Source organism: Rhinoderma darwinii, unplaced genomic scaffold (genome assembly GCF_050947455.1).
Source record: "Rhinoderma darwinii isolate aRhiDar2 unplaced genomic scaffold, aRhiDar2.hap1 Scaffold_51, whole genome shotgun sequence".
Lineage (NCBI taxonomy): Eukaryota > Metazoa > Chordata > Amphibia > Anura > Rhinodermatidae > Rhinoderma > Rhinoderma darwinii.
Genome location: NW_027464057.1, coordinates 281,711 through 401,031, shown reverse-complemented (window position 1 = coordinate 401,031; position 119,321 = coordinate 281,711). Strand labels below are relative to the sequence as shown.

At 43.2% G+C, this 119,321-nt stretch overlaps 2 protein-coding genes across 5 annotated transcripts in view; one reads left to right on the top strand and one right to left on the bottom strand.

The window, feature by feature from the left end:
- The first annotated feature begins 16,017 nt into the window (after positions 1-16,017).
- LOC142720885 (epidermal growth factor receptor kinase substrate 8-like) lies at positions 16,018-79,424 on the top strand. 4 transcript variants are annotated; one of them, XM_075848820.1, is made up of 8 exons: positions 16,022-17,965; positions 41,563-41,706; positions 47,733-47,756; positions 72,646-72,856; positions 75,709-75,889; positions 76,561-76,690; positions 78,875-78,928; positions 79,007-79,424. In XM_075848820.1, exons 1-8 carry the CDS (start codon positions 17,831-17,833, stop codon positions 79,028-79,030), a joined length of 903 nt encoding a protein of 300 aa, XP_075704935.1. In that variant the 5' UTR covers positions 16,022-17,830; the 3' UTR covers positions 79,031-79,424. The 4 variants fall into 4 exon arrangements, with proteins under 4 accessions (XP_075704936.1, XP_075704935.1, XP_075704937.1 ...); XM_075848821.1 differs by lacking the exon at positions 79,007-79,424 and having other exon boundaries at positions 16,018-17,965; positions 76,561-76,697; positions 78,875-78,956; XM_075848822.1 differs by having other exon boundaries at positions 16,025-17,965; positions 78,875-79,424.
- A 24,657-nt stretch (positions 79,425-104,081) lies between these two features.
- The window catches only part of PTPRO (protein tyrosine phosphatase receptor type O), a 194,515-nt gene continuing 179,275 nt past the window's right edge, over positions 104,082-119,321 (bottom strand). The window contains exons 18-24 of the mRNA XM_075848823.1: positions 118,669-118,745; positions 113,564-113,698; positions 113,241-113,363; positions 109,350-109,504; positions 108,412-108,547; positions 107,452-107,569; positions 104,082-104,671 (exon numbers count right to left, since the gene is read on the bottom strand). Coding sequence (XP_075704938.1) covers positions 107,465-107,569; positions 108,412-108,547; positions 109,350-109,504; positions 113,241-113,363; positions 113,564-113,698; positions 118,669-118,745 — 731 coding nt within the window. The 3' untranslated portion in view covers positions 104,082-104,671; positions 107,452-107,464. The remainder of the gene's footprint in view (positions 104,672-107,451; positions 107,570-108,411; positions 108,548-109,349; positions 109,505-113,240; positions 113,364-113,563; positions 113,699-118,668; positions 118,746-119,321) is intronic.

The following is a 119,321-nucleotide window of genomic DNA, read 5'->3' as shown; positions in this document are numbered from 1 at the left end:
GGCACAGCAGTGACGTCTACCCTGTATATAGTGTGTGGTGATCTGTATATAGGGGTCCTCAGTGATATCCGGGTATGAGGGGTGTCTGGGCACAGCAGTGACGTCTACCCTGTATATAGTATGTGGTGATCTGTATATAGGGGTCCTCAGTGATATCCGGGTATGAGAGGTGTCTGGGCACAGCAGTGACGTCTACCCTGTATATAGTGTGTGGTGATCTGTATATAGGGGTCCTCAGTGATATCCGGGTATGAGAGGTGTCTGGGCACAGCAGTGACGTCTACCCTGTATATAGTGTGTGGTGATCTGTATATAGGGGTCCTCAGTGATATCCGGGTATGAGAGGTGTCTGGGCACAGCAGTGACGTCTACCCTGTATATAGTGTGTGGTGATCTGTATATAGAGGTCCTCAGTGATATCCGGGTATGAGGGGTGTCTGGGCACAGCAGTGACGTCTACCCTGTATATAGTGTGTGGTGATCTGTATATAGGGGTCCTCAGTGATATCCGGGTATGAGAGGTGTCTGGGCACAGCAGTGATGTCTACCCTGTATATAGTGTGTGGTGATCGGTATATAGGGGTCCTCAGTGATATCCGGGTATGAGAGGTGTCTGGGCTCAGCAGTGACGTCTACCTTGTATATAGTGTGTGGTGATCTGTATATAGGGGTCCTCAGTGATATCCGGGTATGAGAGGTGTCTGGGCTCAGCAGTGACGTCTACCTTGTATATAGTGTGTGGTGATCTGTATATAGGGGTCCTCAGTGATATCCGGGTATGAGGGGTGTCTGGGCTCAGCAGTGACGTCTACCCTGTATATAGTGTGTGGTGATCTGTATATAGGGGTCCTCAGTGATATCCGGGTATGAGGGGTGTCTGGGCTCAGCAGTGACGTCTACCCTGTATATAGTATGTGGTGATCTGTATATAGGGGTCCTCAGTGATATCCGGGTATGAGGGGTGTCTGGGCTCAGCAGTGACGTCTACCCTGTATATAGTGTGTGGTGATCGGTATATAGGGGTCCTCAGTGATATCCGGGTATGAGGGGTGTCTGGGCACAGCAGTGATGTCTACCCTGTATATAGTATGTGGTGATCTGTATATAGGGGTCCTCAGTGATATCCGGGTATGAGGGGTGTCTGGGCTCAGCAGTGACGTCTACCCTGTATATAGTGTGTGGTGATCGGTATATAGGGGTCCTCAGTGATATCCGGGTATGAGGGGTGTCTGGGCTCAGCAGTGACGTCTACCCTGTATATAGTGTGTGGTGATCTGTATATAGGGGTCCTCAGTGATATCCGGGTATGAAGGGTGTCTGGGCACAGCAGTGACGTCTACCCTGTATATAGTGTGTGGTGATCTGTATATAGAGGTCCTCAGTGATATCCGGGTATGAGTGGTGTCTGGGCTCAGCAGTGACGTCTACCCTGTATATAGTATGTGGTGATCTGTATATAGGGGTCCTCGGTGATATCCGGGTATGAGGGGTGTCTGGGCACAGCAGTGACGTCTACCCTGTATATAGTGTGTGGTGATCTGTATATAGGGGTCCTCAGTGATATCCGGGTATATGAGGTGTCTGGGCTCAGCAGTGACGTCTACCCTGTATATAGTGTGTGGTGATCTGTATATAGGGGTCCTCAGTGATATCCGGGTATGAGGGTCGTCTGGGCACAGCAGTGACGTCTACCCTGTATATAGTGTGTGGTGATCGGTATATAGGGGTCCTCAGTGATATCCGGGTATGAGAGGTGTCTGGGCACAGCAGTGACGTCTACCCTGTATATAGTATGTGGTGATCTGTATATAGGGGTCCTCAGTGATATCCGGGTATGAGGGGTGTCTGGGCTCAGCAGTGACGTCTACCCTGTATATAGTGTGTGGTGATCGGTATATAGGGGTCCTCAGTGATATCCGGGTATGAGGGGTGTCTGGGCACAGCAGTGACGTCTACCCTGTATATAGTGTGTGGTGATCTGTATATAGAGGTCCTCAGTGATATCCGGGTATGAGGGGTGTCTGGGCACAGCAGTGACGTCTACCCTGTATATAGTGTGTGGTGATCTGTATATAGGGGTCCTCAGTGATATCCGGGTATGAGGGGTGTCTGGGCACAGCAGTGACGTCTACCCTGTATATAGTGTGTGGTGATATGTATATAGGGGTCCTCAGTGATATCCGGGTATGAGAGGTGTCTGGGCTCAGCAGTGACGTCTACCCTGTATATAGTGTGTGGTGATCGGTATATAGGGGTCCTCAGTGATATCCGGGTATGAGAGGTGTCTGGGCACAGCAGTGACGTCTACCCTGTATATAGTATGTGGTGATCTGTATATAGGGGTCCTCAGTGATATCCGGGTATGAGGGGTGTCTGGGCACAGCAGTGACGTCTACCCTGTATATAGTGTGTGGTGATCTGTATATAGGGGTCCTCAGTGATATCCGGGTATGGGGGTTATCTGGGCACAGCAGTGACGTCTACCCTGTATATAGTGTGTGGTGATCTGTATATAGGGGTCCTCAGTGATATCCGGGTATGAGGGGTGTCTGGGCTCAGCAGTGACGTCTACCCTGTATATAGTATGTGGTGATCTGTATATAGGGGTCCTCAGTGATATCCGGGTATGAGGGGTGTCTGGGCTCAGCAGTGACGTCTACCCTGTATATAGTATGTGGTGATCTGTATATAGGGGTCCTCAGTGATATCCGGGTATGAGGGGTGTCTGGGCTCAGCAGTGACGTCTACCCTGTATATAGTGTGTGGTGATCTGTATATAGGGGTCCTCAGTGATATCCGGGTATGAGGGGTGTCTGGGCACAGCAGTGATGTCTACCCTGTATATAGTGTGTGGTGATCTGTATATAGGGGTCCTCGGTGATATCCGGGTATGGGGGTTGTCTGGGCTCAGCAGTGACGTCTACCCTGTATATAGTGTGTGGTGATCGGTATATAGGGGTCCTCAGTGATATCCGGGTATGAGGGGTGTCTGGGCACAGCAGTGACGTCTACCCTGTATATAGTGTGTGGTGATCGGTATATAGGGGTCCTCAGTGATATCCGGGTATGAGGGGTGTCTGGGCTCAGCAGTGACGTCTACTCTGTATATAGTGTGTGGTGATCTGTATATAGGGGTCCTCAGTGATATCCGGGTATGAGGGGTATCTGGGCACAGCAGTGACGTCTACCCTGTATATAGTGTGTGGTGATCTGTATATAGGGGTCCTCAGTGATATCCGGGTATGAGAGGTGTCTGGGCACAGCAGTGACGTCTACCCTGTATATAGTGTGTGGTGATCTGTATATAGGGGTCCTCGGTGATATCCGGGTATGAGGGGTGTCTGGGCACAGCAGTGACGTCTACCCTGTATATAGTGTGTGGTGATCTGTATATAGGGGTCCTCAGTGATATCCGGGTATGAGGGGTGTCTGGGCACAGCAGTGACGTCTACCCTGTATATAGTGTGTGGTGATCTGTATATAGGGGTCCTCAGTGATATCCGGGTATGAGGGGTGTCTGGGCACAGCAGTGACGTCTACCCTGTATATAGTGTGTGGTGATCTGTATATAGGGGTCCTCAATGATATCCGGGTATGAGAGGTGTCTGGGCACAGCAGTGACGTCTACCCTGTATATAGTGTGTGGTGATCTGTATATAGGGGTCCTCAGTGATATCCGGGTATGAGAGGTGTCTGGGCTCAGCAGTGACGTCTACCCTGTATATAGTATGTGGTGATCGGTATATAGGGGTCCTCAGTGATATCCGGGTATGGGGGTTATCTGGGCACAGCAGTGACGTCTACCCTGTATATAGTGTGTGGTGATCTGTATATAGGGGTCCTCAGTGATATCCGGGTATGAGGGGTGTCTGGGCAGAGCAGTGACGTCTACCCTGTATATAGTGTGTGGTGATCGGTATATAGGGGTCCTCAGTGATATCCGGGTATGAGGGGTGTCTGGGCACAGCAGTGACGTCTACCCTGTATATAGTGTGTGGTGATCTGTATATAGGGGTCCTCAGTGATATCCGGGTATGAGAGGTGTCTGGGCACAGCAGTGACGTCTACCCTGTATATAGTGTGTAGTGATCGGTATATAGGGGTCCTCAGTGATATCTGGGCACGGTGGAGGTGTTTACCCTGTATATGGTGTGAGTAGATTAGTGTTTTTGTGTGTTCTTCACCGTGAGTGACTTTCTTACACTGGCGGTCGTGATGCGTCGCACGGTGCAGGTGGTGGTCTGTAGATGCACTGTTGTAGTTGCGCTGTTGCAGATGGGCGCTGTTGCAGATGGGCGCTGTTGCAGATGGGCGCTGTTGCAGATGGGCGCTGTTGCAGATGGGCGCTGTTGCAGATGGGCGCTGTTGGAGATGGGCGCTGTTGGAGATGGGCGCTGTTGGAGATGGGCGCTGTTGGAGATGGGCGCTGTTGGATATGGGCGCTGTTGGAGATGGGCGCTGTTGGAGATGGCCGCTGTTGGAGATGGCCGCTGTTGGAGATGGCCGCTGTTGGAGATGGCCGCTGTTGGAGATGGCCGCTGTTGGAGATGGCCGCTGTTGGAGATGGCCGCTGTTGGAGATGGCCGCTGTTGGAGATGGCAGCTGTTGGAGATGGGCGCTGTTGGAGATGGGCCGCTGTTGGAGATGGGCCGCTGTTGGAGATGGCCGCTGTTGGAGATGGCCGCTGTTGGAGATGGCCGCTGTTGGAGATGGCCGCTGTTGGAGATGGCCGCTGTTGGAGATGGCCGCTGTTGGAGATGGCCGCTGTTGGAGATGGCCGCTGTTGCAGATGGTCGCTGTTGGAGATGGGCGCTGTTGGAGGTGGGCGCTGTTGGAGATGGGCGCTGTTGGAGATGGGCGCTGTTGGAGATGGGCGCTGTTGGAGATGGGCGGTCAGGTTGCGTCATTATTGTGGACCTCTTTCCTCTACATGTGATGAGATGCTGTTTGTGTGGTCTGTATGTGCAGCACTGACTCCTTTAATTCTGTTCTTGTCGCAGGAGTCTTTATTTTTTTAGTTCCTAACGTGATGTCCCCAACCTCCCGGACTGTGTGCAATAGTCGCCAGTTCTCCTCCTCTGAAGAACATAAGATATGGCCGCCCCGAGTCCCGGCCTTCCCTGTATCCAGCCTTCCCTGTATCCAGCCTTCCCTGTATCCAGCCTTCCCTGTATCCAGCCTTCCCTGTATCCAGCCTTCCCTGTATCCAGCCTTCCCTATATACTGCCATCTCCTCCTAATCTTGCCACATGTTGTACATAATAATTAGCTGTTAATTTCAGAAAAACTCTTCCACCAATCACATGAATCTGAAAATAAACCAAAATCCTAAATGTAAGCAGCTGTGATCAGGACCTGCAGCAATCAGACGATCCTGTGATTTGCCGCTTCCGCTCATACATCACATGACCTGTGGCGTCTTCTGAATAATTAGACCCACGTCCCAGGCGGGTGATTAATGTGCTGGATGAGGCTCCAATCACAGCCTTGATTTCCTCCAGATTATAGATCTACATATACAGCTCTCCCAATAACAAAATCAATCAAAATGATGTGTCCTGTATATATTCTATATCATTACACCACACCAGGCGAGATTTACAATAAACAAGCTTTGTCACTTTGCTTTTTATTGGTTATTTGTGACACTTTCACCACAGATGACATTAAATAAAGTGAGCAAAGGCATTTATGTTCATACAGGCATAAAATATGACAATGTATGTGTGTAATTATATACAAAAAACATATATACATATAGACTGCACAATCATACACACATATAAACCTATACATATAGACTGCACAATCACACACACATATAAACCTATACATATAGACTGTACAATCATACACACATATAAACCTATACTTATAGACTGCACAATCATACACACATATAAACCTATGCATATAGACTGCACAATAATACACACATATAAACCTATACATATAGACTGCACAATCATACACACATATAAACCTATACATATAGACTGCACAATCATACACACATATAAACCTATACATATAGACTGTACAATCCTACACACATATAAACCTATACATATAGACTGTACAGTCATACACACATATAAAGCTATACATATAGACTGCACAATCATACACACCTATAAACCTATACATCTAGACTGTACAATCTTACACACATATAAACCTATACATATAGACTGTACAATCATACACACATATAAACATACGTATAGACTGCACAATTCTACACACATATAAACCTATACATATAGACTGTACAATCATACACACATATAAACCTATACATATAGACTGTACAATCATACACACATATAAACCTATACATATAGACTGTACAATCCTACACACATATAAACCTATACATATAGACTGTACAATCATACACACATATAAACCTATACATATAGACTGTACAATCCTACACACATATAAACCTATACATATAGACTGTACAATCATACACACATATAAACCTATACATATAGACTGTACAATCATACACACATATAAACCTATACATATAGACTGTACAATCCTACACACATGTAAACCTATACATATAAACTACAATCCTACACACATATAAACCTATACATATAAACTACAATCATACACACATATAAACCTATACATATAGACTGTACAATCATACACACATATAAACTTTTACATATATTCTGTACAATCCTACACACATATAAACCTATACATATAGACTGTACAATCATACACACATATAAACCTATACATATAGACTGTACAGTCATACACACATATAAACCTATACATATAGACTGTACAATCTTACACACATATAAACCTATACATATGGACTGCACAATCATACACACATATAAACCTATACATATAGACTGTACAATCATACACACATATAAACCTATACATATAGACTGTACAATCCTACACACATATAAACCTATACATATAGACTGTACAATCCTACACACATATAAACCTATACATATAGACTGTACAATCCTACGCACACACACATAAACCTATACATATAGACTGTACAATCCTACACACATATAAACCTATACATATAGACTGTACAATCATACACACATATAAACCTATACATATAGACTGTACAATCATACACACATATAAACCTATACATATAGACTGCACAATCATACACACATATAAACCTATACATATAGACTGCACAATCCTACACACATATAAACCTATACATATATTCTGTACAATCCTACACACATATAAACCTATACATATAGACTGTACAATCATACACACATAAAAACCTATACGTATAGACTGTACAATCCTACACACATATAAACCTATACGTATAGACTGCACAATCCTACACACATATAAACCTATACATATAGACTGTACAATCCTACACACATATAAACCTATACATATGGACTGTACAGTCATACACACATATAAACCTATACATATAGACTGTACAATCATACACACATATAAACCTATACATATAGACTGTACAATCATACACACATATAAACCTATACATATAGACTGTACAATCCTACACACATATAAACCTATACATATAGACTGTACAATCCTACACACATATAAACCTATACATATAGACTACTGGGCTCAGCAGTGACGTCTACCCTGTATATAGTGTGTGGTGATCGGTATATAGGGGTCCTCAGTGATATCCGGGTATGAGAGGTGTCTGGGCTCAGCAGTGATGTCTACCCTGTATATAGTGTGTGGTGATCTGTATATAGAGGTCCTCAGTGATATCCGGGTATGAGAGGTGTCTGGGCACAGCAGTGACGTCTACCCTGTATATAGTGTGTGGTGATCTGTATATAGGGGTCCTCAGTGATATCCGGGTATGAGGGGTGTCTGGGCACAGCAGTGACGTCTACCCTGTATATAGTGTGTGGTGATCTGTATATAGGGGTCCTCAGTGATATCCGGGTATGAGGGGTGTCTGGGCACAGCAGTGACGTCTACCCTGTATATAGTGTGTGATGATCTGTATATAGGGGTCCTCGGTGATATCCGGGTATGAGGGGTGTCTGGGCACAGCAGTGACGTCTACCCTGTATATAGTGTGTGGTGATCTGTATATAGGGGTCCTCGGTGATATCCGGGTATGAGGGGTGTCTGGGCACAGCAGTGACGTCTACCCTGTATATAGTGTGTGGTGATCTGTATATAGGGGTCCTCAGTGATATCCGGGTATGAGAGGTGTCTGGGCTCAGCAGTGACGTCTACCCTGTATATAGTGTGTGGTGATCTGTATATAGGGGTCCTCGGTGATATCCGGGTATGAGGGGTGTCTGGGCACAGCAGTGACGTCTACCCTGTATATAGTGTGTGGTGATCGGTATATAGGGGTCCTCAGTGATATCCGGGTATGAGAGGTGTCTGGGCACAGCAGTGACGTCTACCCTGTATATAGTGTGTGGTGATCTGTATATAGGGGTCCTCAGTGATATCCGGGTATGAGGGGTGTCTGGGCACAGCAGTGACGTCTACCCTGTATATAGTGTGTGGTGATCTGTATATAGGGGTCCTCAGTGATATCCGGGTATGAGGGGTGTCTGGGCACAGCAGTGACGTCTACCCTGTATATAGTATGTGGTGATCTGTATATAGGGGTCCTCAGTGATATCCGGGTATGAGAGGTGTCTGGGCACAGCAGTGACGTCTACCCTGTATATAGTGTGTGGTGATCTGTATATAGGGGTCCTCAGTGATATCCGGGTATGAGAGGTGTCTGGGCACAGCAGTGACGTCTACCCTGTATATAGTGTGTGGTGATCTGTATATAGGGGTCCTCAGTGATATCCGGGTATGAGAGGTGTCTGGGCACAGCAGTGACGTCTACCCTGTATATAGTGTGTGGTGATCTGTATATAGAGGTCCTCAGTGATATCCGGGTATGAGGGGTGTCTGGGCACAGCAGTGACGTCTACCCTGTATATAGTGTGTGGTGATCTGTATATAGGGGTCCTCAGTGATATCCGGGTATGAGAGGTGTCTGGGCACAGCAGTGATGTCTACCCTGTATATAGTGTGTGGTGATCGGTATATAGGGGTCCTCAGTGATATCCGGGTATGAGAGGTGTCTGGGCTCAGCAGTGACGTCTACCTTGTATATAGTGTGTGGTGATCTGTATATAGGGGTCCTCAGTGATATCCGGGTATGAGAGGTGTCTGGGCTCAGCAGTGACGTCTACCTTGTATATAGTGTGTGGTGATCTGTATATAGGGGTCCTCAGTGATATCCGGGTATGAGGGGTGTCTGGGCTCAGCAGTGACGTCTACCCTGTATATAGTGTGTGGTGATCTGTATATAGGGGTCCTCAGTGATATCCGGGTATGAGGGGTGTCTGGGCTCAGCAGTGACGTCTACCCTGTATATAGTGTGTGGTGATCTGTATATAGGGGTCCTCAGTGATATCCGGGTATGAAGGGTGTCTGGGCACAGCAGTGACGTCTACCCTGTATATAGTGTGTGGTGATCTGTATATAGAGGTCCTCAGTGATATCCGGGTATGAGTGGTGTCTGGGCTCAGCAGTGACGTCTACCCTGTATATAGTATGTGGTGATCTGTATATAGGGGTCCTCGGTGATATCCGGGTATGAGGGGTGTCTGGGCACAGCAGTGACGTCTACCCTGTATATAGTGTGTGGTGATCTGTATATAGGGGTCCTCAGTGATATCCGGGTATATGAGGTGTCTGGGCTCAGCAGTGACGTCTACCCTGTATATAGTGTGTGGTGATCTGTATATAGGGGTCCTCAGTGATATCCGGGTATGAGGGTCGTCTGGGCACAGCAGTGACGTCTACCCTGTATATAGTGTGTGGTGATCGGTATATAGGGGTCCTCAGTGATATCCGGGTATGAGAGGTGTCTGGGCACAGCAGTGACGTCTACCCTGTATATAGTATGTGGTGATCTGTATATAGGGGTCCTCAGTGATATCCGGGTATGAGGGGTGTCTGGGCTCAGCAGTGACGTCTACCCTGTATATAGTGTGTGGTGATCGGTATATAGGGGTCCTCAGTGATATCCGGGTATGAGGGGTGTCTGGGCACAGCAGTGACGTCTACCCTGTATATAGTGTGTGGTGATCTGTATATAGAGGTCCTCAGTGATATCCGGGTATGAGGGGTGTCTGGGCACAGCAGTGACGTCTACCCTGTATATAGTGTGTGGTGATCTGTATATAGGGGTCCTCAGTGATATCCGGGTATGAGGGGTGTCTGGGCACAGCAGTGACGTCTACCCTGTATATAGTGTGTGGTGATATGTATATAGGGGTCCTCAGTGATATCCGGGTATGAGAGGTGTCTGGGCTCAGCAGTGACGTCTACCCTGTATATAGTGTGTGGTGATCGGTATATAGGGGTCCTCAGTGATATCCGGGTATGAGAGGTGTCTGGGCACAGCAGTGACGTCTACCCTGTATATAGTATGTGGTGATCTGTATATAGGGGTCCTCAGTGATATCCGGGTATGAGGGGTGTCTGGGCACAGCAGTGACGTCTACCCTGTATATAGTGTGTGGTGATCTGTATATAGGGGTCCTCAGTGATATCCGGGTATGGGGGTTATCTGGGCACAGCAGTGACGTCTACCCTGTATATAGTGTGTGGTGATCTGTATATAGGGGTCCTCAGTGATATCCGGGTATGAGGGGTGTCTGGGCTCAGCAGTGACGTCTACCCTGTATATAGTATGTGGTGATCTGTATATAGGGGTCCTCAGTGATATCCGGGTATGAGGGGTGTCTGGGCTCAGCAGTGACGTCTACCCTGTATATAGTATGTGGTGATCTGTATATAGGGGTCCTCAGTGATATCCGGGTATGAGGGGTGTCTGGGCTCAGCAGTGACGTCTACCCTGTATATAGTGTGTGGTGATCTGTATATAGGGGTCCTCAGTGATATCCGGGTATGAGGGGTGTCTGGGCACAGCAGTGATGTCTACCCTGTATATAGTGTGTGGTGATCTGTATATAGGGGTCCTCGGTGATATCCGGGTATGGGGGTTGTCTGGGCTCAGCAGTGACGTCTACCCTGTATATAGTGTGTGGTGATCGGTATATAGGGGTCCTCAGTGATATCCGGGTATGAGGGGTGTCTGGGCACAGCAGTGACGTCTACCCTGTATATAGTGTGTGGTGATCGGTATATAGGGGTCCTCAGTGATATCCGGGTATGAGGGGTGTCTGGGCTCAGCAGTGACGTCTACTCTGTATATAGTGTGTGGTGATCTGTATATAGGGGTCCTCAGTGATATCCGGGTATGAGGGGTATCTGGGCACAGCAGTGACGTCTACCCTGTATATAGTGTGTGGTGATCTGTATATAGGGGTCCTCAGTGATATCCGGGTATGAGGGGTGTCTGGGCACAGCAGTGACGTCTACCCTGTATATAGTGTGTGGTGATCTGTATATAGGGGTCCTCGGTGATATCCGGGTATGAGGGGTGTCTGGGCACAGCAGTGACGTCTACCCTGTATATAGTGTGTGGTGATCTGTATATAGGGGTCCTCAGTGATATCCGGGTATGAGTGGTGTCTGGGCACAGCAGTGACGTCTACCCTGTATATAGTGTGTGGTGATCTGTATATAGAGGTCCTCAGTGATATCCGGGTATGAGGGGTGTCTGGGCACAGCAGTGACGTCTACCCTGTATATAGTGTGTGGTGATCGGTATATAGGGGTCCTCAGTGATATCCGGGTATGAGAGGTGTCTGGGCACAGCAGTGACGTCTACCCTGTATATAGTATGTGGTGATCTGTATATAGGGGTCCTCAGTGATATCCGGGTATGAGAGGTGTCTGGGCACAGCAGTGACGTCTACCCTGTATATAGTGTGTGGTGATCTGTATATAGGGGTCCTCGGTGATATCCGGGTATGAGGGGTGTCTGGGCACAGCAGTGACGTCTACCCTGTATATAGTGTGTGGTGATCGGTATATAGGGGTCCTCAGTGATATCCGGGTATGAGGGGTGTCTGGGCACAGCAGTGACGTCTACCCTGTATATAGTGTGTGGTGATCGGTATATAGGGGTCCTCAGTGATATCCGGGTATGAGGGGTGTCTGGGCACAGCAGTGACGTCTACCCTGTATATAGTGTGTGGTGATCTGTATATAGGGGTCCTCAGTGATATCCGGGTATGAGGGGTGTCTGGGCACAGCAGTGACGTCTACCCTGTATATAGTGTGTGGTGATCTGTATATAGGGGTCCTCAGTGATATCCGGGTATGAGGGGTGTCTGGGCACAGCAGTGACGTCTACCCTGTATATAGTGTGTGGTGATCTGTATATAGGGGTCCTCAATGATATCCGGGTATGAGAGGTGTCTGGGCACAGCAGTGACGTCTACCCTGTATATAGTGTGTGGTGATCTGTATATAGGGGTCCTCAGTGATATCCGGGTATGAGAGGTGTCTGGGCTCAGCAGTGACGTCTACCCTGTATATAGTATGTGGTGATCGGTATATAGGGGTCCTCAGTGATATCCGGGTATGGGGGTTATCTGGGCACAGCAGTGACGTCTACCCTGTATATAGTGTGTGGTGATCTGTATATAGGGGTCCTCAGTGATATCCGGGTATGAGGGGTGTCTGGGCACAGCAGTGACGTCTACCCTGTATATAGTATGTGGTGATCTGTATATAGGGGTCCTCAGTGATATCCGGGTATGAGAGGTGTCTGGGCACAGCAGTGACGTCTACCCTGTATATAGTGTGTGGTGATCTGTATATAGGGGTCCTCAGTGATATCCGGGTATGAGAGGTGTCTGGGCTCAGCAGTGACGTCTACCCTGTATATAGTATGTGGTGATCGGTATATAGGGGTCCTCAGTGATATCCGGGTATGAGGGGTGTCTGGGCAGAGCAGTGACGTCTACCCTGTATATAGTGTGTGGTGATCGGTATATAGGGGTCCTCAGTGATATGGCCGCTGTTGGAGATGGCCGCTGTTGGAGATGGCCGCTGTTGGAGATGGCCGCTGTTGGAGATGGCCGCTGTTGGAGATGGCCGCTGTTGGAGATGGCCGCTGTTGCAGATGGTCGCTGTTGGAGATGGGCGCTGTTGGAGGTGGGCGCTGTTGGAGATGGGCGCTGTTGGAGATGGGCGCTGTTGGAGATGGGCGCTGTTGGAGATGGGCGGTCAGGTTGCGTCATTATTGTGGACCTCTTTCCTCTACATGTGATGAGATGCTGTTTGTGTGGTCTGTATGTGCAGCACTGACTCCTTTAATTCTGTTCTTGTCGCAGGAGTCTTTATTTTTTTAGTTCCTAACGTGATGTCCCCAACCTCCCGGACTGTGTGCAATAGTCGCCAGTTCTCCTCCTCTGAAGAACATAAGATATGGCCGCCCCGAGTCCCGGCCTTCCCTGTATCCAGCCTTCCCTGTATCCAGCCTTCCCTGTATCCAGCCTTCCCTGTATCCAGCCTTCCCTATATACTGCCATCTCCTCCTAATCTTGCCACATGTTGTACATAATAATTAGCTGTTAATTTCAGAAAAACTCTTCCACCAATCACATGAATCTGAAAATAAACCAAAATCCTAAATGTAAGCAGCTGTGATCAGGACCTGCAGCAATCAGACGATCCTGTGATTTGCCGCTTCCGCTCATACATCACATGACCTGTGGCGTCTTCTGAATAATTAGACCCACGTCCCAGGCGGGTGATTAATGTGCTGGATGAGGCTCCAATCACAGCCTTGATTTCCTCCAGATTATAGATCTACATATACAGCTCTCCCAATAACAAAATCAATCAAAATGATGTGTCCTGTATATATTCTATATCATTACACCACACCAGGCGAGATTTACAATAAACAAGCTTTGTCACTTTGCTTTTTATTGGTTATTTGTGACACTTTCACCACAGATGACATTAAATAAAGTGAGCAAAGGCATTTATGTTCATACAGGCATAAAATATGACAATGTATGTGTGTAATTATATACAAAAAACATATATACATATAGACTGCACAATCATACACACATATAAACCTATACATATAGACTGTACAATCACACACACATATAAACCTATACATATAGACTGTACAATCACACACACATATAAACCTATACATATAGACTGCACAATCATACACACATATAAACCTATGCATATAGACTGCACAATAATACACACATATAAACCTATACATATAGACTGCACAATCATACACACATATAAACCTATACATATAGACTGCACAATCATACACACATATAAACCTATACATATAGACTGTACAATCCTACACACATATAAACCTATACATATAGACTGTACAGTCATACACACATATAAAGCTATACATATAGACTGCACAATCATACACACCTATAAACCTATACATCTAGACTGTACAATCTTACACACATATAAACCTATACATATAGACTGTACAATCATACACACATATAAACATACGTATAGACTGCACAATTCTACACACATATAAACCTATACATATAGACTGTACAATCATACACACATATAAACCTATACATATAGACTGTACAATCCTACACACATATAAACCTATACATATAGACTGTACAATCATACACACATATAAACCTATACATATAGACTGTACAATCCTACACACATATAAACCTATACATATAGACTGTACAATCATACACACATATAAACCTATACATATAGACTGTACAATCATACACACATATAAACCTATACATATAGACTGTACAATCCTACACACATGTAAACCTATACATATAAACTACAATCCTACACACATATAAACCTATACATATAAACTACAATCATACACACATATAAACCTATACATATAGACTGTACAATCATACACACATATAAACTTTTACATATATTCTGTACAATCCTACACACATATAAACCTATACATATAGACTGTACAATCATACACACATATAAACCTATACATATAGACTGTACAGTCATACACACATATAAACCTATACATATAGACTGTACAATCTTACACACATATAAACCTATACATATGGACTGCACAATCATACACACATATAAACCTATACATATAGACTGTACAATCATACACACATATAAACCTATACATATAGACTGTACAATCCTACACACATATAAACCTATACATATAGACTGTACAATCCTACACACATATAAACCTATACATATAGACTGTACAATCCTACGCACACACACATAAACCTATACATATAGACTGTACAATCCTACACACATATAAACCTATACATATAGACTGTACAATCATACACACATATAAACCTATACATATAGACTGTACAATCATACACACATATAAACCTATACATATAGACTGCACAATCATACACACATATAAACCTATACATATAGACTGCACAATCCTACACACATATAAACCTATACATATATTCTGTACAATCCTACACACATATAAACCTATACATATAGACTGTACAATCATACACACATAAAAACCTATACGTATAGACTGTACAATCCTACACACATATAAACCTATACGTATAGACTGCACAATCCTACACACATATAAACCTATACATATAGACTGTACAATCCTACACACATATAAACCTATACATATGGACTGTACAGTCATACACACATATAAACCTATACATATAGACTGTACAATCATACACACATATAAACCTATACATATAGACTGTACAATCATACACACATATAAACCTATACATATAGACTGTACAATCCTACACACATATAAACCTATACATATAGACTGTACAATCCTACACACATATAAACCTATACATATAGACTGTACAGTCATACACACATATAAACCTATACGTATAGACTGCACAATCCTACACACATATAAACCTATACATATAGACTGTACAATCCTACACCCAGACATATACATATTGAAATATATATGTCTGGGTGTATGATTGTGCAATTATTGAATGCACAATCCTACAGTACACACACAAATATACAATACAATATGTGTTTGTATGTGTCTTGTATACTGTGTGATTATTTACATGTGGTGTGTGTGTATACTGTGTGTGATGTGGTATGTGTACTTGTATGTATACTGTGTCTGTGATGTATATGTGGTGTGCGTATGCGTAATTATGTATGTGTGATTATGTATATTTGGTGTGTGTGTATATACTATGTATATGTGGTGTGTTTGTGTGTGTGTGTGTGTATATATATAATATACTGTGTGTGTGTAATTACATATGTGGTGTGTAAACCATGTGTGATCAGGTATATGTGGTGTGTGTGTATGTGTGGTTATGTATATGTGGTGTGTTTGTGTGTGTATATGTGGTGTGTGTGTGTGTGTGTGTATGTGTGATTATGTATATGTGGTGTGTGTATACTGTGTGTGTGTATACTGTGTGGTTATGTGTGTGTGTGTGTGTGTGTGTGTGTGTGTGTGTGTATACTGTTTGTATACCGTGTGATTATGTGGTGTGTGTGTGTACTATGTGTATATAGTGTGTGTGTGATTTATATATTTTTATAGTTCCGCTTGTTATAGGAATTACCCTATGGGATCGCCCTCTCTTGGGTAAGATTGTTGGCACATAAGACACGTACAGAACACGGGTTGTGGTAGATTTGTCCTCCGTTTTATCTCCTTCTGCAGAAACCTCATCAATAGTGCAGCAAAACCCATCACGGGCGTCTGAGCAGTCAACCGACAGCGTCCCGCACTATGGGGCTCGAAGCCCAGCACCTCCACACACATGGAACCCCTGGTCTCCCTCAGACTCTCAATGTGAACCCAGTCTAAAAGAGTGCAGACGTGTGCAGCACCTGATAGTAAAGGACCAGCCTTGTTATGGGGGAGTGGGTGTCCACCCTAATCTGCTCACTCCATCGGCCAGACCCTGATCCAGGTCTTCTAGAAGACCACCACTGGGCCGTACCCTGGTCAAACAGACCCTCTGCCTGCTGGAAAAAGAAAAACATGCCATTTTGCCCCTCACCCAGCAGTGACTATATATATATATATATATGCTGTGTGTGTGTGTATGTGTGTGTGTGTGTGTGTGTGTGTGTGTGTGTGTGTGTGTAGCTCTGTGTATTTGTGTGCGTGTTGATGTATATATGTATCTGATGGACTATAGAGGAGCACAACGATTGTGGCTTCTTATATTTTTGCGGTTGATAAGTCTCCCCTCAGATGATTTATTCATAAGTGTGTGACAGTCTGGAGTCTTGTCTGGCCGGAGTCTGTACCGGGAGGAGATGGAGAAGACGACCCGGTCCCTTCAGGCTTCGCGCTTTCCCTAAATAACACACAAGCTGCGACCTGAAATGTAAGGAGATCCTCACACCTGGAGCCGAGATCCTAGAACCTCCCACATCCGAGGCGGCTGCTCCAGATGTCTGCATGATGGGAGTTATCCTTCACCACAGACCATTGAATGCCGCTGCTGGGACCAGTACGGAGAGTGACCCTGGCATCGGGGGTTGTCTTAGAAGAAGAACCCGGCTTTCTAGAGACCATGATGGAAATACCAGGATATGATCCAGATCTGATTCCCTGTGTCCAGAAAAACAGTCTAAATGTAATCTGTGAGATAATCGCAAATAATCGGCCAAAGGACCGGCTATGGCCGACACGTTAAGAAAAAAAATCTGAGGGATTCCGGGAAGGAGAGGGGAGGGGGTGGGGCAGGACTTTCCATTGTAGAAAAATCTTAATTCAGGATCCTTCAGCGGGAAGTCACGAGCTGCTCACCTACGACTCCTCATGATCATCTTTAATTTTGTCCTTTATCACAGGGACCAGGAGGCAGCGCTCCCCAAGAAGTCCGCCATCTGCAAGTATGACTTTGTGGCCCGTAACCTGACTGAGCTCACTATGCTAAAAGACGACATTGTGGAGGTACTATGATTATCCAGACGAGATTCTAGGCGCTCTACATAACTCCTACAAATATTGCGGTTTAAACTTAATGGGGGTTCTGTTACTTAGTCTGATTCACTTATAAAATAGGGAAAAAGAAAATCTTTATAAAGTGATGCCAGCAGTGTCCATAGTGACACTGTGTATAGTAACGCTGACTTCCTGCTATCACTAGTGTGTATAGTAACGCTCACTTCCTGCTATCACTAGTGTGTATAGTAACGATCACTACCTGCTATTACTAGTGTGTATAGTAACGCTCACTTCCTGCTATCACTAGTGTGTATTGTAACGCTCACTTCCTGCTATCACTAGTGTGTATAGTAACGCTCACTTCCTGCTATCACTAGTGTGTATAGTAACGATCACTACCTGCTATTACTAGTGTGTATAGTAACGCTCACTTCCTGCTATCACTAGTGTGTATAGTAACGCTCACTTCCTGCTATCACTAGTGTGTATAGTAACGGTCACTTCCTGCTATCACTAGTGTGTATAGTAACGCTCACTTCCTGCTATCACTAGTGTGTATAGTAACGCTAACTTCCTGCTATCACTAGTGTGTATTGTAACGCTCACTTCCTGCTATCACTAGTGTGTATAGTAACGGTCACTTCCTGCTATCACTAGTGTGTATAGTAACGCTCACTTCCTGCTATCACTAGTGTGTGTATAGTAACGATCACTTCCTTCCATCACTAGTGTGTATAGTAACGATCACTTCCTGCTATTACTAGTGTGTATAGTAACACTCACTTCCTGCTATCACTAGTGTGTATAGTAACGATCACTTCCTGCTATCACTAGTGTGTATAGTAACGCTCACTTCCTGCTATCACTAGTGTGTATAGTAACGATCACTTCCTGCTATCACTAGTGTGTATAGAAACGCTCACTTCCTGCTATTACTAGTGTGTATAGTAACGCTCACTTCCTGCTATCACTAGTGTGTATAGTAACGCTCACTTCCTGCTATTACTAGTGTGTATAGTAACGCTCACTTCCTGCTATCACTAGTGTGTATAGTAACGATCACTTCCTGCTATCACTAGTGTGTATAGTAACGCTCACTTCCTGCTATCACTAGTGTGTATAGTAACGCTCACTTCCTGCTATCACTAGTGTGTATAGTAACGATCACTTCCTGCTATCACTAGTGTGTATAGAAACGCTCACTTCCTGCTATTACTAGTGTGTATAGTAACGCTCACTTCCTGCTATCACTAGTGTGTATAGTAACGGTCACTTCCTGCTATCACTAGTGTGTATAGTAACGCTCACTTCCTGCTATCACTAGTGTGTATAGTAACGCTAACTTCCTGCTATCACTAGTGTGTATTGTAACGCTCACTTCCTGCTATCACTAGTGTGTATAGTAACGGTCACTTCCTGCTATCACTAGTGTGTATAGTAACGCTCACTTCCTGCTATCACTAGTGTGTATAGTAACGGTCACTTCCTGCTATCACTAGTGTGTATAGTAACGATCACTTCCTTCCATCACTAGTGTGTATAGTAACGATCACTTCCTGCTATTACTAGTGTGTATAGTAACGCTCACTTCCTGCTATCACTAGTGTGTATAGTAACGATCACTTCCTGCTATCACTAGTGTGTATAGAAACGCTCACTTCCTGCTATTACTAGTGTGTATAGTAACGCTCACTTCCTGCTATCACTAGTATGTATAGTAACGCTCACTTCCTGCTATCACTAGTGTGTATAGTAACGGTCACTTCCTGCTATCACTAGTGTGTATAGTAACGGTCACTTCCTGCTATCACTAGTGTGTATAGTAACGCTAACTTCCTGCTATCACTAGTGTGTATTGTAACGCTCACTTCCTGCTATCACTAGTGTGTATAGTAATGGTCACTTCCTGCTATCACTAGTGTGTATAGTAACGCTCACTTCCTGCTATCACTAGTGTGTATAGTAACGCTCACTTCCTGCTATCACTAGTGTGTATAGTAACGCTCACTTCCTGCTATCACTAGTGTGTATAGTAACGATCACTTCCTGCTATCACTAGTGTGTATAGTAACGCTCACTTCCTGCTATCACTAGTGTGTATAGTAACGGTCACTTCCTGCTATCACTAGTGTGTATAGTAACGATCACTTCCTTCCATCACTAGTGTGTATAGTAACGATCACTTCCTGCTATTACTAGTGTGTATAGTAACGCTCACTTCCTGCTATCACTAGTGTGTATAGTAACGATCACTTCCTGCTATCACTAGTGTGTATAGTAACGATCACTTCCTGCTATCACTAGTGTGTATAGTAACGATCACTTCCTGCTATCACTAGTGTGTATAGAAACGCTCACTTCCTGCTATTACTAGTGTGTATAGTAACGCTCACTTCCTGCTATCACTAGTGTGTATAGTAACGCTCACTTCCTGCTATCACTAGTGTGTATAGTAACGCTAACTTCCTGCTATCACTAGTGTGTATAGTAACGCTCACTTCCTGCTATCACTAGTGTGTATAGTAACGCTCACTTCCTGCTATCACTAGTGTGTATAGTAACGCTCACTTCCTGCTATCACTAGTGTGTATAGTAACGATCACTTCCTGCTATCACTAGTGTGTATAGAAAAGCTCACTTCCTGCTATTACTAGTGTGTATAGTAACGCTCACTTCCTGCTATCACTAGTGTGTATTGTAACGCTCACTTCCTGCTATCACTAGTGTGTATAGTAACGGTCACTTCCTGCTATCACTAGTGTGTATAGTAACGCTCACTTCCTGCTATCACTAGTGTGTATAGTAACGGTCACTTCCTGCTATCACTAGTGTGTATAGTAACGATCACTTCCTTCCATCACTAGTGTGTATAGTAACGATCACTTCCTGCTATTACTAGTGTGTATAGTAACGCTCACTTCCTGCTATCACTAGTGTGTATAGTAACGATCACTTCCTGCTATCACTAGTGTGTATAGTAACGCTCACTTCCTGCTATCACTAGTGTGTATAGTAACGATCACTTCCTGCTATCACTAGTGTGTATAGAAACGCTCACTTCCTGCTATTACTAGTGTGTATAGTAACGCTCACTTCCTGCTATCACTAGTGTGTATAGTAACGCTCACTTCCTGCTATCACTAGTGTGTATAGTAACGCTAACTTCCTGCTATCACTAGTGTGTATAGTAACGGTCACTTCCTGCTATCACTAGTGTGTATAGTAACGCTAACTTCCTGCTATCACTAGTGTGTATTGTAACGCTCACTTCCTGCTATCACTAGTGTGTATAGTAAAGGTCACTTCCTGCTATCACTAGTGTGTATAGTAACGGTCACTTCCTGCTATCACTAGTGTGTATAGTAACGGTCACTTCCTGCTATCACTAGTGTGTATAGTAACGCTCACTTCCTGCTATCACTAGTGTGTATAGTAACGCTCACTTCCTGCTATCACTAGTGTGTATAGTAACGATCACTTCCTGCTATCACTAGTGTGTATAGTAACGCTCACTTCCTGCTATCACTAGTGTGTATAGTAACGATCACTTCCTGCTATCACTAGTGTGTATAGAAACGCTCACTTCCTGCTATCACTAGTGTGTATAGTAACGCTCACTTCCTGCTATCACTAGTGTGTATAGTAACGATCACTTCCTGCTATCACTAGTGTGTATAGAAACGATCACTTCCTGCTATCACTAGTGTGTATAGTAACGCTCACTTCCTGCTATCACTAGTGTGTATAGTAACGATCACTTCCTGCTATCACTAGTGTGTATAGTAACGCTCACTTCCTGCTATCACTAGTGTGTATAGTAACGATCACTTCCTGCTATCACTAGTGTGTATAGAAACGCTCACTTCCTGCTATTACTAGTGTGTATAGTAACGCTCACTTCCTGCTATCACTAGTGTGTATAGTAACGCTCACTTCCTGCTATCACTAGTGTGTATAGTAACGCTCACTTCCTGCTATCACTAGTGTGTATAGTAACGCTAACTTCCTGCTATCACTAGTGTGTATTGTAACGCTCACTTCCTGCTATCACTAGTGTGTATAGTAACGGTCACTTCCTGCTATTACTAGTGTGTATAGTAACCCTCACTTCCTGCTATCACTAGTGTGTATAGTAACGCTAACTTCCTGCTATCACTAGTGTGTATTGTAACGCTCACTTCCTGCTATCACTAGTGTGTATAGTAACGGTCACTTCCTGCTATCACTAGTGTGTATAGTAACGGTCACTTCCTGCTATTACTAGTGTGTATAGTAACGCTCACTTCCTGCTATCACTAGTGTGTATAGTAACCCTCACTTCCTGCTATCACTAGTGTGTATAGTAACGCTCACTTCTTGCTATCACTAGTGTGTATAGTAACGCTCACTTCCTGCTATCACTAGTGTGTATAGTAACGATCACTTCCTGCTATCACTAGTGTGTATAGAAACGCTCACTTCCTGCTATCACTAGTGTGTATAGTAACGCTCACTTCCTGCTATCACTAGTGTGTATAGTAACGCTCACTTCCTGCTATCACTAGTGTGTATAGTAACGCTCACTTCCTGCTATCACTAGTGTGTATAGTAACGGTCACTTCCTGCTATCACTAGTGTGTATAGTAACGCTAACTTCCTGCTATCACTAGTGTGTATTGTAACGCTCACTTCCTGCTATCACTAGTGTGTATAGTAACGGTCACTTCCTGCTATCACTAGTGTGTATAGTAACGGTCACTTCCTGCTATTACTAGTGTGTATAGTAACGCTCACTTCCTGCTATTACTAGTGTGTATAGTAACGCTCACTTCCTGCTATCACTAGTGTGTATAGTAACGATCACTTCCTGCTATTACTAGTGTGTATAGTAACGGTCACTTCCTGCTATTACTAGTGTGTATAGTAACGCTCACTTCCTGCTATCACTAGTGTGTATAGTAACGCTCACTTCCTGCTATTACTAGTGTGTATAGTAACGCTCACTTCCTGCTATCACTAGTGTGTATAGTAACGCTCACTTCCTGCTATCACTAGTGTGTATAGTAACGATCACTTCCTGCTATCACTAGTGTGTATAGTAACGCTCACTTCCTGCTATTACTAGTGTGTATAGTAACGCTCACTTCCTGCTATCACTAGTGTGTATAGTAACGCTCACTTCCTGCTATCACTAGTGTGTATAGTAACGCTCACTTCCTGCTATTACTAGTGTGTATAGTAACGCTCACATCCTGCTATTACTAGTGTGTATAGTAACGCTCACTTCCTTCTATTACTAGTGTGTATAGTAACGATCACTTCCTTCCATCACTAGTGTGTATAGTAACGATCACTTCCTGCTATCACTAGTGTGTATAGTAACGATCACTTCCTGCTATCACTAGTGTGTATAGTAACGCTGACTTCCTGCTATTACTACTGTGTATAGTAACGCTCACTTCCTGCTTTCACTAGTGTGTATTGTAACGCTGACTTCCTGCTATCACTAGTGTGTATAGTAACGATCACTTCCTGCTATCACTAGTGTGTATAGTAACGGTCACTTCCTGCTATCACTAGTGTGTATAGTAGCGGTCACTTCCTGCTATCACTAGTGTGTATAGTAACGCTCACTTCCTGCTATCACTAGTGTGTATAGTAACGCTCACTTCCTGCTATCACTAGTGTGCATAGTAACGCTCACTTCCTGCTATCACTAGTGTGCATAGTAACGCTCACTTCCTGCTATCACTAGTGTGTATAGTAACGCTCAATTCCTGCTATTACTAGTGTGTATAGTAACGCTCATTTCCTGCTATCACTAGTGTGTATAGTAACGCTGACTTCCTGCTATCACTAGTGTGTATAGTAATGCTCACTTCCTGCTATTGCTAGTGTGTATAGTAACGCTCACTTCCTGCTATCGCTAGTGTGTATAGTAACGACCACTTCCTGCCATCACTAGTGTGTATAGTAACGACCACTTCCTGCTATCACTAGTGTGTATAGTAACGCTCACTTCCTGCTATCACTAGTGTGTATAGTAACGATCACTTCCTGCTATCACTAGTGTGTGTATAGTAACGCTCACTTCCTGCTATTACTAGTGTGTATAGTAACGCTAACTTCCTGCTATCACTAGTGTGTATTGTAACGCTGACTTCCTGCTATAACTAGTGTGTATAGTAACGGTCACTTCCTGCTATCACTAGTGTGTATAGTAACGGTCACTTCCTGCTGTCACTAGTGTGTATAGTAACGCTCACCTCCTGCTGTCACTAGTGTGTATAGTAACGCTCACTTCCTGCTATCACTAGTGTGTATAGTAACGCTCACTTCCTGCTATCACTAGTGTGTATAGTAACGCTCACTTCCTGCTATCACTAGTGTGTATAGTAATTCTCACTTCCTGCTATCACTAGTGTGTATAGTAATGCTCACTTCCTGCTATCACTAGTGTGTATAGTAACGCTCACTTCCTGCTATCACTAGTGTGAATAGTAACGCTAAGTTCCTGCTATCACTAGTGTGTATAGTAACGCTCACTTCCTGCTATCACTAGTGTGTATAGTAACGCTGACTTCCTGCTATCACTAGTGTGTATAGTAACGCTCTCTTCCTGCTATCACTAGTGTGTATAGTAACGCTCACTTCCTGCTATCACTAGTGTGTATAGTAACGCTCACTTCCTGCTATCACTAGTGTGTATAGTAACGCTCACTTCCTGCTATCACTAGTGTGTATAGTAACGCTCACTTCCTGCTATCACTAGTGTGTATAGTAACGCTCACTTCCTGCTATCACTAGTGTGTATAGTAACGCTGACTTCCTGCTATCACTAGTGTGTATAGTAACGATCACTTCCTGCTATCACTAGTGTGTATAGTAACGCTCACTTCCTGCTATTACTAGTGTGTATAGTAACGCTCACCTCCTGCTATCACTAGTGTGTATAGTAACGCTGACTTCCTGCTATTACTAGTGTGTGTAGTAACGGTCACTTCCTGCTATCACTAGTGTGTATAGTAACGGTCACTTCCTGCTGTCACTAGTGTGTATAGTAACGCTCACCTCCTGCTGTCACTAGTGTGTATAGTAACGCTGACTTCCTGCTATCACTAGTGTGTATAGGAACGCTAAGTTCCTGCTATCACTAGTGTGTATAGTAACGCTCACTTCCTGCTATCACTAGTGTGTATAGTAACGCTCCCTTCCTGCTATCACTAGTGTGTATAGTAACGCTCACTTCCTGCTATCACTAGTGTGTATAGTAGCGGTCACTTCCTGCTATCACTAGTGTGTATAGTAACGCTCACTTCCTGCTATCACTAGTGTGTATAGTAACGCTCACTTCCTGCTATCACTAGTTTGTATAGTATCGGTCACTTCCTGCTATCACTAGTGTGTATAGTAACGCTCACTTCCTGCTATCACTAGTGTGTGTATAGTAACGGTCACTTCCTGCTATTACTAGTGTGTATAGTAACGGTCACGTCCTGCTATCACTAGTGTGTATAGTAACGGTCACTTCCTGCTATCACTAGTGTGTATAGTAACCCTCACTTCCTGCTATCACTAGTGTGTATAGTAACGCTCTCTTCCTGCTATCACTAGTGTGTATAGTAACGCTGACTTCCTGCTATCACTAGTGTGTATAGTAACGCTCTCTTCCTGCTATCACTAGTGTGTATAGTAACGCTCACTTCCTGCTATCACTAGTGTGTATAGTAACGCTCACTTCCTGCTATCACTAGTGTGTATAGTAACGCTCACTTCCTGCTATCACTAGTGTGTATAGTAACGCTCACTTCCTGCTATCACTAGTGTGTATAGTAACGCTCACTTCCTGCTATCACTAGTGTGTATAGTAACGGTCACTTCCTGCTATCACTAGTGTGTATAGTAACGGTCACTTCCTGCTATCACTAGTGTGTATAGTAACGGTCACTTCCTGCTATCACTAGTGTGTATAGTAACGCTGACTTCCTGCTATTACTAGTGTGTATAGTAACGGTCACTTCCTGCTATCACTAGTGTGTATAGTAACGGTCACTTCCTGCTGTCACTAGTGTGTATAGTAACGCTCACCTCCTGCTCTCACTAGTGTGTATAGTAACGCTGACTTCCTGCTATCACTAGTGTGTATAGTAACGCTCACTTCCTGCTATCACTAGTGTGTATAGTAACGCTCACTTCCTGCTGTCACTAGTGTGTATAGTAACGCTCACTTCCTGCTATCACTAGTGTGTGTATAGTAACGGTCACTTCCTGCTATCACTAGTGTGTATAGTAACGGTCACTTCCTGCTATCACTAGTGTGTATAGTAACGGTCACTTCCTGCTATCACTAGTGTGTATAGTAACGGTCACTTCCTGCTATCACTAGTGTGTATAGTAACCCTCACTTCCTGCTATCACTAGTGTGTATAGTAACGCTCTCTTCCTGCTATCACTAGTGTGTATAGTAACGCTCACTTCCTGCTATCACTAGTGTGTATAGTAACGCTCACTTCCTGCTATCACTAGTGTGTATAGTAACGCTCTCTTCCTGCTATCACTAGTGTGTATAGTAACGCTCACTTCCTGCTATCACTAGTGTGTATAGTAACGCTGACTTCCTGCTATCACTAGTGTGTATAGTAACGATCACTTCCTGCTATCACTAGTGTGTATAGTAACGCTCACTTCCTGCTATTACTAGTGTGTATAGTAACGCTCACCTCCTGCTATCACTAGTGTGTATAGTAACGCTGACTTCCTGCTATTACTAGTGTGTGTAGTAACGGTCACTTCCTGCTATCACTAGTGTGTATAGTAACGGTCACTTCCTGCTGTCACTAGTGTGTGTAGTAACGCTCACCTCCTGCTGTCACTAGTGTGTATAGTAACGCTGACTTCCTGCTATCACTAGTGTGTATAGGAACGCTAAGTTCCTGCTATCACTAGTGTGTATAGTAACGCTCACTTCCTGCTATCACTAGTGTGTATAGTAACGCTCCCTTCCTGCTATCACTAGTGTGTATAGTAACGCTCACTTCCTGCTATCACTAGTGTGTATAGTAGCGGTAACTTCCTGCTATCACTAGTGTGTATAGTAACGCTCACTTCCTGCTATCACTAGTGTGTATAGTAACGCTGACTTCCTGCTATCACTAGTTTGTATAGTATCGGTCACTTCCTGCTATCACTAGTGTGTATAGTAACGCTCACTTCCTGCTATCACTAGTGTGTGTATAGTAACGGTCACTTCCTGCTATTACTAGTGTGTATAGTAACGGTCACTTCCTGCTATCACTAGTGTGTATAGTAACGGTCACTTCCTGCTATCACTAGTGTGTATAGTAACCCTCACTTCCTGCTATCACTAGTGTGTATAGTAACGCTCTCTTCCTGCTATCACTAGTGTGTATAGTAACGCTGACTTCCTGCTATCACTAGTGTGTATAGTAACGCTCTCTTCCTGCTATCACTAGTGTGTATAGTAACGCTCACTTCCTGCTATCACTAGTGTGTATAGTAACGCTCACTTCCTGCTATCACTAGTGTGTATAGTAACGCTCACTTCCTGCTATCACTAGTGTGTATAGTAACGCTCACTTCCTGCTATCACTAGTGTGTGTAGTAACGGTCACTTCCTGCTATCACTAGTGTGTATAGTAACGGTCACTTCCTGCTATCACTAGTGTGTATAGTAACGGTCACTTCCTGCTATCACTAGTGTGTATAGTAACGGTCACTTCCTGCTATCACTAGTGTGTATAGTAACCCTCACTTCCTGCTATCTATCACTAGTGTGTATAGTAACACTCTCTTCCTGCTATCACTAGTGCGTATAGTAACGCTGACTTCCTGCTATCACTAGTGTGTATAGTAACGCTGACTTCCTGCTATCACTAGTGTGTATAGTAATGCTCACTTCCTGCTATTACTAGTGTGTATATAGTAATGCTCACTTCCTGCTATTACTAGTGTGTATAATAACGCTGACTTCCTGCTATCACTAGTGTATATAAAGTATCTCTTATTTCTCGCTATTAGTAGTGTATATATAATATCTCTTATTTCTTACTATTAGTAGTGTGTATATATAGTATCTCTTATTTCTTACTATTAGTAGTGTATATATAGTATCTCTTATTTCTTACTATTAGTAGTGTATATATAGTGTCTCTTATTTCTTACTATTAGTAGTGTATATATAGTGTCTCTTATTTCTTACTATTAGTAGTGTATATATAGTGTCTCTTATTTCTTACTATTAGTAGTGTATATATAGTGTCTCTTATTTCTTACTATTAGTAGTGTGTATATATAGTGTCTCTTATTTCTTACTATTAGTAGTGTATATATAGTGTCTCTTATTTCTTACGATTAGTAGTGTGTATATATAATATCTCTTATTTCTTACTATTAGTAGTGTATATATAGTGTCTCTTATTTCTTACTATTAGTAGTGTATATATAGTGTCTCTTATTTCTTACTATTAGTAGTGTATATATAATATCTCTTATTTCTTACTATTAGTAGTGTATATATAGTGTCTCTTATTTCTTACTATTAGTAGTGTATATATAGTGTCTCTTATTTCTTACTATTAGTAGTGTATATATAATATCTCTTATTTCTTACTATTAGTAGTGTATATATAATCTCTTATTTCTTACTATTAGTAGTGTATATATAATCTCTTATTTCTTACTATTAGTAGTGTATATATAGTGTCTCTTATTTCTTGCTATTAGTAGTGTATATATAGTATCTCTTATTTCTTGCTATTAGTAGTGTATATATAGTGTCTCTTATTTCTTACTATTAGTAGTGTATATATAGTATCTCTTATTTCTTACTATTAGTAGTGTATATATAGTATCTCTTATTTCTTACTATTAGTAGTGTATATATAGTGTCTCTTATTTCTTACTATTAGTAGTGTATATATAGTGTCTCTTATTTCTTACTATTAGTAGTGTATATATAGTGTCTCTTATTTCTTACTATTAGTAGTGTATATATAGTGTCTCTTATTTCTTACTATTAGTAGTGTATATATAGTGTCTCTTATTTCTTACGATTAGTAGTGTGTATATATAATATCTCTTATTTCTTACTATTAGTAGTGTATATATAGTGTCTCTTATTTCTTACTATTAGTAGTGTATATATAATATCTCTTATTTCTTACTATTAGTAGTGTATATATAGTGTCTCTTATTTCTTACTATTAGTAGTGTATATATAGTGTCTCTTATTTCTTACTATTAGTAGTGTATATATAATATCTCTTATTTCTTACTATTAGTAGTGTATATATAATCTCTTATTTCTTACTATTAGTAGTGTATATATAATCTCTTATTTCTTACTATTAGTAGTGTATATATAGTGTCTCTTATTTCTTGCTATTAGTAGTGTATATATAGTATCTCTTATTTCTTGCTATTAGTAGTGTATATATAGTGTCTCTTATTTCTTACTATTAGTAGTGTATATATAGTATCTCTTATTTCTTACTATTAGTAGTGTATATATAGTATCTCTTATTTCTTACTATTAGTAGTGTATATATAGTGTCTCTTATTTCTTACTATTAGTAGTGTATATATAGTGTCTCTTATTTCTTACTATTAGTAGTGTATATATAGTCTCTTATTTCTTACTATTAGTAGTGTGTATATATAGTGTCTCTTATTTCTTACTATTAGTAGTGTATATATAGTGTCTCTTATTTCTTACTATTAGTAGTGTATATATAGTGTCTCTTATTTCTTACTATTAGTAGTGTATATATAGTGTCTTATTTCTTACTATTAGTAGTGTATATATAGTGTCTCTTATTTCTTACTATTAGTAGTGTATATATAGTGTTTCTTATTTCTTACTATTAGTAGTGTATATATAGTGTCTCTTATTTCTTACTATTAGTAGTGTATATATAGTATCTCTTATTTCTTACTATTAGTAGTGTATATATATAGTGTCTCTTATTTCTTACTATTAGTAGTGTATATATAGTGTCTCTTATTTCTTACTATTAGTAGTGTGTATATATAGTGTCTCTTATTTCTTACTATTAGTAGTGTATATATAGAGTCTCTTATTTCTTACTATTAGTAGTGTATATATAGTGTCTCTTATTTCTTACTATTAGTAGTGTATATATAGTGTCTCTTATTTCTTACTATTAGTAGTGTATATATAGTGTCTCTTATTTCTTACTATTAGTAGTGTATATATAGTGTCTCTTATTTCTTACTATTAGTAGTGTATATATAGTGTCTCTTATTTCTTACTATTAGTAGTGTATATATAGTGTCTCTTATTTCTTACTATTAGTAGTGTGTATATATAGTGTCTCTTATTTCTTACTATTAGTAGTGTATATATAGTGTCTCTTATTTCTTACTATTAGTAGTGTATATATAGTGTCTCTTATTTCTTACTATTAGTAGTGTATATATAGTGTCTCTTATTTCTTACTATTAGTAGTGTGTATATATAGTGTCTCTTATTTCTTACTATTAGTAGTGTATATATAGTGTCTCTTATTTCTTACTATTAGTAGTGTATATATAGTGTCTCTTATTTCTTACTATTAGTAGTGTATATATAGTATTTCTTACTATTAGTAGTGTGTATATATAGTGTCTCTTATTTCTTACTATTAGTAGTGTATATATAGTGTCTCTTATTTCTTACTATTAGTAGTGTATATATAGTGTCTCTTATTTCTTACTATTAGTAGTGTATATATAGTATCTCTTATTTCTTACTATTAGTAGTGTATATATAGTGTCTCTTATTTCTTACTATTAGTAGTGTATATATAATATCTCTTATTTCTTACTATTAGTAGTGTATATATAGTATCTCTTATTTCTTACTATTAGTAGTGTATATATAGTGTCTCTTATTTCTTACTATTAGTAGTGTATATATAGTGTCTTATTTCTTACTATTAGTAGTGTATATATAGTATTTCTTACTATTAGTAGTGTGTATATATAGTGTCTCTTATTTCTTACTATTAGTAGTGTATATATAGTGTCTCTTATTTCTTACTATTAGTAGTGTATATATAGTGTCTCTTATTTCTTACTATTAGTAGTGTATATATAGTGTCTCTTATTTCTTACTATTAGTAGTGTATATATAATATCTCTTATTTCTTACTATTAGTAGTGTATATATAATGTCTCTTATTTCTTACTATTAGTAGTGTATATATAGTGTCTCTTATTTCTTACTATTAGTAGTGTATATCTAGTATCTCTTATTTCTTACTATTAGTAGTGTATATATAGTGTCTCTTATTTCTTACTATTAGTAGTGTATATATAGTATCTCTTATTTCTTACTATTAGTAGTGTATATATAGTGTCTCTTATTTCTTACTATTAGTAGTGTATATATAGTGTCTCTTATTTCTTACTATTAGTAGTGTATATATAATGTCTCTTATTTCTTACTATTAGTAGTGTATATATATAGTGTCTCTTATTTCTTACTATTAGTAGTGTATATATAGTATCTCTTATTTCTTACTATTAGTAGTGTATATATAGTGTCTCTTATTTCTTACTATTAGTAGTGTATATATAGTATCTCTTATTTCTTACTATTAGTAGTGTATATATAGTGTCTCTTATTTCTTACTATTAGTAGTGTATATATAATATCTCTTATTTCTTACTATTAGTAGTGTATATATAGTGTCTCTTATTTCTTACTATTAGTAGTGTATATATAGTGTCTCTTATTTCTTACTATTAGTAGTGTATATATAATATCTCTTATTTCTTACTATTAGTAGTGTATATATAGTGTCTCTTATTTCTTACTATTAGTAGTGTATATATAGTATCTCTTATTTCTTACTATTAGTAGTGTATATATAGTGTCTCTTATTTCTTACTATTAGTAGTGTATATATAGTGTCTCTTATTTCTTACTATTAGTAGTGTATATATAGTATCTCTTATTTCTTACTATTAGTAGTGTATATATAGTGTCTCTTATTTCTTACTATTAGTAGTGTATATATAATATCTCTTATTTCTTACTATTAGTAGTGTATATATAGTATCTCTTATTTCTTACTATTAGTAGTGTATATATAGTCTCTTATTTCTTACTATTAGTAGTGTATATATAATATCTCTTATTTCTTACTATTAGTAGTGTGTATATATAGTGTCTCTTATTTCTTACTATTAGTAGTGTGTATATATAGTATCTCTTATTTCTTGCTATTAGTAGTGTATATATAGTGTCTCTTATTTCTTACTATTAGTAGTGTATATATAGTATCTCTTATTTCTCGCTATTAGTAGTGTATATATAATATCTCTTATTTCTTACTATTAGTAGTGTATATATAGTGTCTCTTATTTCTTACTATTAGTAGTGTATATATAGTATCTCTTATTTCTTACTATTAGTAGTGTATATATAGTGTCTCTTATTTCTTACTATTAGTAGTGTATATATAGTGTCTCTTATTTCTTACTATTAGTAGTGTATATATAATGTCTCTTATTTCTTACTATTAGTAGTGTATATATAGTATCTCTTATTTCTTACTATTAGTAGTGTATATATAGTGTCTCTTTCTTACTATTAGTAGTGTATATATATAGTATCTCTTATTTCTTACTATTAGTAGTGTATATATAGTGTCTCTTATTTCTTACTATTAGTAGTGTATATATAGTGTCTCTTATTTCTTACTATTAGTAGTGTATATATAGTGTCTCTTTCTTACTATTAGTAGTGTATATATATATAGTATCTCTTATTTCTTACTATTAGTAGTGTATATATAATGTCTCTTATTTCTTACTATTAGTAGTGTGTATATATAGTATCTCTTATTTCTTACTATTAGTAGTGTATATATAGTGTCTCTTATTTCTTACTATTAGTAGTGTATATATAGTGTCTCTTATTTCTTACTATTAGTAGTGTGTATATATAGTGTCTCTTTCTTACTATTAGTAGTGTATATATAGTGTCTCTTATTTCTTACTATTAGTAGTGTGTATATATAGTGTCTCTTATTTCTTACTATTAGTAGTGTGTATATATAGTATCTCTTATTTCTTACTATTAGTAGTGTATATATAATATCTCTTATTTCTTACTATTAGTAGTGTATATATAGTGTCTCTTATTTCTTACTATTAGTAGTGTATATATATATATAGTATCTCTTATTTCTTACTATTAGTAGTGTGTATATAATATCTCTTATTTCTTACTATTAGTAGTGTATATATAGTATCTCTTATTTCTTAATATTAGTAGTGTATATATAGTGTCTCTTTCTTACTATTAGTAGTGTATATATAGTGTCTCTTATTTCTTACTATTAGTAGTGTATATATAGTATCTCTTATTTCTTACTATTAGTAGTGTATATATAATCTCTTATTTCTTACTATTAGTAGTGTATATATAGTGTCTCTTATTTCTTACTATTAGTAGTGTATATATAGTGTCTCTTATTTCTTACTATTAGTAGTGTGTATATAGTGTCTCTTATTTCTTACTATTAGTAGTGTATATATAGTGTCTCTTTCTTACTATTAGTAGTGTATATATAGTATCTCTTATTTCTTACTATTAGTAGTGTATATATAATATCTCTTATTTCTTACTATTAGTAGTGTATATATAGTGTCTCTTTCTTACTATTAGTAGTGTATATATATAGTATCTCTTATTTCTTACTATTAGTAGTGTATATATAGTGTCTCTTATTTCTTACTATTAGTAGTGTATATATAGTGTCTCTTATTTCTTACTATTAGTAGTGTGTATATAGTGTCTCTTATTTCTTACTATTAGTAGTGTATATATAATATCTCTTATTTCTTACTATTAGTAGTGTATATATAGTGTCTCTTATTTCTTACTATTAGTAGTGTATATATAGTCTCTTATTTCTTACTATTAGTAGTGTATATATAGTCTCTCTTATTTCTCGCTATTAGTAGTGTATATATAGTATCTCTTATTTCTTACTATTAGTAGTGTGTATATAGTGTCTCTTATTTCTTACTATTAGTAGTGTGTATATATAGTGTCTCTTATTTCTTACTATTAGTAGTGTATATATAGTATCTCTTATTTCTTACTATTAGTAGTGTATATATAATATCTTTTATTTCTTACTATTAGTAGTGTATATATAGTATCTCTTATTTCTTACTATTAGTAGTGTGTATATAGTGTCTCTTATTTCTTACTATTAGTAGTGTGTATATATAGTGTCTCTTATTTCTTACTATTAGTAGTGTATATATAATATCTTTTATTTCTTACTATTAGTAGTGTATATATAATATCTTTTATTTCTTACTATTAGTAGTGTATATATAGTGTCTCTTATTTCTTACTATTAGTAGTGTATATATAATATCTCTTATTTCTTACTATTAGTAGTGTATATATAGTATCTCTTATTTCTTACTATTAGTAGTGTATATATAGTATCTCTTATTTCTTACTATTAGTAGTGTATATATAGTGTCTCTTATTTCTTACTATTAGTAGTGTATATATAATCTCTTATTTCTTACTATTAGTAGTGTATATATAGTGTCTCTTATTTCTTACTATTAGTAGTGTATATATAATATCTCTTATTTCTTACTATTAGTAGTGTGTATATATAGTGTCTCTTATTTCTTACTATTAGTAGTGTATATATAGTGTCTCTTATTTCTTACTATTAGTAGTGTATATATAGTGTCTCTTATTTCTTACTATTAGTAGTGTATATATAGTGTCTCTTATTTCTTACTATTAGTAGTGTATATATAGTATCTCTTATTTCTTACTATTAGTAGTGTGTATATATATATAGTGTCTCTTATTTCTTACTATTAGTAGTGTATATAGTGTCTCTTATTTCTTACTATTAGTAGTGTATATAATATCTCTTATTTCTTACTATTAGTAGTGTATATATAGTCTCTTATTTCTTACTATTAGTAGTGTATATATAGTGTCTCTTATTTCTTACTATTAGTAGTGTATATATAGTATCTCTTATTTCTTACTATTAGTAGTGTATATATAGTGTCTCTTATTTCTTACTATTAGTAGTGTATATATAGTGTCTCTTATTTCTTACTATTAGTAGTGTATATATAGTGTCTCTTATCTCTTACTATTAGTAGTGTATATATAGTGTCTCTTATTTCTTACTATTAGTAGTGTATATATAGTGTCTCTTATTTCTTACTATTAGTAGTGTGTATATAGTATCTCTTATTTCTTACTATTAGTAGTGTATATATATAGTGTCTCTTATTTCTTACTATTAGTAGTGTATATATAGTGTCTCTTATTTCTTACTATTAGTAGTGTATATATAATATCTCTTATTTCTTACTATTAGTAGTGTATATATAGTCTCTTATTTCTTACTATTAGTAGTGTATATATAGTGTCTCTTATTTCTTACTATTAGTAGTGTATATATAGTGTCTCTTATTTCTTACTATTAGTAGTGTGTATATAGTATCTCTTATTTCTTACTATTAGTAGTGTATATATATAGTGTCTCTTATTTCTTACTATTAGTAGTGTATATATAGTGTCTCTTATTTCTTACTATTAGTAGTGTATATATAATATCTCTTATTTCTTACTATTAGTAGTGTATATATAGTCTCTTATTTCTTACTATTAGTAGTGTATATATAGTGTCTCTTATTTCTTACTATTAGTAGTGTATATATATAGTGTCTCTTATTTCTTACTATTAGTAGTGTATATATAATATCTCTTATTTCTTACTATTAGTAGTGTATATATAGTCTCTTATTTCTTACTATTAGTAGTGTATATATAGTGTCTCTTATTTCTTACTATTAGTAGTGTATATATAGTGTCTCTTATTTCTTACTATTAGTAGTGTATATATAGTGTCTCTTATTTCTTACTATTAGTAGTGTATATATAGTGTCTCTTATTTCTTACTATTAGTAGTGTATATATAGTATCTCTTATTTCTTACTATTAGTAGTGTATATATAATATCTCTTATTTCTTACTATTAGTAGTGTATATATAGTGTCTCTTATTTCTTACTATTAGTAGTGTATATATAGTATCTCTTATTTCTTACTATTAGTAGTGTATATATAGTATCTCTTATTTCTTACTATTAGTAGTGTATATATAATATCTCTTATTTCTTACTATTAGTAGTGTATATATAATATCTCTTATTTCTTACTATTAGTAGTGTATATATAGTCTCTTATTTCTTACTATTAGTAGTGTATATATAGTATCTCTTATTTCTTAATATTAGTAGTGTATATATAGTGTCTCTTTCTTACTATTAGTAGTGTATATATAGTGTCTCTTATTTCTTACTATTAGTAGTGTATATATAATATCTCTTATTTCTTACTATTAGTAGTGTATATATAGTATCTCTTATTTCTTACTATTAGTAGTGTATATATAGTGTCTCTTATTTCTTACTATTAGTAGTGTATATATAGTGTCTCTTATTTCTTAATATTAGTAGTGTATATATAGTGTCTCTTTCTTACTATTAGTAGTGTGTATATATATAGTATCTCTTATTTCTTACTATTAGTAGTGTATATATAGTGTCTCTTATTTCTTACTATTAGTAGTGTATATATAGTGTCTCTTATTTCTTACTATTAGTAGTGTGTATATAGTGTCTCTTATTTCTTACTATTAGTAGTGTATATATAGTGTCTCTTTCTTACTATTAGTAGTGTATATATAATATCTCTTATTTCTTACTATTAGTAGTGTATATATAGTGTCTCTTTCTTACTATTAGTAGTGTATATATATAGTATCTCTTATTTCTTACTATTAGTAGTGTATATATAGTGTCTCTTATTTCTTACTATTAGTAGTGTATATATAGTGTCTCTTATTTCTTACTATTAGTAGTGTGTATATAGTGTCTCTTATTTCTTACTATTTGTAGTGTATATATAATATCTCTTATTTCTTACTATTAGTAGTGTATATATAGTGTCTCTTATTTCTTACTATTAGTAGTGTATATATAGTATCTCTTATTTCTTACTATTAGTAGTGTATATATAATCTCTTATTTCTTACTATTAGTAGTGTATATATATATAGTGTCTCTTATTTCTTACTATTAGTAGTGTATATATAGTGTCTCTTATTTCTTACTATTAGTAGTGTATATATAGTGTCTCTTATTTCTTACTATTAGTAGTGTATATATAGTCTCTTATTTCTTACTATTAGTAGTGTATATATAGTCTCTCTTATTTCTCGCTATTAGTAGTGTATATATAGTATCTCTTATTTCTTACTATTAGTAGTGTGTATATAGTGTCTCTTATTTCTTACTATTAGTAGTGTGTATATATAGTGTCTCTTATTTCTTACTATTAGTAGTGTATATATAGTATCTCTTATTTCTTACTATTAGTAGTGTATATATAATATCTTTTATTTCTTACTATTAGTAGTGTATATATAATATCTTTTATTTCTTACTATTAGTAGTGTATATATAGTGTCTCTTATTTCTTACTATTAGTAGTGTATATATAGTGTCTCTTATTACTTACTATTAGTAGTGTATATATAGTGTCTCTTATTTCTTACTATTAGTAGTGTATATATAATAGCTCTTATTTCTTACTATTAGTAGTGTATATATAGTGTCTCTTACTTCTTACTATTAGTAGTGTATATATAATATCTCTTATTTCTTGCTATTAGTAGTGTATATATAGTATCTCTTATTTCTTGCTATTAGTAGTGTATATATAGTGTCTCTTATTTCTTACTATTAGTAGTGTATATATAGTGTCTCTTACTTCTTACTATTAGTAGTGTATATATAATAGCTCTTATTTCTTACTATTAGTAGTGTATATATAGTATCTCTTATTTCTTACTATTAGTAGTGTATATATAGTATCTCTTATTTCTTACTATTAGTAGTGTATATATAGTGTCTCTTATTTCTTACTATTAGTAGTGTATATATAATGTCTCTTATTTCTTACTATTAGTAGTGTATATATAATATCTCTTATTTCTTACTATTAGTAGTGTATATATAGTGTCTCTTATTTCTTACTATTAGTAGTGTATATATAGTATCTCTTATTTCTTACTATTAGTAGTGTATATAATATCTCTTATTTCTTACTATTAGTAGTGTATATATAGTGTCTCTTATTACTTACTATTAGTAGTGTATATATAGTGTCTCTTATTTCTTACTATTAGTAGTGTATATATAGTATCTCTTATTTCTTACTATTAGTAGTGTGTATATATAATATCTCTTATTTCTTACTATTAGTAGTGTATATATAGTGTCTCTTATTTCTTACTATTAGTAGTGTATATATAGTATCTCTTATTTCTTACTATTAGTAGTGTATATAATATCTCTTATTTCTTACTATTAGTAGTGTATATATAGTGTCTCTTATTTCTTACTATTAGTAGTGTATATATAGTATCTCTTATTTCTTACTATTAGTAGTGTATATAATATCTCTTATTTCTTACTATTAGTAGTGTATATATAGTGTCTCTTATTTCTTACTATTAGTAGTGTATATATAGTATCTCTTATTTCTTACTATTAGTAGTGTATATATAATATCTCTTATTTCTTACTATTAGTAGTGTATATATAGTGTCTCTTATTACTTACTATTAGTAGTGTATATATAGTATCTCTTATTTCTTACTATTAGTAGTGTGTATATATAGTGTCTCTTATTTCTTACTATTAGTAGTGTGTATATATAGTATCTCTTATTTCTTACTATTAGTAGTGTATATATAGTGTCTCTTATTACTTACTATTAGTAGTGTATATATAGTGTCTCTTATTTCTTACTATTAGTAGTGTATATATAGTATCTCTTACTTCTTACTATTAGTAGTGTATATATAATTTCTCTTATTTCTTACTATTAGTAGTGTATATATAGTGTCTCTTATTTCTTACTATTAGTAGTGTATATATAATATCTCTTATTTCTTACTATTAGTAGTGTATATATAGTGTCTCTTATTTCTTACTATTAGTAGTGTATATATAGTATCTCTTATTTCTTACTATTAGTAGTGTATATATAGTGTCTCTTATTTCTTACTATTAGTAGTGTATATATAGTATCTCTTATTTCTTACTATTAGTAGTGTATATATAATATCTCTTATTTCTTACTATTAGTAGTGTATATATATAGTATCTCTTATTTCTTACTATTAGTAGTGTATATATAGTATCTCTTATTTCTTACTATTAGTAGTGTGTATATAGTGTCTCTTATTTCTTACTATTAGTAGTGTATATATAGTGTCTCTTATTTCTTACTATTAGTAGTGTATATATAGTGTCTCTTATTTCTTACTATTAGTAGTGTATATATAGTGTCTCTTATTTCTTACTATTAGTAGTGTATATATAATATCTCTTATTTCTTACTATTAGTAGTGTATATATAGTGTCTCTTATTTCTTACTATTAGTAGTGTATATATAGTGTCTCTTATTTCTTACTATTAGTAGTGTATATATAGTGTCTCTTATTTCTTACTATTAGTAGTGTATATATATAGTATCTCTTATTTCTTACTATTAGTAGTGTATATATAGTGTCTCTTATTTCTTACTATTAGTAGTGTATATATAGTGTCTCTTATTTCTTACTATTAGTAGTGTATATATAGTATCTCTTATTTCTTACTATTAGTAGTGTATATATAGTATCTCTTATTTCTTACTATTAGTAGTGTATATATAGTGTCTCTTATTTCTTACTATTAGTAGTGTATATATAATATCTCTTATTTCTTACTATTAGTAGTGTGTATATATAGTATCTCTTATTTCTTACTATTAGTAGTGTATATATATAGTATCTCTTATTTCTTACTATTAGTAGTGTATATATAGTGTCTCTTATTTCTTACTATTAGTAGTGTATATATAGTGTCTCTTATTTCTTACTATTAGTAGTGTATATATAGTATCTCTTATTTCTTACTATTAGTAGTGTATATATAATATCTCTTATTTCTTACTATTAGTAGTGTATATATAGTGTCTCTTATTTCTTACTATTAGTAGTGTATATATAATATCTCTTATTTCTTACTATTAGTAGTGTGTATATATAGTATCTCTTATTTCTTACTATTAGTAGTGTGTATATATAGTGTCTCTTATTTCTTACTATTAGTAGTGTATATATAGTGTCTCTTATTTCTTACTATTAGTAGTGTATATATAGTGTCTCTTATTTCTTACTATTAGTAGTGTGTATATATATAGTGTCTCTTATTTCTTACTATTAGTAGTGTATATATAGTGTCTCTTATTTCTTACTATTAGTAGTGTATATATAGTGTCTCTTATTTCTTACTATTAGTAGTGTATATATAGTATCTCTTATTTCTTACTATTAGTAGTGTATATAATATCTCTTATTTCTTACTATTAGTAGTGTATATATAGTGTCTCTTATTTCTTACTATTAGTAGTGTATATATAGTATCTCTTATTTCTTACTATTAGTAGTGTATATATAATATCTCTTATTTCTTACTATTAGTAGTGTATATATAGTGTCTCTTATTACTTACTATTAGTAGTGTATATATAGTATCTCTTATTTCTTACTATTAGTAGTGTGTATATATAGTGTCTCTTATTTCTTACTATTAGTAGTGTGTATATATAGTATCTCTTATTTCTTACTATTAGTAGTGTATATATAGTGTCTCTTATTACTTACTATTAGTAGTGTATATATAGTATCTCTTATTTCTTACGATTAGTAGTGTGTATATATAGTGTCTCTTATTTCTTACTATTAGTAGTGTATATATAGTATCTCTTACTTCTTACTATTAGTAGTGTATATATAATTTCTCTTATTTCTTACTATTAGTAGTGTATATATAGTGTCTCTTATTTCTTACTATTAGTAGTGTATATATAATATCTCTTATTTCTTACTATTAGTAGTGTATATATAGTGTCTCTTATTTCTTACTATTAGTAGTGTATATATAGTGTCTCTTATTATACTCTATTCATCGTCCGGGACAGGTGGATGTGGCAGCGTTACGGTTCTTAACTGTTCAAACCGAACTGGCCGCAATCTGCTGCTTGAGACATATACAGGGATATATATATATTCGCTATGAGATAAGTAAAGATGGCCGCTCCGGAGGTTCAGTGATAAAGGAGATTCAATGTTTCAGCCCGGTTCTCGTCTGTGGCCATTGCACAGGTGAATAATTCAGAAGTAAGAAGTGCGATCTCTGAGACGTTTCCTCTTCTCGGGAGGTTGAGATCTTTATTGTCTTATTTGGAAGTACAGATGAGATCCTCTAAGAGGACATTTGTTACCAGAGTTAGGACTTCTTCCACCAGCCGCCTGGACTCTGCCGCACCTGCAAGTCTCCATGTCTATCTGAGGCTTTAGAATCCAATGGCCTCGATCTTGAAAGCTGAGTCTCATTTGCAGGTTCCCTCTCTAACATGAAGTGTCCCTTCTGATGTAGCAGAGCTCAGTTCACCTACTTCTCTGTCCGCTTTTCAGGTCCTTGATGATAGGAAACAGTGGTGGAAGGTTCAGAATTCCAGTGGTTCTTGTGGATTTGTGCCAAACAATATTCTGGGAGTAATGAAAAGTGAGGAGCCCTCGTCAGAGCGTTCAGAGCCGCACTACAGCCAGACGATCCAGGTACATCCGCCCAGTATTTCATGTTAATGCTCATTAACACTTTGCTCCCTGTGAATTGTGAAATTCTTCTTGTATGGACAGTTCTATATTCCATAGCGTGCGCTTGGCTGTACAGAAGGAATATTATTAATGAGCAGTCATTGTATGTAGAAGATCACTAAACAGGTTGTGTATAGTAAATGATAAAGCATTCATTGAGTTTATATCACTGCGCAGTCATTGTGTATAGTAGATCACTGCGCAGTCATTGTGTATAGTAGATCACTGAGCGGTCATTGTGTATAGTAGATCACTGCGCGGTCATTGTGTATAGTAGATCACTGCACAGTCATTGTGTATAGTAGATCAGTGCACAGTCATTGTGTATAGTAGATCACTGCACAGTCATTGTGTATAGTAGATCACTGCACAGTCATTGTGTATAGTAGATCACTGCACAGTCATTGTTTATAGTAGATCACTGCACAGTCATTGTGTATAGTAGATCACTGAGCGGTCATTGTGTATAGTAGATCACTGCACAGTCATTGTGTATAGTAGATCACTGCACAGTCATTGTGTATAGTAGATCACTGCACAGTCATTGTGTATAGTAGATCACTGCACAGTCATTGTGTATAGTAGATCACTGCACAGTCATTGTGTATAGTAGATCACTGCACAGTCATTGTTTATAGTAGATCACTGCACAGTCATTGTGTATAGTAGATCACTGAGCAGTCATTGTGTATAGTAGATCACTGCACAGTCATTGTTTATAGTAGATCACTGCATAGTCATTGTGTATAGTAGATCACTGCACAGTCATTGTATATAGTAGATCACTGCATAGTCATTGTGTATAGTAGATCACTGCAAGTCATTGTATATAGTAGATAACTGCACAGTAATTGTGTATAGTAGATCACTGCGCAGTCATTGTGTATAGTAGATCACTGTGCGGTCATTGTGTATAGTAGATCACTGCACAGTCATTGTGTATAGTAGATCACTGCACAGTCATTGTTTATAGTAGATCACTGCACAGTCATTGTGTATAGTAGATCACTGAGCAGTCATGGTATATAGTAGATCACTGAGCAGTCATTGTATATAGTAGATCACTGCATAGTCATTGTGTATAGAAGATCACTGTGCAGTCATTGTGTATAGTAGATCACTGCATAGCCATTGTGTGTAGTAGATCACTGCATAGTCATTGTGTGTAGTAGATCACTGCATAGTCATTGTGTGTAGTAGATCACTGAGCAGTCATTGTGTGTAGTAGATCACTGAGCAGTCATGGTATATATTAGATCACTTCACAGTCATTGTGTATAGTAGATCACTGCACAGTCATTGTGTATAGTAGATCACTGAGCAATCATTGTGTATAGTAGATCACTGAGCAGTCATATATAGTAGATCACTGCACAGACATTGTATAAAGTAGATCACTACGCAGTCATTGTGTATAGTAGATCACTGCACAGTCATTGTGTATAGTAGATCACTGCACAGTCATTGTATATAGTAGATCACTGCACAGTCATTGTATAAAGTAGATCACTGGGCTTCTAGGCAGGCACTGTATATAGTAGATCACTGAGCTCCTAGGCAGTCACTGTATATAGTTGATCACTGAGCTCCTAGGCAGTCACTGCATATAGTTGATCACTGAGCTCCTAGGCAGTCACTGTATATAGTAGATCACTGAGCTCCTAGGCAGGTACTGTATATAGCAGAACTCTGAGCTCCTAGGCAGTTACTGTATATAGTAGATCACTGAGCTCCTAGGCAGGCGCAGTATATAGTAGATCACTGAGCTCCTAGGCAGGCGCAGTATATAGTAGATCACTGAGCTCCTAGGCAGGTACTGTATATAGTAGATCACTGAGCTCCTAGGCAGGTACTGTATATAGTAGATCACTGAGCTCCTAGGCAGGTACTGTATATAGTAGATCACTGAGCTCCTAGGCAGGCGCAGTATATAGTAGATCACTGAGCTCCTAGGCAGGCGCAGTATATAGTAGATCACTGAGCTCCTAGGCAGGTACTGTATATAGTAGATCACTGAGCTCCTAGGCAGGTACTGTATATAGTAGATCACTGAGCTCCTAGGCAGGCACAGTATATAGTAGATCACTGAGCTCCTAGGCACTGTATATAGTAGATCACTGAGCTCCTAGGCACTGTATATAGTAGATCACTGAGCTCCTAGGCAGGCACAGTGTGTATGTATGTATGTATGTACATATATATATATATATATATATATATATATATATATATAGTAGATCACTGAGCTCCTAGGCAGGCGCAGTATATAGTAGATCACTGAGCTCCTAGGCAGGCGCAGTATATAGTAGATTACTGAGCTCCTAGGCACTGTATATAGTAGATCACTGAGCTCCTAGGCACTGTATATAGTAGATCACTGAGCTCCTAGGCACTGTATATAGTAGATCACTGAGCTTCTAGGCAGGCACAGTGTATATATATATATATATATATATATATATATATATATATATATATATATATATATATATATATATATATATATATATATATATACAGTGAAGGAAATAAGTATTTGATCCCTTGCTGATTTTGTAAGTTTGCCCACTGTCAAAGACATGAACAGTCTAGAATTTTTAGGCTAGGTTAATTTTACCAGTGAGAGATAGATTATATAAAAAAAAAACAAAAGAAAATCACATAGTCAAAATTATATATATTTATTTGCATTGTGCACAGAGAAATAAGTATTTGATCCCTTTGGCAAACAAGACTTAATACTTGGTGGCAAAACCCTTGTTGGCAAGCACAGCAGTCAGACGTTTTTTGTTGTTGATGATGAGGTTTGCACACATGTTAGATGGAATTTTGGCCCACTCCTCTTTGCAGATCATCTGTAAATCATTAAGATTTCGAGGCTGTCGCTTGGCAACGCGGATCTTCAGCTCCCTCCATAAGTTTTCGATGGGATTAAGGACTGGAGACTGGCTAGGCCACTCCATGACCTTAATGAGCTTCTTTTTGAGCCACTCCTTTGTTGCCTTGGCTGTATGTTTCGGGTCATTGTCGTGCTGGAAGACCCAGCCACGAGCCATTTTTAATGTCCTGGTGGAGGGAAGGAGGTTGTCACTCAGGATTTGACGGTACATGGCTCCATCCATTCTCCCATTGATGCGGTGAAGTAGTCCTGTGCCCTTAGCAGAGAAACACCCCCAAAACATAATGTTTCCACCTCCATGCTTGACAGTGGGGACGGTGTTCTTTGGGTCATAGGCAGCATTTCTCTTCCTCCAAACACGGCGAGTTGAGTTAATGCCAAAGAGCTCAATTTCAGTCTCATCTGACCACAGCACCTTCTCCCAATCACTCCCAGAATCATCCAGATGTTCATTTGCAGACGTCAGACGGGCCTGTACATGTGGCTTCTTGAGCAGGGGGACCTTGCGGGCACTGCAGGATTGTAATGTGTTCCCAATGGTTTTCTTGGTGACTGTGGTCCCAGCTGCCTTGAGATCATTAACAAGTTCCCCCCGTGTAGTTTTCGGCTGAGCTCTCACCTTCCTCAGGATCAAGGATACCCCACGAGGTGAGATTTTGCATGGAGCCCCAGATCGATGTCGATTGACAGTCATTTTGTATGTCTTCCATTTTCTTACTATTGCACCAACAGTTGTCTCCTTCTCAGCCAGCGTCTTACTTATGGTTTTGTAGCCCATTCCAGCCTTGTGCAGGTCTATGATCTTGTCCCTGACATCCTTAGAAAGCTCTTTGGTCTTGCCCATGTTGTAGAGGTTAGAGTCAGACTGATCATTGAGTCTGTGGACAGGAGTCTGTTATACAGGTGACCATGTAAGAGCTGTCTATAATGCCGGCACCAAGGTGATTTGGAGCAGTAACTGGTCTGGAGGAGGCTGAACTCTTAATGGTTGGTAGGGGGTCACATACTTATTTCTCTCTGCACAATGCAAATAAATTGAGATCATTTTGACAATGTGATTTTCTGTTTTTTTTTATATATAATCTTACTCTCACTGGTAACATTAACCTAGCCTAAAAATTCTAGACTGTTCATGTCTTTGACAGTGGGCAAACTTACAAAATCAGCAAGGGATCAAATACTTATTTCCTTCACTGTGTATATATATATAATAGATCACTGAGCTCCTAGGCAGTCACTGTATATAGTAGATCACTGAGCTCCTAGGCAGGCGCAGTATATAGTAGATCACTGAGCTCCTAGGCAGTCACTGTATATAGTAGATCACTGAGCTCCTAGGCAGTCACTGTATATAGTAGATCACTGAGCTCCTAGGCAGGCGCAGTATATAGTAGATCACTGAGCTCCTAGGCAGGCGCAGTATATAGTAGATCACTGAGCTCCTAGGCAGGCGCAGTATATAGTAGATCACTGAGCTCCTAGGCAGGCGCAGTATATAGTAGATCACTGAGCTCCTAGGCAGTCACTGTATATAGTAGATCACTGAGCTCCTAGGCAGGTGAACACGGGACACCGCTCATTGTGTTTGGCAGGAAGCCGTCACATTCTAGGTGGGCAGCCCCGCTGTTATAATGATAAGTGTCGCCTCTGGGTCCGGGCTCCGCTGCTCTCCTACTCTTTTACCTTGAGCTCTGATCCTGAAGCGACATTGCAGACTTTATGTCTTGTCTGATACAATTCCACACCATTGACTCTGACCTCGTTATCCTCTGGTAACAGCTTTTGATGCCAAAGAAGGAGTTTGCGCTCTTTAAGGTGGGTGTCAGCGTGCGTGTGGCCTGCCAGGCTCTGACCCGCTGCTTTGCATGCACTTTACTAAATACTTTTTACTTCTTGTTTCTTGATCTGATCCCTTTATATCTGTGAAATGTTATCATTAGTGACGTCCCCCAACTATTCCGTGTTATTAGCGCCAGCAAATGCCGATCTACTGGGGAGTAATAGTGAGGGGTGGGCAGGGCTGTAATGGGGGCACATCCTTTGCCTCTAGTGATTTCTAGGCTTGACTTGTTCTTGGGTTCTTCCTTCAGGACTGCTGCTGTGGGATGTAACGAGTCCCTTAATGGGTCACTATAGGCCTCGGCAGCGATATATTATTAGGACCACGCCGGTCTGGGGTGGGTTATAAAGTGTGAGGAGATGGCAGCACCCAAGAGACCGTCCGCTCATAGAGTCCGACCCTGGAGTTTCCAGACAACCATCCTGGATCCGGTGGGAGTAATTATTCCATCCCCCCCATGTCTGTGGCAGGGTGACCACGGTCTAGGGCCAGGAGGAGTCCTAGGAGACCCCATGACCCAGGGTGACCACGGTCTAGGGCCAGGAGGAGTCCTAGGAGACCCCATGACCCAGGGTGACCACGGTCTAGGGCCAGGAGGAGTCCTAGGAGACCCCATGACCCAGGGTGACCACGGTCTAGGGCCAGGAGGTGTCATAGGAGACCCCATGACCCAGGGTGACCACGGTCTAGGGCCAGGAGGAGTCCTAGGAGACCCCATGACCCAGGGTGACCACGGTCTAGGGCCAGGAGGAGTCATAGGAGACCCCATGACCCAGGGTGACCACGGTCTAGGGCCAGGAGGAGTCCTAGGAGACCCCATGACCCAGGGTGACCACGGTCTAGGGCCAGGAGGAGTCCTAGGAGACCCCATGACCCAGGGTGACCACGGTCTAGGGCCAGGAGGAGTCCTAGGAGACCCCATGACCCAGGGTGACCACGGTCTAGGGCCAGGAGGAGTCATAGGAGACCCCATGACCCAGGGTGACCACGGTCTAGGGCCAGGAGGTGTCATAGGAGACCCCATGACCCAGGGTGACCACGGTCTAGGGCCAGGAGGAGTCATTGGAGACCCCATGACCCAGGGTGACCACGGTCTAGGGCCAGGAGGAGTCATAGGAGACCCCATGACCCAGGGTGACCTTTTCCTTCTCTCTCTCAGTCCTGGATCTGTCCAGGCGGGTTCCCTGTGTGTTGTGTGACCCTCTGTATAATCACATGTATAATTCTAGATTCTCTCTTCACTGGCAGCAATTACTAGGAGAACTGTCCGAGGTAACGACCCGACTTCTGTGTGTTTCTGACTAGACGTAGTGACCTGTTCATAGACCCAAGGTTTTTACCCCTTGGCCAAATCTGTTCTGCTCAGAAATCAATGAATGTCCAGTGACTTCTAAATCCACATGTGAGTGACGGAGCCCCCAATAACACCAGCCAAACCCGCGGCCGGCCAACTCCTCCAACCACCAAGAATCCCCCCCTCCTGCCTCCCACAGCACCGTTCCCCGCGGCCCCCGTCCCCCCCTCCTGCCTCCCGCGGCCCCCGTCCCCCCCTCCAGCCTCCCGCGGCCCCCGTCCCCCCCTCCTGCCTCCCGCGGCCCCCGTCCCCCCCTCCTGCCTCCCGCGGCCCCCGTCCTGGGTGACTATTTTGGTAGGAACTATGGAAAATAGTTTTTCTGTGTTACCAAGTGAAGGAATAAGTCTTAAAGATGCTGCCCCTACATCAGGTCTCAAAGATTTGTCTCCACAGCGATGAAATTATGGGAGTAGTGTTACAGGTGCAAGGAAGCTCTGACACTACTCTCATCATTATCAGCCTCGTGTATAATCCTCACCACTGACACTACTCTCATCATTATCAGCCCCGTGTATAATCCTCCTCACCACTGACACTACTCCCATCATTATCAGCCTCGTGTATAATCCTCACCACTGACACTACTCCCATCATTATCAGCCTCGTGTATAATCCTCACCACTGACACTACTCCCATCATTATCAGCCTCGTGTATAATCCTCACCACTGACACTACTCCCATCATTATCAGCCTCGTGTATAATCCTCACCACTGACACTACTCTCATCATTATCAGCCTCGTGTATAATCCTCCTCACCACTGACACTACTCTCATCATTATCAGCCTCGTGTATAATCCTCACCACTGACACTACTCTCATCATTATCAGCCCCGTGTATAATCCTCCTCACCACTGACACTACTCCCATCATTATCAGCCTCGTGTATAATCCTCACCACTGACACTACTCCCATCATTATCAGCCTCGTGTATAATCCTCACCACTGACACTACTCCCATCATTATCAGCCCCGTGTATAATCCTCCTCACCACTGACACTACTCTCATCATTATCAGCCTCGTGTATAATCCTCCTCACCACTGACACTACTCTCATCATTATCAGCCTCGTGTATAATCCTCCTCACCACTGACACTACTCTCATCATTATCAGCCTCGTGTATAATCCTCACCACTGACACTACTCCCATCATTATCAGCCCCGTGTATAATCCTCACCACTGACACTACTCTCATCATTATCAGCCTCCTGTATAATCCTCCTCACCACTGACACTACTCTCATCATTATCAGCCTCGTGTATAATCCTCCTCACCACTGACACTACTCCCATCATTATCAGCCCCGTGTATAATCCTCCTCACCACTGACACTACTCTCATCATTATCAGCCTCGTGTATAATCCTCCTCACCACTGACACTACTCTCATCATTATCAGCCTCGTGTATAATCCTCACCACTGACACTACTCTCATCATTATCAGCCTCGTGTATAATCCTCACCACTGACACTACTCTCATCATTATCAGCCTCGTGTATAATCCTCCTCACCACTGACACTACTCTCATCATTATCAGCCTCGTGTATAATCCTCACCACTGACACTACTCTCATCATTATCAGCCCCGTGTATAATCCTCACCACTGACACTACTCTCATCATTATCAGCCTCGTGTATAATCCTCACCACTGACACTACTCCCATCATTATCAGCCTCGTGTATAATCCTCCTCACCACTGACACTACTCCCATCATTATCAGCCTCCTGTATAATCCTCACCACTGACACTACTCCCATCATTATCAGCCTCGTGTATAATCCTCACCACTGACACTACTCCCATCATTATCAGCCTCGTGTATAATCCTCACCACTGACACTACTCCCATCATTATCAGCCTCGTGTATAATCCTCACCACTGACACTACTCCCATCATTATCAGCCCCGTGTATAATCCTCCTCACCACTGACACTACTCTCATCATTATCAGCCTCGTGTATAATCCTCCTCACCACTGACACTACTCTCATCATTATCAGCCTCGTGTATAATCCTCACCACTGACACTACTCTCATCATTATCAGCCTCGTGTATAATCCTCACCACTGACACTACTCCCATCATTATCAGCCCCGTGTATAATCCTCCTCACCACTGACACTACTCCCATCATTATCAGCCTCGTGTATAATCCTCCTCACCACTGACACTACTCCCATCATTATCAGCCTCCTGTATAATCCTCACCACTGACACTACTCTCATCATTATCAGCCTCGTGTATAATCCTCCTCACCACTGACACTACTCTCATCATTATCAGCCTCGTGTATAATCCTCACCACTGACACTACTCTCATCATTATCAGCCTCGTGTATAATCCTCACCACTGACACTACTCTCATCATTATCAGCCTCGTGTATAATCCTCCTCACCACTGACACTACTCTCATCATTATCAGCCCCGTGTATAATCCTCACCACTGACACTACTCTCATCATTATCAGCCTCGTGTATAATCCTCCTCACCACTGACACTACTCCCATCATTATCAGCCTCGTGTATAATCCTCACCACTGACACTACTCTCATCATTATCAGTCTCGTGTATAATCCTCACCACTGACACTACTCTCATCATTATCAGCCCCGTGTATAATCCTCCTCACCACTGACACTACTCTCATCATTATCAGCCTCCTGTATAATCCTCACCACTGACACTACTCCCATCATTATCAGCCTCGTGTATAATCCTCCTCACCACTGACACTACTCCCATCATTATCAGCCTCGTGTATAATCCTCCTCACCACTGACACTACTCCCATCATTATCAGCCTCGTGTATAATCCTCACCACTGACACTACTCCCATCATTATCAGCCTCGTGTATAATCCTCACCACTGACACTACTCTCATCATTATCAGTCTCGTGTATAATCCTCACCACTGACACTACTCTCATCATTATCAGCCCCGTGTATAATCCTCCTCACCACTGACACTACTCTCATCATTATCAGCCTCCTGTATAATCCTCACCACTGACACTACTCCCATCATTATCAGCCTCGTGTATAATCCTCACCACTGACACTACTCCCATCATTATCAGCCTCGTGTATAATCCTCCTCACCACTGACACTACTCTCATCATTATCAGCCTCGTGTATAATCCTCACCACTGACACTACTCTCATCATTATCAGCCCCGTGTATAATCCTCACCACTGACACTACTCTCATCATTATCAGCCCCGTGTATAATCCTCACCACTGACACTACTCTCATCATTATCAGCCTCGTGTATAATCCTCCTCACCACTGACACTACTCTCATCATTATCAGCCTCGTGTATAATCCTCCTCACCACTGACACTACTCCCATCATTATCAGCCTCGTGTATAATCCTCCTCACCACTGACACTACTCTCATCATTATCAGCCCCGTGTATAATCCTCCTCACCACTGACACTACTCTCATCATTATCAGCCCCGTGTATAATCCTCACCACTGACACTACTCTCATCATTATCAGCCCCGTGTATAATCCTCACCACTGACACTACTCTCATCATTATCAGCCTCGTGTATAATCCTCCTCACCACTGACACTACTCCCATCATTATCAGCCTCGTGTATAATCCTCACCACTGACACTACTCTCATCATTATCAGCCTCGTGTATAATCCTCCTCACCACTGACACTACTCTCATCATTATCAGCCCCGTGTATAATCCTCACCACTGACACTACTCCCATCATTATCAGCCTCGTGTATAATCCTCACCACTGACACTACTCTCATCATTATCAGCCTCGTGTATAATCCTCACCACTGACACTACTCCCATCATTATCAGCCTCGTGTATAATCCTCCTCACCACTGACACTACTCTCATCATTATCAGCCCCGTGTATAATCCTCACCACTGACACTACTCTCATCATTATCAGCCTCGTGTATAATCCTCCTCACCACTGACACTACTCTCATCATTATCAGCCTCGTGTATAATCCTCACCACTGACACTACTCCCATCATTATCAGCCCCGTGTATAATCCTCACCACTGACACTACTCTCATCATTATCAGCCCCGTGTATAATCCTCACCACTGACACTACTCTCATCATTATCAGCCTCGTGTATAATCCTCCTCACCACTGACACTACTCTCATCATTATCAGCCTCGTGTATAATCCTCCTCACCACTGACACTACTCCCATCATTATCAGCCTCGTGTATAATCCTCCTCACCACTGACACTACTCTCATCATTATCAGCCTCGTGTATAATCCTTCTCACCACTGACACTACTCCCATCATTATCAGCCTCGTGTATAATCCTCCTCACCACTGACACTACTCTCATCATTATCAGCCCCGTGTATAATCCTCACCACTGACACTACTCTCATCATTATCAGCCCCGTGTATAATCCTCACCACTGACACTACTCTCATCATTATCAGCCTCGTGTATAATCCTCCTCACCACTGACACTACTCTCATCATTATCAGCCCCGTGTATAATCCTCACCACTGACACTACTCTCATCATTATCAGCCTCGTGTATAATCCTCCTCACCACTGACACTACTCCCATCATTATCAGCCTCGTGTATAATCCTCACCACTGACACTACTCTCATCATTATCAGCCCCGTGTATAATCCTCACCACTGACACTACTCTCATCATTATCAGCCTCGTGTATAATCCTCACCACTGACACTACTCCCATCATTATCAGCCTCGTGTATAATCCTCCTCACCACTGACACTACTCTCATCATTATCAGCCCCGTGTATAATCCTCACCACTGACACTACTCTCATCATTATCAGCCTCGTGTATAATCCTCCTCACCACTGACACTACTCCCATCATTATCAGCCCCGTGTATAATCCTCACCACTGACACTACTCCCATCATTATCAGCCTCGTGTATAATCCTCCTCACCACTGACACTACTCTCATCATTATCAGCCCCGTGTATAATCCTCACCACTGACACTACTCTCATCATTATCAGCCCCGTGTATAATCCTCACCACTGACACTACTCTCATCATTATCAGCCTCGTGTATAATCCTCACCACTGACACTACTCCCATCATTATCAGCCTCGTGTATAATCCTCACCACTGACACTACTCCCATCATTATCAGCCCCGTGTATAATCCTCACCACTGACACTACTCCCATCATTATCAGCCTCGTGTATAATCCTCCTCACCACTGACACTACTCCCATCATTATCAGCCTCGTGTATAATCCTCACCACTGACACTACTCCCATCATTATCAGCCCCGTGTATAATCCTCACCACTGACACTACTCCCATCATTATCAGCCCCGTGTATAATCCTCACCACTGACACTACTCCCATCATTATCAGCCTCGTGTATAATCCTCCTCACCACTGACACTACTCTCATCATTATCAGCCCCGTGTATAATCCTCACCACTGACACTACTCCCATCATTATCAGCCTCGTGTATAATCCTCACCACTGACACTACTCTCATCATTATCAGCCCCGTGTATAATCCTCCTCACCACTGACACTACTCCCATCATTATCAGCCCCGTGTATAATCCTCCTCACCACTGACACTACTCTCATCATTATCAGCCCCGTGTATAATCCTCCTCACCACTGACACTACTCTCATCATTATCAGCCTCGTGTATAATCCTCACCACTGACACTACTCCCATCATTATCAGCCTCGTGTATAATCCTCACCACTGACACTACTCTCATCATTATCAGCCCCGTGTATAATCCTCACCACTGACACTACTCTCATCATTATCAGCCTCGTGTATAATCCTCACCACTGACACTACTCTCATCATTATCAGCCCCGTGTATAATCCTCACCACTGACACTACTCTCATCATTATCAGCCCCGTGTATAATCCTCACCACTGACACTACTCCCATCATTATCAGCCTCGTGTATAATCCTCCTCACCACTGACACTACTCTCATCATTATCAGCCCCGTGTATAATCCTCACCACTGACACTACTCCCATCATTATCAGCCTCGTGTATAATCCTCCTCACCACTGACACTACTCCCATCATTATCAGCCCCGTGTATAATCCTCACCACTGACACTACTCCCATCATTATCAGCCTCGTGTATAATCCTCCTCACCACTGACACTACTCTCATCATTATCAGCCTCGTGTATAATCCTCACCACTGACACTACTCTCATCATTATCAGTCTCGTGTATAATCCTCACCACTGACACTACTCTCATCATTATCAGCCCCGTGTATAATCCTCCTCACCACTGACACTACTCTCATCATTATCAGCCTCGTGTATAATCCTCCTCACCACTGACACTACTCTCATCATTATCAGCCCCGTGTATAATCCTCACCACTGACACTACTCTCATCATTATCAGCCTCGTGTATAATCCTCCTCACCACTGACACTACTCTCATCATTATCAGCCTCGTGTATAATCCTCCTCACCACTGACACTACTCTCATCATTATCAGCCCCGTGTATAATCCTCACCACTGACACTACTCTCATCATTATCAGCCTCGTGTATAATCCTCCTCACCACTGACACTACTCTCATCATTATCAGCCCCGTGTATAATCCTCACCACTGACACTACTCTCATCATTATCAGCCTCCTGTATAATCCTCACCACTGACACTACTCTCATCATTATCAGCCTCGTGTATAATCCTCCTCACCACTGACACTACTCCCATCATTATCAGCCTCGTGTATAATCCTCCTCACCACTGACACTACTCTCATCATTATCAGCCTCGTGTATAATCCTCCTCACCACTGACACTACTCCCATCATTATCAGCCTCGTGTATAATCCTCACCACTGACACTACTCTCATCATTATCAGCCTCGTGTATAATCCTCCTCACCACTGACACTACTCCCATCATTATCAGCCCCGTGTATAATCCTCACCACTGACACTACTCCCATCATTATCAGCCTCGTGTATAATCCTCACCACTGACACTACTCCCATCATTATCAGCCTCGTGTATAATCCTCCTCACCACTGACACTACTCCCATCATTATCAGCCTCGTGTATAATCCTCCTCACCACTGACACTACTCTCATCATTATCAGCCTCGTGTATAATCCTCCTCACCACTGACACTACTCTCATCATTATCAGCCTCGTGTATAATCCTCACCACTGACACTACTCTCATCATTATCAGCCCCGTGTATAATCCTCACCACTGACACTACTCCCATCATTATCAGCCTCGTGTATAATCCTCACCACTGACACTACTCTCATCATTATCAGCCTCGTGTATAATCCTCCTCACCACTGACACTACTCCCATCATTATCAGCCCCGTGTATAATCCTCACCACTGACACTACTCATCATTATCAGCCCCGTGTATAATCCTCCTCACCACTGACACTACTCCCATCATTATCAGCCTCGTGTATAATCCTCACCACTGACACTACTCCCATCATTATCAGCCTCGTGTATAATCCTCCTCACCACTGACACTACTCTCATCATTATCAGCCTCGTGTATAATCCTCCTCACCACTGACACTACTCCCATCATTATCAGCCTCGTGTATAATCCTCACCACTGACACTACTCCCATCATTATCAGCCCCGTGTATAATCCTCACCACTGACACTACTCTCATCATTATCAGCCTCGTGTATAATCCTCCTCACCACTGACACTACTCCCATCATTATCAGCCTCGTGTATAATCCTCACCACTGACACTACTCCCATCATTATCAGCCCCGTGTATAATCCTCACCACTGACACTACTCCCATCATTATCAGCCTCGTGTATAATCCTCACCACTGACACTACTCTCATCATTATCAGCCTCGTGTATAATCCTCACCACTGACACTACTCCCATCATTATCAGCCCCGTGTATAATCCTCACCACTGACACTACTCTCATCATTATCAGCCTCGTGTATAATCCTCACCACTGACACTACTCCCATCATTATCAGCCTCGTGTATAATCCTCACCACTGACACTACTCCCATCATTATCAGCCTCGTGTATAATCCTCACCACTGACACTACTCCCATCATTATCAGCCTCGTGTATAATCCTCACCACTGACACTACTCCCATCATTATCAGCCCCGTGTATAATCCTCACCACTGACACTACTCTCATCATTATCAGCCTCGTGTATAATCCTCACCACTGACACTACTCTCATCATTATCAGCCTCGTGTATAATCCTCACCACTGACACTACTCCCATCATTATCAGCCTCGTGTATAATCCTCACCACTGACACTACTCCCATCATTATCAGCCTCGTGTATAATCCTCCTCACCACTGACACTACTCTCATCATTATCAGCCTCGTGTATAATCCTCCTCACCACTGACACTACTCCCATCATTATCAGCCCCGTGTATAATCCTCACCACTGACACTACTCCCATCATTATCAGCCTCGTGTATAATCCTCACCACTGACACTACTCTCATCATTATCAGCCTCGTGTATAATCCTCCTCACCACTGACACTACTCTCATCATTATCAGCCCCGTGTATAATCCTCACCACTGACACTACTCCCATCATTATCAGCCTCGTGTATAATCCTCCTCACCACTGACACTACTCCCATCATTATCAGCCCCGTGTATAATCCTCACCACTGACACTACTCTCATCATTATCAGCCTCGTGTATAATCCTCACCACTGACACTACTCTCATCATTATCAGCCCCGTGTATAATCCTCCTCACCACTGACACTACTCTCATCATTATCAGCCTCGTGTATAATCCTCACCACTGACACTACTCTCATCATTATCAGCCTCGTGTATAATCCTCACCACTGACACTACTCTCATCATTATCAGCCTCGTGTATAATCCTCACCACTGACACTACTCTCATCATTATCAGCCTCGTGTATAATCCTCCTCACCACTGACACTACTCCCATCATTATCAGCCCCGTGTATAATCCTCACCACTGACACTACTCTCATCATTATCAGCCTCGTGTATAATCCTCACCACTGACACTACTCTCATCATTATCAGCCTCGTGTATAATCCTCCTCACCACTGACACTACTCCCATCATTATCAGCCCCGTGTATAATCCTCCTCACCACTGACACTACTCCCATCATTATCAGCCCCGTGTATAATCCTCACCACTGACACTACTCTCATCATTATCAGCCTCGTGTATAATCCTCACCACTGACACTACTCTCATCATTATCAGCCCCGTGTATAATCCTCCTCACCACTGACACTACTCCCATCATTATCAGCCCCGTGTATAATCCTCCTCACCACTGACACTACTCCCATCATTATCAGCCTCGTGTATAATCCTCACCACTGACACTACTCTCATCATTATCAGCCTCGTGTATAATCCTCCTCACCACTGACACTACTCTCATCATTATCAGCCTCGTGTATAATCCTCACCACTGACACTACTCTCATCATTATCAGCCCCGTGTATAATCCTCCTCACCACTGACACTACTCCCATCATTATCAGCCTCGTGTATAATCCTCACCACTGACACTACTCCCATCATTATCAGCCTCGTGTATAATCCTCCTCACCACTGACACTACTCTCATCATTATCAGCCTCATGTATAATCCTCACCACTGACACTACTCTCATCATTATCAGCCCCGTGTATAATCCTCACCACTGACACTACTCTCATCATTATCAGCCTCGTGTATAATCCTCACCACTGACACTACTCTCATCATTATCAGCCCCGTGTATAATCCTCCTCACCACTGACACTACTCCCATCATTATCAGCCTCGTGTATAATCCTCACCACTGACACTACTCTCATCATTATCAGCCTCGTGTATAATCCTCCTCACCACTGACACTACTCCCATCATTATCAGCCTCGTGTATAATCCTCACCACTGACACTACTCTCATCATTATCAGCCTCGTGTATAATCCTCACCACTGACACTACTCTCATCATTATCAGCCCCGTGTATAATCCTCCTCACCACTGACACTACTCTCATCATTATCAGCCTCGTGTATAATCCTCACCACTGACACTACTCATCATTATCAGCCTCGTGTATAATCCTCACCACTGACACTACTCCCATCATTATCAGCCCCGTGTATAATCCTCACCACTGACACTACTCCCATCATTATCAGCCTCGTGTATAATCCTCCTCACCACTGACACTACTCTCATCATTATCAGCCCCGTGTATAATCCTCACCACTGACACTACTCTCATCATTATCAGCCTCGTGTATAATCCTCACCACTGACACTACTCCCATCATTATCAGCCTCGTGTATAATCCTCACCACTGACACTACTCTCATCATTATCAGCCTCGTGTATAATCCTCCTCACCACTGACACTACTCTCATCATTATCAGCCTCGTGTATAATCCTCACCACTGACACTACTCTCATCATTATCAGCCTCGTGTATAATCCTCCTCACCACTGACACTACTCTCATCATTATCAGCCTCGTGTATAATCCTCACCACTGACACTACTCTCATCATTATCAGCCTCGTGTATAATCCTCACCACTGACACTACTCCCATCATTATCAGCCCCGTGTATAATCCTCACCACTGACACTACTCTCATCATTATCAGCCTCGTGTATAATCCTCCTCACCACTGACACTACTCCCATCATTATCAGCCTGGTGTATAATCCTCCTCACCACTGACACTACTCCCATCATTATCAGCCTCGTGTATAATCCTCACCACTGACACTACTCCCATCATTATCAGCCTCGTGTATAATCCTCACCACTGACACTACTCTCATCATTATCAGCCTCGTGTATAATCCTCACCACTGACACTACTCCCATCATTATCAGCCTCGTGTATAATCCTCCTCACCACTGACACTACTCTCATCATTATCAGCCTCGTGTATAATCCTCACCACTGACACTACTCTCATCATTATCAGCCTCGTGTATAATCCTCACCACTGACACTACTCTCATCATTATCAGCCTCGTGTATAATCCTCCTCACCACTGACACTACTCTCATCATTATCAGCCTCGTGTATAATCCTCCTCACCACTGACACTACTCTCATCATTATCAGCCTCGTGTATAATCCTCCTCACCACTGACACTACTCTCATCATTATCAGCCTCGTGTATAATCCTCCTCACCACTGACACTACTCTCATCATTATCAGCCCCGTGTATAATCCTCACCACTGACACTACTCTCATCATTATCAGCCTCGTGTATAATCCTCACCACTGACACTACTCCCATCATTATCAGCCTCGTGTATAATCCTCCTCACCACTGACACTACTCCCATCATTATCAGCCTCGTGTATAATCCTCACCACTGACACTACTCTCATCATTATCAGCCCCGTGTATAATCCTCACCACTGACACTACTCTCATCATTATCAGCCTCGTGTATAATCCTCACCACTGACACTACTCCCATCATTATCAGCCTCGTGTATAATCCTCCTCACCACTGACACTACTCCCATCATTATCAGCCCCGTGTATAATCCTCACCACTGACACTACTCTCATCATTATCAGCCTCGTGTATAATCCTCCTCACCACTGACACTACTCTCATCATTATCAGCCCCGTGTATAATCCTCACCACTGACACTACTCCCATCATTATCAGCCTCCTGTATAATCCTCACCACTGACACTACTCTCATCATTATCAGCCTCGTGTATAATCCTCACCACTGACACTACTCTCATCATTATCAGCCTCGTGTATAATCCTCACCACTGACACTACTCTCATCATTATCAGCCTCCTGTATAATCCTCCTCACCACTGACACTACTCCCATCATTATCAGCCTCGTGTATAATCCTCACCACTGACACTACTCCCATCATTATCAGCCCCGTGTATAATCCTCACCACTGACACTACTCTCATCATTATCAGCCCCGTGTATAATCCTCACCACTGACACTACTCTCATCATTATCAGCCTCGTGTATAATCCTCCTCACCACTGACACTACTCTCATCATTATCAGCCCCGTGTATAATCCTCCTCACCACTGACACTACTCTCATCATTATCAGCCTCGTGTATAATCCTCCTCACCACTGACACTACTCCCATCATTATCAGCCTCGTGTATAATCCTCACCACTGACACTACTCCCATCATTATCAGCCTCGTGTATAATCCTCACCACTGACACTACTCTCATCATTATCAGCCTCGTGTATAATCCTCACCACTGACACTACTCTCATCATTATCAGCCTCCTGTATAATCCTCCTCACCACTGACACTACTCCCATCATTATCAGCCTCGTGTATAATCCTCACCACTGACACTACTCTCATCATTATCAGCCTCCTGTATAATCCTCCTCACCACTGACACTACTCCCATCATTATCAGCCTCGTGTATAATCCTCACCACTGACACTACTCCCATCATTATCAGCCTCGTGTATAATCCTCCTCACCACTGACACTACTCCCATCATTATCAGCCTCGTGTATAATCCTCACCACTGACACTACTCTCATCATTATCAGCCTCGTGTATAATCCTCACCACTGACACTACTCCCATCATTATCAGCCTCGTGTATAATCCTCCTCACCACTGACACTACTCTCATCATTATCAGCCTCGTGTATAATCCTCCTCACCACTGACACTACTCTCATCATTATCAGCCTCGTGTATAATCCTCCTCACCACTGACACTACTCTCATCATTATCAGCCTCGTGTATAATCCTCCTCACCACTGACACTACTCTCATCATTATCAGCCCCGTGTATAATCCTCACCACTGACACTACTCTCATCATTATCAGCCTCGTGTATAATCCTCCTCACCACTGACACTACTCTCATCATTATCAGCCCCGTGTATAATCCTCCTCACCACTGACACTACTCTCATCATTATCAGCCTCGTGTATAATCCTCCTCACCACTGACACTACTCCCATCATTATCAGCCTCGTGTATAATCCTCACCACTGACACTACTCTCATCATTATCAGCCCCGTGTATAATCCTCACCACTGACACTACTCCCATCATTATCAGCCTCGTGTATAATCCTCCTCACCACTGACACTACTCTCATCATTATCAGCCCCGTGTATAATCCTCCTCACCACTGACACTACTCTCATCATTATCAGCCTCGTGTATAATCCTCCTCACCACTGACACTACTCCCATCATTATCAGCCTCGTGTATAATCCTCACCACTGACACTACTCCCATCATTATCAGCCTCGTGTATAATCCTCCTCACCACTGACACTACTCCCATCATTATCAGCCTCGTGTATAATCCTCACCACTGACACTACTCCCATCATTATCAGCCTCGTGTATAATCCTCCTCACCACTGACACTACTCTCATCATTATCAGCCTCCTGTATAATCCTCCTCACCACTGACACTACTCTCATCATTATCAGCCTCCTGTATAATCCTCCTCACCACTGACACTACTCTCATCATTATCAGCCTCGTGTATAATCCTCCTCACCACTGACACTACTCTCATCATTATCAGCCTCGTGTATAATCCTCACCACTGACACTACTCTCATCATTATCAGCCTCGTGTATAATCCTCACCACTGACACTACTCCCATCATTATCAGCCTCGTGTATAATCCTCCTCACCACTGACACTACTCTCATCATTATCAGCCTCGTGTATAATCCTCCTCACCACTGACACTACTCCCATCATTATCAGCCTCGTGTATAATCCTCCTCACCACTGACACTACTCCCATCATTATCAGCCTCGTGTATAATCCTCCTCACCACTGACACTACTCCCATCATTATCAGCCTCGTGTATAATCCTCACCACTGACACTACTCTCATCATTATCAGCCTCGTGTATAATCCTCACCACTGACACTACTCTCATCATTATCAGCCCCGTGTATAATCCTCCTCACCACTGACACTACTCTCATCATTATCAGCCCCGTGTATAATCCTCACCACTGACACTACTCTCATCATTATCAGCCTCGTGTATAATCCTCCTCACCACTGACACTACTCTCATCATTATCAGCCTCGTGTATAATCCTCACCACTGACACTACTCTCATCATTATCAGCCCCGTGTATAATCCTCACCACTGACACTACTCCCATCATTATCAGCCCCGTGTATAATCCTCACCACTGACACTACTCCCATCATTATCAGCCTCGTGTATAATCCTCACCACTGACACTACTCTCATCATTATCAGCCTCGTGTATAATCCTCACCACTGACACTACTCTCATCATTATCAGCCTCGTGTATAATCCTCACCACTGACACTACTCCCATCATTATCAGCCCCGTGTATAATCCTCCTCACCACTGACACTACTCCCATCATTATCAGCCTCGTGTATAATCCTCACCACTGACACTACTCCCATCATTATCAGCCTCGTGTATAATCCTCACCACTGACACTACTCCCATCATTATCAGCCCCGTGTATAATCCTCACCACTGACACTACTCTCATCATTATCAGCCTCGTGTATAATCCTCACCACTGACACTACTCTCATCATTATCAGCCTCGTGTATAATCCTCCTCACCACTGACACTACTCCCATCATTATCAGCCTCGTGTATAATCCTCCTCACCACTGACACTACTCTCATCATTATCAGCCTCGTGTATAATCCTCCTCACCACTGACACTACTCCCATCATTATCAGCCTCGTGTATAATCCTCACCACTGACACTACTCCCATCATTATCAGCCTCCTGTATAATCCTCACCACTGACACTACTCTCATCATTATCAGCCTCCTGTATAATCCTCACCACTGACACTACTCCCATCATTATCAGCCCCGTGTATAATCCTCCTCACCACTGACACTACTCCCATCATTATCAGCCTCCTGTATAATCCTCACCACTGACACTTCTCTCATCATTATCAGCCTCGTGTATAATCCTCACCACTGACACTACTCCCATCATTATCAGCCTCGTGTATAATCCTCCTCACCACTGACACTACTCCCATCATTATCAGCCTCGTGTATAATCCTCACCACTGACACTACTCCCATCATTATCAGCCTCCTGTATAATCCTCACCACTGACACTACTCTCATCATTATCAGCCTCGTGTATAATCCTCACCACTGACACTACTCCCATCATTATCAGCCTCGTGTATAATCCTCCTCACCACTGACACTACTCCCATCATTATCAGCCTCGTGTATAATCCTCCTCACCACTGACACTACTCCCATCATTATCAGCCTCGTGTATAATCCTCACCACTGACACTACTCCCATCATTATCAGCCTCCTGTATAATCCTCACCACTGACACTACTCTCATCATTATCAGCCTCGTGTATAATCCTCACCACTGACACTACTCTCATCATTATCAGCCTCGTGTATAATCCTCACCACTGACACTACTCTCATCATTATCAGCCCCGTGTATAATCCTCCTCACCACTGACACTACTCCCATCATTATCAGCCTCCTGTATAATCCTCACCACTGACACTACTCTCATCATTATCAGCCTCGTGTATAATCCTCCTCACCACTGACACTACTCCCATCATTATCAGCCTCGTGTATAATCCTCCTCACCACTGACACTACTCTCATCATTATCAGCCTCGTGTATAATCCTCACCACTGACACTACTCCCATCATTATCAGCCCCGTGTATAATCCTCACCACTGACACTACTCTCATCATTATCAGCCCCGTGTATAATCCTCCTCACCACTGACACTACTCCCATCATTATCAGCCTCGTGTATAATCCTCCTCACCACTGACACTACTCTCATCATTATCAGCCTCGTGTATAATCCTCACCACTGACACTACTCCCATCATTATCAGCCCCGTGTATAATCCTCCTCACCACTGACACTACTCTCATCATTATCAGCCTCGTGTATAATCCTCCTCACCACTGACACTACTCTCATCATTATCAGCCTCGTGTATAATCCTCACCACTGACACTACTCCCATCATTATCAGCCCCGTGTATAATCCTCACCACTGACACTACTCTCATCATTATCAGCCCCGTGTATAATCCTCACCACTGACACTACTCCCATCATTATCAGCCCCGTGTATAATCCTCACCACTGACACTACTCCCATCATTATCAGCCCCGTGTATAATCCTCACCACTGACACTACTCCCATCATTATCAGCCTCGTGTATAATCCTCACCACTGACACTACTCTCATCATTATCAGCCCCGTGTATAATCCTCCTCACCACTGACACTACTCCCATCATTATCAGCCTCGTGTATAATCCTCCTCACCACTGACACTACTCTCATCATTATCAGCCCCGTGTATAATCCTCACCACTGACACTACTCTCATCATTATCAGCCTCGTGTATAATCCTCCTCACCACTGACACTACTCCCATCATTATCAGCCTCCTGTATAATCCTCCTCACCACTGACACTACTCTCATCATTATCAGCCTCGTGTATAATCCTCACCACTGACACTACTCTCATCATTATCAGCCTCGTGTATAATCCTCCTCACCACTGACACTACTCTCATCATTATCAGCCTCGTGTATAATCCTCCTCACCACTGACACTACTCTCATCATTATCAGCCCCGTGTATAATCCTCCTCACCACTGACACTACTCCCATCATTATCAGCCCCGTGTATAATCCTCACCACTGACACTACTCTCATCATTATCAGCCTCCTGTATAATCCTCACCACTGACACTACTCTCATCATTATCAGCCTCGTGTATAATCCTCCTCACCACTGACACTACTCTCATCATTATCAGCCTCGTGTATAATCCTCACCACTGACACTACTCCCATCATTATCAGCCTCGTGTATAATCCTCCTCACCACTGACACTACTCTCATCATTATCAGCCTCGTGTATAATCCTCCTCACCACTGACACTACTCTCATCATTATCAGCCCCGTGTATAATCCTCCTCACCACTGACACTACTCCCATCATTATCAGCCTCGTGTATAATCCTCCTCACCACTGACACTACTCCCATCATTATCAGCCTCGTGTATAATCCTCACCACTGACACTACTCCCATCATTATCAGCCTCGTGTATAATCCTCCTCACCACTGACACTACTCTCATCATTATCAGCCTCGTGTATAATCCTCCTCACCACTGACACTACTCTCATCATTATCAGCCTCCTGTATAATCCTCCTCACCACTGACACTACTCTCATCATTATCAGCCCCGTGTATAATCCTCACCACTGACACTACTCTCATCATTATCAGCCTCGTGTATAATCCTCACCACTGACACTACTCTCATCATTATCAGCCTCGTGTATAATCCTCACCACTGACACTACTCTCATCATTATCAGCCTCGTGTATAATCCTCACCACTGACACTACTCTCATCATTATCAGCCTCGTGTATAATCCTCCTCACCACTGACACTACTCTCATCATTATCAGCCTCGTGTATAATCCTCACCACTGACACTACTCTCATCATTATCAGCCCCGTGTATAATCCTCACCACTGACACTACTCTCATCATTATCAGCCTCGTGTATAATCCTCACCACTGACACTACTCCCATCATTATCAGCCTCGTGTATAATCCTCACCACTGACACTACTCTCATCATTATCAGCCTCCTGTATAATCCTCACCACTGACACTACTCCCATCATTATCAGCCCCGTGTATAATCCTCCTCACCACTGACACTACTCCCATCATTATCAGCCTCGTGTATAATCCTCCTCACCACTGACACTACTCTCATCATTATCAGCCTCGTGTATAATCCTCCTCACCACTGACACTACTCTCATCATTATCAGCCTCGTGTATAATCCTCACCACTGACACTACTCTCATCATTATCAGCCTCGTGTATAATCCTCCTCACCACTGACACTACTCCCATCATTATCAGCCTCGTGTATAATCCTCACCACTGACACTACTCTCATCATTATCAGCCTCGTGTATAATCCTCCTCACCACTGACACTACTCCCATCATTATCAGCCCCGTGTATAATCCTCACCACTGACACTACTCTCATCATTATCAGCCTCGTGTATAATCCTCACCACTGACACTACTCCCATCATTATCAGCCTCGTGTATAATCCTCCTCACCACTGACACTACTCTCATCATTATCAGCCCCGTGTATAATCCTCACCACTGACACTACTCTCATCATTATCAGCCTCGTGTATAATCCTCCTCACCACTGACACTACTCCCATCATTATCAGCCTCGTGTATAATCCTCCTCACCACTGACACTACTCTCATCATTATCAGCCCCGTGTATAATCCTCACCACTGACACTACTCTCATCATTATCAGCCCCGTGTATAATCCTCACCACTGACACTACTCCCATCATTATCAGCCTCGTGTATAATCCTCCTCACCACTGACACTACTCTCATCATTATCAGCCTCGTGTATAATCCTCACCACTGACACTACTCTCATCATTATCAGCCCCGTGTATAATCCTCACCACTGACACTACTCTCATCATTATCAGCCTCGTGTATAATCCTCCTCACCACTGACACTACTCCCATCATTATCAGCCCCGTGTATAATCCTCACCACTGACACTACTCCCATCATTATCAGCCCCGTGTATAATCCTCACCACTGACACTACTCTCATCATTATCAGCCTCGTGTATAATCCTCCTCACCACTGACACTACTCCCATCATTATCAGCCCCGTGTATAATCCTCACCACTGACACTACTCCCATCATTATCAGCCTCGTGTATAATCCTCACCACTGACACTACTCCCATCATTATCAGCCTCGTGTATAATCCTCCTCACCACTGACACTACTCTCATCATTATCAGCCTCGTGTATAATCCTCACCACTGACACTACTCTCATCATTATCAGCCTCGTGTATAATCCTCACCACTGACACTACTCTCATCATTATCAGCCCCGTGTATAATCCTCCTCACCACTGACACTACTCTCATCATTATCAGCCCCGTGTATAATCCTCACCACTGACACTACTCTCATCATTATCAGCCCCGTGTATAATCCTCCTCACCACTGACACTACTCTCATCATTATCAGCCCCGTGTATAATCCTCACCACTGACACTACTCTCATCATTATCAGCCCCGTGTATAATCCTCCTCACCACTGACACTACTCCCATCATTATCAGCCTCGTGTATAATCCTCACCACTGACACTACTCTCATCATTATCAGCCTCGTGTATAATCCTCCTCACCACTGACACTACTCTCATCATTATCAGCCTCGTGTATAATCCTCACCACTGACACTACTCTCATCATTATCAGCCCCGTGTATAATCCTCACCACTGACACTACTCTCATCATTATCAGCCTCCTGTATAATCCTCCTCACCACTGACACTACTCTCATCATTATCAGCCTCGTGTATAATCCTCACCACTGACACTACTCTCATCATTATCAGCCTCGTGTATAATCCTCACCACTGACACTACTCTCATCATTATCAGCCCCGTGTATAATCCTCACCACTGACACTACTCTCATCATTATCAGCCTCGTGTATAATCCTCCTCACCACTGACACTACTCTCATCATTATCAGCCTCGTGTATAATCCTCACCACTGACACTACTCTCATCATTATCAGCCTCGTGTATAATCCTCACCACTGACACTACTCTCATCATTATCAGCCTCGTGTATAATCCTCACCACTGACACTACTCTCATCATTATCAGCCTCGTGTATAATCCTCACCACTGACACTACTCCCATCATTATCAGCCCCGTGTATAATCCTCCTCACCACTGACACTACTCTCATCATTATCAGCCTCGTGTATAATCCTCCTCACCACTGACACTACTCTCATCATTATCAGCCCCGTGTATAATCCTCCTCACCACTGACACTACTCTCATCATTATCAGCCTCGTGTATAATCCTCACCACTGACACTACTCTCATCATTATCAGCCTCGTGTATAATCCTCCTCACCACTGACACTACTCTCATCATTATCAGCCTCGTGTATAATCCTCACCACTGACACTACTCTCATCATTATCAGCCTCGTGTATAATCCTCACCACTGACACTACTCTCATCATTATCAGCCTCGTGTATAATCCTCACCACTGACACTACTCTCATCATTATCAGCCTCGTGTATAATCCTCCTCACCACTGACACTACTCCCATCATTATCAGCCTCGTGTATAATCCTCACCACTGACACTACTCTCATCATTATCAGCCTCGTGTATAATCCTCCTCACCACTGACACTACTCTCATCATTATCAGCCTCGTGTATAATCCTCACCACTGACACTACTCTCATCATTATCAGCCTCGTGTATAATCCTCACCACTGACACTACTCCCATCATTATCAGCCCCGTGTATAATCCTCCTCACCACTGACACTACTCTCATCATTATCAGCCTCGTGTATAATCCTCCTCACCACTGACACTACTCTCATCATTATCAGCCTCGTGTATAATCCTCCTCACCACTGACACTACTCTCATCATTATCAGCCTCGTGTATAATCCTCACCACTGACACTACTCCCATCATTATCAGCCTCCTGTATAATCCTCCTCACCACTGACACTACTCTCATCATTATCAGCCTCGTGTATAATCCTCACCACTGACACTACTCCCATCATTATCAGCCTCGTGTATAATCCTCACCACTGACACTACTCCCATCATTATCAGCCCCGTGTATAATCCTCCTCACCACTGACACTACTCTCATCATTATCAGTCTCGTGTATAATCCTCACCACTGACACTACTCTCATCATTATCAGCCTCGTGTATAATCCTCCTCACCACTGACACTACTCCCATCATTATCAGCCTGGTGTATAATCCTCCTCACCACTGACACTACTCTCATCATTATCAGCCCCGTGTATAATCCTCCTCACCACTGACACTACTCTCATCATTATCAGCCTCGTGTATAATCCTCCTCACCACTGACACTACTCTCATCATTATCAGCCTCCTGTATAATCCTCACCACTGACACTACTCCCATCATTATCAGCCTCCTGTATAATCCTCACCACTGACACTACTCCCATCATTATCAGCCTCGTGTATAATCCTCCTCACCACTGACACTACTCCCATCATTATCAGCCTGGTGTATAATCCTCCTCACCACTGACACTACTCCCATCATTATCAGCCTCCTGTATAATCCTCACCACTGACACTACTCCCATCATTATCAGCCTCGTGTATAATCCTCCTCACCACTGACACTACTCTCATCATTATCAGCCTCCTGTATAATCCTCACCACTGACACTACTCTCATCATTATCAGCCCCGTGTATAATCCTCCTCACCACTGACACTACTCTCATCATTATCAGCCTCCTGTATAATCCTCACCACTGACACTACTCCCATCATTATCAGCCTCCTGTATAATCCTCCTCACCACTGACACTACTCTCATCATTATCAGCCTCGTGTATAATCCTCCTCACCACTGACACTACTCCCATCATTATCAGCCTCGTGTATAATCCTCACCACTGACACTACTCTCATCATTATCAGCCTCGTGTATAATCCTCCTCACCACTGACACTACTCCCATCATTATCAGCCTCGTGTATAATCCTCACCACTGACACTACTCTCATCATTATCAGCCTCGTGTATAATCCTCACCACTGACACTACTCTCATCATTATCAGCCTCGTGTATAATCCTCCTCACCACTGACACTACTCTCATCATTATCAGCCTCGTGTATAATCCTCACCACTGACACTACTCTCATCATTATCAGCCTCGTGTATAATCCTCACCACTGACACTACTCCCATCATTATCAGCCTCGTGTATAATCCTCACCACTGACACTACTCTCATCATTATCAGCCTCGTGTATAATCCTCACCACTGACACTACTCCCATCATTATCAGCCTCGTGTATAATCCTCACCACTGACACTACTCTCATCATTATCAGCCTCGTGTATAATCCTCCTCACCACTGACACTACTCCCATCATTATCAGCCTCGTGTATAATCCTCACCACTGACACTACTCTCATCATTATCAGCCTCGTGTATAATCCTCCTCACCACTGACACTACTCTCATCATTATCAGCCTCGTGTATAATCCTCCTCACCACTGACACTACTCTCATCATTATCAGCCCCGTGTATAATCCTCACCACTGACACTACTCTCATCATTATCAGCCTCGTGTATAATCCTCACCACTGACACTACTCCCATCATTATCAGCCTCGTGTATAATCCTCCTCACCACTGACACTACTCCCATCATTATCAGCCTCGTGTATAATCCTCACCACTGACACTACTCCCATCATTATCAGCCTCGTGTATAATCCTCACCACTGACACTACTCTCATCATTATCAGCCTCGTGTATAATCCTCCTCACCACTGACACTACTCTCATCATTATCAGCCTCGTGTATAATCCTCACCACTGACACTACTCTCATCATTATCAGCCTCGTGTATAATCCTCACCACTGACACTACTCCCATCATTATCAGCCTCGTGTATAATCCTCCTCACCACTGACACTACTCCCATCATTATCAGCCTCGTGTATAATCCTCACCACTGACACTACTCCCATCATTATCAGCCTCGTGTATAATCCTCACCACTGACACTACTCTCATCATTATCAGCCTCGTGTATAATCCTCCTCACCACTGACACTACTCTCATCATTATCAGCCTCGTGTATAATCCTCACCACTGACACTACTCTCATCATTATCAGCCTCGTGTATAATCCTCCTCACCACTGACACTACTCCCATCATTATCAGCCTCGTGTATAATCCTCACCACTGACACTACTCCCATCATTATCAGCCTCGTGTATAATCCTCACCACTGACACTACTCTCATCATTATCAGCCTCGTGTATAATCCTCCTCACCACTGACACTACTCTCATCATTATCAGCCTCGTGTATAATCCTCACCACTGACACTACTCCCATCATTATCAGCCTCGTGTATAATCCTCACCACTGACACTACTCTCATCATTATCAGCCTCGTGTATAATCCTCACCACTGACACTACTCTCATCATTATCAGCCTCGTGTATAATCCTCACCACTGACACTACTCTCATCATTATCAGCCCCGTGTATAATCCTCACCACTGACACTACTCTCATCATTATCAGCCTCGTGTATAATCCTCCTCACCACTGACACTACTCCCATCATTATCAGCCCCGTGTATAATCCTCACCACTGACACTACTCTCATCATTATCAGCCTCGTGTATAATCCTCACCACTGACACTACTCTCATCATTATCAGCCTCGTGTATAATCCTCCTCACCACTGACACTACTCTCATCATTATCAGCCTCGTGTATAATCCTCCTCACCACTGACACTACTCTCATCATTATCAGCCTCGTGTATAATCCTCACCACTGACACTACTCTCATCATTATCAGCCTCGTGTATAATCCTCACCACTGACACTACTCTCATCATTATCAGCCTCGTGTATAATCCTCACCACTGACACTACTCTCATCATTATCAGCCTCCTGTATAATCCTCACCACTGACACTACTCTCATCATTATCAGCCTCGTGTATAATCCTCACCACTGACACTACTCCCATCATTATCAGCCTCGTGTATAATCCTCCTCACCTCTTGCTCTTCGCTGTGGTGCGTTTTCCGGGGGAATATCTGCCGTTTATAGCAGCGGTGGAAAAAAACCCCCAAAAAACGGTTCATACTCGCCCCTCCCTCTTCTTTGCGCGCAGTCCGGCCTCCTGGATGACGTTACATCTCATGTGACCGCCGCAGCCTGTGATTGGCCTGTGATTGGCTTGTGATTGGCTGCAGCGGTCACATGAGATGTAACTTCATCCCAGGAGGCCGGACTGGAGAAGAAGCAGGGAGTTCTGGGTAAGTTTTATATCGTTACTCCACTTTGTTGCGGGTTTAAGCTCCACATTAAATTCAATGGGAAAATCCAGCAACAGAAGAGCAGCGACTCCGCAGGTTAAATTTATTTGCGCTTTTTTGGGCGGCGTTTTTCCGCAGCGAGGGGACGAGATTTGTTGATTTTGCTGCTACTGTAATACGCCGCCGATTTTCCGCAATTCATCCATTGCGGAAAATCTGCGGTGTTTATGCTGTGTTTGCGTTCATGGTCCATGTTATCTGCCGGTCTCCACATCTTGTGATTCAGCTGATGAAGGGCGTGCGTCTCTCCGGAGCTCGTTCTATAAAATGTTTTCATCTCTACACTCCTGGAGCGTGGATCGTGCCGCAGCCCCCTCCCCCTCCGACCGTGTGCTTGTCATGTGACTGCGGAGGCGTGTATATCACGTTATATGATGATGACCAATGTGGCTGGGACGATTTCTGCCTATTGAGCTCCGTTCGCACTGGTGTCGGATACTGTGACGGACTCAATTGTTTTATAGAAGGTTCGTTGCGGTTCTGTTACTGCGTGTTATGTCATGATGTGTTTATATCTTTCTAGAAACAAAAATCAGAATTCATTGAAAGACAAATAGAGCCAAAAATAACGGCTCCCAGCCCCCCTCCAACTCCCGCTCCTGCCCCTCCAGGAATCTCCGTACCCCTGTCAAGGTCCTTCCCATCAGCAAATCTCATCAGTCGGCAAAGCAGCACTTCCAGTGACAGTGGGACCGGCGCAGTACGAGACCCCCAAGGAACCAAGCCATGCGATCGTAAGTTCTCTGTACGGTGAGTGTAATATTGGTGTAAGGACCGGTATAGGGTTCGAGTATATGGACTGGTATAGGGCTGTACTGTATGGACTGGTATAGGACTGTACTGTATGGACTGGTATAGGGCTATACTGTATGGACCGGTATAGGGCTATACTGTATGGACCGGTATAGGACTGTACTGTATGGAGAGGTATAGTGCTGTACTGTATGGACCGGTATAGGGCTGTACTGTATGGACTGGTATAGGGCTGTACTGTATGGACTGGTATAGGGCTGTACTGTATGGACCGGTATAGGGCTGTACTGTATATGGACTGGTATAGGGCTGTACTGTATATGGACTGGTATAGGGCTGTAATGTATGGACTGGTATAGGGTTCTAGTGTATGGACTGGTATAGGACTGTACTGTATGGACTGGTATAGGACTGTACTGTATGGACTGGTATAGGACTACTGTATGGACTAGTATAGGACTGTACTGTATGGACTAGTATAGGACTGTACTGTATGGACTGGTATAGGACTGTACTGTATGGACTGGTATAGGACTGTCCTGTATGGACTGGTATAGGACTGTCCTGTATGGACTGGTATAGGACTGTACTGTATGGACTGGTATAGGACTGTACTGTATGGACTGGTATAGAGCTGTACTGTATGGACCGGTATAGGGCTGTACTGTATGGACCGGTATAGGGCTGTACTGTATGGACCGGTATAGGGCTGTACTGTATGGACCGGTATAGGGCTGTACTGTATGGACCGGTATAGGGCTGTACAGTATGGACCGGTATAGGGCTGTACTGTATGGACCGGTATAGGGCTGTACTGTATGGACCGGTATAGGGCTGTACTGTATGGACCGGTATAGGGCTGTACTGTATGGACCGGTATAGGGCTGTACTGTATGGACCGGTATAGGGCTGTACTGTATGGACCGGTATAGGGCTGTACTGTATGGACCGGTATAGGGCTGTACTGTATGGACCGGTATAGGGCTGTACTGTATGGACCGGTATAGGGCTGTACTGTATGGACCGGTATAGGGCTGTACTGTATGGACCGGTATAGGGCTGTACTGTATGGACCGGTATAGGGCTGTACTGTATGGACCGGTATAGGGCTGTACTGTATGGACCGGTATAGGGCTGTACTGTATGGACCGGTATAGGGCTGTACTGTATGGACCGGTATAGGGCTGTACTGTATGGACCGGTGTAGGGCTGTACTGTATGGACCGGTGTAGGGCTGTACTGTATGGACCGGTGTATGGCTGTACTGTATGGACTGGTGTAGGGTTATACTGTATAGATTATACTATATTATCATACACTCTCTATACCGTGCCACTATATTATCATACTCACTCTATACCGTGCCACTATATTATCATACACTCTCTATACCGTGCCACTATATTATCATACACTCTCTATACCGTGCCACTATATTATCATACTCTCTATACCGTGCCACTATATTATCATACACTCTCTATACCGTGCCACTATATTATCATACACTCTCTATACCGTGCCACTATATTATCATACTCTCTCTATACCGTGCCACTATATTATCATACACTCTCTATACCGTGCCACTATATTATCATACACTCTCTATACCGTGCCACTATATTATCATACACTCTCTATACCGTGCCACTATATTATCATACCCTCTTACTAGTGTTTGACATTCTGTTATGGTGGATCTTATCCCGTGATGTTTTCATGTTTTTATCCTATTGTTTTGTTTGGGGGTAAATTAGTTACTTATTGTATTTATTGACTTTCTTATGTATGTATTGTTAGCTTGGACAATATAGGTTCAGTATAGAACTATAGCGTATGGAAGGGTTATAGTTTGTAGAATGATGTAGAACAGGGGTTCCCAACATGGGCTGCCTGCACCCCCGGGGATGCGAGAGTGAAAAGTATATTTTTTTCAAGTTCAATTTGTTCATGCGCTGTATTGTATGTGGTTTAATTTGTGGTTTAAAAATGGGAAATCTGATTACTTCATCTTCAAATGTGATATTACTTTTGTCAGGGGTTCAAACATTAATCAATTTCCTAGGGGTGTGCGCCACTGTGTGGAATGGTATAGGGTTATAGTGTATGGAATGTTAAAGGGTTATACCGTAAGAATGCGAGCAGGTGGCAAAGGGTCATATTTTTTTACATTTTTGGAGATTTTTTTTATTTTTATAGGACAGCAGAGTCATCTCATTTATCATTAACAGTAGGGACTTGGCAGAGTCATCTCATTATCATTAGAAGACTGGGTCAACAGAGTCGTCACATCATCATTGACAGGCAGTGTCAGCCGAGTCATCTCATTATTATTAATAAAGGACGGTGTCAGCAGAGTCCTCGTATCATTAGAGGGCAGGTCAGCAACGTTATCTCATCATTAGAGGGCTGGGCCAGCAGAGTCACCTCATTCATGATTATGAGATCACTGTTGGCCCTGCCCTGTAATAATGAAATGACTCTGCTGATCCTGCCCTCTTATGATAATGAGATGACTCTGCTGCCCTTGCCATTTTATGATAATGAGATGACTCTGCTGCCCTTGTCCTCATGATAATGAGATGACTGTTGACCCATCCCTCTAATCATAGAGGGCAAGGGCAACAGAGTTACTGCATTCAAATTAGAGCATGGGGTCAGCAGAGTCAACTCATTACCATTAGAGCCGCATCATTACAACCTTTCTGAATGGTGCCCCCTGCAGGTGACACCGTGTGCATGACCTGTGCTCCAGGTTTACGGTCGCTCAGTCCTGTAGATTTATTAGTGTCGGAGACTCTCAGCCATTATTTGTGATTTTCTTCCATAGGGAGGAAATCTCAGATGGAAGAAGTTCAAGATGAATTAGTTCATAGACTGACCATCGGACGCCACGCAGCACAGAGGAAGTTCACTGTCCCTCCGCAGAACGCCTCTGCAGTCCATATCTCATACAGCTCATCTGTGGAAGATGTCAAAACATGGCTGCTGACAAAGGGGTTCAATTCTGTGTACGTGATGTGGGGTCTGTGTCGGAAGAAGCGCTCCTGTCTCCGGAAATGATAAAACGTTCTGCAACCTTCTTCTGTCCTTTCTCAACATTTTCAAGATCTCTGCTTGCTGTCTGTAAATTGGACCAGTCTTTATTGGTTTAACCTGATAACAAACCCATCCTGAACTAATACTACTCACAGCTGAGGGTTTGCTACAATTGTATCCACAATCCTCAGAGCTAAACAGCATGGACTCCAGAGGGCTGAAAACCTGTACGACCTAATGCTTCTCAGCCGGGCAGTGATGGGAGTTGTATCGAGTCTGGACAATCCCCAAATCTCTTTTCTGTCTGATAGTTTGTTACAATGGATCAGTGCAGGTAAACTGTTCAGATCTCAGGAGCCTGGGTACAATTGTAGCAAACCCACAGCTGTGAGAAGTAATAGTTATTTATTTTTTATTAACCTCTGGATGCAAACAACAATGTTCCCATTCACTGACAGCAAGCAAAAGTCAGAAAGCTGCAATTCTACAGTGAATAAAGAGAAGCAGTTACTGTGATAATGTGTGGCCCCCTGGTAGTTATACTAGTGAGTGGCAATATGGGGGGCTGCTTAGTGGATGTAATTCTACTATGGGGGTCTGAGTGGACGAGTCCTCTAATTCTTGTCACCCCTCTGTCCTGTAGAACCGTCGATAGTCTGGGGGTGTTATCCGGAGTGCAGCTCTTCTCTCTTACAAAGGATGAGCTAAAGACAGTCTGTCCGGAGGGGCCACGAGTCTACAATCAGGTGACGGTGCAGAAAGCGGCTCTGGAGGTAAAATGTGTGTGTCAAGTATGTTCACTATTCTTATGGTGGCTCCTGGGGCCCTCTGGACTGATTGTGGCTCCTGGACTGATTGTGGCTCCTGGACTGATTGTGGCTCCTGGACTGATTGTGGCTCCTGGACTGATTGTGGCTCCTGGACTGATTGTGGCTCCTGGACTGATTGTGGCTCCTGGACTGATTGTGGCTCCTGGACTGATTGTGGCTCCTGGACTGATTGTGGCTCCTGGACTGATTGTGGCTCCTGGACTGATTGTGGCTCCTGGACTGATTGTGGCTCCTGGACTGATTGTGGCTCCTGGACTGATTGTGGCTCCTGGACTGATTGTGGCTCCTGGACTGATTGTGGCTCCTGGACTGATTGTGGCTCCTGGACTGATTGTGGCTCCTGGACTGATTGTGGCTCCTGGACTGATTGTGGCTCCTGGACTGATTGTGGCTCCTGGACTGATTGTGGCTCCTGGACTGATTGTGGCTCCTGGACTGATTGTGGCTCCTGGACTGATTGTGGCTCCTGGACTGATTGTGGCTCCTGGACTGATTGTGGCTCCTGGACTGATTGTGGCTCCTGGGGCCCCTTGGACTATTTGTGGCTCCTGGGGCCCCTTGGACTATTTGTGGCTCCTGAGGCCCCTTGGACTATTTGTGGCTCCTGAGGCCCCTTGGACTATTTGTGGCTCCTGAGGCCCCTTGGACTATTTGTGGCTCCTGAGGCCCCTTGGACTATTTGTGGCTCCTGAGGCCCCTTGGACTATTTGTGGCTCCTGAGGCCCCTTGGACTATTTGTGGCTCCTGAGGCCCCTTGGACTATTCGTGGCTCCTGAGGCCCCCTGGACTGATTGTGGCCCCTGGGGCCCCCTGGACTGATTGTAGCTCCTGGGGCCCTTTGGACTAATTGTGGCTCCTAGGGCCCTCTGAACTGATTGTGGCTCCTGGGGCCCTCGTTGACTAAGGCTGTTACTCTGGGGGCTTTTATTATGTTAGCGCAGTATACAGATGCTGAGGTTTAGTCACTGTGTAGCGGCGGTGACCAGGATCGGGGAAAGAGATCCCTCTAGTCCCATAGACAGGAGCCTCTGCTCAGGTCCCACGTGTTTATTGGTTGGAAATGACTTTTATCCATCAACTGATCCACAAGAGGCAAAAAAACAAACCCCTTGGTGATTGTGGCCGGGGAACAGCGTCCTCCTCAGAACACAAGGAGAAGTACTGGGGGTGGAAATCCAACACCATTATTCCCCCAGTCCAAACCTCCAATATCGGAGAGACCGCCAACCCATTTATTACTCTGGTTAATGCCTGGGCCCCCATTATGTAGCACAGAGGCTTTTGGGCCCCCTCAGACACCACTGCTACCTCTACACGCCCTACAGCTGCGCCTCTGTTACAATGTGTATCCCAATAATGCCCCATAGCTTAGATACTGCTGCTCAGCTTACTGGTAACCAGTGTACCCAGGCCCTTCTCTTGTTCCGTTATCCCCAGTTTGGTGCCAATTAATGTTCATGCCGCCAGACTATCACTGCGTCCGCTCTGTGATCGACAAGAAATGAAAAATTGGCCTCAATCGTGACGCATTACATAGTACACAACGTTGTGTCCTCCACCGCTCCCAGTACACAACCTTGTGTCCTCCACCGCCCCCAGTACACAACCTTGTGTCCTCCACCGCTCCCGGTACACAACCTTGTGTCCTCCACCGCTCCCGGTACACAACCTTGTGTCCTCCTCCACCGGTCCCGGCACACAACGTTGTGGTCTCGACCGCTCCCGGCACACAACGTTGTGGTCTCGACCGCTCCCGGCACACAACGTTGTGTCCTCCACCGCTCCCGGCACACAACCTTGTGTCCTCCACCGCTCCCGGCACACAACCTTGTGTCCTCCACCGCTCCCGGCACACAACCTTGTGTCCTCCACCGCTCCCGGCACACAACCTTGTGGTCCTTACTGCTCCCGGCACACAACCTTGTGGTCCTTACTGCTCCCAGTACAGGTTACATTGGTCACCGCGGCTCCCAGTGGTCAGTCTACCATTTACAAGTACTGTTGATGCCACTCATCCCGTAATATCAGCTGCAGGTCGTACATTTTGTGGGTTCATGTTTGGGGTCTTGGCCACTGATGATCAGGACTGACCTGGAGTAAAACTCTCATCTTTCCTCTCTCTTCCAGAAAATGAACGGAAGTTCTGAGCTGCAAGAAATCATGAGAAAACGCCAAGAAAAGGTTAATGCGGCTGCCAATGATTCTGGGGTTGAATCTTTTGATGAAGGAAACAATCACTGACTTTTTGTATTTTTACAGATTTCCTTCATTTCGCCAATTTAGTTACAGAATTTTGTTGCTGGACGTTTTTCTTGTGCGTTTGGTTCTCCAGGCAGATGATCCATTCACGGTCTACAAGTCGGAGAGGAAAGTGCCGCAATCTGACGTTTCCTACTGGATCAGTCCACACCGGTGGATCTGGGGGTCAGTACTCCTTCTGCCGTGTGAGGGGGTGGGGGCGATGTGGGACAGTCGGAGGCCTCTGAGGACGGCCGGGTCGGTCTTGTCTGCCGCAGTATTGGACGTTCTGCAGGGACAATCCAGGAGCCATGTTTGTATTTCTTCTATATTTGTCTTCTATCAATAAAAGTTTAGAAAGTTTTTGAGGAAATGCTAAATATAGAAATGATTTTATTATTTATTCTGAGGTCTCTGATGAGTAAATTGTTTTTATTGACCAGATCTACATGTGTCGTATGTCAAATGTTATGTAAATGGCGCGGCATGGCTAGCGCGGCAACCTGAGCGGACGAGACAGTGCTCAGTCTCCTTAGGCTTGGTTCACACGACCTATTTTCAGGCGTAAACGAGGCGTATTATGCCTCATTTTACGTCTGAAAATACGACTCCAATACGTCGGCAAACATCTGCCCATTCATTTGAATGGGTTTGCCGATGTTCTGTGCCGACGACCTGTCATTTACGCGTCGTCGTCTGACTGCCTCGTCAAAGAAGTGCAGGACACTTCTATACATTATATGCGGGACACTTCTATACATTATATGCGGGACACTTATATACATTATATGCGGGACGCTTATATACATTATATGCGGGACGCTTATATACATTATATGCGGGACGCTTATATACATTATATGCGGGACACTTATATACATTATATGCGGGACGCTTATATACATTATATGCGGGACGCTTATATACATTATATGCGGGACGCTTATATACATTATATGCGGGACACTTCTATACATTATATGCGGGACACTTCTATACATTATATGCGGGACACTTATATACATTATATGCGGGACACTTCTATACATTATATGCGGGACACTTCTATACATTATATGCGGGACACTTATATACATTATATGCGGGACACTTATATACATTATATGCGGGACACTTATATACATTATATGCGGGACACTTCTATACATTATATGCGGGACACTTATATACATTACATGCGGGACACTTATATACATTACATGCGGGACACTTATATACATTATATGCGGGACACTTATATACATTATATGCGGGGCACTTATATACATTATATGCGGGACACTTATATACATTATATGCGGGACACTTATATACATTATATGCGGGACACTTATATACATTATATGCAGGACACTTATATACATTATATGCGGGACACTTCTATACATTATATGCGGGACACTTATATACATTATATGCGGGACACTTATATACATTATATGCGGGACACTTATATACATGATATGCGGGACACTTATATACATTATATGCGGGACACTTCTATACATTATATGCGGGACACTTATATACATTATATGCGGGACACTTATATACATTATATGCGGGACACTTCTATACATTATATGCGGGACACTTATATACATTATATGCGGGACGCTTATATACATTATATGCGGGACACTTATATACATTACATGCGGGACACTTATATACATTATATGCGGGACACTTATATACATTATATGCGGGACACTTATATACATTACATGCGGGACACTTATATACATTACATGCGGGACACTTATATACATTATATGCGGGACGCTTATATACATTATATGCGGGACACTTATATACATTACATGCGGGACGCTTCTATACATTATATGCGGGACGCTTATATACATTATATGCGGGACGCTTATATACATTATATGCGGGACACTTCTATACATTATATGCGGGACACTTCTATACATTATATGCGGGACACTTCTATACATTATATGCGGGACACTTCTATACATTATATGCGGGACACTTCTATACATTATATGCGGGACACTTCTATACATTATATGCGGGACACTTCTATACATTATATGCGGGACACTTCTATACATTATATGCGGGACACTTATATACATTATATGTGGGACACTTATATACATTATATGCGGGACACTTATATACATTATATGCGGGACACTTCTATACATTATATGCGGGACACTTATATACATTATATGCGGGACACTTCTATACATTATATGCGGGACGCTTATATACATTATATGCGGGACGCTTATATACATTATGTGCGGGACGCTTATATACATTATGTGCGGGACGCTTATATACATTACGTGCGGGACGCTTATATACATTACGTGCGGGACGCTTATATACATTACGTGCGGGACGCTTATATACATTACGTGCGGGACGCTTATATACATTACGTGCGGGACGCTTATATACATTACGTGCGGGACGCTTATATACATTACGTGCGGGACGCTTATATACATTACGTGCGGGACGCTTATATACATTACGTGCCGGACGCTTATATACATTACGTGCCGGGCGCTTATATACATTACGTGCCGGGCGCTTCTATACATTACGTGCCGGGCGCTTCTATACATTACGTGCCGGACGCTTCTATACATTACGTGCCGGACGCTTCTATACATTACGTGCCGGACGCTTCTATACATTACGTGCCGGACGCTTCTATACATTACGTGCCGGACGCTTCTATACATTACGTGCCGGACGCTTCTATACATTACGTGCCGGACGCTTCTATACATTACGTGCCGGACGCTTCTATACATTACGTGCCGGACGCTTCTATACATTACGTGCCGGACGCTTCTATACATTACGTGCCGGACGCTTCTATACATTACGTGCCGGACGCTTCTATACATTACGTGCCGGACGCTTCTATACATTACGTGCCGGACGCTTCTATACATTACGTGCCGGACGCTTCTATACATTACGTGCCGGACGCTTCTATACATTACGTGCCGGACGCTTCTATACATTACGTGCCGGACGCTTCTATACATTACGTGCCGGACGCTTCTATACATTACGTGCCGGACGCTTCTATACATTACGTGCCGGACGCTTCTATACATTACGTGCCGGACGCTTCTATACATTACGTGCCGGACGCTTCTATACATTACGTGCCGGACGCTTCTATACATTACGTGCCGGACGCTTCTATACATTACGTGCCGGACGCTTCTATACATTACGTGCCGGACGCTTCTATACATTACGTGCCGGACGCTTCTATACATTACGTGCCGGGCGCTTCTATACATTACGTGCCGGACGCTTCTATACATTACGTGCCGGGCGCTTCTATACATTACGTGCCGGGCGCTTCTATACATTACGTGCCGGGCGCTTCTATACATTACGTGCCGGGCGCTTCTATACATTACGTGCCGGGCGCTTCTATACATTACGTGCCGGGCGCTTCTATACATTACGTGCCGGGCGCTTCTATACATTACGTGCCGGGCGCTTCTATACATTACGTGCCGGGCGCTTCTATACATTACGTGCCGGGCGCTTCTATACATTACGTGCCGGGCGCTTCTATACATTACGTGCCGGGCGCTTCTATACATTACGTGCCGGGCGCTTCTATACATTACGTGCCGGGCGCTTCTATACATTACGTGCCGGGCGCTTCTATACATTACGTGCCGGGCGCTTCTATACATTACGTGCCGGGCGCTTCTATACATTACGTGCCGGGCGCTTCTATACATTACGTGCCGGGCGCTTCTATACATTACGTGCCGGGCGCTTCTATACATTACGTGCCGGGCGCTTCTATACATTACGTGCCGGGCGCTTCTATACATTACGTGCCGGGCGCTTCTATACATTACGTGCCGGGCGCTTCTATACATTACGTGCCGGGCGCTTCTATACATTACGTGCCGGGCGCTTCTATACATTACGTGCCGGGCGCTTCTATACATTACGTGCCGGGCGCTTCTATACATTACGTGCCGGGCGCTTCTATACATTACGTGCCGGGCGCTTCTATACATTACGTGCCGGGCGCTTCTATACATTACGTGCCGGGCGCTTCTATACATTACGTGCGGTGCGCTTCTATACATTACGTGCGGGGCGCTTCTATACATTACGTGCGGTGCGCTTCTATACATTACGTGCGGGGCGCTTCTATACATTACGTGCGGGGCGCTTCTATACATTACGTGCGGTGCGCTTCTATACATTACGTGCGGGACGCTTCTATACATTACGTGCGGGGCGCTTCTATACATTACGTGCGGGGCGCTTCTATACATTACGTGCGGGGCGCTTCTATACATTACGTGCGGGGCGCTTCTATACATTACGTGCGGGGCGCTTCTATACATGACTTAAGGTATGTTTGATGACTTTTCTATCTATGGCCTTACACCCCCCAAAAGCCAATAAGAGACCACACATGAATTTTGGTGTAAAGGCCACAGCAGCCATTTATTAAACACACACCTTTTTCTGATAAAAGAGCATAACCACAAATTTTTCTCCTGTTGTCCAGCGGGAAAGAGGGCTGCCTCTTCCCCGCATGGACTTATATACTTTACTCTCCACCCACCACATATAGATACATTTTTGCCCCATGCCCCTTTCACATAACCCTCCAATCCTTATACATGTAGCCTAAAACATAATAGCCTAAAACTTAATAGCCTAAAACTCCCAAACACCTAGTCATGCGCTTCCTTCATTACGGCTGCGCCTACATTACGCTGGGCTTACTTGACTTAAAGGGAATGTGTTGCCAGAAAAACATGTTTTTTTTTTAAAAATTAAACATTTAGTGTGTGGGTGATTAAACATTGTTCAAATTTTTTTATTTTTTTTCACGAGTCAGGAAATAGTCAGGAAATATTATAAATTAATTCTAATTTATAATACTACCCATTTTTGGTCACTAGATGGAGCTATTCCCAAAATTGCAGCATTGCAACAATGGGTTAAAAGCCCTCGCTCTAGTGAGCTCTCAGCATCCCCCCCTCCTTTATCCTGGCTAATGCCGGGATAAACGAGGGGTTTGAACGGTGTAACCTCCTACGCTGTGTGTCGCCATTTTTTGAGCTAACACACAGTGTAGTAGGTTTACATACAGTAGTAAACACACACAAACACGAACATACATTGAAATCTCTTACCTGCTCCTGCCGCCGCGGCTCCCTCCGGCCCGTCCGCTCCGTTTGCTGCCGCTGGTCCAAGTGCACAAATCCGGAAGCCGCGACCGGAAGTAGTAATATTACTGTCCGGCCGCGACTTCCGGTCCACAGGAAAATGGCGCCGGACGGCGCCAATTTCGAATTGGACTGTGTGGGAGCGGCGCATGCGCAGTTCCCACACAGACGCCGTACACTGAAGTCAATGGGACGGGAGCCGTTCGCAGTCCCTATGGGACTGTGGCTGCCGTATTCCATGTCTGTATGTGTCGTTAATCGACACAGACAGAAATGGAACAAAAAATGGCAGCCCCCATAGGGAAGAAAAAGTGTAAAAATAAGAAAAAGTAAAACACAAACACACAAATGAATATAAACGTTTTTAATAAAGCACTAACATCTTTAACATATTATAAAATTATTTTTTGATGACACTGTTCCTTTAAGGTATGATTGATGACTTTCGCTATCTACGGCCTTACACCCCCCAAACCCCAATAAGAGACCACACATGAATTTTGGTGTAAAGGCCACAGCAGCCATTTATTAAACACACACCTTTTTCTGATAAAAGAGCATAACCATAAAACACATCATAACTCCATAATAACATCATAAACACCCCATAATAATCATCATAAACACTCCATAATAACATCATAACACTCCATAATAACATCATAAACACTCCATAATAACATCATAACACTCCATAATAATCATCATAAACACTCCATAATAACATCATAACACTCCATAATAACATCATAACACTCCATAATAACATCATAACACTCCATAATAACATCATAACTCTCCATAATAACATCATAACACTCCATAATAACATCATAACACTCCATAATAACATCATAAACACTCCATAATAATCATCATAAACACTCCATAATAACATCATAACACTCCATAATAACATCATAACACTCCATAATAACATCATAACACTCCATAATAACATCATAACACTCCATAATAATCATCATAACACTCCATAATAACATCATAACACTCCATAATAACATCATAAACACTCCATAATAATCATCATAACACTCCATAATAATCATCATAAACACTCCATAATAACATCATAACACTCCATAATAATCATCATAACACTCCATAATAATCATCATAACACTCCATAATAACATCATAACACTCCATAATAATCATCATAACACTCCATAATAACATCATAACACTCCATAATAATCATCATAACACTCCATAATAATCATCATAAACTCTCCATAATAACATCATAACACTCCATAATAACATCATAAACACTCCATAATAACATCATAACACTCCATAATAACATCATAAACACTCCATAATAACATCATAACACCCCATAATAACATCATAACACTCCATAATAACATCATAAACACCCCATAATAACATCATAAACACTCCATAATAACATCATAACACTCCATAATAACATCATAACACTCCATAATAACATCATAAACACTCCATAATAACATCATAAACACTCCATAATAACATCATAACACTCCATAATAACATCATAAACACTCCATAATAACATCATAAACACTCCATAATAACATCATAAACACTCCATAATAATCATCATAAACACTCCATAATAACATCATAAACACTCCATAATAACATCATAAACACTCCATAATAACATCATAACACTCCATAATAACATCATAACACTCCATAATAACATCATAAACACTCCATAATAAACATCATAAACACTCCATAATAACATCATAAACACTCCATAATAACATCATAACACTCCATAATAACATCATAACACTCCATAATAACATCATAACACTCCATAATAACATCATAACACTCCATAATAACATCATAACACTCCATAATAACATCATAAACACTCCATAATAATCATCATAAACACTCCATAATAATCATCATAAACACTCCATAATAACATCATAAACACTCCATAATAATCATCATAAACACTCCATAATAACATCATAACACTCCATAATAACATCATAAACACTCCATAATAACATCATAACACCCCATAATAACATCATAACACTCCATAATAACATCATAACACTCCATAATAACATCATAAACACTCCATAATAACATCATAAACACTCCATAATAACATCATAACACTCCATAATAACATCATAAACACTCCATAATAACATCATAAACACTCCATAATAATCATCATAAACACTCCATAATAACATCATAAACACTCCATAATAACATCATAACACTCCATAATAACATCATAACACTCCATAATAACATCATAACACTCCATAATAACATCATAAACACTCCATAATAACATCATAAACACTCCATAATAACATCATAAACACTCCATAATAACATCATAAACACTCCATAATAACATCATAACACTCCATAATAACATCATAACACTCCATAATAATCATCATAACACTCCATAATAATCATCATAAACACCCCATAATAATCATCATAAACACTCCATAATAACATCATAACACCCCATAATAACATCATAACACTCCATAATAACATCATAAACACTCCATAATAACATCATAACACTCCATAATAACATCATAACACTCCATAATAACATCATAACACTCCATAATAACATCATAACACTCCATAATAACATCATAACACTCCATAATAACATCATAACACTCCATAATAACATCATAACACTCCATAATAACATCATAACACTCCATAATAACATCATAACACTCCATAATAACATCATAACTCCATAATAATCATCATAACACTCCATAATAACATCATAACACTCCATAATAATCATCATAAACACTCCATAATAACATCATAACACCCCATAATAACATCATAACACTCCATAATAACATCATAAACACTCCATAATAACATCATAACACTCCATAATAACATCATAACACTCCATAATAACATCATAACACTCCATAATAACATCATAACACTCCATAATAACATCATAACACTCCATAATAACATCATAACACTCCATAATAACATCATAAACACTCCATAATAACATCATAACACTCCATAATAACATCATAACACTCCATAATAACATCATAACACTCCATAATAACATCATAAACACCCCATAATAACATCATAAACACTCCATAATAACATCATAACACTCCATAATAACATCATAACACTCCATAATAACATCATAACACTCCATAATAACATCATAACACTCCATAATAACATCATAAACACTCCATAATATCATCATAAACACTCCATAATAACATCATAACACTCCATAATAACATCATAACACTCCATAATAACATCATAACACTCCATAATAACATCATAACACTCCATAATAACATCATAACACTCCATAATAACATCATAACACTCCATAATAATCATCATAACACTCCATAATAACATCATAAACACTCCATAATAACATCATAACACTCCATAATAACATCATAACACTCCATAATAATCATCATAAACACCCCATAATAACATCATAACACTCCATAATAACATCATAACACTCCATAATAACATCATAAACACTCCATAATAACATCATAACACTCCATAATAACATCATAACACTCCATAATAACATCATAACACTCCATAATAACATCCTGCTCTATTTCCCAACTCCAGATAAAGGATCCTGGAAGGCACTTCAATCATTAAATAACAAACTCCATCGTTTCCTTATCAGGTCTGGACTTCTTACCCTACAGCCGTTCTGCACCTGACCCGAGGGCACCAACCATGTCCAAGACCTCCCTCTCCCTTCCTGGGGACCCATCAGGAATATATGCCATATCAGCTGGGTAACCACTCCCCAGCCCCTCCAATACTATCCAGGGTTAAACGCCCCGAGTTCTCTTCCAACAATCTCCATTGTTGCTTCTCCTTCTTACCATTACGTGCCTCCAAAGACCCCTCCTCCTACCGCCACGACAATCATGTGTGACCCCTTACACATGATTGTCCCTCCACAACTGCAGGGCTTTCTCCATGCCCTCCTTGATGTCCAGGGTCCACATATCAAGACCCACCTCGTTTAAATGAACACCATCCGCCCTGAGGAAACCTACCTCTCTGCCCTCCAACTCCTTATGCCGCACCACAACACCGCCATTGCGTGCCACAAACCTGCCAACCACCTTGTTCACCTTTGCTCGCGCTTTATTCAAACTATGGACGGAACGTGCCTGCCGCCACACCTTGCGAGCCACAATATCCGACCATACGATCACCACTCCTGGAAAAGACGACCATAACCGCAACAGATCGATCTTAACATCCCTCACCAAATCCCTGGACGACCGAATGCCCAAATCGTTGCCACCAAGGTGCACCACCAAAATATCCGGCGCCCTGTCCAAACCTGCATAGAAATGGACCTCTGGTAGCAACCTACACCACAGCATGCCCCGCAGACCCAACCATCTGACCTGAACCTCTGAGTGATCCAGGCCCAACTGCCGTCCGGCCGGACCAACATCTGCATGCACACCTCCCCAGTGCACATAGGAGTGCCCAACAATCCAGATCAAGCAGGGACCTGCACCTAAAACAACACAAACAGCAATGTAACAAAACCATATCCACCTCCAGCACATCTTATCACCACCGCCTCAAAGCAAGTGAGGCCGCACATACAACCTATATCGGTCTGACTCCCACCTACCGATCTTCTTAACCATCGCCGGGGATAAACCCCACCGAGCTGCCTCCGTAGCTGCGCCAATTCTAAAAGAGTGAGAGCTAAAACCTGCTCCACCTCTGCCAGACAACAGGATGCATTTTTTGAACACCTGTGAAAACTGGAATTTTGACAAAGACAACCCGTCTGCATGAACCAACAAGGACTCCGGCCCCTCAGGCCTCACTGCAACAAACTCCCGAAAACAGCGGACCGTGCACACCCGCGACCCTGGTAATTCATACAAACGCACCACAAAACCTCTCCCCTCCTGATCTGTCTTAGATCTACGAAGCAAACAAGAAAGGCAGGAGCCATCCAAATCCACATCCACGTACAATAAACCCCCTGCCACCCTCTTACTGGCCGACACCAACTCCGATATCCGGAACGCCCCAAAAAACGCCAAAGAAAAGGCCATTGTAAATAGCCGCGCTTCAAACGCCGAAACACAAACATCCCTCAACAAATTACAAATCGCTACCAACAGCTCAAATGACTCCGGCTTCCTGTGGTCCCTAACTGCGGAACCCCTCCTGAAACCCTTCATTGCCTGCCGGACCAGAAAGGACTTAGTCACGTCCTCCTCACCTTTCTTCTTAAACCAAAAAGCCAAGGCCGACAAACTTCGAGCAACCGTTGCTGCAGACGCCCCTTCACTGTACGCATTTCCTATATAATACAACAAACACGCCGGCCGATCTGCAATACCTGCCTGCGCATTTTCCAACAAAGTCTCCCATACCTGCCATACCGCACTGTACCTCTGCCACGTGACCGCACTAACCGACCTTTCCACGAGCGACATCGCCATTGTCACACCACCTTCCACAGATGCTCTGGACAAGGCAGGCCATGAGACTCCGCCCCCGGCGCCAGCAGACGAAACCTGTCCCACTGTTGACGAGAAAGGGAATCAGCCACTGAATTAAGCACCCCAGGAATATGCACTGCCACAAAATGCGCATTCAACATCAAACCTCTCAAAACTAAATGTCGCAATAGTCGCACGACCGGCAGAGAATTAGCTGTCTGAGCATTAACAGCCTGAACCACACATAGATTGTCACATACGAAACGCACTCTCCGGTCCCGCAGACAAACCCCCCACAACTCCGCAGCCACCAACATCCGGGAAGAGTTCCAGCAGAGCCAAGTTACGGACAAAACCACATTCATGCCAAGCATCTGGCCAAACTCCTGCACACCACTGCCCCTGGAAATAAGCCCCAAATCCGCAAGCACCTGATGCATCAGTATACAGCTCCAAGTCCACACTAGACACCGGCTGATACATGAGCACCGACCGCCCATTGTAACTCTGCAAAAACTCCCCCCACACCAACAAATCAGCTTTCAACTCCGCCGACAACCTAATGAAATGATGAGGGGAATGCACCCCTGCGGTCGCACTTGCCAATCGCCTGCAAAACACCCGCCCCATGGGCATAATCCTACAAGCAAAATTCAAATGCCCCAACAAGGATTGCAAGTCCCGCAATTGTATCTTCTTCCTGCGCAGCGCACTCACCACCAACCCTCTCATCTCCAGCAACTTATCATCAGGCAAGCGACACTCCATATTATCTGAATCAATCATGATTCCCAAAACCCTCGGTTTTTTCAGGCGCCAGAGGTACCCCAAAATCCTTTGCCACTCTCTCCATAGTGTGTAGCAATCCTGCACACACATAGGTACCCGGCGGCCCGATAAACAGGAAATCATCCAGATAATGCAGGGCAGATGACACCTGCGCCTCCCGACGGACAACCCACTCCAAAAACGTGCTAAACATCTCAAAATAAGCGCATGAAATGGAGCAGCCCATCGGGAGGCAACAATCCACAAAATATTCCACCTGCCAATAACATCCCAGCAAACAAAAACTATCCGGATGCACCGGCAATAAACGAAAAGCGGCCTCAATGTCAGTTTTCGCCAACAGAGAGCCCTTCCCGTATTTCCGAACCCAAACAACCGCCGCATCAAAGGAAGTGTAACTGACCGCGCACAATGCCGGATCAAGGCCGTCATTCACCGACTCGCCTTCCGGATAAGACAAGTGATGAATAAGGCGGAATTTATTCACCTCCTTTTTTGGAACCAAACCTAACAGGGAAACCCGCAAACTCTGAACAGGCGGGAAGGAAAACGGCCCCGCCATGCGGCCCAAAGCCACCTCCTTCAGCAGCTTATCCGTAACTAGATCAGGCCGCGCCAAAGCAGACGACAAATTACGGACTACCCCATCACGTCCAACCGACGTACACGGAATCCGAAAACCTTCTGAAAAACCTAACCACAACAACTCCGCTACTTTCCTATTTGGATACCCCCTTAAAAACGGGAGCATCCTTTCCACCCTCACCGGCGTCGCCCCTCTTCTGCTCAGCATCTCCCTGCCTGCCCTTATGCTTCTTGAAGCATCTGGACAAACCATGGGCGCCTCCGCAACCGGAGCACTCGTGCTTGTACCTGCAGTCTGGGCCGAACTTGCAATGCCCCTCATTATACTGCCAGCAACACCCCTTTCCTGAGGATCCTGACCGACCCGCTGCTGACCCCTGACCGTCGGCCGCATCCCGAAAGGGCTGCTGCCCCTGTTTTGGCGCAGACATCAGACGCATCCACAAACTGATATCTTTGTGGTCCCATCGCAACGACGTGCGCACCGACTTCCGCTAACGAAACTGTTCGTCATACCGCAACCACGCATTACCACCGTATACACGATACGCCTCCCCTACTGAATCCATATAACAAAACAACGCCGAACAGTTCTCCGGCGCCTTCTCACCCACCACACTAGCCAAGATAGCGAAAGCCTGCAGCCAATTCGCAAAAGTCAGAGGAATCAAGCGATTCCTCCTCCTCCTTCTTACTTTCATCCGGTTTCCACCGGTCCAAATTAAACTTCTCTAACGGCAGCAAAGAAAAAATCTCAACATATTCATCTTTCCAGATCTTTTCCCTAATCTCCACCTTCAAATGTGCCCCCAGCGGGCCCTCAAAGCACACATAAACCTCACCTTTTGCCGCGTCAGCCAAACGCACATCCTCCACCACTTTCTTAGCTGTACTAGCCGCCGCGTCAACCGCTTTTTCCACCGCCACTACGGCACCCACAACCGGCGCCACTTCACTAACACCCGCAATCCCTGCCGCAGCTGCACCAGAAATCGCCTCATTAGCAACCGCACTCCCCGCCGCACTAGCAGACGCCTCACTAGCAGCGCCCCATACCCTCGCTGGCGACTGCTCCTACGCCTGGCACAATTCTCATAAAATATTCCTGCATCCCTCTAAACATCAAATGCATTTGAGACATTGACAACATCCCCCCCACATCCCCCCCACACATCCCCGACACCACATCCGTGGTAGACTCACCCGGCCATCCCTGAGGTGACCTCCCAGCGGACGCGTCCACCACTCCTGATGAGCCCAGCGTCGGTCGTGACGATCCTGGGGAGTGGTGCTCCTGCACCCCACGCTCCCCGTAGCTCCGCGCACTTCTGGTCGGTGAAGCTCTAGGCCCAGCGGAACGCGACCCGTCCACGGTCCTGCCACCCGCTGGTGGCGCGACATATTCGTCCACAATCCTGCCACCCGCTGGTGGCGCGACATATTCAGACTGACAGCCCTGCCGATCCAGTCCTTCTGCAGGGCTGTCAAAAATAAATCTTCTGCTCGTCGCTTGTCTCGCAGACCGCTGCCCCCCCTTGTCCGGATGGGGCCCGGCGTCGCTCACCGAAGCTGCCTGGGTCCTTCCGGTCGCTGCCGCCGCCACACGCCTCCCTGCTCCAGCAGGAGGCGATCTCGCTCCCCATCTGGAGGCCGCCCGCCTCTTCCTCCGGTTCGGGTCTGATGTCCGGATGTCCTTCTGAAGAACATCGGCGCCGGAGAAAGCCGTCACTTCCGGTCCAGCGTGCACTTCCGGTCCAGCGTGAACTTCCGGTCCCGCCTCCACTTCCGGTCTTGTCGTTGCAGACAGGAGGGAGGAAGATGGCCGCCGCGCCCCCCCCCTCCTGTCACCCCCGGTCTTGCCCGCCTGATGGGATTCCTCCCAGACCTCCGCGGCCCGTCGCCAGGGTGCAGCTCCGGACCAGCAGGAGGAGGAGGGTCCCTGGAGGGGCTCCCTCGGCGCCGACCAGACCGAGGTGTTTCTGCTGATGAAGGCCGCTCCTGAGGCCTGGAACGCCCGCTGCTGCGTCCCTCACTCTCCTCTCCAGCCGCTGGAACCGGAGGAAGAGCCCCGGCAAACAGCGCATCCAGCCATCCCACGCCGTGCTGCATCGCTGCATCCCGGATCCTGGCCATCGTGGTCTCCATCGCCGCGTCCATCAGGTAAGTGAAAAAATATGAATATATATATATATTTTTTTTAAATGTAATAACAGGACAAATTTTTCTCCTGTTGTCCAGCGGGAAAGAGGGCTGCCTCTTCCCCGCATGGACTTATATACTTTATTCTCCACCCACCACATATAGATACATTTTTGCCCCATGCCCCTTTCACATAACCCTCCAATCCTTATACATGTAGCCTAAAACATAATAGCCTAAAAAATAATAGCCTAAAACATAATAGCCTAAAACTTAATAGCCTAAAACTCCCAAACACCTAGTCATGCGCTTCCTTCATTACGGCTGCGCCTACATTACGCTGGGCTTACTTTACGTGCGGGACGCTTATAAACATTACGTGCGGGTCGCTTCTATACATTACGTGCCGGACGCTTCTATACATTACGTGCCGGACGCTTCTATACATTACGTGCCGGACGCTTCTATACATTACGTGCCGGACGCTTCTATACATTACGTGCCGGACGCTTCTATACATTACGTGCCGGACGCTTCTATACATTACGTGCCGAACGCTTCTATACATTACGTGCCGGACGCTTCTATACATTACGTGCCGGTCGCTTCTATACATTACGTGCCGGACGCTTCTATACATTACGTGCCGGACGCTTCTATACATTACGTGCCGGACGCTTCTATACATTACGTGCCGGACGCTTCTATACATTACGTGCCGGACGCTTCTATACATTACGTGCCGGACGCTTCTATACATTACGTGCCGGACGCTTCTATACATTACGTGCCGGACGCTTCTATACATTACGTGCCGGACGCTTCTATACATTACGTGCGGGACGCTTCTATACATTACGTGCCGGACGCTTCTATACATTACGTGCCGGACGCTTCTATACATTACGTGCGGGACGCTTCTATACATTACGTGCCGGACGCTTCTATACATTACGTGCCGGACGCTTCTATACATTACGTGCCGGACGCTTCTATACATTACGTGCGGGACGCTTCTATACATTACGTGCCGGACGCTTCTATACATTACGTGCCGGACGCTTCTATACATTATGTGCCGGATATTTTGAATTTGAAAAACCTAACAAAATGTTAATGAACATTATAAAAAAAATCAAAGAACCACAAATGACCTCCCTGTTATTAAAGATGGGGGAGATTATCAGATCAGAGACCAGGAAGAAGCAGAGAAAGTTTACACCACAGAGAGAGACTATGATGAGCAACAGCTGGAAACTTTACACCACAGAGAGAGAATATGATGAGCAGCTGGAAAGTTTACACCACAGAGAGAGAATATGATGAGGAGCAGCTGGAAAGTTTACACCACAGAGAGAGAATATGATGAGGGGCAACTGGAAAGTTTACACCACAGAGAGAGAATATGATGAGGGGCAGCTGGAAAGTTTACACCACAAAGAGAGAATATGATGAGGGGCAGCTGGAAAGTTTTTGGAGGGACATTTCATTTGTCTCTTTAACTGGAAATCAGAGAAAGGTCCTGGATCGATCGATCTCCATAATAATAGTCCTAAGATCTTCTTGGAGTCTAAGGGAAACACGGCCCCTGGGCCGCATGGCTTCCCAAGCAAAGTGTATAGGAGAACTGAAAAATACTGTTGCCAGCGCTTGTGCAAATAATAAACCGCTCGCTGACGGAGGGAGAATTACCTGGCTCCATGTTAGATGACGGCATAATATTAATTCTGAAATAGGACAAATACCTGGCAGAGAGAGAATCATATCGACCAATCTCGTTGCTAAATACTGATGCCAAATTGTTGGCAAAGGCACTGGCAATTAGACTATCCCGGGTAATAAGTAATCTGATACATGGAGACCAATGTGGATTTACTCCCAATAGATCCACTAAACATTGTGTAAAACGGGTGTCTGGCAATATACAAATAGGAACTGCGGGGGTCCCCACTCCATCCTGTCCTTGGACGCATCGAAGAGTCTGACAGGGTGGAGTGGGGATATTTCTGGGCAGTTCTGAGAGATGTGGATTTGGAGAGACGTATATTAAAATATGTGCAATTGCTATATTCAAAACCGCAAGCAAAAGTAGGTGTGAACGGCAGGAGTACTCCCTTTTTTGAATTAACAAGAGGCACAAGACGAGGATGCCCCTTTCCCCTTATTATTCGCACTGGCAATCGAGCCATCGGCATCTATGATTAGCGATGACGAGGGAATCTGGGGGTTTGGAGCACGAGGACGGGAAGATAAGTCGGCTTTCTATGCGGACGACGTTCTCTTCTTTTTGACAAACCCAAGGGACAAAATGTAACATGTTAATAATAAAATATGAAAATTTGTGTTTTTTTCAGCGTTAAGTATCAATTGAGGATATTATTAATGTTAGATGATGATACGGATCCCGGGTCAATCGACAACCTTAAAATAAAAGAAAACTATAAACATTTTACTTACTTAGGGGTTAACATTTCAAGGGAGACGATGGATTTCACAACGCTTTTTTATTTTAATTTTTATCCTTTAATAAAAGAAATAGAGAAGAAAATAAAAAGCTGGAATGAGTAAGGCACATGATCGGTGATAACCCCCTGGGGAAGAAAGGAATCCGAACTGTAGGGGATATTCTCATACAGGGGTAAACAATAGGTGGGGAGACTTGGACAGAAGATATGGACTGGGAAAAAAGGAAAAACTTGCATATATACAACTAAAGCGGTTGATGACTCTGCTGATGAGGGATCTGTCGGGGTCTCTCCAGTTCAGGGGGAATTTAAATTTATAACTACAATAAACCCAAAGCAAAAGATCTTCTCAAATATTTATAAAGGAAACACAATATAAACTAAAGGAATTCAAATTTAACAGCGAAAAACAATGGGCTAAAGAGTGAGGCCCCTGAACAAACAAACGGGGCAAAAATCTATAATATGTGGAGAGGAGCCTCAAAACGTAATTCCCAGATCATTCAATTCAAAGAGGATCTGTCACCAGCTAATAATTACCCGTCTCCTGACTGATCTAACGGGCGCTGCGACGCTGATCTCTTGTTTTAAAAATGTTTATTATATTTAGAGAAATTCTCAGAACTCTGCAAATAATAATGTGGCTGTAATAGACAAAAGGGAGGGGACTCTTACTTTTCACGATGGGCGGAGTCATGTTTTAGAGGGGAGGGGGGGTGGAGGGATAGAGGTGGGTGGATATAGATTGGGGGTGGAGGAATAGAGGTGGGTGGATATAGAGGGGGTGGAGGGATAGTGGTGGGTGGAGGGATAGAGGTGGGTGTGTCAGGGTTAAACTTCCTTTTCCCTGTTATTTCACACCGAATAGCCACCTCTATAAATTGAAACCTGAGGGCATGCGTGGAAGAATTATACCAAGCAGACAAATGTTGGTACACATCCTCCCTCAGTGAAGTAGGAAGGACAACTAACTTTTTATTGAACAAAGAGTTACAAAAAATCTTCCCTGTAGGAAGGTGGGATGTGCTTAAGCCCTATTGGCTCTATTCAGCTGTAAGTTCTTCTGTACACTCCTCTTGCATTCCAGGGGCGGTGTCGCCATAGGCGTGTTCTTGATACAGGTTCCATCTTGTTTCATTTACAAATCTTTGTGGAATATACTGGTATAAAGCAATAATGTTTTTGCAAACAATATACAGGCTAATGATCCCTGACAGTCCCCCCTAAAAACATTATTACTCTATCCCTGAGTCTTGCCTAGCAACCTACCACTGACCACTCGAACCAGGCGGGTAGGGGTTTTGGATTTCTTCACCAGCTTGAGACGAGCTACTCCTTCTGAGTAACCCCCCTTTGTACCTGGACTTCCAAGGTGTCGGAGTGGTCCTAACTTTCCCTATTCTCCTCTGGATACAGGATGGTTGTCTTGGTATAATCTACAAACAGCTGCTGGTTGTAATATATATAACTAATCCAGTCTACATTTTTATTAATGGTAATAATTGTCGCACTGTCACTTACTGTCCTAATGGGACTTTTTTCCCCTGCAGATATAACAGGTCATAGGCAGCATCTTCCCCAAACCTAAAGACCCCCGGGTAACATAACCTCCGGGCTGTCATTGCTGCCATGTACTTCTTACATATGAGTGACAACAACCAGTGACCTTCACCTCACACCTCCACATAAAACTCCTCAGATCGTAATTTGCAGGGCCGTGGCATATTTACACACATTATAATTATAAACCTCAGACAATATAAACAATAGGGCCTCAACTAATAATATAATGCCATCACCAATCTCATGCTATCACCCTCAGGTTTTGGGTCCCATCAGTTCATTGCCAGTCCTGTACATCATCGTCCTCTTCTTCTCCTGTCTTCTGTGGAGTCAGACTGCACAGTGGTGTCCAGTGGGGGGGTTTATTACTATCCTCCACCTGGTCACTTATTAAAACACTTGATACTGCTGACGGATTCACTCAGGTCTTTGGTCTTTACTTTACTTCGCTAATGTCATCAGGACTTGGTTTGGTCCTTCTCATCTGTCAGACACCGTCTCTTTTAGTATACGTCACCGGGCTGTACATAGCAACTCATGCTGTGAGCCTGGGGTGAAAACCCACGTAGACGGAGTAGTGGACTTTTATTGTGACTACCACAAACCCTCCGTATCTATCCTCTTCCTCCGGCAAGTTACATGTCTGGGCGGCTGCTTAGAATTGTGACACTGCCGTCAGTTCATGACAAACGCGTTGTACTGGCTCAGGCTGCACCTGCCGCATCTCAGTGATGGAGTTAATCATATTTCATCATAGTTCATGTTTACTGGCACTTGCCGGGACCCAAACCTTGTCAATTGTTAAAAAAATGCTAATCTGGTGATAACATCATCCGCATACACTATAAACGTTGTTCTAAGTACATACAATAATAATATCAGGCCCTTAAACTACATCAAACACCTTTTATATAAGAAAAATGTCTCTGTTCCACTGGACAGGGCACCTAGAAGATGTGTAATTACTGGGTACATTGTATTTGTACTTGGTGTTTACACTTTCCAGCAGGATTTATACCTTATTCTCAGCTGATTACCTGGAACATCTCCTATTCACAGAAATATACACAGATTCCACATGTTTATCTGACAAGTGTCGCAAACCAATTTTTCTCCACCTACTCTGGTTCGTTCTACCTGGGAAGGCCTCTCAAGGTCGGTTCTCTTTGTGGGAGGCGGGTATGATAAGGTTGGCACCGGTCTGCCAGGACTGTTCTGTAGGCAAATCAAACAGCTCTAACAGAATTTAGCAACAACAGCTGTAAAACCTGGGACATACCAATTAGATCTTACCACATCAATCCTTGCAGTCTTGAGGCATATGTGAGGTCATACACCATCAATACAAGTGCCATCAAGAGTGCCTTGGGTGCTACCGGTTTACCTTCCTTTATCCGTCCACATTCTGTCAGAATCTGGTTCTCACGCCTTCCGCTCCCAGTTGGACTCTTCTTGTGGAGAACAATATTTTCATCCCATAATCAGTAATTGATCTTAATCAGATAATTAATTTGAAGAAAAACATTAATAATGACAGATTTATGTTAAACGTTCACACTGGGCAGTAACTAAAACTGATACCTACAAACTGATTCTTCTTCTATCTATCTATATATATATATATATATATATATATATATATATATATATAGATAGATAGATAGAAGAAGAATCAGTTTGTAGGTATCAGTTTTAGTTACTGCCCAGTATATATATATATATATATACACACACACATATATACACTGCACAGAATTCTCTGCTCTAAAATTTTCCTTTCACAACAAAAATATTTTCAAATGGGAATCTACTTGCACCGTGATGTTCTCATTTACTCAAACATAATACTGACGCCCCCAATAGTCCAATGCTAAGGCTGGTCCAGAACTTTACATAAAACATAACCTCAGTATTTAATATTCCCACAACACTTTTTGAATATCGTTATTAAACAAACTAACTTTGGGACAACATCTGGAGAACTGCTGACATCTTATCATTGTACAAACACCAGCTCAATACTTGGGATAACACTGTTCCCCTGTCGCTACACACAACATCTGCAGTGGGAAAGATACCGGCCGGACTTTAGGCCTCCCTGAGAACAGGTCTACACACACGAGCACATTGTCATACACTTCTACCTCGGGTAGTTGTATGTTCTGCAGTGGGGAAGATACCGGCCGGGCTTCAGGCCACCCTGAGAACAGGTCTTCACATACGAGCACATTGTCATACACTTCTACCTCGGGGAGTTGTATATTCTGCAGTGGGGAAGATACTGGCCGGGCTTCAGGCCACCCTGAGAACAGATCTACACACACGAGCACATTGTCATACACTTCTACCTCTGGTAATTGTATGTTCTGCAGTCGCTGGGACGGGTAATCTGGCTGGGCTGCACTTTTCACAGGTACCTTTGCAGTTTTACCTATATCATGCCGTGCGCACATCATGCCGGCTGCTACAAACCTAGTGGTGGCATTATTGTATCCAGGGACAAGCCAATTTACTGACACCTGGCTGCACATACACTTGTTGTCAGGTCTGTCTTCTCTTGCTCTCTCAATTAGCTTACCCGATGATCCGATAAAGTTCCTACTACCAATGGGCCCATAATTGTGGGCGATGCCAAAAGCGTACCTAGAGTCAGTGTAAATGTCGGCCGTCTTACCTTCTGCCAGGTTACAGCTTCAGCGAGCACCTCCAGCTCCGCTCCTTGAGATGAATGAGAAGGTGAGAGTGGTTTCTGGATGATTTACCTGGTGCCTCGTATCCTGTCTTGTACATGCTGTATATGATCAAGTATCTCTACATTACAAATTTACATTAAAAACCCATGTCACATATAGATAGAACATTTCAAAGGGGTGGCGTCTTCATTCTCTAAAATAAAAACAAATGCTATACACTTCTCCACACTCATCTGAGAATCCAGAACACTTTGAGAATCTCACTTTTATCAGGTTCTGTAAATACTTGATTAATACAAAAACAAATAAAAATTACTAAAATCTTTACATAAAATTAACAATGTTCAGATAATTTTCACCTCCTTCCCCCCCTAAATCTGTAAAGACTCATCTGTGAGTGACCTCGGCCTCTTGTGTAAATTTGCTGGAGGGGGATGGTCTTTTACACATTTTGTAGATCTCCTGGAACCTAATTCATTAATTCAAAACAAACCAAAATTGTACCTGATAAGTCCCTTCACCATTCCCCCACTATGTGGACTCTGCGAAAGTAATGTTGCAGGGTTCAAAACTACATCTCAACATAATACGGTCGGGCACTCTATCTGGGGGGCACTAGTTTAACCCCCTGTAATACACAACAGCCTGGAACAAAAATGACTTTCTCCTGACAAAAATAAATTTTATCTTTAAAATGACTTGCAACCATTTACCTGTAAAACGTCTCACATTTTCCAAAATAACATTTAGGCAGCACCATAGCACGCGCCTCATGTGTCAAAACCAAAACAAAACAATTGTAATTAGTTATTCTATAACACAGAAAATAATATATCTGGTAATATTAATTTCTGCAAACCAATAAACTGTATATAAAAATAGGGAATAGTGGGGGCACATACATTCTCAAGACCCCGTGTCTCACAATATCTGTAGTTTAATACATCTGAATTAACATCAAAACATTCCAACATTAAATCTTATCACATCATAACACAAATATGCAGCGTAACTTTTATCAACAACAGTGCATGCGCAAAGATAAGAAACTTTCCTTTACACAGAAAAAAGGAACTGATTTTAACCTCATACACAAAACACTAAGAATTTTTTGTAGACCTTACTGCTGTTAAAAATAAGAGCATACAATATAGATCTAAAAGCAGTGCAATATTGTAATCACTTGTCTCATCAGTCCACGCCTTTATACACCAGTCTGCTTTTCAGACTGCACACAGCCCCCCTCCCCCACACAATTGCATTCTACAGCAGGGGGTCACGCACTCACTCCTCACAGCTTTAGTTCTCACAATCTTAACAATTTCAATGCCGGCAAAAATTCTCCCATACATTGAACCTCCAAGAGTCATACATCTATACAACACAAGAGAACGTACATATCTGCAATCATTCATCACACTATTGTATAGGAATTATCTACGTTCAAAACATCAAACGCATAATCTGTAACAGTGTCCAATCTGTCGGCCACCATCTCTATATTATGAGGACGTGTCTTTTCACCAGTGCACAGCGTCCTGCACCCCGGGACGGAATCTAGAATAGAAGAAATCACTGCAGCATGTGTTACTGGCAACTCTTTACTGAGGGAAATGACAAAATTAACAAGGCTGTCATTTCATACTGATTTGGTTGGGCTGGGCGTGACCTCATCAGGGGGTGGGGGAGCAGCCTCTCCCACAGGAAGCACAGTGCTCAGCTGTGAGGGGGGTTTTGCTGCCCATAATGAGGACACACTCAACATGAGGGACGGCCGCCATTACAGGGCGGCGGCTGGTCCTGTGTTTTCTAATACATATAACATACAATACCTTTCTTATTTCCAACTTCCCTTTGCTTCACCAAATCATACGAATAGGATCGTCCGGGTACGGGTGATCCTGATGATTTGAATATGGACCGTAAACCATCCATTCTAACCGCCTATATTCTTCATGTAATTTATATAACACCTTTTGGTCTGTAACCTTCTAGTGACCCGTTCACCGAGGTCTGGCCAAAATATAACAATTCCTCAGTCTGCAACTCATTAAGTCTCGCTGGAATATTACAATCTCCCAGTTTGCAACTCACAGGTCTTGCTGGAAAATTACTCATGACTTATCGTGCCCCTGTATAAAACAGGTTATATTTTCTATCTAGTCCCTAATTACCCAGAGGATGGTTAGTCGGGCGCGACTAGTTTCTTACGGGTTCGTGACCACACAGCGGGGATGTCGCTCATGTCGCTTGAGAATTAATCCAGGCAACCGACCAGGGTTCTATAGACTACCACAAGACCGTCCACTAACAGAGATAAGCCGAAGATTTATAAAATCAACTGACCTACCGTGTTATTGTGGAGGTGATCAGGCTCCTGCAGTGGGCAGTCCTGGGTCGTCTGTTTCGCCCTGTGATTGTCGGTTGTCCGGATTCCGAGATCCCCTCGAGTGTGGCCCCACATTTGGGTGCCAATTGTCAGGGTTAAACTTCCTTTTCCCTGTTATTTCACACCGAATAGCCACCTCTGTAAATTGAAACTCGAGGGCATGCGTGGAAGAATTATACCAAGCAGACAAATGTTGGTACACATCTTCTCTCTGTGACGTAGGAAGGACAACTAACTTTTTATTGAACAAAGAGTTACAAAAAAATCTTCCCTGTAGGAAGGTGGGACGTGCTTAAGCTCTATTGGCTCTATTCAGCTGTAAGTTCTTCTGTACACTCCTCTTGCATTCCAGGGGCGGTGTCGCCATAGGCGTGTTCTTGATACAGGTTCCATCTTGTTTCATTTACAAATCTTTGTGGAATATACTGGTATAAAACAATGTTTTTGCAAACAATATACAGGGTAATGATCCCTGACAGGTGGATATAGAGGGGGGATGGAGGGTGGTGGGATAAAGGTGGGTGGATATAGAGGTGGGTGGATATAGAGGGGGGGGTGGAGGGATAGAGGTGGGTGGATATAGAGGGAGGTGGGTGGATATAGAGGGGGTGGAGGGATAGTGGTGGGTGGATATAGGGGAAGATGGATATAGAGGGGGATAGAGGTGAGTGGATATAGAGGGGGATCGATATAGAGGGGGTGTTCCAATCCTTCATGACTATTGGCAGATATTGCCACCACCCGGCATGTATACTATGACTGCTACAAACATAAGGGCTCTGCTTGTGTACGGGATAATATGTTCTTTTCTCCCAGTTATCAGTCCTTTTATCACTAATTTTGGGTTCTGTATCTCCAGGAGAAGGTAAAGGACTGAATCCTTCTCTAGATCCCGATCTGTCCTTGGATAAAATGAATCCTAAACATAATCTCATCTAGAGCTGCCCATCATAAATCACTGACCAAAGCTTCAACCCGGAGCTGCCCATCAGAAATCACTGACCAAAGCTTCAGTACCACCCGGAGCTGCCCATCAGAAATCACTGACCAAAGCTTCACTACCACCCGGAGCTGCCCATCAGAAATCACTGACCAAAGCGTCACCCGGAGCTGCTCATCGGTTCTGTACAAACCCTTCACCGCCCCTCCCCCGGTTCTATGTTCTACATATCACATGTATCGCTGGTGAGGCTCGGTGACATAAGTCCAGGCGGATTTACAGGAGTGGGATGGGAGGTTTCACAATAATTGACTGCCAGGGAGAGCAGACAGAGGGAGGGAGAGCTAGCAGTGATTACATAACGTGTAGTGACAGATATGGTCATGTGATAAAGTAAGCCCCCCCATGTAGACACGTATGCTTCCTTTATGATTTGGGGCTACACTTGTGGTCACACTGCAGAATGGTCCGTATTATCGGAGCGGGTATGTTACACACTGTCCGTATGTAGCTCTTATATGATATATACCTATATACCCTAGACTGGAGATCACATGGATATGAACGGCGCTCAGTTGTGTTCTCCTCACCACAGCCCACCCTAACGGATCTGAGAAGTGACCGGACCGCCCCGGACCCTTCACCTCTGAGGTGACGACCCCCTGCGCCCCTGTGTTCTGCACTGAAAGGACTTTGAAGGTAACGGATGTAAATGAAAACGTCGCATTATTGAAGGAATTTTCTTTATTTTATGTGCAGTTTGCTGGATCTGTTCTTCCTGATCTAGAGATCCAGCAGCCCCGTAGCGGATCTCACCCGTGTCATACACCACAAAGGAAACGGAAAACACACAACGCTGAGCTCTCGGACATATTGGGGCTCCTGACTGTGAGGGTCTTGAGCAGGGTCCTCCCATAGTCTCCAGCTTGGGACACAACACGGACATTGTGCTTGACAAGTTACATACATCTGTGGGGACAAAGTCTTTACACTCAGGACAGAAGCTGGAGAAGCCCGAAGACTCGGCCCGGAGCCGCAGTGCAGCCCGGGATAGAAAGACTGAGGCTCCATCACCTCCGGAGGAGAAGGTTGTCCCTGTTCAGCCGCCATGGTCCCTGCTCTTTCCTCATCCACTTTACTGTCTTTATTCTCTTTACTGATATTTGGTCCAAACTGAAAGTTCATGAAGGAAAAGTCCAGAAGAGGCGTCAGGGTTAAGGACGGATCTTTCCCGGTCGTGGCCACAGGGACCTTCGTTTCTGCTCAACCAGCGTGGAAAGCCTGAAAACTGGAGGTGGTGATTGCGCTGTTCTCACCTGGAAGACAAGGGAAAGGCGCAATAACGTTACCCGTCTTAATACACATGACATACCGACACATGTGGAGCCCGGGTAAACACGTGGGTCATACATCATGTGAAGCCGGGTTACCACGTGGGTCATACATCATGTGCCCCCTCTACCTGCGATCACCATACTCTACCTGCGATCACCGTACTCTGCCTGTGCCCCCTCTACCTGCGATCCCCGTACTCTGCCTGTGCCCCCTCTATCTGCGATCGCCATACTCTACCTGTGCCCCTCTACCTGCGATCACTATACTCTGCCTGTGCCCCTCTACCTGCGATCACCGTACTCTACCTGTGCCTCTCCACCTGCGATCACCACACTCTGCCTGTGCCCCTCTACCTGCGATCACCATACTCTGCCTGTGCCCCTCTACCTGCGATCACCGTACTCTACCTGTTCCCCTCTACCTGCGATCACCGTACTCTGCCTGTGCCCCCTCTACCTGCAATCACCATACTCTGCCTGTGCCCCTCTACCTGCGATCACCGTACTCTACCTGTGCCTCTCCACCTGCGATCACCACACTCTGCCTGTGCCTCTCTACCTGCGATTACCATACTCTGCCTGTGCCCCTCTACCTGCGATCACCATACTCTGCCTGTGCCCCCTCTACCTGCTATCACCATACTCTGCCTGTGCCCTCTCTACCTGCGATCACCATACTCTACCTGTGCCCCTCCACCTCCGATCACCATACACTGCCTGTGCCCCTCTACCTGCGATCACCATACTCTGCCTGTGCCCCTCTACCTCCGATCACCATACACTGCCTGTGCCCCTCTACCTGCGATCACCATACTCTACCTGTGGCCCCTCTGCCTGCGATCACCGTACTCTACCTGTGCCCCCTCTACCTGCGATCACCATACTCTACCTGTGCCCCCTCTACCTGCGATCACCATACTCTGCCTGTGCCCCCATTACCTGCGATCACCATACTCTGCCTGTGCCCCCTCTCCGTGCACAGCGACCGACAAATGTTCATGACATTGAGCGGCAGAAGACTTTGTAAATACCGGGACTACAGGGACTACAGGGATTACATTGTATGTTCAATTAAAACCCCAATATTAAAATGACCAGCAATTAATACCAGAACCAGCCTCCGAGTACTGATACCAGCGGGGCCAGATGTTCACGGGTCGGGTGGCAGCCTTATGGACAATCGGCCAGAGAGGCTTTTATTAATCAGTAACTAATCATGAAGACTGACCCCCACTGTAAAGACCCCTCACCATGAAAACTCCTCCTTGTAAAGACCCCCCCACCATGAAGACCCTTACCGTAAAAACCACCCCCATGAAGACTCCACTACATAAAGACCCCCATCGTGAAGACTCCTCCCCATAAAGACCCTCACTGTAAAGACTGCTCCCTGTAAAGACCCCTCCCCGTCAAGACCCCCACCATGAAGACTTCTCCCCCATAGAGACCCCCATCATGAAGACCATAAAAAAACTCTGTCCCTTTCCTCTGCCCCTCCTCTTTTTTGGGGATGCGGAGTTCATGTCCAGGAGTTTTAGGGGAGGAGCAAACACGGCGTATTCAGGGGGACTCTGCGTCAAGCTGCGCAGCGAATCCGTCCTGAACACCGCAAGGAATGCCGTTCGACAACCCACACCACTGAGGCCCGTTTTTCCGGGCATTAATTCCGCTGCGTAAATTATCACACACATATATACCCCCACCCTCTGACGTCCGCTCCGGCCTCCCTGGATGACATCACAGGCCATGTGACCGCTGCAACCTGTGATTGGCTGCAGCGGTCACATGGCCTGCAACGTCATCCAGGGAGGCCGGACTGGGGAAGAAGCAGGGAACTCTGGGTAAGTATAACTTTATTTTTTTTCTTACTTGCGATATTTGCAAATGTCGCAACACACATCACTTTGTTGCTGGTTTAAGCACCAAACAGAAACAGAAGAGGAGCGATTCCGCAGCATTAATGGAAACGCCCCGTGTGGGGAAACCGCAGGGCAATTTATGTAAATTTTTTCGGAGTGCGGGGACGCGATTTGTTGAGTTCTCACGACTCTGCTGCTACTGTATCACGCTACCGATTTTCCGTAATTCATCTGTAGCGGAAAATTTGCAGTGTTTATGCCGCGTGTGTTCCTACCGTAGAGGGAGAATTTAAGAATATTTATTGTGGAGCACATAACCGCTGCCTGGGGGACCTCATGAGCCATAATGAGAAGATCAGCCGCCTGGCACCAATTACTGGCCGGACCCTTCACTTACACGTGCAGCCGCCTGGCACCAATTACTGGCCGGACCCTTCACTTACACGTGCAGCCTCCTGGCACCAATTAATGGCCGGACCCTTCACTTACACGTGCAGCCGCCTGGCACCAATTACTGGCCGGACCCTTCACTTACACGTGCAGCCGCCTGGCACCAATTACTGGCCGGACCCTTCACTTACACGTGCAGCTGCCTGGCACCAATTACTGGCCGGACCCTTCACTTACACGTGCAGCCGCCTGGCACCAATTACTGGCCGGACCCTTCACTTACACGTGCAGCCGCCTGGCACCAATTACTGGCTGGACCCTTCACTTACACGTGCAGCCTCCTGGCACCAATTACTGGCCGGACCCTTCACTTACACGTGCAACCTCCTGGCACCAATTACTGGCCGGACCCTTCACTTACACGTGCAGCCTCCTGGCACCAATTACTGTCCGAACCCTTCACTTACACGTGCAGCCGCCTGGCACCAATTACTGGCCGGACCCTTCACTTACACGTGTAGCCGCTTTAGGATTTGTGGACGTTTTCATAGATGACATCACTGATCCGGAGTTGCTGCTTCTTCTTCTTCCACATCAACTGAACACATTGATGGAGAAAAATAAATTGTTCCTAAAAAGGATAAAATGATGAAGCTGTAACCAGAAGCATAATGTGGGGGTGCGGAGAGTCAGAGCAGGGGTGGTGGGGGGCTGGGGGTCCATATACGTGGATGTACAGAGATAGATTATCAACAGACATGCAGTATACACACAGTACACACAGTATAGACATAAGGTATACACACACAGTATAGACACATACACACAGTATACACACAGTATAGACACACAGTATAGACATGAGGTATACACACAAAGTACACACAGTATACACACACACACACAGTATAGACATAAGGTATACACACATTATACACACACACAGTACATACCCACACAGTACACACAGTACACACACACACAGTATTTCTATAATGTGTGTATACCGTGCCTATAAATTATACACACAATGTACACAGTATAGACACAGTATACACAAACATTATAGAAATACAGTATACATACACAATGTAGACAAACACAGTATACACATACACACAAAATAGACATGATATAGATACACAGTATACACAGTATACACACAGTAGACACAATATAGACACACAGTATATACATAAACACAGTATAGACACAATGTAGACACAGTATACACATAGTATAAACACAATATAGACACACAGTGTACACACACAGTATACACACTCACACACACACACACACACACACTATAGACACACAAACAGTATACACACAGCATAGACACATACAAAGTATACACACACAGTATAGACATGTACACACATTATATACACACACATTATAGACACACACACAGTAGACACATACACACAGTATAGACACATACACACACACACACACACACACACTAACCTCTGTCTGCACCATAGACATCCTATAGTTGCGCAATTCTCCTACAAGGCCTAGGACATCTACAAACTCGTGGTCTCGAATGTGCTGCATGAGGCGATCCAGAGCGATAAACGTTCCCGTCCGCCCGACACCAGCACTAAAACACAACAGGTGGGAAAAAGTGTCACTGCAGATGTGCAGGTAAGTCCACTACACCTGCGGAATCTGCACACGTTATTTATCACTCTTGACTACCGTCTATCTCTGCACCTGATCAATGAAATCCACTTCTTGCCTCATTAGAGGCTGAGGCTGCCGCTCTGTACTTCCTCTATGCTTTATACTGCAACTCTGCCCCATTAGGGCACTGCTCTAATTAAGGACTTCTGCTTAGCTGCAATGTCAGTGATAATAGTCTGAAATCCACCTCTTGCCTCATTAGAGCTCCCTCTGCTGCTCTGTCCCTTCCCTGGGCTTTACACTGCAGCTCTGCTTCTTCACACGGGCTGTTGTGTACGAGCACAAGTTTATTGTTAGCGGAGAACAATTATAAACTACAAGTAACTAAACGGGCAGTGAGATACAGAAGATTATCAGGTATCTACTGCACATAAACTGAGGGGAGGAGCTTCAACAAGGGGGAGGAGTCTGGAGAGCCGTTATATATGAAAATTTGACAATTTACTCAGGTCTCCTGAGAAGGGCCAGAGGGAGCCCATTTGTGGGCGGTGGCTTCAGTGAAAAATGTGGGCTGTGGCTTCAGTAATAATTGTAGGTGGTGGCTTCAGTGATAACTCTGGGCGGTGGCTTCAGTGAAAAATGTGAGCGGTGGCTTCAGTGATAATTATGGGCGGTCTCTTCGGTGATAATTGTGGGCGGTTACTTCAGTGATAATTGTGGGCGGTGGCTTCAGTGATAATTGTGGGCGGTATTACTTATAATGGATGTCCAGGCTTTACCTGCAGTGCACGGTTATTGGTCCTTTGGTTTTGGCTGCTTTCTGTCTCACCATGTAGACAAATTGTAGGATACTCTCGGCTGCAGTGGCTGCTGGGACACCGTGGTCTGGCCATGCGGTGAAGTTGAAATGCAGAACATGTTGGGTGTCAGCTGCCTGTGAGATCAGAAGACACACAATGGTTGTCACCCGTTCCAGGTCAGATGGAGCCTCCGTCAGCTCAATGCCACAAACTCAATACAACGAATGTCAAGAACTAGACTTTGGGTCACAAATATTATAATTGTGCGGGAAAAAAGTCACGTTTAGTGTCGTATCATTTACCCATTAGCCTGGAAGGGGGACCTGGACACACATGATGGAGGGGGGACGTGGACACACATGATGGAGGGGGGACGTGGACACACATGATGGAGGGGGGACGTGGACACACATGATGGAGGGGGACCTGGACACATATTATGGAGGGGAGACGTGGGCACAAATGATGGAGGGGTGACGTGGACAAACATGATGGAGGGGGGACCTGGACACATGATGGAGGGGGGACCTGGACACACATGATGGAGGGGGACCTGGACACACATGATTGAGGGGAGACGTGGACACACATGATGGAGGGGGAACCTGGACACACATGATGGAGGGGGGACCTGGACACACATGATGGTGGGGGGACCTGGACACACATGATGGAAGGGGGACCTGGACACACATGATGGAGGGGGGACGTGGACACACATGATGGATGGGGGACCTGGACACACATGATGGAGGGGGGACCTGGACACACATGATGGAGGTGGGGCCTGGACACACATGATGGAGGGGGGACCTGGACACAGATGATGAAGGGGGGACGTGGACACACATGATGGAGGGGGGACGTGGACACACATGATGGAGGGGGGACCTGGACACACATGATCAAGGGGGAATGTGGGCACACATGATGGTGGGGGCACGTGGGCACACATGATGGAGTGGGGACGTGGACACATGATAGAGGGGGGACGTGGACACACATGATGGAGGGGAGACATAGACACACATGATGGAGGGGAGAACTGGACACACATGATGGAGGGGAGAACTGGACACACATGATGGAGGGGGGATGGGGACACACATGATGGAGGGGGGACCTGGACACACATGATGGAGGGGGGATGGGGACACACATGATGGAGGGGAGATGTGGACACACATGATGGAGGGGAGACCTGGACACACATGATGGAGGGGGGACGTGGACACACATGATGGAGGGGAGACGTGGACACACATGATGGAGGGGGAATGTGGGCACACATGATGGAGGGGGGACATGGGAACACATGATGGAGGGGGGACCTGGACACACATTATGGAGGGGGGACCTGGACACACATGATGGAGGGGGGACCTGGAAACACATGATGGTGGGGGGACCTGGACACACATGATGGTGGGGGGACCTGGACACACATGATGGAGGGGGGACCTGGACACACGTGATGGAGGGGGGACCTGGACACACGTGATGGATGGGGGACGTGGGCACACGTGATGGAGGGGGGACGTGGACACACATGATGGAGGGGAGACATGGATACACATGATGGAGGGGGGACCTGGACACACATGATGGAGGGGGGACCTGGACACACATGATGGAGGGGGGACCTGGACACACATGATGGAGGGGGGACCTGGACACACATGATGGAGGGGGGACCTGGACACACATGATGGAGGTGGGGCCTGGACACACAGGATGGAGGGGGGACCTGGACACACATGATGGAGGGGGGACCTGGACACACATGATGAGGGGGGGACGTGGACACACATGATGGAGGGGGGACGTGGACACACATGATGGAGGGGGGACCTGGACACACATGATGGAGGGGGGACCTGGACACACATGATGGAGGGGGGACCTGGACACACATGATGGAGGGGGAATGTGGGCACACATGATGGTGGGGGCACGTCGGCACACATGATGGAGTGGGGACGTGGACACACATGATAGAGGGGGGACGTGGACACACATGATGGAGGGGAGACATAGACACACAAGATGGCGGGGAGACCTGGACACACTTGATGGAGGGGAGACCTGGACACACATGATGGAGTAGGGACGTGGACACACATGGAGGGGAGACGTGGACACGCATGATGTAGGGGGGACCTGGACACGCATGATGGAGGGGGAACCTGGACACGCATGATGGAGGAGGGACCTGGACATGCATGATGGAGGGGGGACCTGGACACGCATGATGGAGGGGGACCTGGACACACATGATGGAGGGGGGACCTGGACACGCATGATGGAGGGGGGACCTGGACACGCATGATGATGGGGGGACCTGGACACACATGATGGAGGGGGAACGTGGGCAAACATGATGGAGGGGGGACCTGGACACACATGATGGAGGGGGGACCTGGACACACATGATGGAGGGGGGACCTGGACACACATGATGGAGGGGGGGCCTGAACACACATGATAGAGGGGGGACCTGGACACACATGATGGAGGGGGGGCCTGGACACACATGATGGAGGGGGGACCTGGGCACACATGATGGAGGGGGGACCTGGACACACATGATGGAGGGGGGACCTGGACACACATGATGGAGGAGGGGGACCTGGACACACATGATGGAGGGGGGGCCTGGACACACATGATGGAGGGGGGGCCTGGACACACATGATGGAGGAGGGGGACCTGGACACACATGATGGAGGGGGGGCCTGGACACACATGATGGAGGAGGGGGACCTGGACACACATGATGGAGGGGGGACCTGGACACACATGATGGAGGGGGGACCTGGACACACATAATGGCGGGGGGACCTGGGCACACATGATGGAGGGAGAACGTGGACACACATGATGGAGGGGGGACCCGGACACACATGATGGATGGGGGACCTGGACACACAAGATGGAGGGGGGACCGGACACACATGATGGAGGGGGGGCCTGGATACACATGATGGAGGGGGGGCCTGGATACACATGATGGAGGGGGGACCTGGACACACATGATGGAGGGGGGACCTGGACACAGATGATGGAGGGGGGAAGTGGACACACATGATGGAGGGGGGGCCTGGACACACATGATGGAGGGGGGACGTGAACACACATGATGGAGGGGGGACGTGGACACACATGATGGAGGGGGAATGTTGACACACATGATGGAGGGGGGACCGGGACACACATGATGGAGGGGGGACCTGGACACACATGATGGAAGGGGGACCTGGACACACATGATGGAGGGGGGACGTAGAGATCGCTCACAGTCTTTAATAAAACTGAGAATAAGAAAAGGAGCAACAAACACTAAAAACCGCCGGCCCCTGGTTACAGCCTAAACCTCTTCCTACAAGGTCACCCCGTCCGCCAGGGGGGTAGCGAGGCTGCACCAACAAACCACTCTGACTTGACCAGGGTATTGGGATTCAGCACTAGAGCAGTGACCGGAATCTTTGCCCCGGGTGAAGCTACAAGTCTACTCATCTCCGTCTCTACTAGTTAGGCCACCGCCATTCTTTTCTATGTCCCCAGAGCCCCCGGAGATCTTTACACCCTCGGACCCTGATTCTCAGGGGTCACAATAATTATGCAGTGCGGTGCTGGAGGTTTGTCGGTGGGCCGAGCTGTAATGAGCTGGGGTGGTGTCAGGTATTCAGCGGTATATAGTGTCCCCATCCCCCCGCGCTGCGCAGAACATGAGATCCTCTCAGGCGGCCGCATCGTACGTGGAGAATCTTTTCCTCCGATTCTGGAGCGATCATTGTTTTTACTGGCATCAGAGGAACAGACGTGGAGACTTTGTAGTGATGACTCGTTACGTTCTCAGCTGATACTCACATGTGAGACGCGGAACACCCGGAAAGCCCAGTCTGCCTGCTCCTCCTCAGACGCCATCTCCACCATGATGTCTCCATAGCTGACCGGCTCCGCAGTAAATGGCCAGTAATGGTCGCACTTTATCTGCAATACAAAAGGTGAGATCATGATGCACCTGCACTTAGGTGTATACAGAGGACAAAATGGATGTCTGCTGGGGCCATGGAGCACACTCCCCGTTCCGGTCATGGGCCTGCAGTAATATGGGCCGGAGTTCATGTAAGCAGGAAGGTTTTGAGGGGCATGCAGTGAGGCGTGGCCTCGGGGCTGTTCTGTTACTTTACCCGTCTCTTCTCATTGCACTGGGTCAACATCACGATAACTTGTGATTTCTGCTGGAGAATCATCTTCCAGAAGTCATTCCTGGTGTCGGGCAGAGGCCCCTGCGTCGCAATGAATTCATGTAAGGCGTTATATCCCTGCATAGAAAAAGAAAGATGTATTGTGCATGGCACAGCACTGAGCACAGGACCAACCCCTACCTATCATAGCTTTACATCAACCCCTACCCATCATGGCTTCACATCAACCCCTACCCATCATGGCTTCAGATTAACCCCTACCCATCATGGCTTTACATCAACCCCTACCCATCATGGCTTTACATCAACCCCTACCCATCATGGCTTCACATCAACCCCTACCCATCATGGCTTTACATCAACCCCTACCCATCATGGCTTCACATTAACCCCTACCCATCATGGCTTTACATTAACACCTACCCATCATGGCTTTACATCAACCCCTACCCATCACGGCTTTACATCAACCCCTACCCATCATGGCTTTAGATCAACCCCTACCCATCATTGCATTACATCAACCCCTACCCATCATGGCTTTAGATCAACCCCTACCCATCATGGCTTTACATCAACCCCTACCCATCATGGCTTCACATCAACCCCTACCCATCATGGCTTTACATCAACCCCTACCCATCATGGCTTTACGTCAACCCCTACCCATCATGGCTTTACATCAACCCCTACCCATCATGGCTTTACATCAACCCCTACCCATCATGGCTTTACATCAACACCTACCCATCATGGCTTTACATCAACCCCTACCCATCATGGCTTCACATCAACCCCTACCCATCATGGCTTTACATCAACCCCTACCCATCATGGCTTTACATCAACCCCTACCCATCATGGCTTTACATCAACCCCTACCCATCATGGCTTTACATCAACACCTACCCATCATGGCTTTACATCAACCCCTACCCATCATGGCTTCACATCAACCCCTACCCATCATGGCTTCACATCAACCCCTACCCATCATGGCTTTACATCAACCCCTACCCATCATGGCTTTACATCAACCCCTACCCATCATGGCTTTACATCAACCCCTACCCATCATGGCTTTACATCAACCCCTACCCATCATGGCTTTACATCAACCCCTACCCATCATGGCTTCACATCAACCCCTACCCATCATGGCTTCACATCAACCCCTACCCATCATGGCTTCACATCAACCCCTACCCATCATGGCTTCACATCAACCCCTACCCATCATGGCTTTACATCAACCCCTACCCATCATGGCTTTACAGTATATTGTAGAGATCTCTCTGCAGCACATCAACCCTAAAATGACCTCCTGGCCCTTGTCGACTACTTTGTGCATGAACCGGCTGCACACTACCCATTTAAAAGTGTCCACCACACAGCGAAGGAGGCAACAGAAACTGGTCCAGCACCCAGATCAAAATACAATATATTAATTTATAGGGGTCACAGCGTTGTTTAGCCTGATTCCCTTCATAGAGTTACATGATAACATTCTGCTGCCTACAGCCACCACTAGAGGGAGGTCACTACATACAGATATATACAGCTCACATACACTTACATGATAACATTCTGCTGCCTGCAGTCACCACTAGGGGGAGCTCACTACATACAGATATATACAGCTCCCATAGAGCTACATGATAACATTCTGCTGCCTGCAGTCACCACTAGAGGGAGCTCACTACATACAAATATATACAGCTCCCATAGAGTTACATGATAACATTCTGCTCTCCAGCCACCACTAGGAGGAGCTCACTACATACAGATATATACAGCTCCCATAGAGTTATATGATATCATTCTGTTGCCTGCAGTCACCACTGGGGGCAGCTCACTACAAACAGATATATACAGCTCCCATAGAGTTACATGATAACATTTTGAGGTCTGCAGTCATCACTAAGAGGCGCTCACTACATACAGATATATACAGCTCCCATAGAGTCAAATGATAATATTCTGCTGCCTGCAACCACCACTAGGGGGAGCTCACTACATACAGATATATACAGCTCCCATAGAGTTGCATGATAACAGTCTGCTGCCTTCAGCCACCACTAGGGGGAGCTCACTACATACAGATATATACAGCTCCCATAGTTTTACATGATAACATTCTGCTGCCTGCAGTCACCACCAGGGGGAGCTCACTACACACAGATATATCTCACATAGAGTTACATGATAGTATTTCAGCTGCCTGCAGCCACCACTAGGGGAGCTCACTATATACAGCTCCCATAGAGTTACATGATAACATTCTGCTGCCTGCAGTCACCACTAGGGGGAGCTCACTACATACAAATATATACAGCTCCCATAGAGTTACAGAAGATCCTAGTTCATTTCTAGCTGTATAAATTATTATGCATTATTTATATTTTGTACCTTACAAATTGTTAAATTCTAACAAAATAGCCGACAACTTCTTTGTTTATTGGAAGAATTGAAACGCTCATTTAGCCCTTTACTTATCTTTTTAAGGGACAATTTCCATACATCGAACAAAAATGCCTGGTCATTAAAGCACCGGACATCGGCCTCCATCTTTTTCCAAATCTATTATTGGAGGTACCAGATGCCAGGTTATTGGACTACCAGATGCCTGATTATTGGAGGTACCAGATACCAGATTATTGGAGGTACCAGATGCCTGATTATTGGAGGTACCAGATACCAGATTATTGGAGGTACCAGATGCCTGATTATTGGAGGTACCAGATGCCTGATTATTGGAGGGAACGGTGCACGCTGCACATGGTAATAGATTGGTTAATGCTGCACAGGGGGAGGCTCTAGCACATTGATCAAACACTGCCCAAGTATTAATAAACCTTTTCTAATGTTATAGCCCTTTTAGACATGAGATAGATATGAGATAGATAGATAGATAGATAGATAGATAGATAGATAGATAGATAGATAGATAGATAGATAGATAGATAGATAGATAGATAGATAGATAGATATGAGATAGATAGATAGATAGATAGATAGATAGATAGATAGATAGATAGATAGATAGATAGATAGATAGATAGATAGATAGATAGATAGATAGATAGATATGAGATAGATAGATAGATAGATATGAGATAGATAGATAGATAGATAGATAGATAGATAGATAGATAGATAGATAGATAGATAGATAGATAGATAGATAGATAGATAGATATGAGATAGACAGATAGATATGAGATAGATAGACAGACAGACAGATAGATAGATAGATAGATAGATAGATAGATAGATAGATAGATAGATAGATAGATGGATAGTCTGCTTTTCCCGTTACCTGCCCTCTACTGATAATGAGATGACTCTGTTGACCCCGCCTTCTAATGATGAGATGACTCTGTTGACCCCGCCTTCTAATGATGAGATGACTCTGTTGACCCAGCCTTCTAATAATAATGAGATGACTGTTGACTCCGCCTTCTAATGATAATGAGATGATTCTGTTGACCCCGCCTTCTAATAATAATGAGATGACTGTTGACCCCGTCTTCTAATGATAATGAGATGACTCTGTTGACCCCGCCTTCTAATGAGATGACTCTGTTGACCCCGCCTTCTAATGATGAGATGACTCTGTTGACCCCGCCTTCTAATGATAATGTGATGACTCTGTTGACCCCGCCTTCTAATGATGAGATGACTCTGTTGACCCTGCCTTCTAATGATAATGAGATAACTCTGTTGACCCCGCCTTCTAATGATAATGAGATGACTCTGTTGACCCCGCCTTCTAATGATGAGATGACTCTGTTGACCCCGCCTTCTAATGATAATAAGATGACTCTGTTGACCCCGCCTTCTAATGATAATAAGATGACTCTGTTGACCCCGCCTTCTAATGATAATGAGATGACTCTGTTGACCCCGCCTTCTAATGATATGCGATAGATATGAGATAGATAGATAGATAGATAGATAGATAGACAGATAGATATGAGAGATAGATATTAGATAGATAGATAGTCTGCTTTTCCCGTTACCTGCCCTCTAATGATAATGAGATGACTCTGTTGACCCCGCCTTCTAATGATGAGATGACTCTGTTGACCCAGCCTTCTAATAATAATGAGATGACTGTTGACCCCGTCTTCTAATGATAATGAGATGACTCTGTTGACCCCGCCTTCTAATGATAATGAGATGACTCTGTTGACCCCGCCTTCTAATGATAATGAGATGACTCTGTTGACCCTGCCTTCTAATGATAATGAGATGACTCTGTTGACCCCGCCTTCTAATAATGAGATGACACTGTTGACCCCGCCTTCTAATGATGAGATTACTCAGTTGACCCCGCCTTCTAATGATGAGATGACTCTGTTGACCCCGCCTTCTAATGATGAGATGACTCTGTTGACCCCGTCTTCTAATGATAATGAGAGGACTCTGTTGACCCCGCCTTCTAATGATAATGAGATGACTCTGTTGACCCCGCCTTCTAATGATGAGATGACTCTGTTGACCCTGCCTTCTAATGATAATGAGATGCCTCTGTTGACCCCGCCTTCTAATGATAATGAGATGACTCTGTTGACCCCGCCTTCTAATGATAATGAGATGACTCTGTTGACCCCGCCTTCTAATGATGAGATGACTCTGCTGCTCCCTCCTATTGTTAAAAAATATTTGTTTATAATAAAATCCATATTTATATAATCTTATTTTCTGATGATACATTATGATAAAATCTGACATTGCGGGGATTCAGCGCGGAGTTGTGTAAACCATTATATTATACCACACTTATTTAATGAACGGTACTGCCCTCCGACACCTCACGGACTAATCATTGTGACAAGTAGAAGGTATTAGGTACCCCCTCCCTTCCCACCGGACGTCTGACCCCAGCAGCTCATCTGCTGCTCTTAGTTCTGCTCAGCTTTTTCTAGTAATTGAGTATATTTGGCCAACCATGGAGAGAAAGCTGAGCAGAACCAATAGGCGTTCAGACACCTGCGACTGCAGCGCCCCCACAAGGTGAGCGCTATGGGGTCTCCATTACAGTCTCATAATCATTCACCAAACCTCCCCTCTGCTGTATTTACAGGAATGTAGTTTGCGTTGATGTAATCAGAAACTTCCTCCTCCTCGGTGGTAACGAGTTTCACACGACTAAAATCATCTGAAACGGAGAAGGAGGAACAAAAGAAAAACTAACACCGCATCAAAAAAGCAAGTTCATAGGTAATAATTACAGCACCACAGACCGTACACACCCAACCTGTGCCGTACATAACACACACCAGGCCTGTGCCATACAGTATACACCCAAGCTGTGCCATACAGTACACACCCAACCTGTGCCATACAGTACACACCCAACCTGTGCCGTACAGTACACACCCAACCTGTGCCGTACATAACACACACCCAGCCTGTGCAATACAGTACACACCCAAGCTGTGCCATACAGTACACACCCATCCTGTGCCGTACAGTACACACCCAACCTGTGCCATACATAACACACACACCCAACCTGTGCCGTACATAACACACACCAGGCCTGTGCCATACAGTACACACCCAAGCTGTGCCATACAGTACACACCCATCCTGTGCCGTACAGTACACACCCAACCTGTGCCATACATAACACACACACCCAACCTGTGCCGTACATAACACACACCAGGCCTGTGCCATACAGTACACACCCAACCTGTGCCATACAGTACACACCCAGCCTGTGCCATAC

Bases quoted from the DNA above. Each gene is read 5' to 3' on its own strand.
- LOC142720885 (XM_075848822.1), top strand. From the start codon at position 17,831: ATGATCATCTTTAATTTTGTCCTTTATCACAGGGACCAGGAGGCAGCG. The intron at 17,966-41,562 runs GTACTATGATTA...TCCGCTTTTCAG, and splicing joins TAAAAGACGACATTGTGGAG to GTCCTTGATGATAGGAAACA. The intron at 47,757-72,645 runs GTAACGACCCGA...ATATCTTTCTAG, and splicing joins TACTAGGAGAACTGTCCGAG to AAACAAAAATCAGAATTCAT.